The sequence below is a fragment of the Danio rerio genome, chromosome 2 (genome assembly GCF_052040795.2).
Source record: "Danio rerio strain M-AB ecotype USA chromosome 2, GRCz13ab, whole genome shotgun sequence".
NCBI lineage: Eukaryota > Metazoa > Chordata > Actinopteri > Cypriniformes > Danionidae > Danio > Danio rerio.
Window position 1 is genome coordinate 29226084 of NC_141022.1, and position 144179 is coordinate 29370262.

A 144179-nucleotide genomic window follows, 5' to 3' on the forward strand; every position below is an offset into this window, starting at 1 on the left:
GGTATACGTCATGCGTCACGGTGATTGCTCGAGGCAGAAGTATAAATCAGCCTTAATTTGCACAGATCAATAGTTCACCTAAAGAATAACAATATGTGTTAGCAAAATACACATTTCACAAGCAGTTTAAAAGTAATTCTAGAATTTTAAAGTAATAATGAAAAGTGTGCACTACTTAATATAAAACAGAGTGGCAAAATCTGTAATTGTGTGTGAAATTGAAAGTGTTGTTATAGTGATACAATGTTGTCATCAAATACAAATCCTTAAAAAATGCTATCATCACATGTATTTATTTGTTATTTAAAATCGTTATTAAGCATTTCACATGCAATAATAATCATTGTTCGTAGTTATTTTTTTTTTTTTAAGTCTGCTGTATTTTTCACAAACGTTCATTCTCTCTTTTTCAGTTATATAAGGGAGAGGACACAAGCTTCCAGATCTCGGGCCTGCAGAACAACACAGACTATCGTTTCCGTGTGTACGTGTGTCGCCGGTGTCAGGACAGCACACAGGAACTGTGCGGGCCCCTCAGCCCACCCTCACTCTTCAGCCTGCGGCGCACCGAACTCGCCCTTCCCGGAGAACTGAGCTCCACCGAGACCCTGAGACCCAGCGGCATGTTCTCCACAGACGAGCGATTCGCCGCAGTCCTCGTCGGGGCATTCGGAGCCCTGTCTTTCCTCATCGCTTTTGTGGTGGAGTACTTCTTCATGAAGTGAACAGAAAACATTTACGCTTCGAGTAACACACGAACACTTAAAGTACACATCGGACGTGACGTACTGTAGGCTGAGTATGTTATACAGGCTCTCTCCTCGTCTTTCACACTCTTTTTCTCTCTCTTTCTGATGCCTTCCAGCCTGCCCGTGCATCGCTCGCGTGGATTTCGCTCTGAACTCTCGGGGGAAGCAAAACCACATCATCAAGCCTTACGAAGAGTTGCGTGACAGCCTGTTTTTTTGCATGCTTTGTTTTTTCGTATCCCTTTAAGTGTACGTATATGTCGGGAGGAAAATGTATCGCTATTTTCTCCGAGTTCACGGCCTTACTCTTGTTGATTTTATCCAAGTGCGCTTTGTTTCACAGCCATACACGAGTTTTTGGAATCATAGCTTTTGCGAAATGCTCACAGTTCACCCAGTTCCACATTTGTTTAGTTTTTTAATACACCATTTTCACCCCGATCCATTTCAGAATCACGACATACTGTTAGCGTACCGTAGTAAGGCTGTTGGAAAAGCCCCCCTGCATTAAGCTGCCAAAGCAAGTTGCAATCCAAGTGTGGTTTAAGTGATGCTGCTATTGTGTGTTTATTATTATTATTATTATTTTTACTTCCTACGAACCGAATTGGTTATCTAATATATAGATATAAATATAAGATTCTATAGAGCTATTGTAATATAAATAACGCGTTTGAAGTAGATGTCTCTTTTGGAGCGTGTCATTTCACAATCTATGGTGCTTTATCTGTGGTCAGTAGTGGTTGGCGGATGAGGGCGGAGGGAAGCAGAGTAACGATGCCACCACACGCTCTTTCCGGTGAAGAAAACTGGCCATCCAGTCCTAAGGTGCACGTCATAGTCCTTTCCTCCGTTGAATGTCTTGGCTAGGCAAACTTCCCCCTCATCTCTCTCTCTCAGACTGATATCAGGCTCTATGGGGCGTCTGTAGATCCAGGGACCAGCTCAATGGCTGGATTCACAATAGCCAGTGAGTGTGTAGCTGTGAAAACCCTCATGTTCTCTCACTCTGTGAATGCCCAAGACCTCGCCTCGAATGTTTCATCTTTTTTAAATCCGTGAAAAAGCCAGTTGGACATTTCTAAGGTGCTTTATTGAGGTTATCGTTCATGCCAAAACAGATTGCGGTGCATCTTTAGCCAAGTAAAGAAGGTACAAACCAGCAGTTCCCATCATCGATCCAAAGAGTTTCTCCGGCGCGCAGAACAGTTAGGGGGGAAATAAAAAGGAGAACTAAAACTGACAGCCTGTATTGTACCTCAGGGACATGGACTTTTCAGAGGTGAAGTACACACTAGAGGGTGCTGCCAAACACTAAACGTTGCCGAATGAGTTTTTGCTGTCATCAGTAGCGTCATTCCACGTGTTTATTTGATCTGTTTTCTCACCTAAGCTGTGCCTTGCTCCAGTTCGTTCATAAGCAAATCGTTTACTAGCTCAGAATACCTTTGCCAAAGTTAATGGGAAAGTAAGGTATACGTTCTTTAGGGTTATTTATACTATCTATTGCATACAGTACTTTAAATGGCAATTAAAGTGCAATCTTCTTTTATTTATTTTTCAAAACAAATTAAGAGATGTAGTTATGTACGTTTTCCTTCTCTTTCTGTCTTGTAGCATGTTTTTTTTTTCTTTCTTTTATCCAGTTATTTTGTGTTGTAGATTAACAATTAAGGCCAGCATTCCTTTCATTCTGGTTGTGTTTATGTCTTTCATTAATTGGGAACATGTAGCATGTACCATGCTGAAATATTTACGTACAATATATAAATATATATAACCAAATCATCTCCTATCAGAAAGTGCCGAACTCCAACTAGTTGTCTTTTCATATAGAGAACCGTAGCAAATGTTTTTTCTTTTGTTTTTATTTGTGAGTGTGTACTGGGACATACAGTACCATACCGTACATAGCTACATTTTGGCATTGTTAAAGAGTGTTATGATGCTTGTTATCTTACTGTTTGCCAAAGCGGAGGCTTGTCCACTATTATGTTGCTTTTTATCGTTATTTAAAGGGTTACTTGACAAATCCTTTTGTGACACTAGAACATCATTTCTTGAAAAGGAAAAACACGAGTTTATAAGTTAAACTTCATCTGTGACTACACTTTTTTTTTTTTAAGTAGTGGTAATTGTGCCATTTATTTGATTAATCCTTAAGAGGTGAAATCTTACATGCTGTTTCACATCGAAAGGAACGCAAAACAATCAGACTGTTTTGACATTTTTTTTTTTCTTTTTTTTTTTTTAAACATGTCATAGCGCAATAGTGAATTTATCCAGTATTTTTGCTAAGGAATTATATATAGAGATATATAGATATATAGTATGTCAACTAACAGAAATGAAGCACTTTTTAAAGCGAAACATTAATCTTTATTAGATTTATCTTGATAAAACTGTATTTCCTAGTCAATGTTGCTATTGCTTTCAAATCGAGAGAATAATGCAGTACGAAATGTCTGTAAAACTGGCCCACACAGGCTTGAAATATATCTAGTGAAAAGTCTGAAAGTCCATTGGTGTCCTTTTAAATGTTAGTAAGTTTTTTTTTCTCCTTTGTATAAGTATATATTTTTTTTTTCTTCTTTGGTCCTCACCGTTGATCTCAATTGCTTTGTTTTTATTTTGTTTCTCTCTCTCTCTCTTTTATCGGTCCTTGTACAATTTTCCAAAATACACACCTATTTTTATGGCCCAAGTACAGTTTTGTATTTTTATATTGTATTTTATTCCGTTTGATCTCAGTTTTGTCTGTGCTCTGTTTTAAATATGAAAAATGAATTTGAGAATGATGCTTTGGAGATCGATCAGCTCTCAGTCATCCCAGAGAAATGTATAGAACCATAAGTGTTTTCAACTATTTTCCAAAAAGGTGGAAAATTTTTACCTCACAGTTTAAACAAAAACTAAAAAAAAAAAAGAAGAAGAAGAAAGGAAATATACAAAAACATTCCAGGCTTGTCATGATCTACAATTTTTAAAGTCATAAATTTCTTGTATTGTAAATGTTAGACAATTTCATATGCATATATATAAAAGAAACTGCCATATCAATGTTAATGTATAGATTTTTTGCAAATACTACCCTATGTATGTAAGACTTAACTGTATCTGTAGTGTGTATGTAATATATTTATACCCAATAAATGTTTAAATTTTTTTTCTGACAGATTGTATTTTTTATTTATTTATTTATTTAGCATTTTATTGATTTACTTATTATTATATAATGTTACAATAGAAATAAAGTAGATCACGGATTATCACAGATTAGGTTGTTTTTACATGACATCATTGATGATGTGCGAAATACAGATGGAGGGCAGGAAGTGATTCTTCTACATTGGGATTGCTATCAGAATATCAAAATATTTCTGTTTTATGTTGTTCATAATTGTTTAAATCAAAAGAAATCCGAACAGTTTTTTTTAGACTTCCAAAAGTTTTTGCCCATAAAGGGGGGAAGGTTCAAGAAACTGGCTGAAAAACAGAAGACAATGCGATATGTATTAAACATTTTTCGATACATCCATGTGTACAAACTTTTTTTGAACCTGATAATTCATTTGACACGCAAATAAAGGTTATATACACAGGACAGGCACGTTATCATTTAGGTTTTATGAATATGCAAATGAATGGGAAGTTCTCTGTACGTACTTTGAAAGCTATAGTTTTGATTTCTGAAATTTTTTTTTATCACTATTTGACTTTGACAGGGTAGATATGTTAAGCTTGACAACATTCAATTCCAAACACAATATGAAGAAAAAAAGGAAACATAAATGTAGATAGTTACTGTGTGTCACAGCGGATGTTTTACCCTCCTCTGAAGAAAGGGAAAAATGGGCATGGGGATGCCAATGAGTACATCAGAGGGTTTCTTATAGGGGCATTTACCAAACCATGACAGGGTGGACAGCAATTTCAAGGACACTTGCAAAATTATTATTAATGTTTTGAAAATAAATAGTTATTAAAATTACGTTTTTTTTTTTTTTTTTGTGTTTGTTTTTTTTTTTTGGTCAAATAACTTGTTAGAGACAATAAGAATATTTAAAAATCTTTTTCATTTCATCTAATCGACCTACAGTGGTGTGACATGGCAAAATCACATCCATTCAATGAAAGAACATGGACAGATTGACAAAAACAAATTTCAAAACACGTTCAATTCTACCTGCATGTGTGTAAAGGTTTAGCCAACCATATTGAAACATCAGAATTTCATTATTTCGCATTATGTTCAAAAAGGACTGATCCCGTCTTGTGGGACATCAAAAGCACCTTATAGTGATAATAACCCATTTGCAGGCATTATGTCAATAAATTTACGTATATATGTATATGTGTGTGTGTGTGTGTGTGTGTGTGTGTGTGTGTGTATGTGTATGTATGTATGTATGTATGTATGTATGTATGTATGTATGTATATATATATGTATATGTATATGTATATGTATATATATGTATATATATATATATATATATATATATATATATATATATATATATATATATATATATATATATATGTATATGTATATATATGTATATATATATGTATATATATATATATATATATATATATATATATATATATATATATATATATATATATGTATATATATATATATATATATATATATATATATATATATATATATGTATATGTATATATATATATATATATATATATATATATATATATATATATATATATATATATATATATATATATATATATATATATGTGTGTGTGTATATGGGTCATTATCACTAAAATGTGCCTTTGAGACATCAGAATTAAACACACAGCCAGGGCCGGCGTGTCCATAGAGACGACCTAGGTGGCTCATCAGTTATATCCGGGCATAGGGCGGCAGAATAGAGAGGGCGGTGTCCGCGACACCTCTCTCACCACCCTTGTCCTCAGTCAGTGGTGTTCTAGAGCGGCTGTACAACTTGCTCCGGCCCTGTATATACAGGCCTAGCTATGTGTATAAATATGTTCATGTGTTATATAAAACTCAGATACAAACACCAACACGCTTATACAAAATCCAGGTGAATTTAAATAACGTACCCTGCCATATAATCGCTGCAATGAAATTTCTGTATTGATTCGCAATAATCCAAGTCTTCACTGGTGTTTGGCAGAATAAACAACCGTAATGTGAACATTGAGATGTGCGTCAGCGCTGAATGCTTGTTGATGGTAAGTTCATCGACAGAACAAAAAACTACTACAGTAATTTATAATAAACATGTTTTTGAACCACATAGTAAATTGTTCAACATGTACAGCTCTGTCAATAGTAAACTGATAAACTAATAAATACTGTAATGTTAGTTTAAACTGGTACAGCGAAGTAAACTGAAGATTGAATAATTTGTTTATTACTACAGTTGTGTTGTACCACAGCAACACTATAATTGCTACGAGTTTAATTCAACTAATTATTTATAGTATGCTTTCAAACATATTTTCTGTAATGCTTTTTCATGAAACGTAATCGCTTGTATTGTAACTATCACCTCAGGTTGCAGGCAAATATATTTTAGTTCAGTAGAAAACTCTGCCCTCTTCATGATATAAGGATCATGCCCAACATATGTGGTTATTTTCTATTTAGGCTATACATCCTTTAAAATATGGTATAAATTGCAAAAATACTGACTTTGCTATGTCTCCCATTCAGTTTTTACTCTCTGCCCTCCATCTGAATTTCGCACATCACCAAAACCACGTGATTGCAAACAACTAATAAAGCCTGGCAGTGTGTTTTTTTCGGCAGGCCTACGCCTTGTTAATTCTTTAATTAAACGCAAAGCTGTCAGAAACTGCTGATTATTTAGTCACAAGATGGTGCCAATAAGCCGGTCACGACTGACCAATCAGAATCAAGTATTCCAGACATGATAAATTATTCATGAAACGCAACATCTAATGATTCCTGCAGGCTTTTCTCTAGTTTTGCTGATGTGCCTGATGTAGAAAGATGTTGCTCAATGAAGCTGCTAGTCCAATTTCATCCACCAGCAAAAGTGCTGCATAAACCTGTTGAGGCGGTTACTCATTCTTAAAGAAACAGTAACACTCTGGTGTGATGATTCAGGCTGTAGAATATAATAATGATTAGCTTCATTATGAATATTACTCATCGATACTGAGTATCTTCAACTTTAAGATTGCCTGAAAAGTAGTCTTTTCCATGCATGACAGATGTCCACAAGTAAAGATTTGAATCAGTGAGTCATTAACTGTGGACTGATTCATACCAGCTCATTTGAATCAGAAAATTGTTAACTGAAGAACTGATCTAAAAACTTTCCTAAAATCATTTTAAGCCAGCTATGATCACAAGTTCTATTGTTTTCAACATAGTTTTGTAATCCATCAATCTATTAAACAGTCGCAAAGACATCTTATGTTGGACAAACATATTTATGACTATTACTGTAAAACAAATCTGCATGCGTCAAAGAACGAGTAATACTACTGTTAACGACTCACTGATTCAAATTTTTCAGTCAGAGTCTACAGTTAACGACTCACTGATTCAAATTTTTCAGTCAGAGTCTACAGTTAACGACTTACTGATTCAAGTGTTTCAGTCAGAGTGAGTCTACAGATAACTACTCACTGATTCAAATGTTCCAGTCAGAGTTAGTCTAAAGTTAGCGACTCACTGGCTGTGTCCAAAATTGCATACGTCCATACTATATAGTACGCTAAAATCAGTAAGCAAGCCGAGCAGTTTGTTGAATTTATAGAATTCAAAAATCAGTATGCGAGAATTACCCGGATAATCTACTACTTCCAGCGAGATTCTGAAGTGCCCATCCAATGCACGATGCCCTATCCCATGATGCCCCGCAAAATAATTTATTAATGTGAGTGGAGGGGCGCAAGTGACGTGGGTAGGTCAAGTGACCATGACAAGTAATACGTTTAAATTCCAAAGAAGTACCCCTGTTAACGGCTCACTGATTCAAATGTTTCAGTCAGAGTGTCTACAGTTAACGACTCACAGATTCAAATGTTTTAGTCTGAGTGAGTCTACAGTTAACGACTCACTGATTCAAATGTTTCAGTAAGAGAGTATACAGTTGACGACTCACTGATTCAAATGTTTCAGTCAGAGAGTCAGTTAACGACTCACTGATTCAAATGTTTTAGTCTGAGTGAGTCTACAGTTAACGCCTCACTGATTCAAATGTTTCAGTCAGAGAGTCTACAGTTAACGACTCACTGATTCAAATGTTTCAGTCAGAGAGTCAGTTAACGACTCACTGATTCAAATGTTTTAGTCTGAGTGAGTCTACAGTTAACGCCTCACTGATTCAAATGTTTCAGTTAGAGAGTCTACAGTTAACGACTCACTGATTTAAATGTTTCAGTTAGACAGTATACAGTTAACGACTCACTGATTCAGATGTTTTAGTCAGAGAGTCTACAGTTAACGACTCACTGATTCAAATGTTTTAGTCTGAGTGAGTCAACAGTTAACGACTCACTGATTCAAATGTTTCAGTCAGAGAGTCTACAGTTAACGACTCACTGATTCAAATGTTTTAGTCTGAGTGAGTCTACAGTTAACGACTCACTGATTCAAATGTTTCAGTCAGACAGTATACAGTTAACAACTCACTGATTCAAATGTTTTAGTCTGAGTGAGTCTACAGTTAATGACTCACTAATTCAAATGTTTTAGACAGAGAGTCTACAGTTAATTTATCACTGATGCAAATGTTTCAGTAGACTTAGGCTGCGTCATAAATCGCATACTTCTATAGAATATAATATGCTAAAAACAGTATGTGTAGTATGTCAGAATTCATAGAATTCGAAAATCAGTAGCCTATGTGCAAAGTACCTCGATGACTTACTACCTCCGGTGAGATTCTGAAGTGCGCATCCAATGGATGCTATGCTATCCCATGATGCACCACAAGAAAATTCATGAATGGGAGTGAAGTGACGCAATTAACTGACATAGGTAGTTCACTTGATGATGAAAAATGGCGGCAGTAGTACATCAGAGTTCCATTCATACTACTCACATTTACACTGTGCAGAACGTACTTTTCTAACAGTCGAGTAGTACATTCAAATGCAGTACCTACTGAGTAGTAGGCGATTTCAGACTTAGTCTTCATTTAACAATTCACTGATTCAAATGTTCAATCAACTAACTTTACTCAGATTATTACTTTAGAGTGACATTCTATTCGGAAGGGCTCATTTCTATGCCTTAATCCAGAAGTGTCAAACTCAATTCCTGGAGGACCACAGACCTGCAGAGTTTAGTTCCAGCCCTGCTTCAACACACCTATTTGTAGGTATAAAACAAACCCGAAGGAATCAATTAGTTTAATAAGTTTTGTTAAATTATGGTTGGATCTAAATTGTGCAGAGTTGTGGCCCTCGAAAGAGTAAGTTTAACACCAGTGCCCTAATTCCTTCCAAGGAGTCACTCCAGAGGGTAAACCCTTCACAGTAATTAGGGCATAGTGATAAGGCCTTCCAAATGGAACTAAATGTTACTCTGAACTGATCATGTGACAAGATATAGTCAACATCCAATAACAGAGCAGTGTGCAATCAATAAATCAGAGTCTCCAGTCTTCAATAGTTTGATGTCCTACTGTATGACTGTGGAGGAGACATCTACAAATTGGAGAAGGGCCTGGATGCCGATCTGGTGCAGTTGCAATCTGAGCTGCATGTAATGCTTTTTAATACCCTCACCTAACCCAATCCCGAACCCTACCCCTCACAGTGACATCACTAGCTCCATTGAGTGCATTGTTTCTGACATGCATTGCATCTCTGAGATATGCAGTCTTAGCTTGCATCATCAAGGCTGTATCCAGACACTACTGACGAATTTGCCTGTAACTGTTTTATAAGGTGAAACCATTTAAAGTTTGCAGTGATGGATTGTGCTCACTTATGAAAATCCAACCGTTATTAGCCCACCCTACACCTTTAATGCCAGAGTCTTTTAATTGAAGTCAAGCATTAAAAAAGCAGTTTGTCCAGGTATGGCATTCATCTATTTGAAATCGACCTGTAATTGCCGCTTTAAAGAGTGTTTACACTCCCCCTTCTCATTCAGGCCTACATGGAAAAAGATTTTTTTTTTATGTTTTATGATGATGTTAGGCAAAAGTGGCATGAGTGAATGGTGGACAATCTCATTTTGCAGCGTCACCTCCTGCCTCATGAGGAGATCTGACTGATTTATGAAGCCATTCTCCTTTTTAATTCTCTTTCACTCCAGTCCGAAGACTCTGACCTTGGTTTGACATCGATAAAGCAACAAGAGTCAGACTTTACACATGGACACGAGACATAAGAGTGGGATTTCTCAAGATTTCATGAAACTGAAAAATGCTTGTTGCTGATGAAGAATATAAGTTCAATTGAACAATGATTAGATATGCACTTACCGGCCACTTTATTAGGTACAACTGCTTGTTAACACAAATTTCTAATCAGTCAATCACATGGCAGCAACTCAATGCATTTAGGCATGTAGACATGGTCAATACAATCTGCTGCAGTTCAAACCGAGCATCAGAATGGTGAAGAAATGTGATTTAAGTGACCTTGAATGTGGCATGGCTGTTGGTGCCAGTCTGGCTGGTTTGAGTATTTAAGAAACTGCTGATCTACTGGGATTTTCACACACAACCATCAAAAAAGTTTACAGAAAATGGTCTGTAATAGTGAAAATATCAGGAGCAGTTCTGTGGGGTCAAATGCAGTGTTCATGCCAAAGGTCAAAGGAAAATGGCCAGACTGGTTCAAGCTGATAGAAAGGCGACAGTAGCTCAAATAACCACTCGTTACAACTAATGTATGCATGAATCTCAATTTCTGCTCCAATATTCAGATGGTAGGGTCAGATTTTGGTGTCAACAACATGAAAGTTTGGCTCCTTCCTGCCTTGTATGAACAGTTTAGGCTGGTGATGTAATGGTGTTGGAGATATTTTTTTTGCCACACTTTGGGCATGTTAGCACTAATATAGCAGTGTGTCAACGCCACAGTATTGTTGCTGACCATGTCTATCCCTTTATGATCACAGTTTAACCATCTTCTGATGGCTACTTCCAACAGGATAACGAGCCTGGATAATGTTATCCAACAGGATAATAATGCATGAATCATCTCAGACTGGTTTCTTGAACATGACAATGAGTTCACTGTACTCAAATGGCCTCCACAGTCCCCAGACCTCAATCCAATAGAGCACCTTTGGGATGTGGTGGAATGAGAGATTTGCATCATGGATGTGCAAATCTGCAGCAACTGTTTGATGCTATCATGTCAATATGGACCAAAATCTTTGAGGAATACTTTATCAGCACCTTGTTGAATCTATGCACATATATATATATATATATATATATATATATATATATATATATATATATATATATATATATATATATATATATATATATATATATATATATATATATGTATGTATGTATGTATGTATGTATGTATGTATGTGTATATATATATATATATATATATATATATATATATATATATATATATATATATATATATATTACTCTTAAAATCAAAGAACACTGATTCATTGTAACAAAATGATTCATTGGATTTGCTAATTGTTTTAATCTTGCTACTTGCAAACAATTTATATGTGCATATGGTTTGCAGCCAGTTACCTTAAAAACCTTATTTTTTTCACTGAATCTTTAATCTGTTCATTCACCAAATGGTTCCATTAAATGTGGAAAGTTTTTTTTAGATTATTATAATGGTCTTCATTGTTCTTTGAGGAACCAAAAGCAGTAAATCTATTGGATCACTGTGAAAAGCCCCTTCTGGAATGTTTATTTTTAACATAGCATGACAAATTGATCATAATTGGTAAATCCTTGATCTTAGTCGACACCAACATTCACAAAAAGAAAACATCCTGCACAACAAATATCCAATTAAGTGAGTATATTTACATATGTTACAATTTACAAATATGCAAGTATATATACTGTACAGCATTTCAGAACACAAGACACATGCAGTTTTCAGCACAACAGATACAACTGGATTCAAGAGCTCTTGTTAACATACACATATACTGTGAGGACAGTTATTGCGGTGGTTTTAAATGAAACTTCTGAACAACAGTGTAGTTTAGTACCAATAGCTTATGCATTCAGCACATGAAACACAGAGAACAAAAAAGCAAGCTTTTATGATGCTTCAGTACTTTAAATGCATTTTGACTGTTTTATGTTTCTTTGTTTTTAATTAACTTTCCTCCAAAGCAAGTGTATTGCTTCAGGTCTGGAGCGGAGCTCTATGAACACACACACACACACACACAGAGACAACACTTGCTAAGAGAGCACGACATGTATTCAGGCACAATGCAAATGAACGGCATCTCCTCTGCAGTCCCTGTCGTCAGGCGCATCGGGAGGCTGCTGTATCTACAGTGCTCACTTTGTCTTCCAGATTTCATTTAGATTTAAGGCAACATGTTATTTTCGTCCTATCTCTTTATATCTTAAAAGCATATACATATCAAATGTGGAGCTTTGATGCAAATGGCTCATAATGGAATGGATCTTTCTAAAATACTGCCAGATCTGAGAGCTCAATGGGTGTTATGTGCAACAAACCTATAAACTCAGATCACATCCCTTCTAGTTCAGGTTTTTTTATGTTCTTTGTTAAATGTGAGCTGATTTGTTCATAAAATCATCATGCATGCAGATTAAAATTATTTTTGTTCTGTTTGTTTAGTTTCTTACTAATATCTGGGCATTAAAATTTAATAAAAAGGAAAGCAAATTTTATGAAGCCAGTTTGACTTTTTTTCATGGGATGTTTGACATCAAGCCAATAGGGATATTCGTCCTATATATTTAATAGGGATTTTCACAAAATAAAAAAAATAAAAAATAAAAACTTAAGATTTGGTTGCAACACAAAATATATCAACAGGTAACAATCACTCATTCTTAATCATACTGTATACTGACATTTCTCATTGATGTGCAACCTACCCTTAACTTACATGCTGAAGTCTATTTGGCCCTCAGTGATTTTTTGAGATGTCAGATTTTATTCAATTTTTTAAATTTATCTTTAATTTGATCATAGAATTCTGGTAAGTTGTGAAATGGGCAAATTGTATAACATTTTTGACACTTAATATTGGTTTCACTTCACAATAATGTTGCATTAGTTAATTTTATTTATTTACAAAAATTAACTGTAAAAATATTGTATTGTTAAAATCTTATTTCATGCTTGTTAACATTGGTTAATGCACTTTTTGTTAGCACAAATTAATAAATAACAAATGTGTTTACATAAACTAACGTTTACAAAGATGAGTAAATACTGTAGTAAATGCATTGTTCATTGTTTGTTAATGTTAACAAATACATTAGAAGATCATTATTGTAAAGTGTAACCATGTTATTTTTGATTTCATGTACATGGATTGCATACCTTTTCATTATTGACATCAATACATGAACATTTAGCACTGTATTCAGTGTTACTAGCTCCAAGCTAGACCTTTGGAATTTAGAAAAGAACACAGAATGTGTTTTTCTACACCTCTTCAGTTTAAAATAGTCAACTGTCCTGTAAAGAATAATCTCTTGTTATCGTTTCTATAAAACATTTCTGGCAGGGATGCTTAAAGGGATAGCTGGCCCAAAAAATGAAAATTGTGACATCATTTGCTCTTCTTTAATTGTTTACAATCTTTATGAGTAATATGATATTATATGATATTATAATATGAATCAATTAAATTTTGAATAATGCTGAATGCCTGTAACCATTGACTTCCATGGTATGTCTTTACAATGAAAGTCAATGGTTACAGCTTTTCAGCTTTCTTCAGAAAATCTTAATTTTTGTTCAACTGAAGAAATAAACTCAAAGGTTTTAAGAGTTCACACTTAGATATTGCTGGATAATAATAGCAGGTTTGGCATGCTGTCCCGGGAGAGAAAAAATTGAGCCCAGGGCTCCCACCTGGTCAATGAGCATGTGAGGGGGTACAAGATAGGGAAGTTCTCGAGAGCTTCCCCTTGTAAAGGAGGAGATGAGGTGGATAGGGGGATTCTTCAAAAAAAAAAAAAAAAAGATAAGGGAATAATGTTCGTCGGATATTTATAGTGAGCTTGGAATGATCCGATTGGCTTACTAATGATTACAAATGGAAGACCACTTGCGATCAATCATATCACGTGCTCCTCTTGATTAGTTTGTGGAACTTCACTTAGAACCACTTGAGGGTGTGTAAATGGAGATCATTTTTGGGGTGAACTATCCCTTTTAAAAATATGTTGAATACCTCTTTAATCATCTAAAAAATATATAGCCCATACAGTGTGAAAAGCCCTAATGTGGATCTTTTGTCAAATCAAGAGAAGGTCATGTTCAAATTCATGATAGCAGCAGTGCATGAGGTTAATGGGGAAGTCATTCAAGTCACAGGCTGGCTGTAGATTCTGTCCAGCATGGCGAACTCTCTCCTTTGGCAACCGATGTGCTTCTTCGCGGGGTGTTACGTAGTCCAAAAAGTTTGCAAGCTGCCATCCTGTACTTCTTGGACATGATGTTGTACAGAATGGGGTTGATTGCTGCACTGAGGTAAAAGAGTACAAAGGAGATGAGATTACAGTAGTGGCTGATGATGGACATGACAGGAGAGCCCATCTCTGTGGATTTGGAGATCAGGTAACGACCCACGTGAAAGGGGAGCCAGCAAAGCACGAAGGCAAACACCACCACAGCTGTGAGACAGAGGTAATGAAAGAAACTCAGCAGGAAAAAGAGCAACGGTTTCAAGCAAACAGTTGGGCATGCACAAAATTGTTCATTCAATAATGAACAGTTACTCACTCTGGAATAGTTCTAAGTCTTTATTTGTTTCTTTTTGTCACAAAAGAAGATATTTTGAAAAATGTTTGATAACTATAGCCATTGTCCATGGTATGAAAAAATACAATGGAAGTCAATGACAACTTGTTTTCATTAATCTTCAGTGCATATTGTTTTATGTTCAACAGAAGAAATAAACTCAAATAGGTTTGAAACAAGTGAAGGGTGAGTAAACCAACACAGAATTTTTATTTTTATTTTGGCTGACCAATTCTATTTAATAGCCTCATTAGCACACAAAATACAAAGCATATTATTTTAAAAGTACAGGAACATTTAGTAGATTTTCATGATGTAATATTTTAATAAACTGTCAGATCTGCTATAACTTTCAATTAAACTTTACATTTTCATTTACAAAAAAAGATTTTCATCACTTTCAAAACGAACACTCAAGTGTCAAGTCAATGCTTCCTATTTTGTATCATATTTTCTCAGTCTTATTCTTGGACAATTACTCAACACTGTTACCTTGATTTTTTACTTATTATTATTTTTTTTTTGAGGGAATATCAGCATTTTATTTTCCTTAACACAATTTAATATTATGACCTTGCGCACAAAGATTAAAGAGTAAACAAAGAAAAAAATGTTACTTAAAGCTTGAAGCTACACTGCGCCTTTCTATTATCTCTAAAGACTTCAGTTAGAAAAACGCATTAGAATGTTAATTAAAATCGTATATTAAAACTTTAAATCTGGACATTGCCTGTTTTCCTCAACGCATAATTCAATAAACGCATTCAATTTAGTTTTTACATGACGAGTTGTATTTTTAGGTTCTAAAAGGAAGTATGAATCAGGATTGAACCGCTGTTTTGTGCCAAGCGCGTCCTGTGCGTAATGGGTGCGCTTGTGCGCAAAGTGCGCAAAATTATAAACTTAATCCGGTGATGAAACCAGACACTTACCCAGCATTTTCACTGTCTGTCTATTGCTTTTATCTCGACTCGAAGCGTTTTCTCCAATTGTCTCCCTCTTTCTCTTCCAGAGCTTTCGCCCGATGAGACTATACAAGACAGTTAAGCAGAACACAGGCAAGAAGAAAAAGATGCTGGAGACCCAAACCATTATGGTTAAGAGCCCAGACCTGATGGCATATTCCGTCGCTTTGCATTCGTTGGTATCCCACGAGTTAGTCCCGTTTTCGTGCTCAACCCCGACGAGCACGAACACAGGTCCCGCGCTAAAGAAGGATACTATCCATAGGACCAAAATGACCCCTCGCACTCGACCCTTGGTCACGACTACCTTTGCCCTAAGAGGAAAACAAATAGCAAAGTATCTCTCCACACTGAGAGCTGTGATGTTCAGAATGGTCGAGTATGTGCAGCACTCGCTCACAAACTGAAAGAGTTTACAAAGTATGTTGCCAAAATTCCAAGGTCGGTACCTCCAGATTCTGTACAGGTCCAGGGGCATGCAGAGGAAAATGAGTAAATCCGAAAAGGCCATGCTGGACAGGTACAGGTTGGTGGTTGTTCTCATGTCCTTGTATTTGGTCACCACTAAAATGGTCATCAGATTGCCCGTTACCCCTACAAAGAAGAAGAGCACACAGGTGACGGTGACCCCGGTAAGCACTGGAATGGGGAAGATGTTGACCGGCTGCTCGATCCCCCAGTATGTCGCGTTATCATCCCAACTGCAGTTGAAGGAACAGTTGGACCGGTTCGTCCAGGTAGGCATGCTGAGAGATCATGGAGCGTCTAGATGGTCCTCTGAGAGAGAGCTCGGGGAGGACAGTCTGCCCTCCGACTCCCCATCGTGCTGCGCTCAGGGCTGCCCAACATTTATTATTTCTCGTGTACAACCTGTACAGCAGCAAGGTGCGAATTAGGAGTTTTGGAGGCTCTTCGTTAATTACCGCGTTTCCTGAACGATGTCAACGTACGTATAATAAATGTACCTTTACATAAACGACTCTACAAAATTTGCGAAACCTCAAAGTTGAATTGATTTTTGCTAAACCAAAGCTGCGCGAAAAGAAGCATCAACCGCCTTTGGAAGTAACCATAGCAACCGCTCCGTTCTGTCGCTCGTGAAATCGACAAAACTGTCATTATCACTTTAATATAGCCTCACAACAATGCTGTTATTGTTGTTTTGAACGTCTTATGATAGTAAACTTACTTAGAGGCGTGCGCACAGGATGCGCGCTGGCTGACAATTGGTGCCAAAAGAATTCCCTTAAAAAGTCTACTTCTTTGAAGGTCATTCAGCATTTCCCGCGCCCTGTTGTACTCTACAGATTTGTTGCTGTCAAATAAATGTCCTCATGACACATCCTTGCCATCCGTTCCACATCTAAAAATTGGTTCCAACTGATAAAACTCAGAGGATTTAAGGATGGCAATCCAGCTTTTACTGGCAAGTTATCTGTCCACACTGGACAGCAAATCGTTAGTCTTGAAGCTATTTAAGGCATCTCTGGTGTGGGAAGAAAGATAAGTGTACAAGGTATGTGAGAGTCGGAGAGATGAAATCACCTTGCGGTGGATGAGAGACGCGCATAATGCGCGCCGGCTGTCTGCGTTCAGAGCTTAGGGACTCCTCATTACTGATGTCATTGATTCATCATCGCTTAAGTGGATGCAAAAACAGCTGGAGAGTTTCGTGAATGGTTCGAAAATATAGATACAAAGTATTTTAAAGAAAAAAAGTTAAAAGGATTAATTCTTGATAAACAGGGCCATCTTGTGGTAATATCATAGAATACAGCGCAACACATTCTTGTAAATTGATTTTCGTTTTTAATAAAATAATAATTAAATTATACAAAAATGTAAGCTTGTCTCTGGGGCTCTTACTGAAAAAAATGCAACTACATTATGACTTGATACTCTTTCAAAAGTAATATCATTACTTTACTCACATGTATTTCTCTTGCTAATATTGATTTGTTGCACAACTACTGTGTATTATATACGACACGCAACATAATTAGCAATTGCCTACTTTACAGGCTACAATTGCAGACTCATGACTGAAGTGGCGTGCGAGTATTCAGTGTAACTCGCGGCGCCATCTATAGGTGAAGTTTTGCGTTGACGCTCTGGAAACAGGAGTCTTCTCGGAATATATCGTCTGGTCTTTTCTAATTTGCAGCGGGAACTGGAATGGTTGGCGTGACAACTCTAATCGGAGACAGGAAACCAAGGACTGTGAGTTTTCCCGAATAACGAGACTTTAATATTCAATTTCTGTCGCCTTATTCCATAATAGCAGTAGTTAGTTTTCAGAAACACTCGATGTTGGTTTAAAGTGAGTTTTGACAAAGCCACAGATAATTAATCTTATAAACTGTTTAAAAACTAGCTTAATGCTAACTGCAAAATGCACCAAGCAGAATCATGTACTATTATAATCGGATATGCTGTCAAATATTAGCCTACCTGTACAGGTTTTAATTTTATATTCTTCAATTATGTTTTCAGTTGCACCAGTCGCTTTGGTGCATTTCTCACAACACTATTTACATTTGCACAAAAGGTCATGCATTTCTCAAAACAATTAGTCATTTGTGCACATCCTAGTAGCAGTTTCTCATTCCTTTCATCAAATTGCAAATGCTTTTGGACATGCATCAATTGCTTTCATACAACTCTCTGCTGTTTATTTCTAACTTTACTGTAGTTTTCAAATGGCTGTGCAAATAGTATATAGTGCTGTCTTGAGAATTTTCAGGATGTGTCAACAACATCTGACTTTTTAGCATTGGAAAAAATTACAGAGTAAATTGTCATAATGAAAACATGTCAAAGCCATTTGACTATCTTGTTCAAAAACAATGCTGTCAGGACTTTTCATCTTGATGATTGTGACACATTGATTGACATCAATACTTGCTTTAGAGGAATGAACTATTCATTTTGAGTAATCGATGCACTTTTGCAGGTTATCAACTAGGTCTTGCAGTTTGTACTAAGTGTTTTGAGAAATGCACCAAAGCGACTGAGAAAAACTATAATTTCTAGAAAGTCCTATAGGGCCTAATTAAACGTATGGCGAATATTATTATTTGTTATACAGTGGACATAGCTACTGCAAAAAATACTTTACCTTGGTATACTAACCTGTTATTACCCAACGTTGTTTTAGTTAATGTACCAAGAGTATAAGACAAATTTTTAATCAATTCAATGAAGAAATGCTTTTTTCATCATGCAAATGAGGTTTTGATGTTGATTGAAAATTCTGGGAAGTGAACGAAGACAGAGATCATTAACCTGTTTTATGACTGGAAAGCACTGATCTGCTGATATCGAGTCCTTCTGTAAACTGCCATCATCAGTACAGCTAATAACCTGAAACTTCAGCAAGCCTTTAAAATCACGCATACAGTAGGTTCTTTCTTTCTTTCTTTCTTTCTTTCTTTCTTTCTTTCTTTCTTTCTTTCTTTCTTTCTTTCTTTATGATCACTCAAAATTTTATTCCCTCTACTTACATTTTTTGTCAATATTTTCAAAATCCTTTAAGCCAAAATGTTACAAAATAGTTGAGTGTTTGATATCAAATGACACAGATGTTATCTTTACAGCACAGAGTAAGCTTAAACAGTGTAGTAAATTGAAACTGTCAGTCTGGTTTTCAGAGTTCAGTTTAGTGTTGTTTAATTTTCACTGCTGAAAGTCCAAACACTGAAGAGCAAATTCATTGATGCACAGCTCCACAAGTCCCAAACCAAGCAAGCCAGAGGCGACAGTGGCGAGAAACAAAACTACACCAATTGACAAAAGTGAAGGAAAAAAAAAACCTGGAGAGAGTCCAGGCTCAATTCACAGTATGAGTTGGCTGTAACATTGGTGAGATGTTAAATGATTTTGAAGTCTTTCATGACCAAGGCATACTGAAATAAAAACCTAAATAGAAATGTGTTTGGGATTGCTGTAACAAGATTCATTCATGTTAAAAGCAACCAACCTAGAGTCTTGGTTTTACAACTGACCTAGAGTCTAGTAGCCATATATTACAGCTAAGATATTAGCACACACAATTAGCAATCTGATGCCTTCTCTTACAAATCAGGTAAAAAGTTAAACATTTTTAAAAAGTTAGCGTGTTTAATTATGAATTAAGCATGGATTTAAATAGTAATCATCCTTTTAGGTGTGGTGTTTCAGTGGTGTCTGGTCAAAGTCTCCATTGTAGTTGTTTTCTCCACTGGTCTCAGTCTCAGACTCAATTGCCATGTCATTTGCAGTAATACTGCAACCGCTGCAATCTAGAGATACAATATAACCTATAATCTTTACAGCACATGCCTCATTCCTCTTTCAGCTGGAGAGGAAGTCTGTAGCTCTTTAGGCCATTTTTAATAGTGCCAGGCATTGTGTGTGTGTGTTTTGGTGTTATAGTTTTATCTGTTGACCTTGAGAATGGATTTGAAGCACACAATTGTCTGTGAAGACAAACACTCTCTTTTAGACACATGCTTGCTAGTAAGCAAACACACACACACACTATACGTCAGGGTTCACCAATCCTGGTCCTGGAGGGCCGGTGTCCCTGCAGGGTTTAGCTCCATCTTGCCTCAACACACCTGCCTGGATGTTTCAAGTATATCTAGTTAGACCTTGATTAGTTTGTTCAGGTGTGTTTGATTAGGGTTGGAGCTAAAATCTGCTGGACACCGGCCCTCCAGGAACAAGTTTGGTGTCCACTGCTATACGTGGTTAGCATGCAATGAATCCTCAAATGGACAGTACACTTGTTTTTCTAATGTTGTCCACTAGAGGGCAAGAAAGCTTTATATAAATCTGTTCTGACCATCCAAAATTCTATAATAATAACATTTAAAATTATGTGCATTTCGTGGGAAATAATATAATGTCATATTTTGTGATATGTTAAAATGCTAGTTAATTTTCCTTAACTGTGTTGTTAGGTGAAATCATTAAATTATTAAAAAAACCTTTAAAAAGAAACAAAAAAATTGTAATGTTAAAATGAAATATATCCATAAAAATTATATATATATATATATATATATATATATATATATATATATATATATATATATATATATATATATATATATATATATATATATATATATATATATATAATCATTACAATTTGTAAATATTTTGAAATAAACCTCTCCTGCTCACCAAGGCTGCATTTATTTAATAAAAACAACAGTAAAATTGTAAAATGTTATTGCACTATAAAATAACTGTTCAAAAGTAGTTTATAATATAATAATTTATTTTAGTGATTTTAAAGATTAATTTTCAGCTTCATTATTCCATTCTTCAGAGTAACACGATCCTTCAGAAATCACTCTAATATTTATTATTATTATTCATTAATTTATTTTCTTTTCAGATTTTTCCTATTAATCAGGGGTCGCCACAGCGGAATGAACTGCCTTAATTATTATTATTGTCATTATTATTATTTTTTCCTTATTATTATTATTATTATTAATGATTATGGCAATAAAAGCATTAATGACTGGAGTGATCATTTTATTTGAAACTACAGACAATAAGTAATAAATAAATATTTAATAAATAAGTATTTAACCATTTTTTACATTTAATAAATGTCACCTTGATGAACAGAATAGTTTTCTTTAAATTATTAAAAAATATTTATATAATAAAAAATGACCCCAAACTTATCACCGGTAGTGTGTGTGTGTGTGTGTATATATATATATATATATATATATATATATATGTGATTTACTTATTCCACTTTTGTCCTTGAGATTCTAATTATCTTGTATTTTTAGTTTATAGTTAGTGTGCTTCTTTTGAGTAAGTGTAAATTATTAATTTAATATCTTCAACTGTCTCTCATTTACCCCCCTACCCCCCCCCCCCCCCCCCCTCACACTTGAGGGTCTGCGGTACAGCTGATATTGTTTTCTGTGTGTGTGAGAGACAGAGATGTTTGCTTGCGGCTGTGATAAATGGCATTGCCTGCCATTTGAGCAAAGGTATGGCACACCCTGCCGTGGTAATTATTACAGACTCCATAGACCAGAGGTCCTGCGTCAGACAAGGCGGAAAATTGAAAATATAAATGATTTATGGTGCTCAGAAGTCTATCTTCTGCTCTGTCTTTGTTGTTGGCCACAGAGCGTCAGATACGTCCTTTAGTGTGGCGTCTTGCTCTTGTTCTTCAGTGATTAATCCATTTAGACACAGCGAAGTGGAACTTTCTCTCTTCACCATAGAAAATAGATGGATTGTCGGACGAAGGGCTTCAAAAAAATGTTAGCCATTTGTTTGAGGAGCAGAACTAACTGCTCTGAGGTAAACTTTGGCCTGACTGCTGAGCAACCTTGAAATAAGTTGGTTTGTCATTTCGACCTGCAAGTCTTGGAGATGATGCTTGTCATTTCAGGAATCTGAAGCTGTAGTGATCTCTTACTGTATGCATGTGTATGTGTTTACTTCTAATATAATATTCTATAGTATGTATATTTTAATATAAAAATGATAATTCTATTAAAACCGGCACGATGACTGGTTAGCAGTGTTGCCTCACAGCAAGAAGTTTGCTGGTTTGAGGCCCAGCTAGGCCAGTTGGCATTTCTTTATGGAGTTTGCATGTTCTCCCTGTTCACGTGGGTTTCCTCCAGGTTTCCCCCCCACAGTCCAAAGACATGCGGTATAGGTAAATCTAATTAGCTAAATTGTCCGTAATGTATGAGTGTGTGTGTAAATGAGTGTGTAATGGTGTTTTGCAATTTTGGCTTGTGGCTGAAAGGGCGTCCGCTGTGTAAAACATGCTGGAATAGTAAGCAGATCATTCCGCTGTGGCAACCCCTGATAAATGAAAGATTAAGTCGAAATGAAACTGAAAGAATGAATGAATAATTCTATTAAGCACAGACATATATTTGTTTATTAAAATGGCAGCAAAAACATTTACAATGCTACAATTTATTTCTATAAAAAATACAAAATTTCAAAAAGTTTTTATTTGTACTTTGTAATGTTTATGTATAATTTTAATTAGAATATATAATAATTTTTAGAATCTTTTATATGAAGCAAACAGAAAATCATCCAAATGTTTTCATTTTGAATGCATGAAACAAAAAAATGTAGAATAATTTTTGATGATATAATATTTTTACACTAAATAGTATATATAAATATATTTTATTAATCAAGAATATATTAAGTATTTCAACAGTGACAGCAAAAACATATCACAAAATGTTTTTATTATTTAAATTATTATTATATTACAACTTTAGATGTTGTCAAGTTTAAAATTTTTTATTTCAGATTATATTAGATTTTTGTATATATTAGATTTTAGAATATATACATATACTGTAAACATAACCTAACAGAAGAAGGTCGCTGGTTTGAGCCTCGGCTGGGGATTGTGGAGTTTGCATATTCTCCCTGTGTTCGCATGTGTTTCCTCCATGTGCTCTGGTTTTCCCCACAAGTCCAAAGACATGTGGTACAGGTGAATTAGGTAAGCTAAATTGTCTGTAGTGTATGTGTGTGAATGGGAGTTTATGCGTATTTCACTTTGTAATGCATATGCTGGAGAAGTTGGTGGTTCATTCCGCTGTGACGACCCCAGATTATTAAAGGGACTAAGCCGAAATGAAAATGAATGAATAAATGAATACACATACAATAAACATTCATGTATGTAAATAAATGCATCTATTAATCAAAGAGACTTTACAAAATCTAGTAGCAAATATAGTTGTATTTCTTAATACATCCTGAAAAAAGAAGTTTTTGTAGAATCCTGAATATAAACTTTCCATTTCCTCTTTAATCTTAGTGGTTTCTGCCAGAAATAACCAAACTATTCTAGACATCTCTCTTGCGATTTTTCATTTCCTTGAGGAGATATCTGTAAATCTGAATGTATAAAACAGCTGAGCAGGGGATGAGCATGTTGTATATTGCTGCACTTGATTGGCTGAGAGACTGAGTGTGACACTGGAGAACACAGGAAAGGCCCCGCCCTCTTCACATGCACTGGCCTATGACTGATCTTTTCACTGCCCTCTTGTTTAGTCTGTTTGGAGTCACAGAGAGGGAGAGAGACTCTTTTAACGCTGTCTGAAAAACTATGAGTTAGTCTTTCACTGTTGTGGGAGCCAAACAGCTGATAAATCATGTGGAAATCACCAAAGCAGGTCAGTGAAACTTTGGGCTGTTTGTTGTTGTAGCTTCATGCTCTCTACTCACAAGTTTTTGTCTCAGCTTGTAGAGTTGAAGGGAATGAAAACTTGGAAATTTCTAGCAGCAGTTAAGACAGTTTGTGTGTTGAATTTGGACATGTGAAAGATTTTCCGGTGCCGATGTGTCTTGGCTCCTTTTTCACCCCAGTGTGAGAGGCTTTTGTATCCGTGTTGGAATGTGTGACCAGTGTACAAGAGGGAAAAGTCATCTTGGCTCTAAAATCCCTTGTTTTTTTTTAGTTGTCCTCAAAGACAGTAATTCAGCATACTTCCACTGAATAGTCAAAGAATAAAGCACTGCACCCTTTATTCTGACACTTTCTCAGCTTGCCTAATTGCATTTGTTTTGACTGGCTTTTGTTTAAAATTTCTTTTTGTGTTTGTTGTTTGTTTTTCTCTTAATCTTTCATCATGTCATTCATTAATCAGAGTGCATGAGACTTCTGACCCTGAACTTTTGGGTATATCATGCTATCACTATCACGTGTAAAATGAGCAGCTATACTGTGGTTTTGTGTAGCGAACACCATCCTATCATAAATTGCCTTCAGGTGCAAAGTGCATACGCTCTGAAAACAAATCTTAATAAAAGTCTGGCTTTTTCAACAGGAGTAAGCTGACTGGAAAAAACTTTTTCAACTATTTCAAATATGAAAGATGATTACCTACTTTGCTATGTCATCTGTTTATTATGTTAACACAGACTTACAATTATGAGATCAGAAAAACATGCAGTAATTTCATATGTTCGGCTTTATGTCATGTAGTGACAATGCAAAACATTCCCACAGTTCACTTGTTGCAAACGTGCCCCAACACACACACTCACAAGTGATTCCTGTGTCTCCAGTATAGTGTCTTGTGAAGCTCTAAAACCACACGGTTGCATAATACAGTATATATTTTTTGTTCTGCTCCCAAAAGCCTGGAGCCTTGTCTCCATGACGAATTACAATGGGCAGGAACTTGTTGGCAGGAAGCAACAGCTGATATCCCATCCACAGCACGCAAAAGAAATGAATGTTCTTAACTTTTTTTACCCCTCATTATCTATGTACTTCTGTAGTTTAATGCACAAAAGAGCACTGCTGCTGACAAAATATGTGCTCTGAGGTAGAAAAGTTTGCAGTTTTGTCTTATTCTTTTGTAAATTAATATTACAGAAGTCCTTTTTTGAAATCTTTTAAAAACATGATTACAAGTATATTGGCTTTGATGATTCATTAAGAACGTTTAACTTTTGGATTTTTAGATTTTGTTTATATGTTCATACTGTCTCCTGAGAATGCAGAGACTTTGGTGAGCAAATCAAGTCAAAGGCAGATTCTGCTTGACACTCAGTGTTGAACTCTAATGTGTTATAAACGTGATTGTTTATGTTTTATCGCAACATGTTATCATTTTAAAAGTTATACTGCTTTAGATAATACAATTTAAAGTCATGTTTTATATTAATTTTGAAATGTTATGAATTAAATTATGAAATTACCCATGGTGACTTTAATGTACAGTAATATAGTTTGGTATTTTTACCTTCGGCCCAGAGCTCTCAATGATATTTGGTTTTTGGCTTTTCATTTGGAAAAGTTTGGACACCCCTGCTTTATAGGCATTGTTAAAAATGTCTTTTTGGAATCTTAATTTTTAATAGTCTAATTTTGCTTCTCAAAAATATGTATTTTATTTTAAAAAGTTAACAAATACTGAAAAGGTGGCTTGTGTTATTTGTTTATGTTGGCTTGCCTTGTCTAACAGTCAGTTATTATTGCAGCTTTTTCCTACAGTACAGGATTTGCATCAGTATTTGTTTTTACGAGATGCAGTGAAGCTAGCCAATGATTATAAAAGCTCACATGTTTTCTTTTTCTTGTTTATAGGTGCTATGTTACATATTTATTCAGCTTTTTTATTGCCAGTGGATGAACACATTATTACAAATTCTTTTTTGTAATGTGAAGGAAAAAACAAGTTTAGGATGTTTTTACTTTTCCAAAACATTCACTTCCATTTTTGACTCACAAGAACAAGAACTTTTTTCTCTTTTGAACACAAAATATTTTATTTTAAGAAAAATGTATAATATTTTGGAGCAGTAAACATCTTAGTTTAAATCATTGACTTGTGCTGTCCTCATTAGTTTCAAAAACACAGATTTCTTTGCAATCGTTGGATAGATTTTCTGTTGGAAATACTGCTGTCCTAAAAAAAAAGACAAAGACAAAAAAAAAACATAAATAAACAATCTTACACATTCCTTAGGAAGGCTCTTGCAGATTTTTTTTAAAATCACAGTATACCTTGAAAACGGTTATCGGCACATGCCTATTTGATGCACACACAAAACATTATTATAACTTTTTTAATATTTACTCTCCCTCCACTTGTTCAAGTTACCAGGACTTCCAACATTTCAAAATGACTAGGGATGCTTGGATCGATCGATCGATATGACTCAATCAGCACTCACTAATGTAGCGATCACATAAACCGATCTCAAATGTTTGTTTATGGTTTTACAAGCAAAGGAAGATGCATTTTGTCTTCTTATGCATCAAATATGCACTCTAAACCTTTTCTTCATTGAGGTATGATGAATTATTTGTCCATCATTTAATGTTTCCAAATTGCATTGTTAGTAATTTTTCTTACCAATTTTCTTACCAAAATTTTATTTTTTTTATGTTTTATTTATTATTTTCTGTAAAGCTGTATCTGACCATGACGTATTTAAACTAAATAGTTTTAAGAGAAGTGTTTAAAGAATTGTATGCAACATCCTTCATATATTCTCTCAGGAAAGGAGAGATCTCCACTTAAGCATCACACCTAGAGGGAAAATGTGCTCTATGCAATGTTAAAGTTATATAAAGTTTGAACCATCAGAACCGGTACTCTGTATTGTCTAATCACCATCAAGAGGAATTGGTATTCGGGATTGGCCCCGACAATCCTGATTAGAGCATCCCTTAAAATAATGTTTTTTTTTCACATCCTACATTTAAGGGATTTTTACATCATAAGGGATATTTTGCGTGTATTCTCCCACATGTGCGTGTGGTTTTAAACACAAAAGAAGATATTTTGAAGAATGCTGCTGCTGGCACCTATCGACTTCCACAGTATGAAAAAAAAACTATGGAAGCCAATGAGTGACAACAACCAGGAATTTCCAAAATATCTTCTTTTGTGTTCAGTACAAGAAAGATGTACTAGATAATAGATTTTGAACAAGTGAAGGGTGCATATATGATGGCAGGATTGTCATTTTTGGGTCAACTGTTCCTTTAACATGACTCAAGCATTCTATTTCCTGGGAGAGAAGTAGCCCTAAGTAACATTTCCCATAGTTTTAAATAACAGTTCGGTTTTATTGCACTTCTGGCTTTTTAAAAACAAAGTACCATGAGTGTGTTCTTAAAACTTCCTAGACTTTGCATACTGCACAGCTGACAGAAAACCAGTTTGTCTGTAAAATCACATGCGCATAATATCAGTTAACCGATAAATGAATGCAACCTTACTCAGCAATGCTCCAATCTGAGATTTTCGGGGCTGGGCTGTAAGATATCTGAAGAATTATAAAAATGCTGTATTGTACCTGCTGAGAGATAGCTGACGCATCTAATTCACTGCCCTTCTCTGGCCTGCACATCTCTTTAAAGCTGCCTCTAAAGGTCAGCTCACAGGTGGGAGACACGCATGAGATGCACTCATAAAATGTTCTCCCACACAGAAAGAATGAACGAGTCCCTCCATTAGGAAACTCTCTAATATTACACTATTGTTTAGCCTGCAGACTAGCCTGAGCGTCCTGCATATTTATAGTAAACACAGCCACCGTAGACAGTTAATTAAAGTCATCCTGTTTTTGTTTTTCTAATCTGTCATATGTTTCTGACTCAAATAGTGCATTGATTTGGCCTAGGAATTTGTTATACTGATGAAAGATTTCTAAGGATATTGAGTAGTTGTCTCTAGTGTGGGTAAAATTCAGATTGTAATGATTCAAGGAATCGTAAAGAAATCATAAAGTAGTCAGTGTTTTTCTGGAAACGTTTATTTTTTTTTAAATACTTTTTTTTTAATTTGTAAAATGGGCGACCAAAGACATCAAACTTTATTTTCATTTTACATTAGATTTTTCAATTATTTTTCTGTATTTTTCAAAATCATGTGTCACAAATCTACTCTAAGTGAAATACATTGTAAAATCATGAATTGTTTTCTAAAATAATTAGATTTTTTGCCAAACATTTTCTGTAATTGCTTTTAAAGTTAAATCATGGAACAGAAGGAATGTTTGTTTCTTAAGGATATTTTTGTTTGTTTGTTTGAGAAGATAATTCTTCTGTACTATGGTGATAGGCTTAATTAACTCCAGTCAGTTTTTTTTTTTTTCATGTGAAACCTTATTTGGATGGGTTGTCAATCATAAAGGTAATTAAGTTTCTATGTGTATATGAATCATGATTTTATGACAGATTTTCTCCATGTCTTCATATAGTAAGATGGCAGATGCTGTAAACACCATGAGCGTGCTTGAGAATTTTGTTAAACAAAACTGCACCATTAATTCAAATTCACATTCAAATTTTATTTGTCACACACACAGTACGGTATACAGTGAAATGTTTATACAACCACCTGTGACCTTTAAAAAACATAATACCAATAAGAATCTTAATTAATGATTTTGAATAAAAAAGTAAAAACTATTTTAGAATTGGAAAAAATGAAATCCTAGCTGTATAAACAAACATAGAAAACATAGAAGTGTTTCTAACAAAGTGACTGGTGCATTGAGGACTGTGTATCCTACAGGCTTTATATTCAAATAATCTTTTTGCAGGTTCATTTTCACAGACAATAGTCCTCATTGTGTATAATCATGTCCTACTTTTGAACTGTTTATCCCTTTTTTTCTTATTCTGACATTCTACATTTTTAAATTACATTTTTAGGACTAAATTCCTCCTTTCTATCCACATTTTTCACTAATCAAAAATGGGGCACTAGTGAAACGAAACCATATACAGTACCATAATAAGCTGTAGTTTGCTGCTTTTTTGTGATTTATATGATATGATATGATTTGATCAGTTCATTCATTCATTTTATTTTTGGCTTAGTCGCTTTATTAATCTGGGGTCGCAACAGCAGAATGAACCACCAACTTATCCAGCGTATGTTTTACGCAGCGAATGCTCTTCCAGCTGCAACCCATCACTGGAACAGATTTGTAAATTCATTATAGTTTTAATATACACCAACCATAATTTAACCATACTAGTATAACCATGGTTATACAAATACTAATCAATTCAACAAAAACCATGGGTACTGCATTTTTACTATAATAGAACTACAATTAACAATGATAAGTAATACACACACACACACACAAAAAAAAAAATCAACTAAATTCCAGTTTCATGCTTACTTTGGGCAGAAAGAATGTTCTAATCGATTTTTTTAGTCAACAGTGAAACAAAGAATTTAGAATAATAACTGTTGAGGTGTTTTAAACAACAACATTCTCTCCATGTTTTTTTAATCGATTTCAGGACTTTCTGTGCCTTATGAGTGAGCACTAAAGGACTTTTTTCAAACTTAAGCAGAATCTGTCAGATGTGGCTGGCATGGAAAAGATGATGTCATATTCAGTTCAGATTAAAGAGCTGCCAAGTAACCACACCTCATCTTACGCAAGATGGGAAGCTTCAACATTTTATCCTCTCTCTGGCACACATTATTTCTCTTTCACACAATGAAATGCTCATTAAGCGATCAGACTGAATAGAGCCAATAGCTTCTGCAAACAGCCAATGAGAAGAGAGAACATTCCATTATGTATAATAGAAGGTTTTGTGGGCTAGTTATACTTGGCAGTAAAATTACTGCAGTCTAAAGGAAAGTAACTTCAGTCTTTGTGAGAGAAATCAAGAGTAGCCCTGTGTGTTTTCTCCAAGAAAGATATTTTTTGTTTTAGGAACACAAATGGGGACTTTATGTCGTGTGGAAGGCTTGAGAAATCACTGAACTTGAATTAGTGTGAATGGTGTTGGTTACAAGTGGCGACTAGAGCAGCATCATATTGAAAAAAACGAAAAAAAAAAAAACTGGCATTACAATATTTAGTTTTTTTAAAGAGCCCATATTATACATGAAATAGTGTCATATCTTGGTTGTAAGGGTCTTCAACAACAGTCCAATATGCATGCAAGGTCAAAAAACACTTTCATGGTCTTATAATCTGCATTTATTTTTACCTAATTATTCCAGCGACTCCCGTATGAATCGTCCAGTGATTCATTTGTTCCCAAACCCCTCCTTAGCGCGGAGCTAATTTGCGCTGATTGGACTGATGACAGTCTGTTGCGATTGGTCGACTGCCTTCAGTCAGAGAGTGAAATGCCCAACAGCTAATCAGCAATATAAAAGTAATCACAGTTCATACACGCTCGATTGTGTAGGCGTGGATTTTAGCTGCCAGTGGGTCAATGTAAATACAGTCGATGGACTTGAAAATTTAGACGACTATTTTATTGAGCAAAAACTCCAAAAACTGTCGAGGAGATCTCCTAGCTTGTCTCACTCTGCTCTTTTCACAGACACACACACAAACACACATATTGCCGTCATCCTTGCGCGCGCACACACACACACAAAAACACACACACACACCTCCAGACGACCACTCGCTCGCGCGCACACACACACAGACACGCACACATACCTCCGGACGACAGCGCACACACACACACGCACGCACACACTACCCTCGTCCACGGAGCTCCGTAAACAAAGCAGCACGCGTCGCGTTTTTAACGTGACTTTGCATGCGATAAGAGAATATAGCCAGTTAACCTGATACAGTACACGCGGTTACAAGTAACAAGTCACAACTAAATACATTTGCAAGCTAGAGTAAACGAGGCAACAACTTTAATCACACGTACTTACACTTGAGAAATGGAGGAAGAAACCCATCCTGACATGTCCATCAGTAAGTTACTGATCCTTCCTTTAACAAAGGCAGATGAAGTATTCTTTGTAGCATGTAGTTTGCAGAAGTTTCCAGTAGTTTCCAACTGCTTGGTTATAATGCTGATGTTTTATCTTTGGGTAGAGACTCGATAATATCCATCTGCAGTGTGACTTCAATCGACCGGCATGTTTGTGTGTGTGTGTGTGTGTGTGTGTGTGTGTGTTTGTGTGTGTGTGTGTGTGTGTCTGGGTTTCTATGTCAGAGGGCGGGGCCTCAGGTTTGAAATCTCCCGGGTTTGCGCGTGCACGTGAATAACTTGGTTTCGTTCGTACGTCATGGCGAAACACCTAATGACTCGGTATCAAGGCGACTCGTTTGAAGCACTATGAGTCGACTCTTTTATAGATGAATCAACCGTTTTAAACACTGTACTCTTACAGATTTAAGCCTTAGCTGGATACTTCACTTCACTTAGAGCTTTGTTACACACTACATGGAGGGGAATTTTCAAAAACCCATAATATGGGCTCTTTAAGAACTAATTTGACATTGATTTGTTGTGTTTTTGTAGGAGAGTGCATCTGCATAAATAAAATAAAAAAAAAAAAGCAATAGATCAGAGATGCCCAAACTACGGCCTGTGGGCCAAAGTTGGCCCATGGTTATCTTTGATTTGGCCCACTATCCCATCTGAAAAGAGCATGATGGAGATGGTTTAGAGATTATATGGAACATTTTTTTTTTTTGCTTGTTTTATTGTTCAGCTACAAAAAAAAGCTAACTGAAATTAAATGTTTCAATTTAAATGGTATAAATTAATCAGACAGATAGAGGACAACACAAAGACTTTGGTGAAAGATTCAAGGCAATAAATAGTATATTTGTCTTCGGCACACGACTCTCAACGATATTTGGTTTTTTGGCCCTTCATATGAAAAAGTTTGTGCATTCCTGCGATAGAAGATAGATTGAAATGAAATATACAGAGCTTTATAGTTTTGGGTGTAATGAAACAGTATTGAGGTACAAAAATTCAAGTATTAAATCTAAAATAACACACAGGGTGTCTGCAGTCTTAAAATGGCTTAACTCTCAAAAACAGAATTTTAGGCCTTAAAAAGTCTTAAATTAACTGAAATATTGTGTGTTGTATAGCTACCCAATCTGGCTAAGACCCGTCCAAGGTTTACAACGGTTTGTTAAAGTCAAGGTTCTAAAACCGCAAAATTCCATTATACCGTTCCTAAGCAATTTGCAAGGTTTTATTTATGTGTTGTAAAGAAGACTGTGTTTTTGAAACTAATGAAGACAACAGAAGTCAATGATTTACTTGAATTATTTAGCCTGACATGTTTATTGTTCCAAAATGATTTTAAATGTTTCATAAAATAAAATATATTGTTTTCAAAGAGGAAAAAGTTGTTGCTTTTTACCCAGACATTTCAAAAAATAGTTATTTTACAGCACTGTCATACTGTAGTATTTTTATCCAAGGTTGTCAGACAGTTATACCGGCACATGGCTTCTGAGAACACGGACCTGTACATACATTTAGTTAATTTTAGTTTTTCAAACTAGAGCTTGCTTATTTTGACACAATATTTAAAACATTTAGCTAGGAAATATCAAAAATATTAATTTTATTATTATTAAATTATTATTAAATTATAATACCCTTTGGTAGGGCAAATAAAAATCTTTTCCATCTGGGCTATTCTAAAAAATCCTTAGCGATTAGCCCAGTATGAGTCTAAAGTTTAATTCATAGTGGTGTTAAAAATGTCTTAACTTTGTGAAATCTGCAGAAAACCTTAAGTATAGTCTTCATTGTATAAATAAACAGTTAATCTTTGTTAAAGTGGCAAACTTGATCATTTCTTGAGCCTAAATGGTTTAAATTGGCTTAAAATCTTAGTCACAAGCCTTAAAAGCACATCCAAATAAAAATCTTTCAGTCACAGTAGATTTAAAGTTAAACTTTGCAATGAATCCACAAATCACATGTTCTGAACTGTGGTTCCTGGTTAATTATCATCCCAACTTGACATTGCAGATCTTGTGATATGACTATTGCCGATTTGCACATTGTGCTATCAATGCTGAAACCCTAATGGCGACTTTTTTCCCCTAATGCCCTGTTTCTCTATATTCTTTTCTCCTCAAATGAAACTCTCTTGTTTAGACCAAAAATCCACAACTATTATTATCAGGCTATTAAAACACTCCACTGTCCCTCCACACATCCATTATTCAGTCTGTTGGTGATAATTTTGCAGTAGTTTAATGGCTTTAGTGGCTTATGATTACTCTGTTGTGGCATCATTTCTAGTCTACCTGTATTTATGGTTTTAGATGGGTCGCCAGGCCTGTCATTTACCCTTCAGAGCTTTAAATTATTATTCAGTATTCATCCAGCTAACTAACAGAGGAATATAAAGGCAAGTGAACAGCTTCTTGGAATTTGCTCCCAGAGGCACTGCAGAAAACAGGATGTGGTCTTATTTTTAATAGCCGTTTTTTTTGTGAGAGAATGACGCTAATCTGTTCTTGTGTGTATTATTAGATTAATATTCACTAAAGACACTCTGGGTCCACAGGAGATGACATTAGACCTCTGATCTTTAGCCTGGCCGAAAGAGGAAATGATTTAAATAGGAATGACCAGTCTAAGGGGTCAAAGTGTGGCTGGTTAGCATGGTTCAGCTAGTTTTTACTGGTCAATGCCATGACTGCACCATTTGCAAAATACATAATTGAATCATTTAATGCCTTTTCCAAATTCTGACTAAAACACTTTTTCTTTTAAAGGACAACATACACTGTAAAATGTAGTATGTTGAGCCTGGAAAAAATGAGGAAATCAATTGCCTTAACATTTCTATTAATTTTAAGTGAGCGTTACTTAAAGCAGTTTGTTCAACTTTTTAATGAAGCAAACTTTAGTACAGTTGACTCAAAATAATAGTTGTGTTAACTACATTACTAGGAAAATATTAGGAAACCGATTGCCTTAAAATTATCTAGTAAGCTGAGCTTAAACATATAAGTAAGGACAAAAACCACACTTTTAAAACATTTTCTATTGTCTAAATATTGTGCAGTGCATCAAACAGGCATCCTCCAATAAATCAATCATGCATCACATTAGTCACCTTAAACAGTCTATACCTGTCTTTAAACATACAGTTATTACTTTCTCAGCATGAAAAACAATGCAATGCACATGCATCCATGTACTGCAAAAAACAACAACAATATAACACTTTATAACAAGTAATTTCTAGCCAAGGTTTATTGCACTAACAATTATTATAATAAATAATATTTATGTAATATTTAGTTTAGTATTATATACATTTTATTATTATTATTATTATTATTATTATTGTTGTTGTTGTTGTTGTTATATAAATATTTTTATGACACAATTTATTATATAATCATATAAATATTATTCAATTTGTTAATATATTGTAATACATTTATACATTTTGAACATCAAAGAATTGAAAAAGCTCTCAGATTTTTATTATGCTTATGTTTGATGATGTCTAAAAGTTGTAAATACATATTATTGTAAGTCAAAATTACTTGAATCTATTTAGTTTAACAACTAAATGTGCTAAAAAGTTGGGATTACTTGTTTAAATATTGTAAGGTGGACATAATAAGTTAACTGCACTTAATTGTTTTAGTCAGAACAGCTATTGCTTTTATGATATATTGTAATATAGACTACTGTTTTTGAAAAAGTATCATCAAGCATTTACTCATGATGGCTGCATTTATTTTAGGAATTAGATATGAAATGTAATTGTTTAGCAATATTTAAATTGTTCATGATTGACATTCACATTGTTGTGATGGAAAAGCCAAATTTCCAGCATTCTTACTCCAGTGTTTAATGTCACGTGATCCTTCAGAAATCATTTTAGAATGAAGATTTGTTTCTAAAAATATTTGGAATGTTATAATATGATATTGCATTGTGTTATGGTATATTCACATTATTTTATAGTGCAATTAGAAAGCTTTTGAGGGCCAAAGTAAAGTTTTATGCAATATAGAGTATGAAAAAAAATCTCTTTTCTTTTATGTTTCTGAATGAAAGATGATGAAAATAAATTGTCCTGGCATTACAAACTAATCAAAGAAATTAGATTATGTCAAGCTTTGCTTCAGGACCCAGGTTTTAAATTGGACATCAAGCAGTGACACAACACTGTGCTGGATTTGTTTATCATCTAAAATTGAATTTCAATATTTCATGCTCTTGGCAGCCAGTAATTCACCACACAAAACAAATGATTGTTGGCATGAACCAACTTTATCTTCATTGCTAGTGAACCGGTATTTAATATTCATGATTTTTCAAGGATGAGTGCATGTCACGCAACCTGACCATGACAGAATATACCTAATTTTTCCAGCTTCTGTCAATTCACAGTTGAGTTTCACCCAAACCTAAAGTTTTACCTTTGACATCATTTAAAAAAAAAAGAAAAAATATTGACTTTTCTGTAATAATTATGCACAACTTTTTGTTTAGTTTCATATGTTGATGCTGTTATGGATTATTTTTTGTCTTACAATAGTGTTTGAGGACCATTGTATTTGAGTATTGACTGGACGTGAATGTTTATGTGTTTAAACAGGCAATGCTGGACCCTTAAGCGAAAGAATGCTGAATACACTTCGGTGAGTCCAAAGAAAGCAACTCCATCTGATACAAGCAGACATGAGTGATTCGGTGGAGAACCTGGACACCAGGGAACTGGGCTTCTCTGATGCTGAGGATGAACCTGAAGAGGTGGACTTTGACTTCAACCCGTCAGGTAAGTAAATAAATACAGACCCAGATAGTCAATTTGTAACCTGTTTAAAATGATTCTTTGTACTACTTTCTAAAAGAATGGACTTTTAGTGAAGAATAAGCATGTACTTTTGAGTGTGTATTTTTGAGAGGAGTAATCAAGCACTGGAACATACTTTGTCATAACTGTATCTTTACCATGCTGTTCACCTGTCTATTTACATGCGTTCTTTCGCTATTTTAATACAGGCTAAAACTATGTGGTCACAGGGCACTTTTCTTTTTTTCTTTGAAAAAAAAAAACACTATTGGTTGGATTTAAGGTCAGTGGTTCACTAGGTGATATGTCTGATAAGCCCCACCTTCTTGTGAATCTGCACAAAAATAATGTGTAATCTGAAATGTACAATAAAATGTACCCTAAGTCAGTAGTCCTCAAACTTTTTATCACCGCAGACCAATCAGCACTTGACAATTTTACTGCGGAACAGGGGCAATGCGGAGGGAGATATGTAGACTGCTAGGCAACCATCTACCGTTTTCTCAGAGGATAACAAGCTGACAAATCATTGCTATAACTATGATATAAATATATTTATGGATGAAATAAAAAATCACTGCAGTGTTTGGGTGTTCTGTGTTTGTATGAGATAGTTAGTCAACCTAAATGTGTATGTTCCATACAAAGTATGAAGTTCATTGTGCAGTTCTTGTCACGTGACTCACAGTGTGCTCGAGCGTGCCACGCAGCTCCATTGGAAATAATGAACTTGCGTGCAGAAGGCTGCCTTCATTTGCAATCTCCAGAAGTTGATCTTCTACTTGCAAAGGCATGGTGGATTCACCTTATTTGTTGATAAATGGGTTGCAGATCCATTCCTTGAGTGTTCGCTGGTCCTTCGCTTGGCCTTTTCCCCTTCGCAAAAAAAAAATGTTCAAAGTTGTCTGTTTTTTACTAATTTTGCTAGCTTGTGGGTTACATTTGGGGGTTCAAGTGACCAAGATGCAAGCGAGAGAATATGGTAATTTAAAAAAAAAAAAGATCATTCAGACTCAGATAATAAATAAAACGGAAATAATTAATCCTTTATTGTGCAACCTGATGCCAATTGTTCCACGGAACATATACTGTATATTTATATAACATATATTTCAGTTTAGCAAAAATGTAGACAGCGCCCTCCAGTGGATTTGATGCATGAAACATGCAGTGAAATGTTTTCTAGAGCAACATATTTTAAACATTTTGTCAAAAAATGGTTTGCAGCGTGAAATGTGTCGGTGTTGCTTTCAGTTAGAAATATACTTCAGTAACTTCCAGCTAATGTGCTGTTTTTATTCACACTCTTCGATGGACTGAAAAGAAGAAATGACATGAGTTTCCAAGTCTAAGAAGGTCTCAGAGCCACTCTGATCACACAATTAATATGGACCAATGGGCATTAAAGGCATAGTTCACCCAAAAATGGTTCATTTGCTTACCTGACAGGCCATCTAAGATGTGGGGGATCTTTTCTTCGGTGTACCATTAAAGAAGATTTTAGCTGTATATGTGGTCTTTTGTGATTTCGTATAATGGCAGTGAATGGTGATTGGTTTTACTGATTTAAAAATAAACCCATAAAAACACATTCAAATCAATAGCCATGGTTCCTGATCAATATTCATGGCTCCCCCCATGTAAAGCTATTGATAGGGGTAAAAAAAAATAGTTTGTCAAAAGGATCTTGGCGCATGTGCAACTGTTGTCAGTTGTAGTCCTTTATGAATGGGGCTGATGACAATCACCAACATCTGTCATCAAACCAAACCAAAATCAAATGCACATGCACGCCCTGGCTCTGTCATCATTAAAGAAACAGAACTACAACAGACTACAGTCGCACATGCACCAAGAAGGTTTTGAACAGGTTGTTTATTAAAGGTAATAATAGTGTAAATGATGTTATATTTTTTTACACAGGCTGATTGTTTCTCTTCACATAACTTCAGTGTATCATCAGAAGCCATGGCTATTGATTTAGACATGTTTGTATGTGTTTATTTTTAATTTAAAACAACCTTTCAGCATTCACTCCTATTATATTGCAGGTGTCAAACTTAGTTCCTGAATGGCCACAGCTTTGCACAGTTTACCTTAACAACACTAATAAAACACACCTTTTCAAAATAATTGAGCCCTTTAGGCTTGTTTGAAACATACAGATAAGTAAGTTGAAACAAGGTTGGATCTAAACTCTTTAGGAACGGAGCTTGACACACCTGCAATATATATCACCCAGAACTATGTACTCTGCTAAATATTTTCTTTAATGTTCTGCAGAAGAAATAAAAACTTACATCTTGCATGACCTGTGGTTGAGTAAATTAACAAGAAAGTTAAATTTTTTGGTGAAATATCCATTTGTTTTCCAATCATAGTAAACTTTTCCAGAAAGTTTACTTTGGCAGTCTATTTCTAGCACCTGAAATGAACTCCAAAGAAACGTCGCTTTGACCTGCCTTTGTATAAAATTACATCACATCGTTCATTCTTCAGTTTCACTTAAAGTGGGTTAAGTCCTTCATTGAACTTAACCGACTCCACATTGAACTGACTTAAGCTAAATTACACCACTTTTGTTTTGTAGAAATTCTGGAACAGAAATTCTTCAAACAAAAAAAAATGAGATGATGTTTCCTCTGTCACCTACCCTAAAATGTCAAAAGACTTGGTTTTCTAACTCTTCAGCTTATAATTCTTACTAAGCACGAGTCATGTTTCAGGATTCTTTACCTGTACAAAGTCTCAAAGAATCTGATATCGTGTGCTTGTGGAGAATCCAGCACTACTGCAGTTCTCTAGAAATGGGGGCAGTTTCTGTACAGTAGTATTGCATCTTTTTTGTGGTCCTTTAGGGTGTTTCACTTCCAACCCACTCTAAAAATTGAACGTTCCTTATTAAAGGGATAGTTCACCAAAAAATGTACATTAAGCCATCATTTAATTTACTAACCCTTGACTTGTTCCAAACAAGTTAATTTTCTTTTTATTCTATCAGTTGAACTATAAAGAAGATACAACAACTTTTGAAACCTGTAACCATTGACACTCGTAGTAGGGAAAACGCATATAGCATATAAATATATATACACACTCACCAGCCACTTTTTAGATACTCCTGTCCAACTGCTCGTTAACGCTAATTTATTATTAGCCAAGTGACTTTGAATGTTGCATGGTTGTTGGTGCAAGACGGGCAGGTTTGAGTATTTCAGAAACTGCTGATCTACTTGGATTTTTACACACAACCATCTTAAGGATTTACAAAGAATGGCTCCAAAAAAGAGAAAATATCCAGTGAGCGGCAGTTCTGTGGGCGCAAATGCCTTGTTGATGCCAGAGGTCAGAGGAGAATGGCCAGACTGGTTCGAGCTGATAGAAAGGCAACAGTAACCAAGGTATGCAGAAGAGCATCTCTGAACACACAACATGTCCAACCTTGAAGCAGATAGGCTGCAGCAGAAGACCACACCAGGTGCCACTCCTGCCAGCTAAGAACAGGTAACTGAGGCTACAATTTGCACAGGCTCATCAATATCAGAACATAGACGATTGGAAAAACGTTTCCTGGTCTGATGGGTCTCGATTTCTACTGCAACATTTGGATGGCCGCGTTAGAATTTGGCATCAACGACATGAAAGAATGGATCCATCCTGCCTTTTATCAACGATTCAGTCTGGTGGTGGTGTAATGGTGCGGGGCATATTTTCTTTTCACATTTTGGGCTCATTAGTACCAATTGAGCACCGTGTCACTGCCACAGCTTACCTGAGTATTGTTGCTGACTATGTTCATCCCTTTATGACCACAGTGTACCCATAATCTAATAGCTACTTCCAGCAAAATAACGCAGCCTGTCATAAAGTGCAATTCATCTCACACTAGTTTCATAAACATGACAATGAGTTTACTGTTCTCAAATGGCCTCCACAGTCACCAGAACACAATCCAATAGAGCACCTTTGGGATGTGGTGGAACGCATTTATATTTGCATCATGGATGTGCAGGCAGCCAAAAAATCTTCAGTAACTGCATGATGCTATCATGTCAATATGGACCAACATCTCTGAAGAATAATTCCAGTACCTTGTTGAATCTGTGCCACAAAGGATTAAGGTACTGTAGTTCTAAATGCAAAAGGTTGTCTATCCCTGCACTATTAAGGTGTACCTAATAAAGTGGCCACTGAGTGTAGTTTGGAATTGGTAAAATTTGTTTTGGGGAGGTAAAATATGATCAGAATTTTTATTTTTTTGCTCGCACTGTAAAGTGATTTGACTCGTGAAACAATTTGATTTGCAATGATTTTCCAAACAATAAGTTATAAAGGGTGGACGTGTGTGTCTGATAAGACATCTAGACTAAAAGTGATGTGTGTCACAGGGAGTGATATGAGGACAGCTGTGTAACATGATGAAGCACGTCACAAACAAGCGCTCGCATTCCCCACAGACATGCCTCACTCCTCCCTGTTGTTTTCTCACAGGTGCGTCCCGTATTGGGTTCTCTGCCATCTACCGGACAGTTGGCTTTAAAGACACAGAAGCACATGTCTATCTGACCTCTCTCCCAATTACTGCCAAGATCCTGGATGTGGAGCGCTTTACCAGAACTCAAGACCGCTTCAAGTTCTCCAAACACAGGAGCGTGTCTAAGGTCTGTGGTGTAAACACTGCTTAACAGATTGAACAATGTCACAGATCTCACATCACTGCTGTGTCCACAGGCAATGCCAGCGGTGTTTAAGATAGAGCTCAAACATGGGAACTTCACCTGGATAGTGAAGAGAAAAGAAAAGCACTTCATGGAGCTGCACAGAGAGCTCCTGAAATACAAGACCCTCATGAGGATCCCACTGCCCACCCGCAGGTCAGACCCCTCTCAAACTGAAAAAAACCCCCAACTCTATCAGTGATTTACAGTAGTCAACGTTTGAAGTCGATCAAAAGGTCTAAGACAAGATTGAGGGCTATTGTTTTGTAGTTTTAGGGCAACTTTGATGAAAGGCTTTGAACCACTATAAATGCTGACTACTGTATGTGGTCTTATTGTGGACCATACATGCAAAATATTTTGTATCTTTGGGCAAATTTGGAGTGAATTTAGTTTGAATATACAGTACGTGCTGTAGAGCTTTTTCATCGTACTCTTACACTGCTGTTCAAACGTTTGGGTTTAAAAAAAAAAGAGCATTTTTTTAATGAATTTATTTTATTCATTAAGATAATATAATTATTCATTGAGTAAAAGTAACAGCAAAGTCAAAATATTTCTATAGCAAAGTGTTATTTAAAAAAAAATTACATACTATTGTAGTTTTTGTTAATTCATTTAAAATTTGACTTTTAATTTTGAAGTTTTGTCAGTTTTGTTGTGCATTTTATTATTTTATTTAAGTTGTTATTATTGATTCAGATCCGAGGTTCCTAAACATTTCAGCCAAATAACAAAATCAGAATGTCAGTGACTCCTGATCCCCATTTTTCTCGAAGGTGGTTACAAATAAATAAACGTTTCTCACACAACTATAGGTATATTTAAACATGAGCTTTTTGACAGCAAAGAAATGCAACAGTCTAAAAAAGGTTGCACAGGTTATCAGAAAATTTAACCTGGCCCCGTAAAATCAGTCTGCTGCAACTGACGCTATTGCTGTGTGGTTAATCTAAACACCCCAAGAAAAAATTTAAAGGCTTTTCATTTGTATGTTGTTTTTGTTGTTTAGATTAATGAGCATAACTTACAGAAGATAGTTAAAAATTATGGTAAATAGTTTAATAAAACTTTTTTGGGTTTTGGAAATCACCAAGTGACCCCTCCTCATTGTCCCACAACCCCCAGGAGGTCCCGACCCCCACTTTGGAAACTACTGATTTAGATAATATGGTCAAACTGAAGGAAAATAAATTATAAATATTTTTTTCTGAAAAAATATTTAAAAATATAAAACATTTAAAAAATGTATATTCTATTTTAGTTTATTTTGCTTTGTTTTTCTTTGTTTTATAAATAATCAAAAAAGGTTTAGTTTTATGGTTAACCTTTTTCAAATATATGATTGTATTATATTATTTTTATCTTTTTCACAATTTGACAGTTTAATTTCAACAAATTATTTGGATTTAATAAAAAATTCAGGGGCTCAGTGGTTGCTGGGTCAGTTTGCATTACCCTGTGAAGTTTACATGTTCTCCCTGTGTTCGTGTGGGTTTCCTCCGGGTGCTCCAGTTGCCTTCACAGTCCAAAGACATGCGTTATACATGTAGGTGAATATAATATGCTAAACTGGCTGTAGAGTCATGTGTGTGAAAAAGTGTGTATGGATGTTTCCCAGTACTGGGTTGCAGCTGGAGGGGTATCCACTGTGTAAAACATATTCTGAATAAGTTAGCGGTTCTTTCCTCTGTGGCGACCCCTAATAAGCAAAGACATTAAGCCAAAGGAAAGTGAATGAATGAATGATACAATTTTAAGTTGTAATATTCTATTTTATTCTTACATTTTATTATTTATATATTTTCTATTTTTATTTATATATTCCATAAAATTCTCTAAGATTATTCAACTAATAAACGAAGCCTTGGTGAGGCTTCTTTTATAAATATAAAAACAATACAGACCTCAAATGCTTTAACGGCAGTGCAGTGGCCATTTGAAAAACAACACAAAAAACACTTTATTTTGAGTATGGTAGGTTTATTACTTTCATAATATATCAGCAAAAGTCATGCTTGAGATATTTGTCTCTAAGCTCCTGGCACAGGCAGAATGTAATTTTAAACTCAAGACTTTCTCCCTAGGCTGGGACAATACTTGGTTGCAAACACATCTGAAAAATAATGAAGCTTGAGCTGCTGCTGCTGCTGCTGGATTCATGCACATTCCAAGTCACCTTAAGCACAAACAAATGCACTGCTTCAAACTTAATCATAAATTTACATTGCTTGCCCTACTGTCAGATGCGTGTGCTGTTTAATGTGTTTTCCTCAGCTGACAGCATTGATCTTACGGTTGTGTATTTGCCTGTGAGTGTAACTAATTACTACAAGTATTGTCATTACACATAAAGATCATTCTGACAGCACACATGCATACACAATATAAATGAAGAGATAGAAATATTTATGAAATTAACTATATTCAGTTAACTATATACAATTAACATATACTGTTATAAAACAGTTATATCACAGTGTTTCCTATGTTTATTTCTTCTGGAGAAAGTCTTATTTGTTTTATTTCAGCTAGAATAAAAGCAGTGTTTAATGTTTTAATGATCTCAAGGTCAATATTATTAGCCCTGTTTAGCAATATATTTTTTAATTGTCTTCAGAACAAATCATCATTATACAACCACTTACCTAGTTAACGTAACTCACCTAGTTAAGCCAATTTAACCTAGTTAAGCCTGAAAATTGCACGTTAAGCTGAATACTAGTATCTAGTATAAAATACCTGGTAAAATATTATGTTTTGTCATCATGACAAAATTAACAGAAATGTATTAAACAAAAATTGGGTAAAAAAAGCATACAGATGGACTAATAGTTCTGACTTAAACGCTATATATATAAATATATCATTTATTTTCTATTAATATATTTAGCAAATGTTCATTTTTAAATCAACCCTGATCCTTATTTCAATTTATGTTCTGATTGTTAAAAAGAAAGTTTAGCCACAAATGGAAAAATTGCTGTTGATTTACTCACCCTCTCACTGAATCCAAACTACAAGTAATGTGGTGTCGCAACACGCAAACTGTTTGGAGTTTTTGTCTTAACCCTCCACAACAGGGATGTGCTAAATTTTCTATTTTGGAAACAGTTTCTATTTCTACGACGTCAAGGCTGAACAACAGCATAAACTACTATGCCAATGATGCTTAATTCAGTGTTAAAAGCTTCCAGTGTGAGTTTTAAAAAGCTATGATAAGTTTTTGAAAGCTGCAGCAGATATTTCGCCTCAGATCATGAAAATAAAGTAACTGGCAAACAGTTTGAAAATGAAAGTTAGAACAGTGCAAACCAACCACCATAACTCACTCAGTAGCCTATGTACTTAATAATGTTAAAGAGGTTTCATATGTATTATTATTATAACCTTTACCATTTTATCTGGAGTGCTGGTATTTAAATGTTTTGTTGTATTAAGTTTAGTATGAACATAGAACCTTGGTGATTTTGTCAAATGCAAGCTACTGGCACTAAGAGGCCTTTTTGATCTGTTTAAAAAGTATAACATTTGTTATATCTTTTGAAAACACACTCAGGACTATTAGCTGAATCTTTAAATTAAAGTAGTGTGCAAATATACATTGACTATTATTGACACTACTCCTGTGTTCAGTACTTTGCACAATACGCATGCTTAAGTGAACCAGATTTACACTGTATATTTAATTCAATTACACGTCATTTATTAATCAAAACTTGAAAGGCTTGAAGAAAGATTTTCAGATAAAGATAATTAGTGTATTCTTTCCTACAATAACCTCTTATGGGCTATTTCAGCAGACATGCCATTCTTGTGGTTAACTTGCAGTATTTTTCATGTAAAACTGCACTTAAAAATTACTTTTGCTGCTTGTTCAAGCTACTTATTTAATATGAGTTTAACAACACATTTATTTTTTTGAACAATTAATTTGTTTATGTTCAATCCACTTAAATTTGTAAAAACTATTATGTTATCTTAATCAATTTTGCGTTTTAAGACAACATGAAGGAATTGTGTGAAACCCTGCATTTTTACAGTGTGTGAATTTTGGCAAATAGTGACAAGTTTGCATCCCAGACCTGATAAACTGATGATTATAAAAGACATACTGAGCATACTGTTGCACTGTTTAACCTAATTTGACTTCATTTTAGCCTATATTAAGATACAAACACCTATTTGTCAAGACAAAGTATCCTTTAATCACTTTTGGAGTCTTCAGCCTATAGAGCTGGATATTTTGATATTTTGATAAATTAAAGTTTTCTTGCGTAGCCTGCTGGGCACAGTCGAAAGGACCATTGTATTGATCAAATTTATATGTATATGAACATTATTTTATATATTTACATTAGATACAGATAAGTATAGGCTAATTTCCACTATCAAAATACCCCCAAAAAACTCCCTAATGTTTTGAGGGGCACCCCTGTAATTCTTATCCTGGTTAAAGTTAGTAAAGTTGGTCATTTTCCCTACATATACAGTAGTAAGACCTCATTCTTTCATTCTCTAAGAAGACCTCGTTATTCATTCTTTTTTGCCTGTACTTTAATATTATTTTAATATATATTGGGCTCAGTGGGTCACACAATCACCTCACAGCAAGAAGGAATATAAATTTATTTTACTTAAAGTGCCAGGGTTACCTGCCTTTTTAACACTTGAATTGATCTAAAAATCTTTCCCATTGACATTTAATCCGAGTAACCTTAGAGTGAGTCAGGTAACAGCTAATTGTCGTTTCTGGGTGAGCTGTCCTTTTAATATTGTATCATGTAGAAATACAATAAACATGGCATCTAATAAGAGAAGCAAACGTAAAAAACAAAAAAACAAACAAGTTATCAGTTTGTGAAGAATATTCCACTTTCAATTTCATTTTAAATCCCAGGTGTCTCAATCAATTATCTTAGATTTCTCAGGGAAAGGTTTGGTGAGGTGATTTGAAGTTGTCACTCAAAATGGCAAAACTACTTTCATGAAGTCACTATAAATATACCTTAGAAGTGCCCTTCCTGAAGGTATTCGCTTGCTCACTTTCATTTGGAACGACCCTTCAAGTATTATTTTTTTCCCACTGTGCCTTTCAAGGTCTGAAAAATGCTGTTTGATATTCACTCCTGGTCTCAAGTGCTCACAGGAGATACATTAGAGATAGATCTTAGCGCTCATGTAAGTCGTGATGTGTCTCAGCTGATCACTTATGATTCAATAACCCAAGAGGGATTTTAATAGCAGGTGACAATAAAGGAGGCACATCAGTTCATTCTCTTCTCATTCTTCTAGAAGCTATAATAGTTCCCACTTCCTGTACACTCCTTTTTTCAGTAGTTTTTCTCTAAGTATCTCATTTCTCTTTCTTCAGTTTACACCTATTCTCTTTTGTTTGTGTTTTCTTTGCCTTCTTTGTTCATATTTTATGGCTATTCATTTACAACTTTGCTATTGTTATCCCACTGGTGTGAAGTTTTGCTCTATTCGTGTATGAAAAGTTTGCATGCAGTGCAAGTTTATTTTATTTTTGATTATATTATATTATATTTTAAAAAAAGGATTGAAGGGCATCCACTGTGTAAAACATATGCTGGATTAATTGGCGGTTCATTCCGCTGTGGCAACCCCAGATTAATAAAGGGACTAAGCCGAAAAGAAAATGAATGAATGAATGAATGAAAAAAAAGTTATTTTTATTTCTATTTTATTTTATTTTATTTCTGTTTGATTTTATTTTTTTATTTTTTTATTTCGTTTATTTATTTATTTTTAATTAATTTATTTTTTACTTAATTTTTATTATTTTTAGTTTTAGTTTTATTTTATTTGTTTTTATTGTGTGTTCATTTTTATTGATTGATTATTTGTTTGTATGTTTATTCATTCTTTCATTCATTTATTTATTTGTTTTACATGGACATCACAATTACTCTGGACAACCAAATGCATTTGTTTAAGCTTTTTTGGCAGACTTGCTAATTCTCAACACCTGCCCATGGAAGGTTTGACATAAAATGAAAATGAATGATAAAATACATCCATATACACAACATTATAATTCTTTACATAAAATTGCTGTAAGGCAAAAGCATAGGCGGCATGATTAAACAAACTAATAGTAGACTATTTGTGTAAACACTGCTACTTTTTAAAACTACTTTTTAAGTATACACTACTAAAAACATTTATAATACTTTCTTATTTTAGGCTAACAGATAAATCATTCTACAATTTTGTTTCCTTAACAGAGAAGACCAAAAGTGGGCTTACACTTTGGTAGTTGCTCGTGTTATTCTGTGAGAGGTCTGATGTCTACTGATTAGAACAGAAAACAGCATCGGAACATGATTATTTTAACATTTAAAATCCAATTTAAGATAAATAAATTTAATAAAACTATCAAAACTAAAATGGTTATGTTTACAAAAAAAAAAAAAAAACTCACAATGATGCCATCGTTATAGGCTTTAAGTCCATAATTTTAATAGCTTGGTTATATATTGAATCAATAGGCTTCAATCAGAATCAGAATTGGAATTGGTTTAATTGGCAAGTGTGCTCTACACACAAGGAATTTGTTTTGGCTACAGAAGCTTACAGTGTACGACAAGTGACAACATGGAAAATAAATATGAGAAAAGACTACAATCATTAAACAGAATGCAATTAGACAAAAAGCTCTGGATGTTGAGTTGTATGTACAGATTTGTTCTAAATATACAAGTTATAAGGTGCTGTGTACAAATGTGTACAAGAAAGTATTACATTGTATATTGTTATAAGGTGCTGTGTACAAGTGCATACTGTATGAAAAAGTATTGCACAATGTGGTTAAAGAGGCTTTTGAAAATGATGTAGTGCAGTTTGACAAGTTAAAGAATAACATTGAGTGCATGTATAATTTTGCAGTTAAACATCTTCTAATGAAACGAATACAGTTTAGACTTGGCTTGAACTTCTTACACAAATTTTTAACGTGACTATCAAATTTTAAATTCATGTCTAGAGTTATGCCAAGATACTTTCATTTGCTCACTTTGTTTTTTAATCAGCACTTCAAATATATCCTATTCAGGCATATTTCTTATGGAGAAGCACGTAGAAACTGTTTGCTTGACATTTAACGTTAAATGAGACCGCTTAAGCCATCTTGAAATATGTTGTAAAGCCTGAGTCAGTTGCTCACCTGCCCGGCAAAGTTTGTTTTAGCAGACACATAGATGACTGTATCATTTTTATTTGTTTTTCATTATTTTTAGTTTTTTATTTTTATTTTATTTCCTAGATTTTATTGTTTTTTTTTGTAATAAAGAATTCTGAACCAATACTTATCTTGACAAAACATATATTTTATGCATATATCATATATAACAAATCATATTCATGTCTAAAACTAACAAAAAAAAAAAAAAGTGAGGTGACAGTTTTAAATTTTTATTTGACTTTACACCACTCTTTCCGTTCTGCTAAACATGGACTGTTGCTTTCTCGGTTCTAAGAAGGCCCTGCCTTAGAAATAAGCTATGGGCTCTTATTGTTTTTCTGGCCCAGTGTGTTCTGATTTGTTTAATGTCATATTTTTTTGGTTAACCATTTATGTACATTTTACCGTCAGTGATGTCACAAACCCAGGAAGAAACTCATTGTTCTTTCTACCAACCATTTGTTGATGGCCTTAAAAAGGGAAGTTCTGTAAAAGAGAATATCTCACTTTACACTAAAATTAGATCATTGTAATTTTGCAGATGTTATTTATGGCCAAACAGCAACTTTGCACTCTACAGCAAATTATGCACTACCTAAAAGATGAAAAAATGAAACCTGTCTCTTTCTTCTTTCAGCCACACAGAGAGAAGGAAAAGCATCAAGAGGAGTGAGGTGAGGCAGATGCCAGCTCTGCCCCGGGGAGGTGGAGATGGAGAGCTGGCGAGAGAGGAGCAGGTGTCTAGTCGAAGGGTGAGTCGCTCTTGATCACATCATAGGATGAGTGTCAGGTAATCTGGAATATCACTTGGCATATGTGTTTGTTCTCAGGTCTTTCCCATGTATTGTCAGTGATGTGATTTAGTGGTCTTTGAATACAGTAACATCTGTCATCTTGTCATATTAATGCATGTATGGGAACAGAAATGTTTTTCAGTAGTATATTACTTTGTATTTACTTTGTAGATATTTAAGGAAGTGCTTTAGAAAACCCAACGATTAATCAAACAGTTAATAAATAACAATATAGGTGGCGTTTAAATATTGTATAAAAGTAGTAAAATATAAATATTGTAAAAAGAGAAGTATATTATCTTACTTTAGAACATTATTGTATATTCTTCAAGCTGTAAAACACTTTATGCTAAATATATTTTTTGGTGAAATATTTCAGATGTTTAAAGTAAATTTACATAGCTAAAATAATCAATAATTATTAAAAAGTTAGGTTTGTGTTAGATTATACTTTTCCTTTATTTATGCACTCAACAGTTATATAGGTTAGTTCATCCATTCATTCATTCATATATATTGTACAAAGTACATATTATTTTTAATGCACATGTTGTATGCAAGAGTTTCAAATATTAATAATTATTCTTTTTTTTACATGTTTAAATAGAAGACAGTTAAATTTAGACAATTATTTTAGATTAAATTTAAAGTAAAAAAATCACTAATTATACTGTTTTTATCAAATAATTTGTATCAAATAGATGCTGCCTTTCTGAGTTGAAAATGCTGTTTTAACAACATTAGATTTTTCTGTTCAGAAACTACTGAATGATTGTATCATATGCCTTGTGTATATAAACAAAAATAAATTAAGTTTAATGAATACCTTTTTGTGCTGATATACTTTTATCATAACTGATGTTTTATAAGTTTAATCATGTTTTATAATAATATTAAGAAACATTTTCCTATGCTGTATTGCTCTAAATATGCATTCCTTTATATTATATAATACAAATCTTACGTAAATATGCGTAAATGCGTAAATATTAGCAATCTAATAGAGGAGAGAAGATAAATTTAATATTTTAATGTTTTATTATTTATTAAATATTCCAATACATTTATGTTTGTATTAACATTACAGCATACAACTTGTCAACTTTGTTATGGCATGCAGCCATAGTTTTCGTATTCAAATTCTGACTTTATAATAACATTTGCTAATAAAAGAATGAATGTGTAGTGCAATATTGAGAAATGTCGATAATATAAATCACATAGATGCATAAAAGTATTTGACATCAGTGTTTAAAACTCTCTGCATTCTTTACCCTGATTCATAAATGAACATGAAAAATGAACATAAATACATATTATATAATAATTTTATGTAATAATTAAAAAAAATAACATAAATAATTTGAGTCCTTTGGTTCAATTGCAATGGCAATTGTCACTTGAGTTCATTTTCCGTGTGTAAATAAGCCTGGGTACCACATGGGTTGTGTTGAGGATGCAGTTCTGTGATTTAGTTTTATTTACAAGGAGACATTTCTATAAACGTGTGGCACTTGGCAATTGTAAGCTGACTTTGTTGATTTTTTTTTTTTAATTTATTTATTTTTGACTCCTTCCAAAAAGTTTTTGGAGATAGAAATGACAAAGTGCACTCAGTTTTTTACTATTATTATTTTTTTTTACGTTTTTGACTGAGGCACAACATTTGATGTGTTGCAAGTTTTCTAATAAATATAGACCAAGTACAATTTCAAATGTAGCTTCACTTCTATCAGTTTGTCCTAAAAAGATGGAAAATGGCAAAGAGTTTCCTCCATTTTATCAGACAAAAGTAAACGCACTGAAACATTCTAGCTGCATTAAATTTTAAAGCGGTCTAAACAGCAGTCATTGGGGAATCACTTGTTGCCAGAACCAGTACACCTCAAACTACAGGGAGCCTGCAGTCAAAAACGGAAACACAACAGAGCCTGTACTGAAATGAGAGTAAATATCTGCATGGCTTTCAAGAGTTGGCGAGAACTCTGAAATCTGGCGGGATGCAAGTTTGACACAGAGATGATTTTTTTTTAGAACATCTAAGACATTTCAGTTGCTCAGGTAGCTAGCTAATTTGCAGTGTTAGGTATGATCTGACTAAGCAACTCATAGATCTAAATGTCAACAGCATGATTTATTTAAAAATACTTGCATTTTGATTTGGTAAGATCAAAAGGCAGCAGATATGACATGTCAGATGTTAGATGACATTTTTTATATATTTATGCTGGGTGGGATGTGTACAGGGCCAGATCTGCTTAGTTTGATCACACATTCAATCTTGCCAAGAAGCTGTACTGAAGCACAACCCACTTAAAAAAAAAAAAATAAGTCAGAAGACTTTAAATAATTTTTTTCAAACGCAAATTCCAGTGGAGAGACAGGGGTGAAAAACTTTTATACTACAGTACATATCCTGTGCTTAAAATCTTTTACCCAAAATCGCAGTTATTATTACACTCTGTATTCTTTTTTTTCTTCCAACATGATGCTTTAAAGCTGCAGTTTGGGATTTAATTTGGTTAAAAATTACCCTTTTTTTTTAGCAAATACATAACTAGCCAGTGTTCTTTATCTTCTTACCTTAGCCTGATTCACACTGGTAAACTTGTAATCATGTTTTACAATTTCTCTTTGCATGAGATCCGATGTCAGGAGCCTTTCACATGTGAGGCGGATCGTTTATAGCCTTAATCACAGCATCTAGAATAAATTATGAATTGTAAAGAGAATGAGTGCTGAGGAACTTTAATTTTCTTTTGCGTTATTAGAACAATTGCTTGGCCACTTTATTAAGTATATCTTTCTAGTACCGGGTTGGACCCACTTTTGTCTTCAGAACTGCCAAGTTACTGGAAATTTTGGTCTATATTGATGTGATGGCATCACGCAGTTGTTGCAGATTTGTCGGCTACATATCTATGATGGGAATCTCCTGTCCGCCACATCCCAAAGGTGCTCTATTGGATTAAGAACTGGTGACTGTGGAGTCCATTTGAGTACAGTGAACTCATTGTCATGTTTAAGAAACCAGTCTGAAATGATTTGCGCTTCATGCCATGGCATGGTATCATGCTGGAAGTAACCATCAGAAGATGGTTACAAAGGGAGGTCATAAAGGGAGTGTCATGGTCAGCAACAATACTCTGGTAGACTGTGGCATTGACACAGTGCTCAATTCATACTAGTGGGTCCAAAGTCTGCCAAGAAAATATCCCCCACACCATTACACCACATCCACTAGCCTAAAGTGTTGATACAAAGCAGGATTGATCCATGCTTTCATATTGTTGACGCCAAATTCTGACCCTGATATCCGGAAGTCGCAGAAGAAGTCAAGACTCCTCAGACCAGGCAATGTTTTTCCAATCTTCTTTTGTCCAATTTTGGTGAGCCTGTGTGAATTGTATTGATTAATTGATTGTGCTCGTCTGGCATCAACAACCATTAAAAATCACTTAAATCACCTTTCTTCCCCATTTTGATGCTTGGTTTGAACTGCAGCAGATCATCTTGAGCATGTCGACATGTCTAAATGCATTGAGTTGCTGCCATGTCATTGGCTGATTAGAAATTTAAGTAACGAGCAGTTGAACGGGTGTACCTAATAAAGTGGCCTGTGAGTGTATGCGTATGTGTGTACATATACTTTGCTGGAATCAGTATTAGTCATTTTAATTAGTAACCAATATAAACTGATCACAATTAAGCTTGAAACTACATTCAATAAGAATTTTTAAGAAAAAAAAATGATTGAATAAATGCAGCCTTGGTAAGCAGAATTAGCACCTTTTAAAACATGATCAAATCTTAGTGTTTTCAATCTGTTAAATGGCAGTGTTTGTGTAATTACCAAATAAACATTACTGTTATTCAGAAAGTTTGCTGCTTATGAGACAAATGTACATGATAAAAATTTTTCAATGAAGCTCAGGCTCTGACAGATGAGGTGTGACACATCAGTGTCCAAATCCATAAATTAAATGCATTAGCTCATTATTGATAAAGTGCATTTAAAAGGATAGTTCACAGAATAAATGAAAATGTACTCACTACTCACTCACTCTCAAGGGATTCCAAACTTTTATAAGTTTCTTCTGTTGAATACTAAAGCAGATATTCAAAAGAAAGCTGAAATCCTGTAACCATTGACTTCCATAGTCAGAACTCAATGCTGTGGAACTCAATGGTCACAGGTTTCCTGCTCATTTTGGAACAATTAAAAGTAAGTATTTATTTTTAGTTAAACTCTCCCTTTAACTCGTGCTCTACATAGGGATTAATGAATTAGTGTACAAGTGAATGATTTCGAACACCGCGACAGATTCGACAACTCTAGAGCTATTCAGCTTTAAGGAAACGACTCGCCATTGCTGTTTAAAAAGTTGAAATTATGCTGACATTTAATGCTGATGTTTATCAAAAGATTGAAGCGTTATCACCAAAAACTATTCAGGACATTTTAAATGGCATTTTTATTTTTTGAGCTTTACGGTTATCTCTTATAGTGCCAGTGCCACAGTATCAGACATTTAAAACTGACTAGCACATGCATTTTCCTTTTACAGAAACAACTGGAGGACTATCTAAACAAGCTGCTGAAGATGGCGATGTATAGAAAATACTACGCAACGGTAAGCTCACACTTGGTTATAGAGTTCAGGCCCTGATAGAGCACATGTTGAGTTATCTTTAATGAAGCAGCAGAGTGACGATCAATATTGCTGATAGAAACTGTGTGTCTTGAGTCTCTCGCTCTCTTTCTTGCTCTTCAGTTCTATTCCAGCAGCTTTAATCAAGGACATCCGTAAATTCTCTCTTTTTCTCCCTCAAATTCCTTCTTTCGTTCCCTCTTTTCCCTCTTAATTCCCTCTGAGGGTCAATATGGCTGAGGATTTAGTGTAACTTCTTTTAATTGAGGCTGCATCTCTTTCTTGCTGGTTTTAAGCTGAATTGTTTCTCATTTGCAGATGGAGTTTATTGATGTGAGCCAGTTGTCCTTCATTCAGGACTTGGGCCCAAAAGGATTGTGAGGACACAATGTTTTTTGCTTTATTATTTTATTATTGGCTCATGCTCATATATAGTATATCTTTTTAATTGTATGGTGAAGTACATTTTATAGAATTGTGGTTCTCAGACAGGAGTAAAGAGAACAATATACTATAGGGAGCTTATAGTATATAAAAATATACAGTATAAGAAAATTGTAACTTTATATTGCCACTTTTAGAATTAGAAAGCCATGATCTTTTGGATCAAGTCTACCTGAGAATTTTTTCCAAAAGTGCTCCTAGATGGGTGTGGAATTTTGCAAGCAGAGGGAGGAGTGGGTGTGGCCGGCAAAACGGGAAAAAGAGGAGGAGTTGAAAGAATGTTGCCAGTTGGCTTATAAACTGAGAAACAAACCATTAGATGCATGATTTTATAGTTTTACAAAGTTAACATACACAGACATAAACAGTAAGTAATTTAATGTCCTGCTACATTTGTTATTTGTCATTTCATATACACATAATCACAATTTGTTACATCATTATAAAGATAATCGTATTTATATAAACACTATAAATGAGGAGGACTTCTCTCCTCCTCAATCCCCGGGTCTGAATGCAGACACAGTGGATAGCAGTGCAGCAGGTCTCTTGCCTTGTCTATTCCAACCATTAGCCTTGCCAATAATCTGGAGGATTTTAAACAGGCAAACATCAGCAAGAATACTGGCGATGTGTTTGAATGGTAACAAACTCAACTAATAAAAGACAAAGTCTGCCAATCCCCAATTCTTGTATAGGTCTCCTGACAAAAATGCTTGCTGCACACAAACAGCTTTGCTGTATCGGCCTTGACAGCATCAGGGGGAAAAACATGCAGCAAACCCTGTGGATCATGAAAACAAACACAAACGACCTGTGCTGTGGTCTCACCCAGTCATTGGGTCTCACAGCTTGGCAGGCCTGCCTTACCTTCGGAAAGCACAAGCTCTCATGAATAATTAAGTAGCACGGTCTTCTCATAGGATAAGAAAACGCAGCTATGAATAATAATGAGAAACCGACACGTCATTACTCCACTAGCAGATTCGCACTACCTCAACCGATTTTGATCCCGCCCCAAAAATTGTTTTAAACTCGAAAGATGAAATTAGCTGACAAAAGCTCAAAATGATCCTGTTTTTCCCACAATTGAAGCTGACAGGTGCTAACGTTGTCCTAACTGATGATGAACACACACAAATCTGTTAAAATCTCAAGAAAACTTTTCCAGGGTGTCTTGAATCTTTAAAATGAAGGATTTGTCAGCAGATTTATATTTTTTTGTAAATATTTCAATATGTATATTTATAAAATATGAAATATTTTTGGGGCCCTTTAAACATCGTCTTTGGTTATGGGAGTCTTGAAGTCATTAGGTTTGAAAACAACTAGCATAAAATAAATCTAAATTTATTTATTTAGGGAGCTATTAATATAAAATTGAACCTGATATTTTATATACTTGTTTTCAGTTGTGATCATAACTTTTAGCTACTGTTAAGCAACAGTTAGGGACATTAATCACAAAAAAATCCCCATTGTTACCACAATGCGTTTAATTGTTTTTCTGAATTCTTTGTAATTTCAACAGATTCTCATAATCATACTATAGTTATGTACTATATGACATGAAATGTACCATGATATTTTTTTGGAATTATAATCAGCATGATAGTAATATGACATATTTCTCTGTAATGTATAAAACACTCAGAATTTGGGAAGAGACATATGTGTCATAAAAATGTGGCAATGACAAACATGACTTTCTTAAAATGTACACATTTTTACGCAACACATAATCCATCACCTCACTGAAATGTGACACAAACAGGGATGCGTTTCATGTGATTCATCCTTTAATACTACAAACCTCTATCTTCCAGAGAAGGCATAGTTTATAAGCGGTCAGGAGGTCATCGTATCCCGGGCATGAACTGCTGTGGCCACAATGAAGTCTGCTACCGCTGGTCTAAGAGGTATTCTTTACCATAAAATACAAAATCAATTGTCAAATCAATCACGGAAACAGCATGAACTGATGATATGCATTCAAGCATTTTCACTTTGAGCTTTAACATTTGTAAAAAGCTCTTTAAAGCAGTGTTATCTGTGAAAATGCACCACTCTGATGGAACGGGCACTTGCTACATGCCTTTTTTTTGTCTGTTTATCTCTGCTCCACTGATACCAGGCTACTTCAATTCTCTGATCATACTGACACTGTATCACTGCTTTCCACTGCTCCCTGTATAACAGTGCTTTAGAGAAGCTTACTTTAGGCCAGGCTGTGACTTGTCTAATTATGATATTTTTTTTATAGGTGGCTTATTGTGAAGGACTCTTTTTTGCTGTACATGAAGCCGGACACTGGTGCCATTTCATTTGTCCTACTGGTGGACAATGAGTTTAGCATCAAAATGGACTCCAAACAAACAGAGACGAAGCATGGAGTGAGGATAGAAAACCTGTCTAGGTGTGTTCACTTAGTCATGACACTTGATCATGTCACACCATGTCAGTAATAAATGTGCTTGTTAGTTTGGTATTTATGTGTGTGTTTTGTACAGGAAACTAGTGCTGAAATTCACTAGTTACAGACATGCCCGCTGGTGGGGGCAGGCCATTGAAAGCTTTGTGAGGAAACATGGCAAGGCTTTTTTGAGGACCCACAGATTCGGATCCTTTGCCAGGGAGGAGGAGAACATACCCTCTAAATGGTATATTTGATCTAAAGTGGTCTTTAGGTTGAGAAATTGGTGGTTTGGGTTAATCAAAATGATTGATAAATAACTGTGATAAGCTTGAGCAGATGTTTAGAGATGGCTGTTATAACTATGTAGTGTAAATTTAAGACCATAGACAAATCCAGAATTAAATAAAAATGCTTCAGAGGTAATTAATATGCTTGGATAAGGGATTCATTAAGATAAACAACAATATCATAAGTCCAAGCACTCAAAAAGTAAGTGAAAAATTATTAAAAAGCCTTTATTAACATGGCTATCATTTTAAAAAAACAGCAATATTGTTCATCGCACCTACTCTTTTCAGCAGAAGATGCCTTAATCAGGGTGACAGTTTTCCGGTGTGTCTGGATTTCATTTGAAAACTAAATGGTCATATGAATAAATTGAGTATCTGAAGAATACAGAAAATAACTTTTTAGCATTATAGGGTCAACTCATAAGTCATTGCTAATTTAGTAATGGAACAGAGAAAAAACGTAAAGAAAAATATATTAATAATCAGTATTACACAACATATTTGTCAAAAAGATTACCATGCTTAATAGTCAAAATGCTTTTTACTGATATACGATTTTTACGGGCGACACGGTGGTTCAGTGTTAGGCACTGTCGCCTCACAGCAAGAAGATCACTGGTTCCAGCCCCAGATGGGTTAAGTAGCGTTACTGTGTGGAGTTTGCATGTTCTTCCCATGTTGGCGTGGGTTTCTTCTGGGTACTTCAGTTTCCCCCATGGTCCAAAGACATGTGCTATAGGTGAATTGAATAAACTAAATTGGGTGTAGTGTACTTGTGTGTATGAGTGTGTATGGGTGTTTCCCAGTACTAGGTTGCAGCTGGAAGGGCATCCGCTGTGAAAAACATACAGTATGCTGGATAGGTTGGCGGTTCATACTGCTGTGGGGACGCCTAATAAATTGTATGAATTGAATGAATGAATGATTGAATATGATTTATATCTTTTGATTGATGTAAAAATTCACACATAACTAATGTCATAGAAAGAAAATAAAAAGTTGTTATGTACATGAAAGCAGACAAAAGCATGTCATGAATATAAAATATAGAAAAAATTAATTATGAATTTTTCATTCATTCTTTCATTTTCTTGTCAGCTTAGTCCCTTTATTAATCCAGGGTCGCCACAGCGGAATGAACCGCTAACTTATCCAGCAAGTTTTTACGCAGCGGATGCCCTTCCAGCTGCAACCCATCTCTGGGAAACATCCACAAACACACATTCATACACTACGGACAATTTAGCCTACCCAATTTACCTGTACCGCATGTCTTTGCACTGTGGGGGAAACTGGAGCTCCTGGAGGAAACCTACGCGAACGCAGGGAGAACATGCAAACTCCACACAGAAACGCCAACTGAGCCGAGGCTTGAACCAGCAACCCAGCGACCTTCTTGCTGTGAGGCGACAGCACTACCTACTGCGCCACTGCTTCGCCCATTATGAATTTTTGACCTTTTCTGAATTTAAAATGTAAAATTTGCTTATATTTTTATTTAAAAAAAATATATTATTACATTTACATTTTTCAAGCTAAACAATCACATTTATATGTTTCATAATGCATTAAGAGCACACTATTCATGATTGTAACTGGCTAAGAAGATAAAATGTTTTATTATCACGTTGTTTTAAACCTGTATGACTAACTGTATTTTATGGGACTTAAGGTCCACTGAAGTGATTTCGCGCAGCTTAAAATGCCATCGATCCCTTTAAAAACACTCAGCTGAGAGCGATTCAAATGTTAGAGCAGTTTAAAATTCCAAATGCTCAGCACTTTGCATAAAACACAAGCTTTAGAACTTTGCTACGCTGTTATTATAAAAAAAAAAAAAAACGCTATTCCATTGAGAACAATGGAAAAAATAATGCTCCACTGGGGAAAAAATCTTCAGTGGACATGCGCCCTAAAAGAAGACATTTACAGTAGATGTATGTTTTTCGTTTTTTTTTTTTTTTTGTCTTGCTTTTTTATTTTACTTTTTGTTTGTTTGGTTGGATTTGTTGTTAATGAAAGTAGCTTAAGTTTTAAGTTAAGGTTTTTGCATGTTTGTTTTGTATGTCTATTATATGTACAAAATATAGATTTGGAATGACATGAGAGGTAAATAGATTTGTGTTATTATTTTTTTAAACCATCCATTTAAATAATTTTGATTTTACAGGTATGTGAATGGCAAAACCTACATGGAAGATGTTGCAAATGCCCTAGAGGAGGCCAAAGAGGAGATCTTCATCACAGACTGGTGGTATGTGCTCAGTGTTTATTCTTCAGCAAGAAAACATGTTCAGGCAGACAGATAGTCTCAGCCCAGTTCACACTATTGGGTGAGCCAATGTTGCTATCATGGGTTGGACAGATTGCTTCAACAAACAGAGCAATGTTTGGATGTCTCCACAGAGTCCCAGTGTTTACATAGTTCTGGAAAATCAAACTATAAAAGGCTTACATATAGTTTTGGGTGTATATTAGTGATAATGGGGAAATCCAAGACAACTTGTATTATTTCAGTTGTTTAAAGGGATATTTCACCCAAAACTGAAAATTCTGCCATCATTTACTCACCCTTCGCTTATCAGAAACCTGTTTGGGGATTTTTCTTCTGTTGAACTATAGATGTTTTTTGAAAAAGTTCTGTAACCTGAAACCTGTAACCACTGACTTTTATAACATAAATAATTTTTTCTGCGATAAAGTTAATGATTACAAGTTTCTAACATTTTTCAAAATATCTTTTTTTTCAATCATGTTTTACATAAATAAGCCACATAAAATTGCTCATTTATGTGAAGCATAATGAAAAAGAAGATATTTTGAAAATTGTTGGAAACTGGGAATCTATGACTTCCATAGTGAGAAACCCAAATACTATAAAAGTCAATGACTACCACTTTCCAATGTTTTTCAAAACATAGTATTTTCAATCATGTTTCATGTGGCTCATTTATTTGAGATGAAAATATGAAATATGTATTAACTACTCGGTAGCAAATTTACAAAAGATTAGTCTTTTAAACAGCCTAGAGATTTACATTTAGAGATTTTATAATTAATTATACACTTGCCAAACCATTTGTGCATCAAACTGGTAAATATATTTTATATCTATTGCTACAAAGTAGATTTTCATCAGTCAGAGTCTTTGATGTATTATGATTCATCAGGAGTCATTCTAATATGTTGCTTAAAGGATAGTTCACCCTAACATGAAGTGTGTCTCATGTGGTTTTAAACCTTTGAGTTTTTTTTCCTGTTAAACACAAAATTTAATTTAATTCAATTCATGTTTATTTTACAATGTAGATTGTGTCAGAGCAGCTTAACATTAGAAGTTCTAGCAAATTAAAAATGTGTCAGTCCAGTTTCCGGGTTGAAGTTCAGTTCAGTTCAGTGTGGTTTAAACTTCACTGCTGAAAGTCCAAACACTGAAGAGCAAATCCATCGATGCGCAGCTTCATAAGTCCCAAACCAAACAAGCCAGTGGCAACAGTGGAGAGGAACAAAACTTCACCGATTGACAAAAGTGAAGGGGAAAAAAAACATGCTCAGTTGAGCACGACCATTTCTCCTCTTGCCAAACTTCCTGTGCAGAACTGCAGTCAAGGCACTCAAGGCTGGAGACCACTGGAAATCCATCGTGAAGAACTGCAGATGTGAGTAGGTCACCGGTGGGTGATTAGGCTGGCCCATGAGATCAATACGAAGACTCGTTTTCCTGACTTTCAGGAATCAGTCTCAAACTCTTCACTCCTCCTGGTCCACTAAAGTGTCAGCTCAGGATTTGGCCTGGACCAGGATTATGGGTACCTTGGCATCATTTCTTTCCAGGTCTTGGATCGCATCAATGGCGCTGTATATTCTCTAGAGGCCTATTTGAGTGACATTCTTTTGTTGAACACAAAAGAAGATATTTTTTAAAATGATGCATTGTTGCTGGTACCCATTGACTTTTATAGTTGGAAAAAAAATCTTGTTTATTTGCTTTATAAATGTTTTTACTGGCGCCAATAGCCTAGTGGTACTGTGTGCCGACATATAGCACAGACATGCTCACAGCAACCTGAGTTTGATTCCCGGCTTGAGGTCCTTTGCTGATACTTCCCCTCTTCTGCTCCGAGTGCTTTCCTGTCTGAAATCTCTACTGTCCTATCATAATAAGGTGAAAACCCCATTAAAAATATAAATAAATGTTTTTTTCTGTTACTTTCAATCTTTTTAATTTGTCGTTTTAGAATAAGTATTAATTTACAAAAAAAAAAAAAAATGGGCAAAATGTTCTAAAGGCTAGTGTAAATGTAGAGCAGGACAGTCTACTCTAGTGGATCACTTTTTGTTTAGTGCAAATGAAGTGCAGCTCAACTAAGTGCACCAGTACAAAAGCCAGACACTGTACAAAAAGCCCAACTGGATTAATAATCACCATGCGTGAATGTGAAAGGTACTCTCATCTGGCATGTTAGTCTTTTGTGTTCATTTCTCTTTTGTCTGGTAATGCACTGGAGTGGTGTTTCTCGTATGCATGCAGAATGTGGCAGAGGATCAGGGGCTCAGATTGGGAGGTGTTCATTACACAAAGTTACACACACACACCAGTATCTCTCTTCCCTGGAGTTGAGTTTCATGCGTCAGCCCTCCTTACTTCAAAAATACCACTCCTGGAATAGACTCAATGGTCTGATCCTCTCTGTGTCTGAAAGAGTGGGTGTTTAAAGAAGGTTAGACACATGTTTTCTAATGTTGTTGTACTTAAAGAACTTGAAATATCAAAGGTTTAAGTCAAGTCAACAAGAATATCATTTTATTAACATCATTTAAAATCAAAATTTAGACCTAAAAATAATTATAGACTATTAATTGGTCACCTTCCTTAAACACTTGATGTCTACTTATTATAATGTGTGCAATAAGACCAATAAAATTAATTTAAAGTTTACAGTAGGTCACTCAAAAATTAAAAATTAATTTCCCTCATGTGGTTGCAAACATTTATGGGTTTTTTCTGTTAGATACATAAAAAGATATTTTGAAGAATGTTGAAATCTGGTAGCAAATAACATTAATTTAAAAATACAATGGGAAAATAATGGCTACAGTTTGCCAACATTCTTCAGATATTTTGTGTTCAACAAAAGAAAGAAGCTTAAACAGATTTAGATCAATTAGGGGTGAGAAATGATGACAGAAATTAAATTTTTGGGTTAAATCTCTTGTCCTGAGCAAGTCATGTCATAAAATATGCCATATGTTTGTGTTTGTAATGTGCAGGCTGAGCCCTGAGATCTTTCTGAAGAGGCCTGTGGTGGAAGGCAATCGCTGGAGGCTCGACTGCATTTTGAAACGCAAGGCTGTAAGTCTTCTGCATAGTATTCATTTCTTTTGCTACAGTGGGCTTATAATGTTCAAGCTGGCATGAAAATATGTTTAGTATCTCACAAACCTCTCAAACTAGACAAAATGTTGAGCGGGATTGGATTTTGTTCATTAAAATTGTTTAGGTCATTATTATTTGCTAATTCTGTGATCTCATATTAATGATAGAATTTTCTGCCTTTGTGCCAGAAAAAAAAACAAAACAAAAACTTTTAAACACATTTATTTTATTTATTTGAAGAAAATGACAAGTTTAGGACAATATAAAATATCCCATGTTTCAGACCATAGTTATTGAAAATACGTCAAGAAGTCAGAATTCTTAGCCCCCTTTTGATTTCTTTTTTCTTTTTTTTAAACATTTCCCAAATTATGTTTAACAGAGCAAGGATTTTTTACAGCATGTCTGATATTTTTTTCTTCTGGAAAAGGTCTTATTTGTTTCATTTCAGCTAGAATAAAAAAAGTTTTTAATTTTTAAAAAGAACTATTTTACGGTCAAAATTATTAGCCCCTTTAAGCTATTTTTTTCGATAGTCTACAGAACAAACCATTGTTATACAATAACTTGCCTATAATTACCTTAACCTGCCTAGTTAACCTAATTAACCTGGTTAAGCCTTTAAATGTCACTTTAAGCTGTACAGAAGTGTCTTGAAAAATATCTAGTCAAATATTATGTACTGTTATCATGACAAAGATAAAATAAATCAGTTATTAGAGATGAGTTATTAAAACTATTAGGTTTAGAAATGTGTTGAAAAAAATGTTCTCTTCGTTAAACAGAAATCGGGGAAAAAATAAACAGGGGGATAATAATTCTGATTTCAACTTTATGCTTGTAAATATAGAAATACAATTATATGCGTTAAGCATGGCTCTTCTGTAGTTACTTCATGTACAAAGACAGGCTGAAAATGAAAAGTTGCTAATTTCTAGACTGATATGGCTAGGAACAATACTCTCATTCCAGCATAATAATCAAGGAACTTTGTTGCTGTACCTTGGCTGGAGCAGAAGACATCATATTATGCAGTGCCTGAAAATTGGCTAACTTTCGTTAATTTAATCTTTCCTGTATTAATAGGAATATTTTCTAAAGTCATTTTTGAACGAGATGCTAATATTCAAATTGGATTTAATGATCTATGCTAAGCTAAGCTAAAAGTGCTCCCATCAGAGCCGGAGATTGGTTGATCAGATTCAATAATGGTAAAACTTAATTGTTTAACTGTAGGGGACTTGTACAATATACCATTTTCTTAAAATGTGTGCAGTGTGTGGGGTGTTATTTTATGGTTTAAACTGGGCTATTTTCATTTTCTGCAAAGAAAGGCTCTTAACGGTAATATTTTTCTTTTGCCGACATGTTATCAATAGTTTATGTAACCAAACATAAACATTTTACTCAAAACGTACTTGTTATACAATAAATCTTTTAATTTAATGAATGTTGTTGTTATTTTTACTTCATTTGTTTATTAAAATGTTTTCTCAGCTTAACTTGTGTATATATTTGCTTGTAGCAACAAGGAGTGAGGATCTTTGTTATGTTGTATAAGGAAGTGGAGCTGGCACTCGGCATCAACAGTGAATACAGCAAAAAAACACTAATGCATCTTCATCCAAACATTAAAGTAAGTCCTGTACCACATTTACTTTCCCACATTTTACATCACACAACTATAACTATTTCTCTTTCTTAACAGGTGATGAGACACCCTGATCACGTGTCCTCCTCCGTCTACTTATGGGCACATCACGAAAAGATTGTAGTGATTGACCAGTCAGTTGCTTTTGTTGGTGGAATTGACCTGGCTTATGGCCGCTGGGATGACCGTGAGCACCGGCTGACAGACGTGGGAAGTGTAACACGATCTGTTGCTCAAGCCATGGAGCAGGTTTGTATGATGGACCTTCCATTTGTATTAGCAAATCACAAACACACACACAAAAAAAACTTTTTAGCCACAAACGGTTCAGAGTGAAATTGTAACTCTTGGTTAAGCTATGAAAAAGGTAGCTTCAGACATCCTTTTGATGATAGTTATATGGCAAAAGCCAGAATGTTTAACTGAATATAAACCAATTCATATTAATACATTTGGAGTGGAAAAGGTATTCCAATATATGGTATTGTCTAGCGTTTCAAACTTACAAAGGACAAACTACTTTACCAGGTGAAGTGGTATCACAAAAAAAACAAACCCATGAAAAAATGTGTCATCATCACAGTTAGAGATGTCATCATGCTTTATTTGTGCCACCACTATGAATAGCACAGCCAACTTGCTTGCTTTTATGGCTTTGAAGTTTGAAAATGATAGATTTTGATTAGAGGTTTCTGTTAGTTATACAGTAATGAAGTGGAATTATGTCTGTTTTTGGGACTCAGGGACTGGATTCATCCACACCCAAGAAGAAAGTGTCCACCAGTGGGAACAGCAGCCGGTCAATGGTTGGTGACTCAGTGGATCTGCCTAAACTAAAAGGCATCGGTCGCACTCGCAAGACTCGTTTTAGCCTGTACCATCACATCCAACGTGGCCTTCACCATGCTGACAGCATCAGCAGCATTGACAGCACAAACAGTAAGAGACTCCAGTGTGTGACTAGTAGAAAAACTGATTCAGCTGTACATTGAGTGTTTGGCTAATTACTTAAGAGCCACAGGAGATCATAACAACATAAATGACCTAATGGCACCACCTGGATCATAGAATTTGTTTAATAGCATTTTATTTTAGGCTGAGATCCGCTCAAAAACTTAGTCAAAGCTTAGACTTGCTTCAGTTTTCTTCTAGAGTAACTGTAGTGCGTTTCTGGCCATAACTTTATTGCCTAGAAATTTCCACAGATTTTTAACCAGGTTTATATCCTGGTTAAGTTTGGCCATGTCATTATTTCAATGCTGTCAACATCAAGGAACTGTTTTACTGTGTTATGAGGCTCATTGTCCTGCATGAATATTCATGGCAAATTGTGCGGTCACACTTTACAATAAGGTTGATTGGTTAATGTTAATTAATGCATTTACTAACATGAACAAACAATGCACAATACATCTACTACTGTATTTGCTCATGTTAGTTAACGTTAGTTAATGACAATACAGTAGTTCATTGTTAGTTCATGTTAACTCGTGGTGCATTAACTAATGTTAACAAGCATGGACTTGGATGTTAATAATGCATTAGTAAATGTTCAATTATGATTAATAAATGCTGTACATGTGTTGTTCATGATTAGTTCATGTTAGTAAATGCATTAACTAATGAACCTTATAGTAAAGTGTTACCAATTGTGCTAACAACACAGGGAATGAACCACACATTGATGGAGTTTCTGATAAACATTTGCATTCCGTCTGTCATGTATTTACGTAGATATAGCCAGAGGTAGAGCCGTGGAATCAAGCTTCCAACCAAACGCTTGTACGTCAAATCCATCCCCACCCATTTTACCGCCCATATCTGCACTATAACGAAGGCTCACTAAATAAACATAAGCACTTACCTTAAAAACACATAAGAATATTTGTTTAAAAAACTATGTGATGTAAGCTGTTTTTAATCATTTAATAAAAACAAGACACGTTGGACTGCAAAGTGAACGATCTTTTATACACTCTAGCCTAGTTAGACTTAGCTATGTATGAGCACAAAAAATATTTCTCTTATAACAGGTTGTTGATATTTATTATATTTACAGGGGTAGAAATATCACTATGAAAATATGAACAATAACATAAACAACAGTTACGTTTTTAAAAAGGTTTTTATTTTTAATTAGCTATCAACAGGACCCAAATTATACACGCCATGGACAGCTATTTGCCATGCGGGAAGAATTGTGCGTTTAAAAGATAAACGCAGCAAGATTTCTAAATATCAACAGGAAATTTACACATCCCATCCCTGCTCTAGATAAAATAATCCTTGTCCATTTGTACAATAAACTTCAGCTGCTGCAACAACGCATGTATATTGTTTAGAATTTTTTGCCTCCGTTTTCATTTGGTTTATTCAATGCATTAATAAAAAAAAAGTTTACCCACGTTTTAACGTTTAGTAGGAGTTTTCAAATTAAAAGTCAACAGTAAATGGTGTATATAAATAATATAACATTGACAGTTCTATTTGTTACATAAGATTCTGCTTTTAGAAAAAATAATATTTTATAACAACAAAGTAGTAGATTTAGTCAATAACATGCCGAAATTCAAAATGTCAAAGATGTCTTTTAAACCAAGTTCAAACAACGTTACAGGAGATCAATGTGGATATAGGCTAACACTAGTTTTGTCTTCCTAATTATTATTTCAGACCTATAAATTACTGCTAGATAACGATCCCCTGTATTTTCCCCATCATGGCTAGGCGTGTATCAGCAAACTAATAATAAAACCCGATAAAACCCTCACTTTACCCCATAAACAGTGATCCATCAGATCCTGTAGGTCAGAAAGTATAGTTTACGGTTGAACTCATTTTATCATGGTAAAATAATGGAATAGTATCACTTCAGTCTCCTCCCTAAGCTCCGACAGTTTGCTTTAAGAAGCTGTCAATCACAACTATCAATCACGATGACATGCTTTGTTTTATAGCATTAAATTACTAGCTAAAAACATACTGTTTACAGAAATGAAGATCTGCACCTATATCAGCTTGATAACCAGTGCCTTAATTGAGCAAGACTATCTTTCAGGAAATTTTATTGCAAGTGTAATTAATTTTTTTTATTTGGGCTCAATTCTCGTTTACTAACACGGAGGAGGCGGGCTTTATGACTTGTACTGCAGCCAGCCCCCTAGGGGCGATCTAACAGCCGGGAGCATCACTTAAAAGCAGGCATGTGGCACACTTGTGAAAAACATTAGTAAAATGAATTTTTCCTAAAGCTTTGGGTTCAGTAGTTTGACAAGAAATATAATGTTTTCAATTAGATCAAGTAAATTAAACTAGCTTTTTACACCAAAGTGAACTTTGCATCAGTTCTCGGTCCACACAACATGCTTCTCTGGTTAGTCTAGTGTTTTGAGACCTTTGCTGAAGAAGTCCAAATTCTCTAAAAAGTTGTGACAGTAGCTAGGTTTCCATCACCCTTAGTTTATATACATTTTGATGCATCACATGAAAAATGAATGATGAAATGACAAGTTTCACTCCCTTAAGATGGTTTTGGACTTGCTTAAACAAAGGGTTAATGTGAATAATGGGAGATAAATAAATTCTGACCTTGTGAATCTTTCACCCATGCCACATGACTAATCAGCTGCCTCCATTGTGCTTTGTTTACTGTTAGTTACTAGGTTACCAATACCACAGTCATCCACTCTAACAATTTGATGGATACCTTTTGGGATTTTATGTATTTATTTATTTATTTTTTGTGAACTTTGAAAAGATTCACTTTACGTTAAGATAGAAATACATGGTAGATAAACACGAAGATAAAAGTTTTGGTGCTTTAGAAGACTCCTCATCTAGCAAAGTCAGTGAAAAATAGAAAGTTTGGCTGCCACTTAAATAGGGCTTGTCATATAATTAAAGAAATGACTTCCATGTGTAAGATTAAATTGAAGGAATCTGAAAGTGTTGAAAAATTTTGTCATTCTGAGACCACCTTGAATGTCTGTCTAGGACTCAGGTTGAGAACCACTGCTGTATTTCTATCTTGTCTAGGTATTTTTCTCTTCTGTCAAATGCGTGACGATTCTCCTCTCTGGCTGATAATAGGTGTATAATACATAGCTCCTGTGGCTTGCTCATCACTTTCTTGGTTCAGCTCTGTCTGACACACACAGGCTGAGGAAGGATTATGTGTATTTAGACTTGACAGCAGAGATATGCTTTAATTAAATTACTTTGACCTCAGGCTAGGCTTCATTTGTCACTAATTCTTACTCTCAAGTCACATTATTTTGCTGTTAAGATAACCAGTGCTTTGTTTCACACTAATTGTTCAGGTTTAGATTATGTTTCTCCATGTTTTCTCCTTATTTTATGTAGTCTTATATTATTAGAAAAGCACAGTTCTTTAAAAACACAATAATTGAATTGATATATTTGCAATAAATAAATATATATATATATATATATATATATAAAGATCAAATATAACTACTTTGTAATAATATATAAAGACATTTACATGATTTTTAAATAGCAAATGTATTATTACCTATAGATTTCCAGTTAAAAAGTTTACTTTTATTATATATTATTTATTTTTCCCAACAATTCAAATTTCAAATATATTCTATTAAATAAGTAATTTACAAATTTAAAATACAAACTAACAAGTTTATTTTACTGTTAAATTCCAAACGTTTATTTTTTTAATAACACCTTGATATATGCACTGCCTGGCAAAAGTCTTGTCGCCCGAGTTTTAGAAAGAACAAATAATAACTTGACTTCTAGTTGATTGTTTGGTATCAGAAGTGGCTTATATGAAAGGGAAAAGTCTCTAAATTATGCTTATTTTACCTAAATAATATATGATCATGCCTTGATTTTGATTGATTTAAGTAGGACAATGAGGTCTGACTTTGCTTAGACAAAAGTCTTGTCACGTAACAGAAATAATATTGTGTATGATTCCTATGAGCTTGGAGGACTGCATCCATACATCTCTGGCAATGACTCAAATAACTCATTAATAAAGTCGTCTGGAATGGCAAAGAAAGCCAAGTTGATGTTGCCATCCACTGTGCAGATCTCTCACATGCACCCTGTTACTGAATGTAACCCCAAACCATGAGTTTTCTTTCACCAAACTTGGCATGATTCATCAGTTCAGTTTTCCAAATGATCAACTAGAAGTCAAGTTATTATTTGTTCCTCTTACAACTGTGATCAATTACAATATTTTTGTCAGGTAGTGTAGTTAACAATAAAAATATCATTATACAGTATTTTATTACGAATATTAAAGGCCTGATTAGCAATTCTGTGGTTACAGGAATAGTGTATTTGTAATCAGATTGATTCCAGAATTGCTTTTTTTTGCGTTAAATAATGCTGCAAATACCAGTTAGCTAATCAAAACAAACATTAGTAAACCATATTGCATAATTTATTTCAATTCAATTCAATTCAGCTTTATTTGTATAGCGCTTTTACAATGTAGATTGTGTCAAAGCAGCTTCACATAAATGGTCATAGTAACTGGAACAGTGTGGTTCAGGTTTTAGTGTTTAAGTTCAGTTCAGTTCAGTTCAGTTTAGCTCAGTTCAGTGTGATTTAATCATTACTGAGAGTTCAAACACTGAAGAGCCAATTCATCGATGCGTAGCTCTACCAATCCTGAACAATGCGAGGCAGTGGCGACAGCGGAGAGGGAAAAAAAACTTCACCTGATAGGATTGAAGAAAAAAAACCTTGAGGGAACCAGACTCAGTTGGGCACGACCATTTTAATTTCTCCGCTGGCCAAAAGTCTTGTGCAGAGCTTCATTCGCCGTGGTTAAGGCTGGAAGATGGCCTCAGCGAAGACTCGTCTGTCCCTGGGACGTCGCTGGAATCAGACTAATGTTCTCCACTCCCCACAACCATGAGCGCAGCAGCAGCTCAGGATATGGCCTGGTCCCGGATGAGTATCCCCAGGTGAAAATACAGAATAAAGAGAACAATTAGCGTAGCTGCTGTTCATAGTGTATATAAGCAAGATGCAGAAGCCTGTGTGAAACCCGCTAGGTGATGCATTGAGTGTATGCTTTACTAAACAGATAGGTCTTTAATCTAGTTTTGAACTGGGAGAGTGTGTCTGAGCCTCGGACGTTATCAGGAAGGCTATTCCAGAGTGTAGGAGCCATGAAAGAGAAGGCTCGACCTCCTTTACTTGATTTTGCTATTCTAGGTACTACCAGAAGCCCTGAATTTTGAGATCTTAAAGAGCGATAATTTATGTTAATTACCCTTCCCAAACAATAATGTTTGCACTGACACAAGCTGTTGGTACTGTAAATCTGGCTCCTTATGTTTTATAGCAATGTTCTATGTGTAATGTCTGCAGAGAGTGGCTCAGTGCACAGTCTTCAGACAGGAGTGGGAGAGCTGATGGGAAACACACGCTTCTGGCACGGCAAGGACTACTGCAACTTTGTCTTCAAAGACTGGGTTCAGTTGGACAAGCCCTTTGACGGTGAGCCACACTTTTTTTTTTACTTCCTCACGCTTTTACTTTTCTCATTTCAGTGATCGTTAATCCAGGTAATCCAAGGCTGAACAGTGTGATTAAAAACAGTCTTTTAGATGCGCTTCAGATGTTTATGATGCTTTTTTTTTTTTTAACACTGTGCTGGTCTGTAGACTTTATCGACAGGTACACAACCCCCAGAATGCCCTGGCATGATATCTCCTCAGTGGTGCATGGAAAAGCAGCCAGAGATGTGGCCAGGCACTTTATACAACGCTGGAACTTCACCAAGGTGAGAAATTTAGCAGCCCTCTATTTAAGCTATGACCTACACAGTTTAAAGTTCACCACACAATTTAGATATTTTTCTTTATTTACACACATTTATAACCTCTTTCACACTCATACTGTACTACTGAGCAGTACAGTGCAGTTTAGAACAGTAAAGAACAATTCGGTGCAGGAAACCCTGATTTTGCATGTTTTCACCAGGGGTGTCAAAATTATTAGTTTTTTCGGTGCACCGGAATGCAGAGGGGGACAATTCGATATTGGTTCAGTTATATATCATATTATATTTATAATTTATTGCGTACTGACCCTATTTATCTCCTATGTGCAATGTCGCAATAAAATTCTATGGTGAAGGAGGCAAGGGAAAGTAAATAAAACGCTCCTATTACTGAAAATGTAGATAATTATGCACAGTTCAACTGCTTGTGAGTTTGCTGGAAAGTCTTTCATTGACACTGAAGAAGGCACAGCACACGAGCTGCTATTTCACTTGGGAGAAATGCTGTAAAAATCCATCTCTGCCTCTCTCTTTCTCTCTCTCACTTTGGACATTTGACTCGCTGGCGTGTTCGCGTGTAAGACCTCGCTTGACAGCGCTCAAAAAGCAAGAGGGATAATATTTACATTAGTTTATTTGCTATAAAGGCTCATGTTGTCTTCTGTGCATGTATTGGAGTTTTGTTTGCAACATTCAAAAAAAGTGTTTTCTTTGAGCAGATAAAATTTAAGATACAGTTCATATATCTGACTGCTTCTATTAAAGGACAAAATTGTATTTCAAACAGGGCTTTACATTAACACCCGCCAAATGCCGGTAGATTTCAGCTCTGGCGGGTTAGATAGACACCTCTACTAGCCACTTTGGCTGGTTGGAAATCTGCTACAAAGTGTAGTTTCCTTAAAAGCGGGGTTCGACAATAAGCATGGCCCAATATTTGGGCAAATGTGATCATAGAATCGAGAAACAGCACGACTGACAAAAATAACTATGTTCGCACGGTCAAAACAGCAAAAAAGAAGGTAATTGCCGAACGAGAGGATGATTACTCGCGCGCACAGGTGATGTGATGTGATGCGCGCGACTTTTAAAAAGAGCGCGTGCTCTCGTTTACTTGCGCATAGCAGCCATGCCTAGAGGAAGCCCAACTGGTGCGATCTGATCCTTTTTGAAATAGACTGGACAGAGAGCGATGATCGTTCACACACAGACAGTCCTGCTGCTTTCAAGAGCTCAAGATAAAAAAAATATACTTTTGTAAGCAGCAGCGGTCACTGCTTTCATTTAAATTATTCCTTGAACAGATTATTAAAAGGCCTATATTTGCCGTGTGCACATGAACATCCTTTCATTATCAAACACGGTATGTTTCACCTGCTTTCATTTGCTTATAGTTATTTTTGTTAATATGGTTTGATTATATATTTTTTACAATAACATTGCTTTAATGGGAGATTACTCCCTGTTTATGTGTAGTTAACTGGTGATCTGGGACTTTTAGCCAGGACAGATTATATGCATGTTTTAGATTCATGACAATAATTCTTTTTTTAAATGTAATGTTTTTTAAAGAAAGGTTTTGTTGAATTAAAAAGTGCACCTATAAAGCTTTATTTTCCTTGTTTTGACACAATAAAAAATTGTGGCTAAGAAATACTTATTTGGTGTGGTCAGAGATCAATTTGGTAAATCCTTAATTTTGAGCCCTAAAAAGTCATGTGAAATAAAAACTGATTGCATTGTGACCACCCATTTGCTCATGCACACTGAGCAAGTTAATACACACAAGAAGTTTAATGAATGAGGAGGCATGTGGACATAACTCAACATCTAAATCAAGTCATTTTAGCATGTCAAATTCAAATTTATGCATATAAAATATATTTTCCCTACAAGAAAAGTGTGGTTAGTTAAATGGCGAGTGGCTAGTGAAGTTGGAAATCTACTAGCCAGTATGGCTGGTGATCAAAAAAGTTCATGCCAAGCCCTGATTACAAATAATATATAAATAGACCAGTGTAAGTTCACAACCTTTGTTTTCAACCTCATGAAGATAACTATAGCAATTTATAGTAAATACCGTACCGTTTTTAAAAATATACACTGTAAATAAATCCATAAATTAGCAGTTTCGGTATTTTGTGATTTCATTTTTTTATTTTTGTTTTTTATGCTTTTAAATTGCATTTATTAACCTTTTTGATAGTTGAAAATTATTTATTGTCTGGATTAGCGTTATTATGGTACAAAAACCTTGTAATAAGCGGCCAGTACATTCTGTTACTTTTATTTATTATTTTATTTATTATTTCTTATGCATTATATTATTTCAAACGACTAAAATATCAATAAATTAGTTGAATTTTCAACATCAAAAGTTGACAGAGCAGAGACCAACATCCCATAATGCAATTCAAAGCCATAAATAAATAGAAAACACTTCATTTTGAATCACAAAAACACGGAAACTGTTAATTAACAGTTTAAAAACTTATATTTTTGACATTGTACTATAGTAAAATACTTGAATTAATCTGTTGTGATAATTCTATAGTTGCTATGGTAACACAGCAACTATTGTAATACAAACAAATGACCCAATACTGTAGTTTTTTACTATAGGCAAAGAGCATAGAATCACCAAGAGGCGACACTCTAGTGCAATTTGGTAAACAGCTACTAGATGCCGCTAGTGTCACGCAGTGACAACAGCATATTATTTGAGTCTTTAAAATAAACTGTTAAAAGTGCAGATGATTGTGATTGTAATTGTTGTATTTTCGTCTTTCAGGTTGTATCTCAGCTTTAATGCACTTTTAATAATAAATAAATAAATTTAAAAAAAAAAAGCTGCTTGCCATTTTGACAGCATTAAGATTCAATGGACGGCCGATCGCTTTCACTCCAAAATGGCAGAATCGTGGGGCTGTTGCTGGGCGCTGCTGTTGCAATGGAACGTTCTCTTGAGTCTCGCCTCTTAGTGATTCTAAGCTCTTTGCTATATGGTATATTACTGTATACTACAATACTCTAGTTAAATGTCGTAAAAACGAAAGTATACTACAGTATTTATTACAGTTTACTTTAGTTAGTTAAAATATGCTAGAACATTCATTAAAAAAGAGGTGTAGATACTATAATATGTATAGTATATTGATTTAAACAAACTATAAATGACTATAGAATTTTTCATGTTTAATTTTTTTATGCCCTGCCAACAGCACCCTTACTTGGTAGGTGTGGTGTCACAAAAAGTTTGATGAAAAGCTGTAGGTGTTGTTCACAAATTGGATCTTTTGTTTCAAATTTTGGCACAGAACAATTGGTGTTTTCTCTGTATATTTTAAAAATGTAATTTTTCTAAATTCTTCAATGATGAGCTATATTGTTATAATCAAGGTCACTCCTTTCTTTCCCCACTTTATCCATCTTATTATATGGATTTTGTTCTCAATGTGTATTTGCAACCATTATGGTAGCTAAAAATTGATGGACTAACATGCAAAAAAAAAAAAAAAAGCTTTTACACTGTATCATACTCTATGCAATGTTGTGTTCTTTAATAAAAATTAGTTTTTAAAAAAAGCCACTTCCTGTGTTGTCAATCCCCTGTTTTTTTGTACGTGCAAGTGATGATTCACTATAAACCAATTAGCAGTGAGACTACATAGCTCCACTCTTATTGATGTGAATTTGCTTGAATCTAAAATGATTCTTGAATTTAAATTAAAGCTCTAAAATGTGTGCTCAGTGTGACAGACGTTTTTTTTTTCTTTTTCACTTTTAGATAATGAAGCCGAAGTACAGATCGCTTTCCTACCCATTTCTACTACCCAAATCTCACAGCACAGGCAATGATCTGAAGTACCAAGTGCCAGACACTGTTCACACCAAAGTTCAGGTAAAAAAAAAATTTTACTTTTAGAGCATGACATTATAGGAACACATTATTTAATGGGATCATTATAAGGTGTATATTTTTTACTGCTCTCAGAGGTCCACTTATAATGTTATCAATATTTATATTATGATAAATACCCAATAATTTAAATGTAGTGGACTATTTTCTGATCTCTTTTGAACCATCTCTTCAGAACATATTGTCTGGATAGGTGTGACATATCGTCAACTCAGAAGTAAACGTTTAATTATATGAGATAGACTAAAAGTATACATAAGTTTCAAAAACTTAACAGGACACCTTTGTTCCCACCAATGTATTTTTCTGCATGTGTGTTTGACAGTCTACATCCTTCATTGATGGACAATACTGTCATTTAGGTCAAAAATTGATAAATACTGAGTACAAAATAAATGATCCTTAATAACAAGGTAATAATGAACGCATGTTCAGTACATTACTGTAAGAGCCCATATTTTCAGCATAGCATAGTCTTTTAGTTTAAGTCTTTCTGAAAATTCTGTCGAATTAAAATAATCATTGTAAAATAATCAAACAAATGACAAAATTTATCCTAATGTTGTGATCAGAAAGACCAGCTATTGTTTTATCAGATTTGCTTCAATATAATACTATTTTTTAGACCGAAGTTCTGAAACTTTCTGGGTGTTTTTATAGCTATATTCTATATATTGTAGTTCTATATAGTACTGTATAGTACTATGTTGACACTTTTAATGAACCCACCTACATGATGATGGGTACGTTGAACATGCATGTAATAACTGCCCATAAATGGTCTCTCAGGTTCTACGGTCGGCAGCAGACTGGTCAGCGGGCATCAAGTACCATGAGGAGTCTATTCATAATGCCTACATTCAGGTCATTGCCAAGAGCAAGCACTTCATCTACATCGAGGTATAGAATCTCCCACTTTCACGCTGTCTGTAAGTGTTCAGGGATATGCTTCAAATGTGTTGACAGCCATTGTAGTTTAGATGCATGTGTAATGTGTAACAAGCTATAAAGCGCTGTTGACATTTCTGTTGCTTCATATTACTGATGAATGATGTACAACAGCAGTTATCAGAGCATATCAGGGGGAATATTCTAGAGGAATCATGGATATTCACCAAGTAATAACACATTTTATTTAAGGAATTTAAAACGTATAATAATAATAATGATTATGATGTAAATAATAATAATAATAATATTTTTATTTATAAGATTTGATTAAGGAAAAATCAAATAATGTTTACTATAATTATAAGAAGAAATAGATTATAAGAAATAAGAAATTATAAGAAAAAATAGGGATAAAACACATTCATGCCACATTCAGTAATGCAAAAATCTATTAAATGTTCATTAATGCAAAACATCCAAAAAAACTATCAATAAAACTTGTGGGTTTGGTTTGTTTTTAAAGAAACATTTTCATAACTTTCAAAGAAACCGCTATGAAAAAGCCTGGACACTGAATTTTTTTTTCTATTATTATTTTATGTTGACCTAATTGCATATGCATTTGTAGGAGCTTCCTTTTCAGATGCAAATTTGTGAGAGGAGAAAGTTTTAATAAAAATGCGAGCTTATATATAGTGATCTTTGTGGTTGTCAGTTTGCTGGTATTTCCGTTACCCAACTGCAAGGAAAATATGCTGTGACAATAATTTGGTATACTGTGTAGGCCATATCAGAAATGAGCTGATATATATGTATATTTTAAGGTGCATTGTGAGTATATCCAAATTCACACTCCCATTTGGCATGTATGGGACATTGGCATCATGTTAATTTGGCCTGTTTTTAGTTTTTTGAAAGTCATCCCATAAACAATAAAGCTGTGGAAAAATTGTTTAAGAAATCAATCCTCCATTTTATCTGAAACGTTTAAGATGCATCGCGATTTGCACTTGAATTGATCCAGAGCTCATTTTTTAACAGCAGATGGCATTCTAAGCTAGTGTTTAACTGTACACTCAAATGCATACATGGAAGACGACTTGAAAATGGGCTTTTATGTCATGAGATTAATGTAAACACAACTCACTATCAACACTCTTGTAATTGACTTAAATCTTACCTAAATTTATTAAGGACTATTTTAGTTTTATTTACAGTAGTATTCGTAGGGAATGTGGATGCAAGCAGAGTACAGCTATTTGTAAAGCGTACAACACAATCTTCTGTTGTAAATCAAGCTCAGAATTTATTCAAGAGAATAGCGATGCATTTTGAAAATCTCAAACATAAATGTAGAATCAGTTTCTCCACCAATTTTTCACCTCCGCTCTAATAAATTAATATGATTCTACAACAATGTAATGTTATTTTCCAGATTCATGGCCTAGCAGAAGTTGAATTAAATCACTTGACTGTCTAACATGCCTAACAAACCGGATTGATTGTTCCTGCTTCATTGTTTTGTTTTAGAACCAGTTCTTCATCAGCTGTGCCGATAACAAACATGTTTACAACAAGATTGGTGACGCCATTATTGAGCGAATCATCAGAGCACACAAGTAAGTGTGAGAATCTTAATGCATTAACACTAATTGCTTCCATTCATTACATTGCGCCAATGAATATTTGGGTTCCCTGGAATTGATTGACCTTTGGAAGGGCAATTTGTGTAATGACTTTATTAATTGAGTCTGCTGTCTTTTATGTCAAAAACTTAAATTAAACTCAAATCTTCAGTCAATTATAATACTATGAATGTTTCCAATAACAAAAAACTAAATCTGCTTATTCAAGAGTTCACACTTAGCTGATGATTAATTATAAAGCTTGTTTGGCATGCTGTCCCAGGAGAGAGTCCCGAGCTCATAAGATCCTCGAGCCCAGGGCTCCCTCCCGTTTGCAAGGCAAGATGGGAGTTTGAGCTCAGGTAGATCTCAAGAACTCCCCCACTGCAGTAGCTAGTGAACAGATAGTGATTGCACAGATAGTGAGATAACTACTTACTGGAAGCATGTCTATGGTGCCGATTTAGATTAGTCAATTAACTTAAGTTGCATGTTTTTGGATGGTGGGAGGAAACCAGGGAACCCAGGGGAAACCCACATGAGCACGAGGAGAATGTGTAAGCTCCGCACAGAAACGTCAGCTGGCTTGGTAAGGACTAGAACCAGTGAGGTTCTTGCTGTGAGGCAACAATGCTAACCACTGAGCCACCGTGCCACCCATCTAGGAAAGGAGGAGGAGTAGGGGTGGAAGGGGGGATTCTTCAAAACGAAGATGGCTGTTATATGGAACTTAGGGTATTTATAGTGGCTTAGGAATCGCCTGACTGGTGAATCATCTATTGGATAATGCAGGACCAGCCACAAGCAATCATAAGCAAGTGATCCTCTCGAAATTAGTTCGTAAATAAACTTCACATATTGTCTGGAAATAAAAGCTGGTGGTGCTTGAATATTTGAGTAGTTTTTTTCTTGCTTATGATATCTTAAAAATTGAATGTTTAACAGAATAAATAAAAAAACATCTCTTGAGGTAACAAAACATACCAGAATGTCAATAATCTAGCACAAATTATGCACATATTTAAGATGTAAAAGCAATATGACAAATTAATTTAGTTAATGAATTTTTTCACTTCACATTTTACTTTTATAAAAGTTTATATTAAGTTTCCCACTGAAAAAAATGTGTGCACGACAAACTAGGACTGCACAGTTTTGAAAAAACATTGTTGATATTTTGCTGTTTTGCAATTTTTATATATTGCAATATACTGTAGCTACAATTTTACCAGGTGACTAAAATATCTCTATTTGGAAAGAATTGATCATTTTGGACTGATTGAGATGATTCTATAGGCGTGTACGTCTCCATAAACTCGAATGAACTTATTAAAAGAACAGATAAATACAATAAGTTATATTGTTTACTGAGTCTAACAATATTCAGGTACAGTAATTGAATAACAAAATTTAAAATAATTCAATTATTAAAGCTACTAACAGTACAATTTCTTCTGCCGAATGCTTTGAAAATCCTCACATAGTCACATGCAATCAAATTATAATACAGACTCAACATTGCATATCCTGAGATGTGACTAATGCAAATGATCACATTCCGATATCAATGCTGAAACAACATATTATTCAGCCCTTAAATGAACCAATTGTTACTGTATCCTTATCACCCAGATGCATTAACATCCCTTCTTCAAAGGAAGTGCACGAGATCAGTAAATTACATATTTTTCCCCTTGCTAATGGAGCCCTGGCATGGGCAGTTTCCAGTGAACTGTCTAATTTCCAGGAGACTCATGCGCACTGTAGGCTCAGCTGCAGAGACAGGCCTGTCTTTAGCGCGCACTGACGGCTAATGAGACGCTAGCACCTGCCACAGCATTGATGTGAGCCAGACACGGCCTGTGCTCTTGCCACTCTTCATTTACTCATTCCAGGCATCGCCATCAACTCTCAAATACTGCAATGTTGTTTGTGCTGTAGCACTGCTGGCATGTGCTTAAAAGCCTCTCTGGGAGAACAACTATTCGTAACGACTTTAGAATTATCAAGGCAACACACAGATTGAACACAGCAGGAATGGGTTTAAAATGATGTTTTACCATGAGTGCAATTGAGTATTTGATTTAAAGGTCTAGTGACGTGAACTGAAATGCGCAGCTTATTTTGGTGTGCCACGTAATTTCAACTGAAACATGAAGACTAATATTAAGTAGAAAATGTTAAGTAGCCCCTCCCCTTTTCAAAAATGTACAATTCGCTATGTACACTGTCCCATTGAAGTTGACCTCATCTGTGCATTTGTAAAGAGGTGAGTAACACCAGCTATGTTGCCCTGCATCTATTTTTATGCGCATTTTGGATATATGCACAAAAAATTGCTTGATGGAAATGCAAAGATGTGCATAAATTTTAAAAATGCACATAAAAAAACATATGCACATAACTGAGTAGGATAAACCTTTTATTCGATAAGTAATGATGTGCATAAACCACGATGGATACACTTTTACAGAACAAATTCCAGTATGCTCATTAAGAAAGGTCATGTGATTTTGTTAAAAGCGATCATGTGATAATAAAAATGTGTGTGAATAGACAAACCAAGCGGCTGAGCACACTGTAAAACATCTAAAGTGTTGCTTTGGTCATTCTGAAACGCCTTAACCATTTCAGTCTTAGTGTCATTATATTATTATCTGCATCCAGAACTGTCAAGAGCTTCTGTGCTCTGCATCTCAGTCTTGTGAGGCGCAAGTTGTTTATCAAATAAAGAAACCATTCACGCAGCTTCTCCTACTACAGCAAATTCTGTTTCCACTTTTAATATGTGGCGCCAGTTAGTCAGGAAGTGACAATTTTGTTCTCTTTGACTCATTGGATGGAAACGTGCACTTTTCTGCAATATTCCCGTTTCTGTTTATTTAATTCACATTTTTGGATGAAAACATAGCTGTGTCCTTGTTAGATGTAATGCGGCAACATGCAATTTAAAGGGAATCTTTTCCATGTTTGTCCAACTATCCGAGACAGTGAAGGGTAAATTTTCTATTTTACACATTGATAACCTCAGGTACAGATTATGTGCTTTATTGATTGTTAAATGCTACCAATTCGAGTTTTAAATTCAATTTGGTAAGTAAATACTTTGTTTTGACACTTTTGATTAGTGAGACTTTTGTTGAAAGATAGAGACATAGTAAAATGTGTTGAAAAAATAAATAAATAATAATAATTATATATATATATATATATATATATATATATATATATATATATATATATATATATATATATATATATATATATATATATAATTTTAAACAATGTGTTGTAAATATTACTTAAAAAGTCAACAAACTATTAAATCTAATGTCTAAAAACATCAAATTAAGCTGGCATTACTTAAAAGCACACATTTGAATAAATTAATTTACTCACTTTCTTTTTCAGCTTAGTCGCTTTATTATTCTGGGGTCACAGCGGAATGAACCGCCAACTTATCCAGCATATGGTTTACGTAGCAGATGCCTTTTCAGCTGCAACCCATCACTGGGAAACACCTGTATACTAGGGGTATCAAAACTGTTTGTATAAAAGGACAAAATTATATTACAAATGGTATGTAAATATAAATATATACATGTTAATACAAGAATTGTTGTGCTGTGATGAAAATCTAAAACTTTGTATGGAAAGCATTATCAATGCACCGTGATGCACCGAGATACCGAAGTGAACTAAATTGATGGCATGATAATCGTAACCGAACCGTGAGACCAGTGTAGGTTCACAGCTTTACTATATACACTCAATCACACCCATTAAATTAGTCAATTTTACTTAAAAATTGAGATGACATCACCTAAAAGTGCAAGTTGAAAACATGTAAAGTCTAACAGGACAAACTAAAATAAACTAGTTTAAATTACTTAAAGGTAAAGTAACTTATGCAAATAGTTGCGTCAAATTAATTTATTTCATTTTTAAGCAAAATGGACAGTATTTTATTTTTGTTATTTATTTATTTATTTTTATTTATTTATTTATTTATTTATTTATTTATTTATTTATTTATTTTTACATAGCACAGCACATTTCGACATTATGGCTTCATGATATTTCCACCTGCATTGTTTTGACCAGTAAACATGGAGGATTTTAGATCAAAATTGCATCGTCTTATCCAAGTGTTTTAGAGAACTCCAAGTAAGAATATTTTTTCTTCCAGCATTATTTCAGATCCCAATGGCAGATAAGTGATTGTGTCAGGCACCCTCTATAATAGTCAAGTTGCGTTAGTGAGTGTTTACGCACCTAATTAGGATAACCCAGATTTCTTTATTACAATTTTCTTTAGAACGCTTGCTTATATGTGCACAAGTGACCAATTTCAATCACGTCCTGTAGGGTGCAAGACACTTCCGATTAAAACAGAGCATTTGATTGGTCAATAGATTCGGTGAAAAGCTGAAGTGCACAGTTATATCATAAAATCATTGATCCTTATTGGCTGAAGTTAGAATGTGCATGTTTTGAATTCTAATACATTTTAATTGCAAATGTTGTCATTGTTTTGGAGTACACTAGCTTTAACCTTAAACGTGCACGAACCAAATTTTGCCAAACAACGTTGATATTTGAAAGCACCAAATCAAACATGGCCATTACCCAACAATACCATTTTTGATAACACAGCTTTTGTTACTAGACACTGTGCTTACTGCTGATTGGCTGCAAGTGTATTTTGGCACTTGATCCGACAAAACTGTTTTTCAGATATTGCTAAGTGCTCAAAAAAAATTATCCTTGTTTTCAGGGGGATTTTACAAATGAGCTAATTTATGTTCATGTGGACTAATGTTTGCTGTATTGTGTTGCAGGGAGAATAAAAAGTTCCGTGTGTATGTGGTGACTCCTCTTCTGCCTGGATTTGAGGGAGACATTACCACAGGAGGAGGAAATGCACTCCAGGCGGTTATGCATTTCAACTACAGGTAGGAATGAAGGCAAAAAGGAGGGCAGGTCTCGCTGTATAAGAGTCTTATACACTTCCTCAAAAGGAAAATACTGTAAGAATGGGATGTTATCATAAATTTAGTAATCTTTATTTGGCAGGATAGAAAATATAAACACATATATTTTTGTTTTAGTTATTTTTAGAAGTGTTAATGTTATAAATAATTTTGGTCACACTTTATTTTAAGGCACACTTATCACTATCAACAAACCATCATCTAAGACTTTTAGCTCAATAAACTCCTAATTTGCTGCTTATTAATAGTTATCAAGGTAGTAATTGGGTATTAGGTATAGGATTATATTGTAAAATAAAATAAGATCATGCAGATTATGCACTTATTATAACTAATAAGTCTGGTAAAAAGACTATAGTTAATTGTGAGAATTGATTGGTACTGAAACTAAATTGTTATCCAGATTTTCTTTATTCTGTTCAGACTGTATACTGGAGTTACTAGTATGTAGCCTACACTACATATAGATTTCTAGAAACTTTATTAAGGCTTTTTCAATGGTTGTATTCATACATGCAGATTTTCATGGCAGAATACACAATTGAAAACATTTATTAAAGATTTCTTTTAAAGGATTAATGACATCAAATTTATTATATAACATATTGGTGTCACTTAAAAAAAAAATAAAAATAAATAAATAAATATATATATATATATATATATATATATATATATATATATATATATATATATATATATATATATATATATATATATATATATATATAAAAAATTCTTTTTTTTTTGCAATAACAACAGCCAATTACAATGAAAACACCACAGTCTAATACTAACAATACAGATATTGCTTTTTTGCACCAAGAGAAATATGACAATTTTTAAGAATAATAACAATGTTATAGCACAGGGAAAGACAATGACAAAAAGAGAGGTTAATTAATTAATATATATATATCAATTAATTAAAAAAATAAAATAAAGAAGAGAAAAGAGTCAAATTAATGCAGAATATTAAATAAAGCACATTTTAGAAGTTTTAAGTGATTTCTTGTTACCAGACTCTGAAATGGAATTCAAGTTCCAATTCTCATTTTAAAAAAATCCAAAATTTAAAAAAAAATGGTTTACATGTAGTATATTTACACTTATGTATATAAAAAAACTTTCCAATAAATAATTTGAGATTTATACAAAAACATGAATTAAGGAATTGTTTTTCTTTAGTGTAAAACCCCAAAACAAAATCTCTATTACTATTATATTGTTCTCATCAGACCAGAAAGTTTTGTAATGTTGTGCTTGCTTTCTGTTAACACTAGTCAATGTATAAATAAATTTAAAAAAATATATAAAATGTAGATTAATAAATGAAAGTTAAATAAAATAATTATTTATTTGACTGATCAATACAAATAAATAAATAATTAAAACTAAATGCCTCTAACAGTACCTTTTATTTTTAAGCTAATCAAAAATCTTTTTCAAAACAGTTATGGCCATTCAATGAATGAATGAAAATAAGTAAAAAATTAATTATTAATAATAAATTATTGATTTATACAAATTAATTCTAATAAATAACAAAGGTACAAAAAAAGAAAGAAAGTTAAATCAGTTATTTAAAACAGTAATGATATCACAATTGTTTTTACTCTTAGTTCCAGGCATCATGATACCAAAGCTGCATTTGCAAAGCATTTAACACAGGGGTCACCAATCACGGTCCTGGAGGGCCGGTGTCCCTGCAGGGTTTAGCTCCAACTTGCCTCAACACACCTGCCTGGGTGTTTCAAGTATACCTAGTAAGACCTTGATTAGCTTGTTTAGGTGTGTTTGATTAGGGTTGGAGCGAAAATCTGCAGGACACCGGCCCTCCAGGAACAAGTTTGGTGACCACTGATTTAACATATGGGTGGTGTATAACGGTTTAAAAAGTAAGGTAGGTAATCAAGGGCAGGACTTGCTTGCTTGCATAAAACATTAAATTGCATAACGTGAACAATTTTACCCATGATTCTCCTGCTTAACATTATTCTTCAGCCAGCAGAAAGTCAAATATTTTCAAAAGTAGTGAAAGCGCTAACATGACTTTTTTACCTATTTACATGACATTGGCCGGGCACATTTGTTTACAGTTACAGCATCAAATATAGCTGATGTTGTTTTCATGTTGTCATGCACACTGAGGAAGACTTGACTGTGTGTTTCTTCTGCAGCATCATTCATGGGATCACAGCAGCAATCATGCAGTTAACACTTGCTCCGATTAAGCTTTAATGAGTCTGACAACACGCTAAACAGCTTCACAGCTTCTTTCAGCTCTATCATTGAGTCAAATCTATGAGACAAACCTGCTTTCATCCTGCAGTTTCACAAATCCATCCTCATCTCCACCATAACCTTTCATTTCATTTGGATGAAAGGAGGAATTTGTGGAAGAAGAATGTAAATGTGGCTGATGTGAGGATAATGACCCGTGTTAGACAGCGCGCCTTTGTTTTCCAATGCCAGCTTACCAGTTCATTCCATTACACACGTAAGAGGCACAGCCAAGTGTTAAATGCGTGTTTCATTCGTCTGGAAAATAAATGGAAATAAGTAGCCTTTCAGTGTCACACTAGACATGGAAAACTGCTGCAAATGTTATTTATTCATTTATTGAGGGACTTTTTTATTAGTAGCAATCATTTTTGCCATGATTTTTGTGAGAAAGTTGATTTAAAGGTGTTGGTTTATTGCGTTTGATGGAGATGCCATGGTACCTGTTGTAATAATGTCAAGTTATTGAGAAAACATGGTAAACTATCATTTATATTCTGACCCGAGCAGATGTGAATAAAATATATATTTAATGTTAATAATCAAAGTTTTTGTCTTAACCAGTCACATGATGAGGTGAAGTGATTCTGTTGAATAAACTTTTTTCTATTTCTATGGTGCAGGGTTGTTATATTTAATTGCAATTATAATATTAAAATGTTTTTGTTTTTTTGTTGATATATTACATATGTAAAATATTTAATTTCAGCTATGTGCCAGAGAAGTACAATAAAATAACAATTAATTGAAGCTAAATAAACAAAAACAGCTAAATAAGTGCTTAAAATGAAAATAAAACCCGAAAACATGAAAGGAAAATGCTATTTTAAAAATTAGAAAAGCCTGCAATATGGTTCTTTTGCCCATATCTTGTATTGAGTAATATGCTGACACAACTCTAATAAATACTAATAGGCAATTCAAATAATAATGGTAACCTATGGATAAAAGGTCAACCAAGTTGTTATGAGGCCTGTTAAATAGTTAACTATTGGTGAACAGTGATCTTGAGCTTAACATAATCTGTTGGTATTGTAATATAGTAACTTCAAAAATTAAGTTCCTGTAACTAGAAATATTTAGTTATGAGAACTACAAAATTAATTTAGAGGTAACTAGAAAAAAGGTTATAACAACTAAAAATAATATCTTGAGGTAAAAAAATGTGTTGCGGTAATTACAAACAGTTTACAAGAACTACAAAAAATAAAGTTGCGGTTACTGCAAAAGGTAAGTTATGAAAACTAGAAATATTAAGCCAGGGTAACTATAAATATTAAGTTAAGATAACGAGAAATTTAGGGTTAGAGAATTATAAAAAATTAAGTTGGGGTAACTAGAAAAAATAAGTTGTGGTAATTATTAAAGGTTTATGAGAACTACAGAAATAAAGTTGCATTAACTAGAAAAATTAAGTTAGTATTACTAGAAAAATTAAGTTATAAGAACTGAAAAAATTTGGTTGTGGTAATCACAAAAGCTTTATGAGAGCTACAAAAATAAAGTTGAGGCAACTAGAAAAATTAAGTTATGAAAACTAAAATATTAAGTCAGGGTTACTAAATATGTTAAGTCAAGAGAATTAGAAACATTAAGTTAAGATTACTAGAAAAATAGGTTAAGATAACTAGAAAAGTTAAGTTATGGTAACTAGAAAAATAAAATTATGAGAAGGATAAAAACTAAGTTAAGAGAACTAGGAAAAATAGATAAAAAAAACTCGAAAAATTAAGTTGTGGTGACTAGAAAAATTAAGTTATGAGAAGTATAAAAACTAAGTTAAGAGAACTAGGAAAAAATAGATAAAGAGAACTCGAAAAAGTTAGTTGTGGTAACTTGAAAAATTAACTTGCTGTAACTACAAAAGTTAAGTTGCAATAGTTTTACTTACTTGGTAATCAGCCTGTAGTTCATAGTGGGAATTGGTATTTCAACGAAAATGTTACCCAAACTGCTTGTTGCTGGAATTGCATTGTCTCAGAGTAATATTACATTAGCATTTGAAATACCAGTTGTTCTTTTCTAATCCTGGCATGAATTTGTGTTTTTAGGACCATGAACCGAGGAGAGTACTCCATAATCTCTCAGCTAAAGAAGGAAAGTACGTCTGGTTGTTCCTTTTTTCCTCTGTGTGTTTGTTTCCAAGAAGAAGTGATAAGATGATGTGATTGTGACACAGTTTAATGTGAACCTAACTCTGTGGGGTTGGGAGTTCTCTTCTATGGTTCACCACAACATTGCAACAGGCATGTTTATTCAACATGTGTCAATTTTAATGCACTGTAAGTACAGTAAATGGGTGAGTCCAGTAAGACATTGATTGTCTGCTTGTGCCAAAATTCAGTTAAGGTAAAATTTATGAAGCTGTTACTAAACTCATAATTTTCCTTGGCTTACAATAGATATAAAATGACAAAACAACTAGCCTGCTTTATGTGAGGCCTTCATTATAAATTTCAACACAAATAAAATTATAGAGGGGAATGCATTGCATTTTTAAGGAAACCATATTTGCATCAAGATTTATTCATTTAACCAAGGAGACTTACAAATAAAGTAGTTCATCATGAATATGAGAATCAAATAACTATGAGAAGTCATTGTATAGTACAAAATCATTGTTCAGAATGATACAAACTAGAACAGAGAAACTAAAGTAAGTCGCATTTATTTTGAAGAAGTTTTATTCACTTATTTTATTTTAAGTAATTTACTAAAACGTTTCATTCTTTTATGAATGAATGAATGAATGAATGAATGATGAGTTTAGACAAATTCCATCATCAATGAAACAGTGAGTAAAGGGGTTCTGGAAAGTGACATTAGCCATTTATTTCGATTCAGCAAATACAGATATTGTAAAATGCTATATATGACTAAGCACTTTATTTTCATGTCATCCTCTGGACATTGTGCTCAGTGTGATAAATATTGTATTATTAAACTGGGCTTGCGAGAGAGGGAATGTTCTTGGGAAGTAAGATTTTAATCATGATCTCAGCTTTTGGTTCAAAACGGTGGAATATGAATACCTTATCTTGGTGCACAAAACTAAAGCAAGATAAATTGGTAAACTAATACATCATTTAAAAAAGTTAGTATAAAGTTATATTCATACAATATTTAGTCACCAGAATTGGGCTGACATTAAAGGCATAGTTCACACAAAAATAACAATTCTGCTGTCATTTTTAGTGAGTTTTTTTTTTCTTTTAATACAAAACATATTTTGAATAATGTTGGAATCCAGTAACTATTGACTTCCATAGTAGGAAAAACTAATTCTATGGAAGTCAATGGTTACAGATTTCCAATGCCCTTCAGTATGTCTTCCAATGTGTTCAACAGAAGAAAGAAACTCAAACTGGTTTGCAACAAGCTAAGGCTAATAATTTTCAGTTGTGCGTGAACTAGCCCTTTAAAGTTTGTGAATATAGTTTGAATAATAAGAGACATCTTTTCTTTCCAGTCATTGGTTGTACAGTCTGAATATGACCTGATTTCCTAATTTTGTGTGCAAACAGTGGATGACCAGTGGATGAACTACATCTCCATCTGTGGTCTGAGGACTCATGCGGAGCTGGAGGGTCGACTGGTGACTGAACTCATCTATGTTCATAGCAAGCTGCTTATCGCTGATGACAACACCGTCATTATCGGTCAGTTAAATGTTCACGTGAATTGCTTCGTAATAATTATTTTTCTTCAATGTGATTTCAACTAAAACATTTTGTTAGGGCGAGACATAGAGTAGCTCCTCCACCTTAAAAAGAAACAGCCAATAGCATTTTGTTTTTATTTCATCTCTGCCAGTGAGAGCGGTTGAGCTCAAGTGCATCAAATGAAAAGCAAATAAGAAGCATTTTGAAGGGGGCTGGACATGTTGGATACTAGAACATTTGATTGGTCAGAAGATGAAGTGAGATGTCCTTAATCTTCATTAAGTATACATTTGCTCCATCTGTAATAGGCGGTTAAACAGGCGGAAAGATTACATTTCAGTCACTGGTAGATGCTCTGGTTACTTAAAAATTTAGTTTAGTTTTAGTTTAAAAACAAAGTTTATGGTTTTTTAAAAGCTCGGGTACAAATATTTGATATTGATATTTTGATATTTGATCTTAATATTTTTAAATCTGATGGAAAAACGATTGAAAGAATCACTTCTTACAAGTACTTGGCTATCTGAATTGATGATAAGCTTTTATTTAATGTACACATTGCTAATCTAATTAGGAAGCTAAAACTGAAATTTGGCTTTTATTTTAGAAATAAATCTAATTTGACTTTTAATGCTGAAAAGAAACTTGTAGAAGCTTTTTTTTTTAATCTGTGCTTGATTATGGTGATATAATATACATGCATGCGGCCTCTTGTATTCTGACAAGGCTTGATTCTGTATATCATGCTTCTCTACATTTTATTACAAAAGCAAAATCCCATACTCATCATTGCACTTTACATGAGATGATAGGCTGGACATCACTAGCTGTATGCAAAAACGGCATTGGTACATTTTTATCTATACAGCTATTTTAGGTAAACTTCCAGCTTAATTTGTACTCTTCTTTGTTTTAGCTCTGGGAATTATCGGCTTTGCTTTTCCAAGTGTTTGCTTTTTAATATACCTCGAGCTTTCTTATTATGCGCCTTGGGCATGGAATAATTTGCAAAGAGACTTAAAACTAAATAAAATAGTGTCTTTTGGTGAATTTAAAGACATTATAAAGAGAGTGGTATTGGAAGCATGTGGTTGTTTTTGTTGAGAGGACTGATGAAATATTATGTGGTGTTGTGTATTTTAAAGTTGTTTTACTGTACTTGCTGTTACCTTGGCCAGGTTTTTCTTGTAAAAGAGATTTTAAATCTCAATGATACTTAAATAATGGTAAAATACATGTAAAAAAGTGACAAACAGTAAGCTTTGGGCGTTTATATCTTCTAAATGCAAATTTCGTCACTGTTTTCAAGCACACTAGCTAATAGATATCCTTAAAACTAGCATACGACACTAAATAGGGCTGAACAATATAATGTTTGAGCATGGATATCGCAATGTGTGTATCCACAAAGTCACATTGCAGGATTTGATTATTTATTAAAGATTAAAGGATAAAAGTATTATTAAATCTATATAAAACTATTTATACATCAATAACCATGTTATTTTATGTTAGAATGTTCAATTTGTATATTTCAATACTGTTAGACTCCCAAGAAAACTTTTATTTTTGCTCGATCGTTTTTTATAAATGCTTGTAATTTATTATATATTTTTGCAAATGCACCACATATAAAGACTTGATTACCCAAGTCAATCTAATTATTGAAGTCTTTCTAAATAAATAAGGCTATTAAAGTCATCTGATGAAAATAGATTCATATATTCCTGGCTTACCTCTTTTGGACGTGTCCAAAACTTGTGATTGAAAAATGATTTCTGGTGTGACATATTTAAATGGTTTTCTGATATGTATGGTTTTACCTTTACACCTTACCCAGAAATTGCTATATTTGGGTACTCTCGTTCTCTGCTGGATTATAATGTGTCAATACAAAGCATCATTATTTATGGAATGATTATTGCTAAGAGTGTCATTCTAAAACTGTGGAAATCAGATTCTTTTCATCAATTGAAGACATGGTTAACTTATCTCACTCAAATAATGCACATGGAAAGAGTCCGCTATGGAGTTATAGATAATCTTGCTAAGATTTACAATGTATGGCAACTATTTCTTGATCAACAAGATCAAAAGTAATGCAGATTCTGAGCAGCAGTGTAATGCTTAATATGCTTTTATATTGTTTTTTAATAAAACCTATTTTTTTACTTTAATTTTTTTTTTATATATATATATATATATATATTTTGCTTTATATTAATTAATATTACCATTATTTCCTTTGTATTATCATGTTTATTCCTTGTATTTTTTGTAATTGTTGTGTTGTTTGGTAATTATTGAAAAATGTAAAACTAATAAAAACACCTGTGAAAAAAAATAGATTCTTACAGCAATGTATATTGCAGCAAAACAAATATTGCAATGTCAGATTTTTCCAAAACCGTACAGTCCTAACACTAACGTAATCAAAAAACTATTTCACAGGAACTTGTAATAACAATGTAATAAAAAACAAATAATTAGGAATTCAATGCCTTGACATCTGAGCAAGTACTTCATTTGTTTATGGCTATTGGCTAGATGCTAATGCTCCCTCTTGTGGAAAACTTTGGTAAATTAATTGACATGAAAGGATTAGAGAGATGGAAATTGTATATTTGTTGATCTGGTTTTTGCATGTGCTCACTTTTGCATTTCTCTAAAAATAGCATATTTGCAGTGACTTCAACAGACCTTTGTGTCCAAAAGATGTGTTTTAATGAGAGAAGTATTGTTGTCTGTTTTTTTACACATGACTGCACCGCCAGATGTGTAATATTGGCCTTTTCTCTGCCATTTAAAGAGATAGTACAACCAAAAACAAACAAAAAAAATCCTGCCATTATTTATTCTTCCATCCAAACTCGTTTGAGTGTTTTCTGCTAAGCACAAAAGAAGATAGTTTGAAATATGTTGAAAACTGGTGGCCATTTTAATTCTTCTCTACTTCGGATTGTTTACCATTTTTTACAGTGTCTTTGAAATGTATTCAAAAGAAAAACGAAACTCATAAAGGTATAGAACCATCTGAGGGAGAGTAAAATTTAATTTTATTGGTTGAACTATCCATTTAAGCCATTTTAATCGTCACTCATCTGTATAGTAAAAACACATCACATCTGCTCCATAGATCAAGAAAAAGTTCAAATGATACTTTGTAGAAAAAGCGTAAGAAAGTCATAAAAAGATAAGCGAGTTGTCCTTTCAGATAACGCTTTAGATTTCTGCTGAAGATAGAAGAAATGCAATGAAGAAAGCCATAGATCAGAAGCAGGCAGACGGGGACATTTAGCTGCACACTGAAATTGAGTTATCTCTGAATCTGTTGCTGGAGGATTGGTGTGCTATTGAATTAAATGCCTCAGGATCTAATCACTTATAAAACAATGAATGAAAAAAATTGTTTTCTTGTATCTGATTTTTTTTTTTCATCTTAATATTCAGGATTAAGCAAGTCATGATCAGTGTCTGCTTCCTTTTAGCAAACTCATCATTGTTCCCTCTTTTCCTTCAGTTATTGGAATTTTTCGATACAGCTCAGATTTGCTTCACTTTCTTTTGTGTGTATATAAAACTTCACCAGGACTTATTTGTAAGTTTTATCAAACATCTGAAAAGTGGTTTTGCTTTTATTTTTATTGCAATGTTATACCAGTATCAAATACATGTTCTAATATTATTATTTTACAGGTTCTGATTTTATTCTATTTATTTTATTATACAATAAGTTTTTGTCAAACTAGCTTGAAAAACATTTTATTTTATATTATATTTATCTAATGTATTTGTTTCTGTCTTTTTTGGTATTATTTTACTTCGTCAAACCATACCTGTCAACCCTCCCATTTTTACCAGGATTCTGCTGCAATTTACCATTCTATCCCGCTATCATTCTAAGCCTTTAGCCAGGAGGGTTTGGGGGGTTCGGAAGAACCACCCCTCACTGACAAAGGTCGATTCTTTGAAAAAGACTTTAAAACCAAGCAGAACCCTCTGTTGGCTTTCGCTTCGGTGTTACTTTTGCTAACCAGTTTTGGTCAATGCTACAGTAACAAATATTTTCATGAGTCCAACATCCAGCTGTGCATGAAAACATAGAATCTGATGTAAGAGAAATCTTCTTTCACTACTGTTTTTAAATGGAGAAAAGTAACTTTTTTTTTTAATCTTGGACCTTATTCTTGAAGCAAAAAATGAACAATTAAAATATGTGAAACACCAAAAGCAGCCCATATTATAATTGCTTTAAATAATATTTTGGCTAATTAAGTCAAAAAGTCTGGTTATGATGACTATCTGACCATCTAATTCAAAATAGTGCTTAAAATGTCACTAAAATGCAGTGTTTAAATTTCGTAATTAAATAGAAAATGAGGCAAATCATTGCAAAAAGTTCCACTCTTGACAAAAAAGAACCAGCCCTTTCACCAGGCTGGCTACAGGTCTGCATCCCGTATTTCTCCTGTATTTTTAATCTTTCTGTGAAAAGCAAAAGTAAGTGCCAATCTCAAATGTGATAGAATTGCAAGAGCTGTTCAAGAGAATTATGCTTTCATTTTATTTTGGCTTGAAAGCACATTGAAATTAATATTAAAACGGCTGCATTCACTTAATTTTCATTAAACCTATACATTGATCGTCACCCTTCCTATGCATCCTCTGAATCAGTCGATTCCTGTATTGGTGCTGACTGACAGATGCGCTCCATATAAAGACACTGTTTCCAGATCAGCTGCTGTACATGTGACTTAAAGAGAAGTAAAAGTGACACTTTTGAATTTGGCTGTGTTTTAATTGGATAGACTTAATAATATGTAAACATGTCCGTTCTGGCATGTTTTATCTTAAACACAAATAGGTTTGTGTTAAATGAGCATAAACGGTTACAAACGTAATCGAATGCTTTCATTATACTGTCGATCTGTGGGTTCTTAAAGTGACACCTCTGTTATCAAACAAAACAGTGGATGTGAATGAGAGATTCGTTGCTCTTTACTAAATAACTACCGTAATTTTAATCAATATTGGTTCGAAATTTAATCAAAAATGAACATTTTTGAAAGTTATTTTTTTACAGTATTTTACAATCATGTTTACAGGTATGAGTCAAACCAGAATAAACAAACTTGTTAATGTGTATTCTCTACATTTTGCTTATTTTGTAATAAACATTAAAAAGAAATAAAGTAAAAAATTATTTTATTTTATTGCCTCTGAATAAATAAATGAAAGAGTTTATTTTACATCTTTTACCCATCTTGAGTTTCCTGTCGTTTAGTTTTCTCTTTTTAATCACAGAATTAATTTTCTAGGCTCTGCCAACATAAATGACCGCAGCATGTTGGGCAAGAAGGACAGTGAGGTGGCTGTGATATTTGAGGACTCTGAAACCACGCCATCAGTGATGGACGGTCAAGAGTACCAGGCCGGCAAGTTTGCCCTTCAGCTCAGACTGGAGTGCTTCAAGTAAGATTTGACAGAAAACCACCCATGCTAATGCTAATGTAATCAGCACAACTGAATCACAGCTGAAAGTCTCTGTCTTTCTGTAAACCAGGACCATTCTTGGTGCCTTTACTGACCCAAGCATTGACGTCAGCGACCCCATCAGCAACAGCTTCTACAAGGACGTCTGGATGAGCGTCTCAGGTCGAAACGTCACCATCTACGAGAAGGTATGCGGGGTTCCTTGCAGCTATTTTGGATTTTAAATTGACCTACTGTATTTGTAAATGTCTTTACATTACAACTAATAATAAATTAGCATTCTGTAATATGACAAGTTGCATCAAAGTTAAAATAACCCAGTGATTATTCGGCTACAAGTTAAACGCTTCTTCAGTATAAGTAAATTTGGTACAACATACAGTTTAACCAAAGAGAAATTAGCTTTACATTTCTTTATAAATTTCTCCAGAAAATAGTGTTTGGCACATTTGAGCACATCTAGATTTATTTCAGGAAAAAATCTCATTTGGAAAGCTTTTTAGTAAATGGGGGCAAATAATGGACTGCATTGTTTTGTGGAAACAGCAACACGACAATTAGAATTTGTTTGCCAAATGGAACACTGATTCTTTTAGTCTTTCGCCACTGAAATGTAATGATGGACTGTTTCTTTCTAAGTATCTTCATGTTACATGGAGTATTTGAATTATGATTTGAATTTTTGTGATTATGATTGAATTATGAGATCATTTTTCAGATAGATATATTGGTCTTAATCATTGATGAAGCTCTCAGACTCAGCTGGCTGTCGGACAGACTCATGGCAGAGTAGTAATAATGCAATACGAGGTTTATATTCTCTGATTCCATTGTAAACTGGCAATTCCAGAAAACACCTCTTACACATACAACCAAATCTATTACACATCAGTACAGAACAGTAACATAGAAAACATAGAATCTGATGTAAGAGAAATCTTCTTTCACTACTGTTTTTAAATGGAGAAAAGTAACTTTTTTTAAATCTTGGACCTTATTCTTGAAGCAAAAAATGACCAATTAAAATATGTGAAACACCAAAAGCAGCCCATATTATAATTTCTTTAAATAATATTTTGGCTAATATAGTCAAAAAGTCTGGTTATGATGACCATCTAATTCAAAATAGTGCTTAAAATGTCACTAAAATGCAGTGTTTAAATTTCGTAATTAAATAGAAAATGAGGCAAATCATTGCAAAAAGTTCCACTCTTGACAAAAAAGAACCAGCCCTTTCACCAGGCTGGCTACAGGAGCCAAAAATGTTCAATTCTATTTCAAAACAAAATAAAACTATGTAGTTTAAATTAATACAAACATGTAAAATTTGATATAATGTTTGAAAACAATTCACTTTTTTGCAGTGTCATTATCATCGATAACCTAGCCTTTCTTTAATAGAGCACTGTAATATTGGTTTATGGTAAAGAAGATAAATAAGAGCCAACAAAACATAAATAAAAAAAGTGCACTTTTACTCAGCTGTTTATTGTAAAAATAGATCTCCAGACAGAGATTTTATTTTGTTAGTTTTTAGGTGTTTTGTGATAATAGTTAAATATTATCATTTTTTTAATTTAAATTTTAGCAGTTTTTATATTTATTTATATTTTCATTTATTGTAACTTGTGTTTTCCTTTTTAGCTTTATTTTAATTAATACAAAAAAAAATTCGGTTTTACTAATTATTATTTCAGTAATGATCTTTTTTCATCAAAATGTTTGAAGAGTTTAGATGCAAAAACCTCAAAGTGCCATCTGAAGTTTTTATCTAAAATGAGCTCACTTTGTTCAATTATTTAATTTTTCAGGGAATCAAACTGACATATTATTTGCCATAAAAGTGAAATTGTTGAACTAAGGAGCCTGAGGAAAAAAGAATCTCATCGCATCTGAACTCTAATTTTCATCTAATCTAATCTTTTTTCTTTTCTTCTTTTTTTGCAGTTTAAAAAAAGTTTTTTTTTTTGTTTTAAGTTAACAATAACAACACTTGTTACACTAAAAAAATAATTCATTGGATTTGCAAAAAAATTAAGGTAAGTAGTTGCAAACCATTTATATGGGCTGAATTTAAACATTACCATATTACCATTACTAAATTTAATTTATTTGTTTAAAATCCACCCATATAAATTGTTTTCAACCACTTAACTTAATAACATTTTTAAATCCAATAAATATTTTTTTTTTCAATGTAAAGCCGCATCCACACTGCACTTTTCACCCTATAGACTTCCTTTATTATGGAAACGAACTCGACAATCCCGAAAACAAAAGCTCATGCATCAAGTTTGTCAGTTGGCTGCAGTGCAAAGTTCAAGCTTGGTGAACTCTGACCTGTGAAGATCAAAACATGACACCTCTGTACAGAAATTAAAAAATATTTTTATCATCTTATTTAATCCTGCCCCTTTTTCCAGACCCGTATGACAGAATTTCGCAAGCTCAAACTGTAGTGTGATCGCGGCATAACTCTAGCCTTACAATTTTGTAACTATTAAATAAAGAATCCGTCATCAGTGTGCAGCAGAATTCTGAGGGCTGTTGATGTGCTGTTGCAGGTTTTCCGCTGTCTGCCCTCCAGCCTGGTGAGAAACAAACAGGAGCTCCTGAGTTTCCAGTCCAAAACTGGTCTGGATAAAGAGGATCCACTTAAGGCTCAGGAGCTGCTGAAGAAGATCAGGGGCTTCCTGGTCCAGTTTCCCCTAGACTTCCTCTGTGAGGAAAACCTCATGCCCTCGGTGGGCACCAAAGAACACATGGTGCCCACCGAGATCTGGACCTGATGGTCAAAAAAAGAAAATCCGCATCCAGGATGAGAAAAACACTGTGATAAAATGAAATCTGGTTCATAAAATTCCACATCAGAAGGAAGAAACGAAAACAAACCATCCAGCCTTTGTCAAGAAAGAAACGGACTGCTTCACATTGTTTTGTACCTTTTATCAATGTAAATAATAGTATTTTATAAGCACAGGGATTATCATCACATATTATTGTGTTTCTTTAACGTATGAATGAATATTGATGCCAAACAGAAGGGCTTTTTAATAAATAATATAAATATTAATGCACATATGAAGAGGACTTGGTTTTTAATGCTCATTTGTAGAAGCAGCACTCAAAGTGAAAAGTAAAATGGTGAGTAAAAGCCCTGTCAGAAAGGCCTTTGTCAGGACGGCCTGTTTTTCAGCTGGCCGTCCCCAGTGGAGGCGCATCCATGACAGGCTGAGCACTGTGATCTGTGTTTTCTGTCTGGCGGAGGCTTTTAACGTCCAGCGCCCTCGCCGATGTCAAAGTGTCAGCGCTCTGGGAGAACAGACAGTCTGTCTGCAGCTTCAAGTGCTGAGAAACTGAAGGAAATTAGTTTTTGGTCTGTCTCAACACCAAACTCAGGCATGTGGTGCTTAATTCTACATTTTCCCCTTCACAAATCTGACTCGGGTCAGTTTGCATGAGTCGGCACTTGTTGCTGTGTTCACTTTGCCTGTTGGTGTTCATCCGGTTAGTCTTTTTTTTGCCCATCACACTCTTATTTCTGTGGTATTTAGAAGTTTTTCTAATCTTACCTGTTTGTTTGTCCCCTCAAATAAAGAGTACTGTATATGAATACACTACCACACTACATTTGGGGTTGGTAAATATGTAAATGCTTTTAAAAAAAGTATATTATGCTCACCAAGGCTTTATTTGTTTAATGTCAATAGCGTAAAAATGGCAATATTGTGAAATATTATTAGGATTTAAAAGAGTTTTTGTTCCTGTTTGAATGTATTTTATCGTATAATTTATTCTTGTGAAAAAAAAACTGAATTTTCAGCATCATTACCCATTCAGTCTTTAGTGTCATATGATCCTTCATTCTAATGTGATGATTTGGAAGAAACATTTCTTGTTATTATCAGTCTTGGAAACAGTTGTGCTGCTGCCAATGTGATATTTTTTTTGTAATAAATTACATTTACAAAATATTTTTTTCCTATTTGGTCAATTTTTTTACCTGCTTAAATTGTGTTTGTACTGTACATTTTATATTACATTCTATTACATTATTTCATATATTATATTATATTATATTATATTATATTATATTAATCAGTCTTTTTTCTTTCATAATGAAAAGACTCTTGTGAGTGAAGCTGGATTTTCAACAACTGTGGAAACATGTCAATAAAACAGCTTTTTAATCATAGCTCAAATAATATTTGTAAAAAATTTACCATGGTTTTATTATAGTAAAAATTCAGTGACTTTTTTGCTGTGAATTGATAACCATTTTTGTATAACCACATTTTACTACAGATATACAATGGTTAAACTATAGCAAAATATTGAATTCATACAATTATTTTCTTTTTGGCTTAGTCCCTTTATTTATCAGGAGTGGCCTCAGCGGAATGAACCACCAACTTATCCAGCATATGTTTTAAGCAGCGGATGCCCTTCCAGCTGCAACCCAACACTGGGAAACACACACTCTTTCACATTCATATACTACGGCCAATTTAGCTTATTCAATTCACCTTTAGAGCATGTCTTTGGACTGTGGGGGAAACCAGGGCACCCTGAGGAAACCCACACAAACACAGAGAGAACATGCAAACTCCTCACAAGAATGCCAACTGACCCAGCTGGGGCTCGAACCAGTGACCTTTTTGCTGTGAGTCGATCGTGCTACCCAGTGCGCCACCATGACACCCGAAATATTGAATTTGGGTTACTAGTTCAACTACAATAATAACCATATTTACTTTACATATTTATATTTAAAAGTTATTCATAATTTCAGTTAAAAAAAGTGGAAAAATTATTCTAGAGAGGTTCATGTCGCTGAATATATGCACTTTCTTGCTTGTTAATAATGTCTCATTTATTTACGTGCCATATTTAAATAAAGCAGTTGTTAAAGGTGCAGTAGGTGCTCTGCCGAAATGCTAACCGTTAGCATAATAGCTTTGAAAACACAGTCCCTCCCCTGCCATCCAAAGCCACATCTCCTAAAATCATGAACGCGATCATTAAAGATGACACCAGACACCCCACAAGTTTCTCATTCACCAGTTAGAAAACATTTTAGTATTTTATAATATTATAATTCCAAAAGAAAAACTGAATTATATCTAGCACATTTTCAGTTGTGTACAGTAGCATGCAGAACTTGTCATAATGTGCAATATTTCATGCGTATTATGAGCGACATGCACTTAATAAGTGACTCTGCTTAGTGCTTGGCCAGAGGGGTGCAGGAATTACACTTATTAAGCCATACTAACATGCTTTTTCAGACTCAATATTCAAAGTAGCATGGTAAACAATATAGGGAGCGAGTCACAGGTTGCCATTGTTCTGAAATGAACCAATGTAATCTGAATATAAAACTAACTTCATCTCAGTAAAGCAGGCAAGGTGGAATAGCGCTATTTACTGCTGTTTTGTTGTTAAACTAAATAAAAAATTGACATTATCGATGCTGTAAAAGGTCCCTTATGAAACTGAAAATAGTCACATTAATCTAAAAAAATTTTAGTGGCTGAACAACACTTTCGTGCATAAAGCTGATTCGTAAAACGTAAATCTACATCAACTAAAATAGTTTTAAAACATTATCGTCTAAAAGAAATACTTCAGCCAAGGTGTCATTCTTCCTCCAGCGTGCAAAAGTAACTCCAATATGGATTCAGGATTTTAAAAAGTTTTGATTCAGCATCAGCATTTGTTTTTACTGCTGTCACTCTCTTGTGTGTGCGCGTGCTCGCAAGTGGCGGATCTGTCTACATGAAAACTTTGAAGCTCAATATCTCAAAATCAGTCAGAACGCGGAGAAAACCTTATAATTCCAAGGTGACGATTTGTTGACAGACAGTTTGGGCTACAAATCAGAATTAGGGGAATTATCGGCTTGACAAATTTTAATTGGATAAACATTTTTTAATTTTATTTTATGTCTTACCCAGAATAAATAATACATATAAAAATTTTAGATCATTTACTTTAATCATTACTATTGGAATGTGAAGAGACTTTCAACCAGTACAATGTTTGAAATGTTCAAAGTGTTTCTTAAGACAATCCCCTGCACCTTTAATACATGTTTTGATTTCATTCTTTCAATATTTTAAAATGTAATATAAATATTTCATAAATCTTTCTACGCCTTTGCCACATTTTCAAGCACATTTCATAAAAATCATACGTTCTGTAGTTACTTTGTTTGATAGACAACCTGAAACCACCTCTGGCTCCATTTAAGTCTGCCTCCATATTAGTACATTTGTTCGGAAATTGTCCCTAAATAACATTCAAATAAATCCCGAAAACTTTCAAAGTTTCTCTCAATGGTTTCCTCTGGGTCTTTTACAGCAATAGCTGATCTTAAATCATATTCTAATGTTGTCTTACTTTCCAGTCTAACACCAGAATCCAATCAAAACATGCCCTTTAGGCAACAGCGGCTGGGACAGAGCTTTAAAATTATGAGTCGTGTCCTTGCGAGCATTAGTTTTAACGTTGTCATTTCGCAGGGGGGGGAACTGGCTCTGGTCTGTGCCCAAACCTGGAAGTCTCGAAACACGGTCATTATGAAGCAATTTAAATGCAAATCTGTCCAGCGGCTCGTCTTCAAACGTGCCTCATTGGAGCAGACACCTGATAGAGAGCGGCAAACGCTAATGACATCCGCTGAGTGGAATCATGTTCGGAGATACCGAAATCAAGAGTGAAAAGAGTTGATAGATTATCTCTCTGACCTTAATGACATCTTATCGTCCGCGGTCTAAAAGCTTCAGAGCAGCGTTTGGTTTCTTCGAAAGCTGTTTGGTCAATTGTTGAGCTCTCATGCCTCGATAACCACACGTGTCACTTGAACAGCGCATCACTGTCTCAATTACTGTGTACTGTAGCTGTCTGCTATGGCGAAACGGCTCATTAAACAGATCGTCCGCTTCACAAATGAGAAAAGCATTCTCTGGCAAATTTGCATTGGCGTTCACAAGTATGTCGAATCCTTATGTTAATAATTATGTTTTTTGTATTGCATTGCTGATTACTTTCATAATTTAAACAAATGCAGCGTTGCTTCTGAAAACTGCTGTGATGGGAAATGCAAGTTTGTCATGTCTAGAAGCTCTAAAATAGTATTGATATTGGTATTGTTGTTAAGAAATTCCATTGTAGTCATAACACAAATTAGGCTATGGTATTTTAGATTAAATCTGGGAGCTCTCTCCTCCATCGTAAAATGTTAAAGGTCAAAAAAAGGAACCAAACATTGACAAACATTCCATCTGATGACAGAGTATTCAACTTTATTCATACGTAGCTCCAATGACACTTTGTGTGTCCAATTTAGACTTTGTTTGCCTGCTGTGTATCTTATTTTCTTGTATGAAGGTAAATCAGTAGCAAAACCCGAGAGCTTGCAAAAGTAAATGTGAGAACTTGTGATAATAATATTTGTATGTGTAGGTTGAAATGTACTCTCACAGCTCTGATGTGAACAGCTGAATCTCTTGATTTGCACACACAGACACCTGTGTTTTGAATTCGAAGTTGCACATTAATAGTTGTGTACTTGTAAAATGTCATAATAGCCGTAAACACCAATCGAATTGAGACATGTGGAGTATTCCTACTCTATTGGAGTCGTATTATTGAAATGCAGAACAGACATGTAAACGACATAAACTATTACCATTGTGTTGGACTTTTAGCTGCATTTTCCATACACACTTAGCTGTTTAACACTTCTCGGCACCCATCGAGTCAGTAAAGGACCACAGACACACCTCTCCTCCGAGTCCATTCACACACACACTCAAACAGTGAACTCCTGGATACACATACATTCATCGTTGTCATTATCATCCTGACCGAACACACGTTTATGCTGTCCAAAAAAAAAACGGTAACTACTGTAGCGTCTTGTGACACATAAATCTGCACCCTGATCTAGTGTGGAAGACTTTACCCTGATTTATATTGAGACTTTCATACTGGATTTCAAATTAGGCAGTTGTTTTGGATTTCCAAAGATGTTGGCATATGCACATTCAGCCACCTCAGCCAGACTCTGCTCCTAGTGATCTTCAGATGTGGAGCCAAGGACAAAGTTACAAAAAAAAAAAAACTTTCATTAACACAACAATGACATGAGCATCATTTACACAATTTTTTTTTACACTTTGTAACTTCCTTTTGCCCTGAGTGGTGATTGAAGTGTCTAGTAAGTGTTACCATCTTGCGGTTGCTTAGATAAAATTTATGAATGATATTTACTGGTTGCAAATGAGTTTTCGTGCTCATTCAAAATGAACATTGTGACACAAAGTATAAATGGAATCATTACATTAAATGATTCATTTTAAAGATGAGCAAGAAAATAAAATGTGACCTTTGTCATGTGGCTCACAAAAGTGTGTTTAGTTGTTAAAATGTTCAAATGAATAAATATTTTAAAACTAGCACACCATACCAATCTAAATACAAAACAATCTTTTTTGGTCAAGTTTCTTTATTGCAACATCATTGTCACACCATCTCAGATATATATAAAAAATATATATAAGGGCATACATGTGTCAAATCCATATATAATATAGTGGCTTGACAATATTTTCATCCTGTAATTTAATGCCACTTTATAAATCTTCTGTGAAATATTTCAAAATCCACAGCTTGCCTTTTTCCAAACAACCCAAGATGGCAGCATCCTGTTGAGCAGACCCAATAAGTTTATGTGAAATAGTTTGTTGTCATCAAATCAAATCCCTATACCAATATTTGTGAATATCAGACAAAAACTGTAGAAACCACAGTGACAAATTGTAAATGTTAGGGGGCGCTGTAGATACTGTAGAGTTCCAAGCTCTTAGGTAAGGTTGTGTGAAGGCAAGTTGGAACTATAGAGACACCAGCCCTCGAGGACCGATATTGGTGAGCCCTGATATAAAGGAAACTTTAGACCTTTATCCACTTTAAATAACCTGGAATAGATGTTACATGTTTTTGTGAAACTGTCATTGTCAACAAAGGACTTTATTTTTTAAAGTAAGTTTTTATTGTATTGTACATTTTAACTAGGGGCACTAGAGTCTAGAGACATACTGGACTTCTTGAAATGTTTTACTGAAAAAACATACAGTTTTTTTAAACTTCTGGAATGATTGTTTATTGTAATTAATTCCTTTCTTAGTTTCTTTTTATAACAACAACTAAAATCTTAGATTTTTATTGTCTTTGATTCACCTATAGTGGTTCTCAAACTGTAGTACTTGTACCACTAGTGGTACACAGGCTTCCTTCTAGTGGTATGCAGATGAATTAAATATGTAATATGTAAATATGCTACATATATTTCAATAAATGATCAAAAATGATTTATATACGAATATGATGACATAAAGCCTATATTTATGAGGTCCGGGCAACATTTCCAGGTGCTAATAAACCAGGAGTTATTTCTTTTTTTTTCTTCTTTTTTTTTTTTTTTTACTTTTTAAGAACAGTAACCTACCATTTTCAACTTTTAAAAGCACATTTTAATTTAAATGTTCTTAATAATAGGAACTAATATGCCTCCCTTTTGAACTGTACAGAGCTTAAGCTGCTTTACTAGACCTAATACACTACTGTGTTTCAAAACTGCTCATTATGGTGGTACTTGCAAAGACAACTTTTTTCCGAGGTGATACTTGATGAAAAACGTTTGAGAACCACAGATCCAGATTATATGAGGACAAAGAAGTAAAATTGGTTAGGAGGCATACATCTCGGAGTCCCTGGTGCTCACACTTTCAAGGGCCTCAAGATGGCTTCATACTATACACTAGTTTTATGTGAATCTTAATGAATAATTTTTTTAGTTTTACCAAGATGAAATGTAAAATTAAGGTGCAGAGCGGAGGTTTTTAAATTTCTGTATCCTTATTTAAGAAATCCATATTCAGTAAACAACAAAAAAATGGGAAATTTTAAAACAATGGCTTTGGAGTCAAAATGCAGTGAAGGACACCTCTAGATGGAGCTTTTGAATTTTTTTTCAAGTAGATTTTCCTGTTCTCCGTCTTCGTTTTATGTTAGAAGCCGTGCCTCTTAACCTCAGGGCATACCTCCAGCCGTGCCTTGTTGAACTTTTTTTGCTTTTTGAATTATTCATATTTCTCTAAATTAATAATTTTCAAATATAATGTGGCTCTCAAAGGCTTGTCAGAGGTAGACTGCTGTAGCTTAAGTCTTGTGAGCTGGTCTTTTTTTTGTGAATTACTGTATCAAAAGCATCTTATTTAAAAAACACACTATTAAAGGTCTAAAACAAAACACATTTTTTACATTTTTTTTTTTTTCAGATTTTAATTAATTCTTACCTCTAAGCTAAATGATTAATCACCCATGGTTTTATGAAATTTAAAGTTCATACACTTGGAGAAAAAGTGGCTCTAAACAGCACCAAATTAGTGTTCTTCAGCTTATAACAATAGCAGAACCATTTACAGTATATTCTTATAAATGCTTTGAAAGTGCTGTATAGAACCTTAAAATATTTTATATAATATTTCACAAATGTTGGCATGATTATTAGTAAAAAGATTTATTTGATTAATTATATTTAGTCATATTAATTCATATATTGTTTAATAATATTTTATTAGTAGTATTAATTTATCTACAGTATAATAATATTTTTTATTTTTAATTATTTATAATATATTAATATATTATTAGTTAAGTCTTACATCTCGCAGGCTGTGATAAGAATTTAAGAAATAAAATTGTTTTAAAAAACATTATACTTACAAAATCTTTAATTAAATCTAGAGCTAGATGCATAATTAACAAACCAAAACCTTACTTTGTTTGTCTTTTATGTTTTCATAAAATGTGTTGCAATTCACTATAATATTGAAACTTTGTAAAGTATCTCAGTTCACATAGTAAGAGCCTTGATATGTTCTCAAACTACTTTTATGCTCCCAAAAAAGTATGACTACTGTAACACTAAGGTAAATTCCCATCTTCACTAAGAGGAAGCAGTTGAACAGGAAGTGTTTATAATTTTGACGATAACTTAAGAATGCGCATGGATAAAATATGTTCATCTGCTTGTGGTCCACACAAGACTCATGCATGTGCCGTTCAGACTAATATGTGCTGCCTGGCGCTCAGTCAAGGGTGTTGGAGAGAAAATGAATCGAAAACCTGTAATTATACTGGTTTTACAGATCTGACTGTTATGAAGTCAACAAATAGAGTATTGAGTCATATAATGCTGTATTATTTCATACAGCTTAAAATACTGTTGTTTGTATATTATGAAACCATCAGGTATTTGTTCTAACAGACATTATTGTTGTTGTTTGTTTTTATTTGTAAAGGTCGGTATTTAATCTTAAATATCTCTATTTAAATATTGAATCTTCATTTGGCAACTACATGGAAATGACAAACTTGTCATTGTTTACTAATGTTGTTCCAATCCTCCAATTTAATGTATGGAACACAACATGTGTTTAGATGTTCATAGTGCTATTTTATTTACACTTAAAATGCTTTTAAAATGACAAAAAGCAATTAATAGTAATGACATGATCTAACATTAGTTTTCGTAACACACACCCAGAAGACAAAACAAGTCTCCAAATCTCTATTAACCACACTTATTATCAAGTTAGGGTTGTTACATCCTGTTACAATTAGAATTGACTTTAAAGTTTTATCACTGATTTATAAATCACATATACAGTGAAATCTGAATGAATAAACCCCCTTTGAATATTTTTCCTTTTTTAAATTATTTCCCAAATGATGCTTAACAGAGCAAGGAAATGTTCACAGTATTTCTGATAATATTTGTTTCTTCTGGAGAAAGTCTTCTTTGTTTTATTTTGGCTAGAATAAAAGCAGTTTTAATTTTTTAAAAACACTTTAGGGGTTGAAATGATTACAAACCATTGTTATACAATAACTTGCTTAATTACCCTAACCTGCCTATAGTTAACCTAATTAACCGAGTTAAGCCTTTAAATGTCACTTTAAGCTGCATAGAAGTGTCTTGAAAAATATCTGGTTAAATATTATTCACTGTCATCAATGCAAAGATAAAAGAAATCAGTTACTAGAGATGAGTTATTAACACTATTATGTTTAGAAATGAGTTGATAAAATCTCTATTTTAGAAAGAAATTGGGAAAACAACTGGGGGGCTAATAATTCTGACTTTAACTGTGCATTGCAGATCTGCTGGCTAAACATAAACCAGACAAAACAAGGTGAGTTCACTTATATGTATTATGCCATGTATTCTAATGTTAAAAAAAAAACTGATACTCATTAAACATGATCCACTTTAATGTGAACTGTTTTTCCATAAGCCATTTTAAAAAAGGATATAACTTATCCTTGGTTTCAGCATGAATGTATGGATGAATGTAGTTTGTACCAGTGACACTAAAATATATATTTTAAAAAGTAATCTGCAGGTATGTTTCATGCTGTTTTTTTTTTCTTGTTGAAAATATTTATGTTTTAAAAATGAAAAAAGTTACATATAAAAATAGAGGTAGATATTGAATAGTTCAAAATAAACATGTTGATAAAAAAAGGCATCTCTTTTAAAATAATTTAAAATGTCTCTGAACCTCCAAAAAAGTTCATGTTGATTCCAGTTTTATTACTAACTCTCTAGGTTTTGCTTTGCTTGATATTTATTTATTCGGTGAAAGTCAAATATAGCAAAGATCATAGAAAAGGCAACACTCTAGTGCGATTTAGGAAACAGCCACTAGATGCTGCTAGTGTCACACGGCGGCCATTTTGGAATGAAAACTCCAATAGTTTTGGGGGGTGTATGGGGGCTCTGCGCCTGCTGAGAGGGGCACCTTAGCCAATGAGGGCAGAGGGGCAGTGGCTCTAGCCACCGGGCCACCCCCCGTTCTTCAAACAGAACGGCAGTGTACTTTACAATGTCACTTACCTCACCATGGATTCATCAGTTGATCAGACACAAGAACATAAGTACAGACAAGAACCCATATTGAGAAACAGCCAAAACATTATATAATTTGTGTTATTATTCAAAACTTTTAAGGTAACACTTTACAATAAGGTTTATTAGTTAATGCATTTACTAACAAGAACCAATGCATCACTTAACATTAACTAATGAACCTTATTGTAAAGTGTGACCACTTTTAACTTTGTTTTTGTTTTTGAAAAATAATAGAAGATTTATTCAAAAGACCGCCTACTACCAAAGTCCCTTTAAGCAAAGAGTTTAGACTGACCTGGAGGCAACACGCAGTTCAACATTCCATTGAAACAGCAGCGCCCAGCAACAGCCCCGGATTCCACCATTTTGGAGTGAAAGTGATCGGCTGTCCACTGGATCTTATTGCTGTCGCGATGGCAAGCAGCTGCTTTGTTTTTTATTTATTTATTTAAAAAGCGCATTACAGCTGAGATATAACCTGAAAGATGACAATACAGCACTTACTATGACAATCATCAGCACTTTTGATAGTTTATTTTACAGACTTATGATATGCTGTTGTTCTATTGGAGTTTTCATTCCAAAATGGCTGCCGCCATTTTCCCAAATTGCACTAGAGTGTCGCCTCTTAGTGATTCCATGCTCTTTGCTTTAAGTCAAGTCATTTCACTCTGCGGCCATCTTTGAATCGCCTCTCGGGCAGTATGCTCAGGCATTCAAATTCTCCAGAACTACTTACCAAGCTTACGGATAAATTTCACATTACAAATAACAAATACAATTAATTAACAACAGATTAATTTCTAAATGTTCATATCACACAAAATCAATGTAAATGCTAGCGCTCCTGTTTTTTTTCTGCCAACTCCCTGTGCGCGCATCCTGAATGTTTACAAATTCGGACATACTACTTGGCTCTCATATTGTTTTAAGCATACTGGATGGAAGTATTTGATTTCAGATGTAGCCAAAGACTGCTCCGAGTTTGCCTACTACTTGAATCAGTACTACTTTTAAATTTACTACACGACCGTTACGAAAGTACATTCTTTATAATATGACTGTGAGTAGTATGAATGGAATTAAGACCTACCGCATCCATCATTTGTCATTATCTCGTGATCTACTCGTGTCAGTTGTGTTGCGTTGACGTCATTCATTGATTTTCTCATGTGGCATCATGGAATAGCATAGCATTCACTGGATGCACACTTCAGAATCTCGCCGGAAGTAGTAGGTCATACAGGTACTTCTTGCATACTGTTTTTGATTTTTTTTGAATTCTGACATACTACTCAGCTTACATACTGTTTTGAATGTAGTCTACTATATAGTAGGGAAGTGTGTGATTTTAGACACAACCAAAATGTACCCACAACTCTAGATTCATCCTCTCTTTTTCTTTTTCATAATTTTTTATTTTTATTTTTCCAGAACTTTTTGATCAGTGCTGCAGTGCTTTACAGTCTGGGTTTCTTTAACACTCACAATCAATAAAAACTGCTAAAATTGATAATTATAATAGCTGGAAATGATCATTGCATACTCCAGCCAGTGGTATTTTCAAATTTTCCCACCTCTGAGAGTGCTACACTTTCAGAAACAATAGTAAACACTGCACTTTAAATAAACTCAGCATTGCTTTGAGTACCACCATTATTCCCAATCTGAGATAAATACACTTTCACCACATTTTTTTCCCTATCTAATCTGAGCAGGCTCTTCATGGACAGGAATCGACCCCTGGAGTCCAGTCTAAACCAGCTGCATTTTTCACTGTCATTAGTGGACAGTCTGAAAGGGCAGATCAAGACAGTAGCAGATTCGAGGGCTCTACATGCTGCCTTCGGTAGATATCACCTATAGATGTGTCCCCGAGGGCCCACTGCCAAGAGCTAAGTGCTGCATACTGACGCTGCTGAATACACAAGCTGACTGCAGTGTGCCATTGCAGATAGAAATTTGCGGGAGAAAACAAGACTAACTCTAATGGTTGTAACGCCTCGACACGAGCACCGCACAATATGCCAAACAAAGGGAAGGGAATGCTGGCAAATCTACTGTCTTCGCTATTTTGTTATTTCTTCAACCAGCTCTAAGGAAAGTGACTGGGCTTATGCATACTGTATTGTTTGAAGGTGTCTAATTTTGTGTAATTTGCATGCTGTGTGTATATAAGCACATTTTATGAGTTTTATCATTTGAAGTTCAGTATAGGATACAATGAGATACATAGCTGTCACTAGGGCAGTATGGTAACTTTTCAAAAGGTACATATTTGTACCTTAAGGGTCCTTAATGGTACCTTAAAGGTACTTTTTAGGTACATTTGAGCACTAATATGCACCTTTGAGGTAGCACTGTGGACATTTTGGCTAGAAATAGGCATCTTTTGAAGAGGAACTGCCCCAGTGACAGCTCCTGTACCTTTATTTCTGAGTGTGTAGTGAAAATATGGCTATTAAATGGAATTCCTTAATGATCTGTTATTGAAACCCACATACAGCAGGGAAAGACGAAATCTAATAGGATGACCATTTCAGCCATAAAAAAGGAAGATCATTTACAACTCTGTGATTTCTGCATTGCTACATTTTTGCAGCGATGTCACTTTTGTCACTAAGTCCCAAATCAAATCTCCCAAAATGGGATTGTCAAAGTTCACTGAAGTCTGTATGAAACCAAAGTTTATGATGCTTGTTTTGCTAGTGCAGATTTGTTACTCTTTATCCTAACAATTAATCTGTACAAGTTAATCCACTAAAAAAAAATGGATTTTGTAATCTCCAATTAAAGTCTGACAATTTGCAGCTACATTAGGAGTGGCGGTCCTTCTCTGTTGGCATCAGTTTCACAGCTTCAGCCACAATATTCTTAACCACACACCTCTTACTATTTGTTTGCAACTGAGGAATAATGTGCAAAAAGAATTTCCCACTTCCCACCTAATATTTCCCACCTAATAGTTTCTAATAAAGTCCATCAACAAGAAATAAAAGTTTCAGCAACATCCAGTTCACACACACTTCAAGTGATGAAAGCAAGTTTCACTTTTTTTTTTAGTCCACTGGGAAGCTCCTTCAGCAACATGCTTTTTTCCCCTGTATTTATCTCTAAATCCACCAGCAATTTTTATACAGCTCAATGACTCTTTCACGCAGCAAAATGGGTAAAACCAAATCCCTGAAGCTAAAAACATTGAGATGATAAAAGGACCAACCAGAGCCCTGACCTAAACCTCATTGAAAGTTTATTTTTTGCAACAAAGTTATGGTAAAAAAAAAACACTCTTCCATCAACCAACTGGAAAAAGAGTGGTGCAAGAAAGGCCAAAGAACGGTTTCCTCCAGGTGCTCTGGTTACTCCCATAGTGCAAAGACATGGGGTATACTGTAAGTGAATTGGGTCAATTAAATTTACTGGAATTGGGTCAACTAAATTGGCTTTAGCGTGTGAGAGTTTTACTTACTGTCCGGTAAAACATATGCCGGAGTAATTGGTAGTTCATTCCACTGTGGCCACCCCTGATAAAGCAGGGTATAAGCCAAAGGAAAGTGATACAGTTCACTAGACATAAATGTCCTCCATATTTACCAGATCTCAATTCAATAGAGCAGTACTTCTCAACCATGTTCCTGGAGGACCACCAGCACTGCATGTTTTGGATATGTCCTTTGTCTGTCACACCCGTTAAAGGTTTATCAGTTCCTGCTAATAAATTGATGATCTGAATCAGTTTAGTTAAGGAGACATGGAAAGTGTGCAGAGCTGGTGGTTCTTCAGGAATACTGCAATAGAACACCCTTGGGATGTGCTGGAACGGGGCTGACACAATCTTCTGCAACTGCATGATGCCATAATGTCAATGTGAATCAAAATCTCTGATGAATGTTCCAGTAACTCACTTAATCTGTCACATACAATCACAGCTGTTCTGACAAGTACAAGGAAGGTGTAACTAATAATGTAGCTGATGACACAGTTAGGTATATGTGACTCTGGACCATAAGTCACAAGTGTCAATTTTTTAATATTCATAAATCATCAAAGCTGAATAAATATGCTTTATAATGAGGTATATTTTGTCAGGATAAGACAATATTTTGAAATGTGAAATCAGAAGGTTAAAAATAATAATAATAAAATACGGCGATGGCAACAGTAGGTAGTGCTGTCGTCTCATAGCAAGAAGGTCGCTGGGCTGCTGGTTGTGGATGTTTCCCAGAGATGGGTTGCGGCTGGAAGGACATCCGCTGCGTAAAAATGTGCTGGATAAGTAGGCAGTTCATTCCGCTGTGGCGACCCTGGATTAATAAAGGGACTAAGCAGAAAAGAAAAAGAATGAAAGAATGAAAAATAAAATAAGTTGTCAGATTTAATTGCTTAGCAATGCATGTACAGTTGAAGTCAAAATTATTAACCACCTAAATTATTAGCCCCCCTGTTTATTTCTTCCCCAAATTTCTGTTTAACGGAGAGAAGATTTTTACAGCACATTTCTAAACATTATAGTTTTAATAACTCATTTCTAGTAACTGAATTTTTTTTAGCTTTCCATGATGACAGTCATTCATTTATTCATTCATTCATTCATTTATTCATTCATTTTCTTATTGGCCTAGTCCCTTTATTAATGAGGGGTCGCCATAGCGGAATGAACTGCCAACTTATCCAGCATGTTTTTACGCAGCGGATGCCCTTCCAGCTGCAACTCATCTTTGGAAAAAATAAACACACACACACTCCATGGCAACAGCACTACCTACTACGCCACTGCATCGCCCCATGATGACAGTCAATAATATTTTAATAGATATTTTTCAAGATACTTCTATACAACTTCAAGAGACATTTAAAGGCTTAACTAGGTTAATTACATTATAGGCTGGTTAGGGTAATTAGACAAGTTATTGGATGATGGTTTGTTCTGTAGACTATCGAAAAAAATATATAACTCAAAGGGGCTAATAATTTGACCTTATAATGTTTCTTTTTTTCTTTTTTTATACTAAAACTGCTTTTATTTTAGCCAAAATAAGACTTTCTCTAGAAGATAAAATATTTTCAGACGCACTGTGAAAATTTCCTTGCTCTGCTCTGAAATATTTAAAAGAGAAAGAATTCAAATGGGGGGCCAATAATTCTGCCTTCAACTGTACCTAATCCTAATTTATTTATTTGTTTTGACATATTTACAGTTGTAAATTTACAAACAAATCTTTATAAAACATGGTCTTTACATACTATTCAAATGATTTTTGCATCAAACATTTTGTATCAAGATTTTTGTATCTGTAGCTAACCACTACAGTAGTTAACTTGAACGCATGGCTGTACTATAGAAATAATAAGCCAAAAAATGCTAACTTAATCAAAACAACCCCAAAGTCACTTATATACATGAACATAACACCACTGTAGCTGTAAATTGAGCTGATATGCTGTGTAGATGCAAATTTCTCTCATGTCCCATTCATTAGAATTTGTCAATTTTCCTATACATGGAATCTTTTCCTTTTCAGACCGGCACAAATCACGCCTCTGTGTCATCAGTGCACACATTGTATGCTGGCTTTATGTTTTGGGGCTGAGGGATTATGCACATTTTGGTTGTTAGAAGCTCTTTCAGTTCATTCTGTGCAGCTGAAAGGCTTTCTTGTTATCCGCAGACTGACCAAATACTCTTGCTTTTCACACTCAATTCCTCTACAGCAGACCTCGGATTTCCTTGTATTCTGTGACAACCTTTGAACGATAAAAGGGAAACAGAAAAAGACAAGCCAGTCCGGAAAGTGAGCTTCTACTGAAGAAGCACTTCAGGGGCAAAAGTTGCACAACAACTAAGCCACAAGATATGATACACTCTTCATCCACCCAGGTGACTCAGTAATCACCGGGAATGTTTTAGCCCTGAACTTCCTTAAGATACAAATTCAGATAATTGCTTTAGATTAAACGTTGTTCATGAAAGCACTTTTAATAGATTTGGGTCAAACCAATCAACTCTAGTTGCTCTCAGTTATGCATTTTGTTGTAGTATTTCCCATTCTAAGTCACTTTGCATTAAATATCTGCAAATCACTAAATACTAAATCAGTTTACATTTAATGATTCATTTTATTTTGAAATAAAAATTTCTCATAATTAAAGTCTTTAAACTATTCAGCAGTTTTTAAATTTTTTAGTTTTTACAATTTCTCACAATTCAGTTTGTCTCACAATAATGACTATTCATTTTTCTCAGGAGTGTGACAGTTCCTGCTGTTGTGGGTTTTCAGTTTTGCAATTCTGAGCTTATGTCTTGCAGTTCAGATTTTTTTTACTCAGAATCGTAAGCTTGTTTCTTGCGATTGCTAATTAATATTTTTATAATTATGAGAAATGTGGTGGAATGAATGCTCTAGCATTCATTCATTAATTCATTTTCTTTTCGGCCTTTATTAATCTGGGGTTGCCACAGCGGAATGAACCGCCAACTTGTTTGAGTGAGAGCATATTTCTCTTAATGCGATATACACTTATTGGCCACTTTATAAAATACATTTTACTAATATGAGGTTGGATCCGCTTTTGCCTTCAGAATTGCCTTAATCCTTCATGGTACAGATTCAACGTACTGGAAATATTCCTTAAAGATTTTGGTCCATATTGACATGATAGCATCACGCAGTGGCGGCAGATTTGTCGGCTGCAAATCTCCCATTCCACCACATCCCAAAGGTGCTCTATTGGATTGAGAGCTGGTGACTGGGGAGGCCATTTGAGTACAGCAAACTCATTGTCATGTTCAAGAAACCAGTCTAAGATGATTTGCGCTTTATGACATGGCATGTTATCCTGCTGGAAATAGCCATCAGAAGATGTGTACACTGTGATCATAAAGAGATAGACAACAACACTCAGATTGGCTGTGATGTTGACACGATGCTCAATTGGTACTAATTACACCATTACACCACCAACAACAGCCTGAACCATTGATACAAGGCAGGATAGATCCATGCTTTTATGTCGTTGATGCCAAATTCTTGCCTTGCCATCTGAATGTCGCAGCAGAAATCGAGACTCATCAGACCAGGCAATGTCTTTCCAATCTTCTACTGTCCGATTTTGGTGAGCCTGTGTGAATTGTAGCCTCAGTTTCCTGTTCTTAGCTAACAGAAGTGGCACCTGGTGTGGTCTCCTGCTGCTGTAGCCTCTCCGCCTCATGGTTCAATGTATTGCGCTTTTAGAGACGCTCTTTAGCATACCTCGGTTGTAACAAGTGGTTATTTGAGTTACTGTTGCCTTTCAATCAGCTCGAACATGTCTGGCCTTTCTCCTCTGACATCAATAAGGATTTTGCACCACAGAAGTGCCACTCACTGGATATTTTCTCTTTTTCAGACCATTCTCTGTAAACAATAGAGATGGTAGTGTGTGAGAAACCCTTAAGATCAGCAGTTTCTGAAATCCTCAGACCAACCTATCTGGTATCAACAACTATGCAACATTAAAAGTCACTTAAATCACCTTTTTCTTCCCTATTCTGATGCTCGGTTTGAACTGCTGCAAATCGTCTTGACCATGTCTACATGCCTAAATGCATTAAGTTGCTGCCATGTGATTGGCTGAATAGAAATTTGCCTTAATAAGCAGATGAACAGGTGTATTTAATAAAGTTAAGGAAAAAATAGATTTCTATTTCTTTACTTATTTATTTTGCAATTGCAAGTTAATTTTAGTTTTTGTTTTTGCTGGTGGAAACTATTTGATTAAAAAAAAGGTTAAAAAAAGTATAAAAAGGCTAATTCAAACCTACTTAAATGCTTTGAGAAGCCATGCTCTTTGAAAACAGATTTTAGCATCATAAACCCCTACTTATGATCTACTTACGAAAACACAGCAAGCGACTCTCATTTGGTTTGCACTTTTCTGACATTTAAAAGCAAACAGTGACCTTTAACCTGGAAGCACCGACTTGAAGGGCCTTGCATGCAAAGCAATGTGGGTACACTTGTGTGCTGTAGTTGCCGAGCAGCTGTTTTGAATAGGCAATAATAAAAGGAATCCATGGAATTTTAATACAGGCTTATTAGAGAAACTCTAGAGAAGCTGAATTTGTGCTCTTCATCTTGTTTAAACAATGTGGAGCATTTTTTTTATGTGATCTCAGCTTATTGGCTACAAGATGCGTTGTGTTATGTTTAATCACTGTTATTACATGACTTTCTGGAAAACTAGATTCTGATTAATTAATCACGACATTCAAGTTATTTTTTTCAGATAACAACCGCTAAATAACACAGGCTCATCCAGGCACTCTCTTGACTGTTAGTGAGCATATTCCAATACCTATTTGAAAATGAATATCATGTTGGTAAGTGTGCTAATTTGTCTCTAGCAAAAAAATAATAATAATAATTGAACTTCCTGTTTAATTTTATAGAGTCAACAGATGGGATTTTAAAATCTTAATTTATTGTTATATATATATTTATTTATATTTATTATTTATATTTTAATAAAAATATAGGCTTTTTATCTGTGTGTTGTGTTTATCTGCTCAATTGTCTGTTGTCAATTGTGTTGAATTTTGTCTGGTGTTGTGTTGACAAATATTGTCAAGTTTCTAAAAAACATAAATGCCTAGAAAAACTTAAATATTATTATCATCTTAAATATTATCGTCATCCTTCCACATGTTTATTTGCATACTTTCTCCTCTTTATATCTTGCTAGAGTTTATATGGTAATGTGTTTAATATTCACCTACATTACAAAGCTTAAACTACAGACTACAGTTTTCAATATTAAAGCATTTACTTAAATCATGTGCCACTGACTGTATTCATGAACATTATTCAACTGTCACAGGTTAGTTAATTTATATATTATATGATATTTTAATGTGAATGGACTTTTTTCTAAAATTATTAGATTTGTGGTGTCTGTAGGCTTTTCTATATTGAGTATATTTGATCATATATGTTTAGGTGAAACTGTGGGTAAATTCTATTATGCTGACCAATGAATTGATGATGAGATACTGAAGAACAGAGGGTGAACAATAGGTTATTTGTAATGTAGCATATAATTGTAAATAATATGGTGAGCAGGTTAGCAAATTCACAGCAATTCATAACTTTTTGATTTAGTGGCTAAATCTCATTTGTACAATTCAGGACTTTTGTTTTTCCCCCAATGACGGTTGGGTTAGGGTTGAGGTTGGGGGCCACACCTCCTTTTTAAAGTTATACATTTTTGGTGGGACTAAACTCAAACGAATAAGTCACTAAACTGACAAAATGTAATAAACGTTTTCTTGTGATATAAGGTCACATCAGTGAAATGTATTGAAGACAAATTTTATTTACGTTACATAACTAAAGGTAACTAATACAGTAGAACCTTGTTGTGATGTGTGACCAAAATATCCAAGATGTACTTTCAAGTGACTAAACATCTCAGTCCCTCTCACCACCTCTATTTTTATTTTAAATGATTTTTATGATATCCAGCGTAACAAAATTCAAAAGCGAATGTTTTTAGCTGGCTTGACAGCAGTCAGAAAATTAGATAATTGTTGCGACAAGATAGAAGCCTCTACGTTCTCTTAATCACCACCATTGGATTCTAGCTTTTATTGATATTCATTCATTCATTCATTCATTTTCATTTCGGCTTAGTCCCTTTATTAATCTGTGGTCGCCACAGCGGAAGGAACCGCCAACTCATCCAGCACATGTTTTACTCAGCGTATGCCCTTTCAGGGACTTTCTGCTGTGAGGGGATTGTGCTTGCCACTGGCCCAAATTTTATATAGATATTTATATATTTATTTTTAGTAGGTAGTGCTGTCACCTCACAGCAAGAAGCTCGCTGGTTCGAGCATCAGCTGGTTCAGTTGGCATTTCTGTGTGGAGTTTGCATGTTCTCCCCCTGTTTGCGTGGGTTTCCTCCGGATACTCCGGTTTTCCAAAGTCCAAAGAAATGTGGTACAGGTGAATTGGGCAAGCTAAAATTTTCCGTAGTGTATGTGTGAAAGGTTGTGGCTGGAAGGGCATCTGCTGCGTAAAAACAAATGCTGGATAAGTTGGCGGTTCATTCCACTGTGGCGACCCCAGATTAATAAAGGGACTTAGCTGAAAAGAAAATGAATTACTTTATTTTCCCCTCATTATTATTTTAATTTGTTTTTTTCTTCATAGTAATTGTTTAAGATTACTTGTTTGCGCTTCTAATAACTTTTCTTTCAGCACGGTTTTGAATACCTTAATCCAGGGGTGTCAAACTCAATTCCTGGAGGGCCGAAGCCCTGCACAGTTTAGTTCCAACCCTGCTCCAACACACTTACCTGTAGGTTTCAAACAAGACTCAATTAGTTTGATCAGGTGAGTTTAATTAGGGTTGGAACTAAACTGTGCAGAGCTGCGGCCCTTTTGGAACTGAGTTTGACACCCCTGCCTTAAACTATTTGTCTATTACTATTCTATTATTTATTTATTTTTAACTGTTTTAATTTTACCCTTAATCTTAAATACAGACTTGGTTTATTGCCTGTTTTGGTTTGGAAATTTGTTTTATGTCTATGTATGTGTTTGTATGTGTATGTATATATATTTATTTACTTATTTATTTATTAATTTTATTTGTTTTATTATATCTTTGTCATTTATTCTTTAGTTTTTCCTTTTTATTGTTCCCACGACAGGGGTGTTCAAACTCAGTCCTGGAGGGCCGGTGTCCTGCATATTTTAATTTCAACCCCAATTAAACACACCTGAACCAGTTAATCAAGCTCTTTCTAGGTATACTAGAAACTTCCAGGGAGGTGTGTTGAAGGAAGTTGGAGCTAAACTACGCAGGACACCGGCCTCCAGGACCGACCGTTTGTACACCGCTGGTCTACGGCATGTTTTATCTTTGTTCAAATAATACAAAATAAAAGAAACATTGTATGGCAAAAAACTTTAGTTACAGTATGTAACATGAACTTAGAATGAACAATACAGCATTTATTGTTCAACATTTACTTGTGTTGTTAGAATCTTAGGCTTGTTAACACTAATTCACTGGGAGTTAGCCAAAAAAGAACCAAAAACAGTACTTTAAACTAACTTTAACTACAATGAACAAATACTGTAATGAATGTATTTTTTTTTTGTTTGTTCATTTTACTAAATACATTAACTGACAATAACTAACCTCATTGAAAAATGTTACATATGGAAAAGCTGTTTTTGCCTGCATTGTCTTGCCTTCAAGCCAACCAACATGCTGTAGTAGCCAATCTAAACACATTTTATTGTTTAACTTTAGTAAAATATGTTTTGACAGATGATTTATCACAGTTCCTTTCCTGTTGTTTTAGCATGAACGTGACGTCTTTTGATGTTATGCTCTACAACAAGAAAAGAGGAAAGCAAATACACAAAAAGATGTGTTCAGGGAGTTTTGAGAGATGTTGAATGTGAAAATAAATTTGAGTTGCTAAGAAGTAGATTAAACAATTATATAGGTCAAGTTCATGAGGAAGCACAGACGTTCAGCTGTGCCAGACTGCAGCAGTTTGAATGAAAACGAGGTTAATGGAATGAGCTTCTTATGTTCCTTAAAATAGAAACAACAATTGAATAAAATGAGAGAAATCGACCTGTAGTGGTAGGAGTGTAATATTTTAACATTACGAGCAAAACTATTCTTTTAATTATTTATTAACTTTTTTTTATTAGACTAAATCAGACAAGCATTTATTTAAAATTTAAACCTCTACATTTACATTTAGTCTTTCAGCAGGCGCTTTTGTCCATAGCGCCTTACAAATGAGGAGGCATTCGGACATTCAACAAGAAGAGGCAATACATGTGAGAAGTAATTATAAGAAACTGTTATGGTTAGTTCAAACTAGATGCAGATGAAGCAGCAATCACGAGTGATTTACATGTTCAATCAATGCATAGATATAATCAGATTATCTGTGGTGCTATTTGACAGAATAAGGCAGCATGAATACAATTCGAGCAAATTAAATGGTGCAAATTCAGCATTTTGGACATTTGACGCATTTAATGCGTGATTCAGGTGAAATACTTCAGTTGAAAAATTGTGGGCGGACATTCGCACCACATTAACCCATCAGTAGGGCCAGACAGAATCTGCAGACATTTTTTGCTATTTCTGCGGATAATTAAAAATAAATAAATTTGTGGATTATTCCTTGAGAAGAATACTTCAATCCAATAATTAGGTTAAATTTCTGTCTAATTATTTACACAGTTAATTCACGCTTTGTGAGCGGAGCTGGAACAAAAGCCTACAGCTCGCAAATCCATCCAACCCTTCTTAATGATCCCTAATTTACAAGTACTTTCCTCTGACTCACAGAGTTTAACTTCTAATTGCAATTAAGTGCAGCAAAACTTAAAATGCAGACAACTTTACCTCATTTAAGGAAACAAATAATTCCTTCTAGCAAGTGAAAAAAAATAACAAAACCAAACAAACTGACTAATAAAATAACTCATGTTATGTGCTCAGTACAATACTGGATGTTGGGATTACTTCCCTTGAGCCTGGGCATGCAGCTAACCCAGTTTAATATATCATGATTTACTGTGCATGTCCTTCACTAATTCCACAAAAAAAAAAGCCTAAAGCTTGCATATTGAAAGAAAGCCTCCATAATGATTCCAAATTCACAACTACTTTCCTCTGACTCACAAAGTTTAACCTCTAATTGCAAATAAGTGCAGCTAAACTTGTAATTAAAATGCACAGCAAACTTTACCTTAGATAAGGAAATGAAAAATTCCTTCCTACTAACAAAAAATGTAAAGGAAAGCAAACAGACCAAACACCTATGCTTTCATATAGAATTAAAAATAAATAAATAATTCATTTAATTAAAACATTATTAAATTTAAAAAAGGGGCGACACCGTGGCTCAGTGGTTAGCACTGTCACTTCACAGCAAGAAGGTCACTGATTCGAGTCCCGGCTAAGTCATTAGGCCTTTTTGTGTGGAGTTTGCAGGTTCTCCCCATGCTGACATGGGTTTTCCCTGGGTGATCCGATTTCCCCCACAGTCCAAAGACATGCCCTATAGGTGAATTCAATAAATTAAATTGGCCATATGTATGTGTGGATGAGAGTGTATGGGTGTTTCGTAGTACTGGGTTGCAGTTGGAAAAGTATCGGCATGACCTTTCAGCCACAACTCTTAGAGTACAACCCTCAATTCTGGGAAATACCCACCCATACACTCTCTCTCAAAAACATTGTTGTATAACACCACGGTTCCTGAGAAACATCAAACACTTACCTGACTTATTTTGTACAGCAGGTAATCAAAGCAGATTATAATAGTTGTCTGCTGACTGTCTTCATTTCTTTTACACGAGTTAGGAACAGTCGTTGTGAACTGCAGAAGCCTTAAAGCGATGTCAGTTATATTTGGAGCTCAGCCAGTTGATCTGTCAGGTAAACAAGCTTTTAAATACTTTTAAGTGTTCTCACGAAAAACCACATAAAATTTCTAATAATGGCTTACAAAAGAGCAGCTCAACATAGAATATAAAGGTGTGACGCTGGTGTTTTCCTCAGAACTCATGCGGAAAAGTTCATTTAATATACATTTAAGTTTTTATATTATTTCCTTTAGGTGTTTTAATGCAGTAAAGGAATTCAGCATATTCACAGTAGGCTTAATTCAACAATAAAATTACATCACATAGGATTATATTTCAATTACAAAGTATAAGGCTGTTTTGGTACACTTTAAAAGCTGACAAGCTTAAAATATCACATTTTTAAAAAAAATTGTCATGAAAAAATCATATTTTAAAAAGTAAATATGCAGGTTTTACAGGGTTGGGGGGCACTATTAATTATTTATATATTTGTTTATGCAGGAATTTGTTCATTTTATATATGTGTTTATTTGTTATTTGCAGATTTATTTATTTATTGTTTTATTTATGCAGGAATTTACAGATTTATTTAATTATTTATTTAGATATATTTGTTTATTAAATTTATTTGTTTATTGTTTTTGCAGGTTTAATCCTCCATAGTTTTGTCTTTCATGTACTAAATATTTACAATTTTTTGTACCTGGTGTAAAACAAATTTTTTTTTTTTTGATGAAATCAATGGAGGACGAAACCTGCAAAAACAATAAATAGATAAATAAGCAAGCAAATAAATAAATGCATGAATAAATAAATCCACAAATTCCTGCACAAATAAACAACAAATAAATAAATAAATATGCAAATATTCAAATAAATGAATAAATAAATAAATACCTAAACTCTTGCATAAATAAAACAATAAATAAATAAATACGCAAATAAATAGATAAGTACACAAATTCATGCATAAATACAACAATAAATAAATAACATGCGCAAATAAATAAATAAATCAATCAATCAATAAATGTATATGTAAATCTTCAAATTCCTCTATACATAAGTATACACACACAGGGACACACAGTAGTAAAATATTAAAATATTGCTCTATAATGTGCCTATTTTACAAGTTTAGAGAAAATAATAATTAATATATAATAATTTGTAGCTATGCTTATAATATTTTTTTCTTCAAAGTGTTAAGAACATTTTAAAAACCTGAAAAACTCTTTCCTTTTTGTTCTATGGTTGTTAATGGCTCTTCATGCTATCATCAAAGCCAATAAAGCACATTTATTTTTAAACGGTTTAAACGGAACATGAAAGAAATTACAAAGAAAAGCTCAGTCAGGGAAACAGACGTGTAAGTAAAGGAATGTTGGCAAGATCCTTTGCAGCAGTTTCAGCTCTACCGTGGAACCATCAAGTGGGCGGTACCAGTGACACCAGCTCCGCCCATTTTGCTGGCCACTCCCACACGTCTGATTGATGCTGCTCTCAAGCCAAGCGGCATTGAGATTTCAGCTACAGTGTGAGAGAGCGAAAGATGGGCAGCTCCTGCTAAAAATAACATGCAGTCCTCAGAGCGCACGGTGTTTTTTGTCGCCAGGGTGAAAATCTAACTGAGGTCTAGCGAAAGCATCGGTGGAATTCACTGTTAAAAGAGGGATTGTACCAGAAGCAAGAGCGAGCGGAGAGAGGAGATTTGAACGCGCTGCTGCGGGAGACCAGCGGACGACTGACTGAGAGGTCTATTCAACAACATTTCTTTGTTTCTCCGTCTAACTCCGGTTTTTTCGTCTTTAATATGGCGAGCGATTCCCCGGCTCGGAGTCTGGATGAAATAGACCTCTCCACTTTAAGGGTAAGTTGTGTGTCCTTCGCTGAAGATGCTCATTGATGTCTTTTTGGTGTTGCGGTTGAGCCATAATGGCAGGTGCAACAATCACTACAATAGTGGAAATGGAATGAAATGAAAATACGGGTTAAGCCTACAAGACGTTTTTATCCATTATTATTAGCGTTTTCTTTTCTTTTTTAGTCAGTGAAGATCTACGGATGGTTGTTTTTACCAAATCAAATTACTGCCTTTGAGAAACTTAGCCTATTATGGATTATTAGCAGAAATTGTCAATGAACGGATCCTGTTGATAAAATAGTACCCCTGTGTTTCTGATATGGCAATCTGTGGAGCCTGTATATTCAGGCATTTCTTTACCATTAAATGTCTGTTGTACATGTTGTACTTGTATGTCCTTCTAAAGTAGCCATACACACTGGTTCTCTGATAACATGTTTTATCAGGACTTGTATAAATGGAAGGGGAAAATAAAAATCTTTGGCCTACTAAAAGTCTAGTTCTAGAATTATAATTGAAAACGTCATAAAAAAGTACTGTTTATAGCTGCGTAGTTTTGTCTCGTTTTTGAAAAATGTCAACAAAACATGGATTGGAATCAATCAATCAATCAATCAATCAATCATAAAAATATAAAGAATAATATAAAAAGCATAAATGAATAAAATATGATACATATAAACATAAGAAATTGATGTTTCTGTACTTTACATACATGCAGTGTATACAAACACACATTATTGTCCCTCAAAAATGTTTATTTTGATATTGTATTGATCAAATTGACATTGTTTATTAGGAAAGCTTTAGATATTTGACCTGAGTAGAACTTAACTTTTTGATAAAAATACTTAAATATTCTTGTCACATGACCACAAAATGGCTGCCCACATGTTGTCAATGGGATTTTTCAAATATTAACATTTTCTTTGATTATTTTTGACTGTTATACCATCTGGAAATGTTTTGACTAAATGTACACACAATTATCTCCTACGAATTCTTTTCTTTTAATCCAAGAATTAAAAACAAAGACGTCACATATGAGGAATTACACACTGTACATTTTTATAAGTATGTTTTACTAATATATTTAGTAAATAACACATTATTACAATTTCTTCTATGAGAAAATGCTATTTCCGTCTGTGTACTTCAAAATGTAACATTTGATTAAATAAGTACACTTGCCATTTCTACATAATTATCAAAACAAATTACAGCATTTTTGTTTATTGCATACATGTTGCATTTTTGGGTGTCATTGTTCAAGTGTCATTGATACACCACACTCCCCCATGCCTCAACACACACAAAACAAGAAGCACATCAGCTCCCCACAGTATATCAGTACCTCTGTCACTGTTTGCTCATTGAAAACAAAATTGAACTTGCTGTGCACTGTTGCAGGATCTATCCGTGTCCAACCGGGAAACAGTGTGCCATATGCGTGGCTTGATAAATGCTCAAATCCTTCTAATGCCACCAAATTACTCACAGCATGTTTTCCTGCGACTTCTGAGTGGATAAACTGGGTTACTTCCTAACAAGGCTCGGTTTTTATGCATCGCTCCTCGGATTATCAAAACTGTGTCAGTCTGTCTAATTAGTGTGAATGTGTATGTGCGTTGTCCTGTAGTTCAATTGGTAATGCATGGCGCCAGGATGGCCTACTTCATGGGTTTGGCTCACATGCCAGGATCATATATAGACATACAGTAAATGCCCTGTAAGTGACATCAGATAATCCTATAAGCTAAATGCATACATTTTAAGTGTTAAAATGTGTGCACTGTAAAGTACACTTGTTGTTCTATTCCAATTGTGGGTCAAACATGGATAAACCCAACTGTTGGGTTACATTTTTACATAAAAGCGATTACCTAATGTTGTTACACTTAAAACTAGCTCATAACAACCCATAATTTATAGTGTTTGGCTATCAGGGATAAATGTTGGCAAAAAAAGCAATGTTACAATAAAAAAAGTAACTAAATACTTTTAAGGAAAGTAATCGGAGAGCATGTGTTATATTGCTTTGCATTTTTTTAAAGAATAAGATGAACCAAACATTGTAAAATATAACTTGTTTGTTTAACCCAGGATGCCAGAGGTCATATTTAATAAGTCATATTGGATGAACGCATCTAATAAAAGCACATGTAAGTGTGAAAATACGTATGCGTTTCATGACGAGTTTGTGTGATGAGCAAATTAGACTAGATGCAACTGGACGGGCAGTTTAAGGATGCCCATATGGCGAGGCACAGTTTCACAGCAGCCATAAACCAATTAGCCTGTGTGCTGTAGAATCTAATGGGCTAAAGGGATACATGTGAAGTGCTCTCCTTTCTCCGCTCGCGAGGCTAAGTAGCGCGTGGGATGGAAAGATTACTGCAGATAGCCTTTTGAGTGCTTTTGATTTGGCCATCCATTGTGTCTGGTGCATTAGCTTCACCTTCCCTGCCTTCTCACACATGCGTCTGTTTGCATGTACATGCTGGAGCACAACAGATCACATGGCGCCCCAGATGTCACTCATATTTTGAATGGGATTTGCTTAAGTGTTAATCTCTGTTTTATACTAGCCCTGATCTCTGCCCTTCATCGAGGCAACATGATCTAGCTGTTCACACCATCCTGTGGCTGAAAGGAGTTTTAAAATATCACGTAAAGCTTGTTTACATGTTCAGAAAATTTGTTTTGGAGTCTTGGGGTTAGAATATTTTAAAGGTAGCCTACTATGCCTCTTTTTACAAGATGTAAAATAAGTCTCTGATATCCCTACAGTGTAAATGTAAATTTCAGGTCAAAATATCGACCAAATAAATTTTTTTATAAAGCTTTGAAATCTTTTTTTGATCCAATTGTGTTCTTTTGGTGACTGTCACTTTAAGCTCCAGTGAGATTGTGTTCCAAGCCCTTTTTATAAAAAAGAGGCGTAGCTACAAACGCCTATGCATGAGCATAGTGGCTGATTCAAAACAGGACTAACATTGACTGTAAAAAAAAAAAAAAAATTTATGTCAAAGAAAAGACTCAAAAGAAGGTAGCCTATGGAGACTACGCTGTTCATTTGTGTGTCAAAAAACTCAACATTTATGCCTCTTAGTCAATGACTATCTTCAGCAGGTATGGTGTGAAAACTCTAACGGCGGACGGCTGCTTCTCACTCAGGGCTGTTAATGCTATGAGGGAGAGATAGTCACTACTTAATGGTGGGGCTTTTCCTCTCTAGTGGCATACACAGAGGGAGAATGTCAATCACAGTGTTTCTGCAGACTGTTTTTATCTAGTGTGATTCTAAATATGAAAACAGAATTAACTTGCATCATAAGAAGCTGGCTATATTCACACTTTGCTGCAACACAACTGTGCTTTAATTCCTTATCAAAGTGTTTTTTGCAAAATAGGTCCCCTTTTATAACATTTAAAGCAAAAATTGAATATTTGAGAGCAGTAGGGCTGCACGATATTAGAAAAATCTAACATTGCGATATGAGATTTATTCCGCGATTTATATATTGCGATATGAATACAATTTCACTAGATGAGTTGAATAACTCTTTGGAAGAAATTTGAAAGAATTGGTATTTAAGGATAGATTGGGATAATTCTGTAGGAGAGTATGTATGCATAAAATACAAGGAACATTATCTACAAGAGTAGATAAATTCAATAAAGAAGAAGAGACCGCGTTTGATTGTTTTCCACACTTTATTCAGGTATACAGTAATCAAAGGATCAAATGTCAAGAAATACTGTATAGTTTTCGTTTTATAAACTATTCAATCGGTATTATTTGACAAAGTTACAGATGGTACAATTTCTTAGGCCTGAATGATTTTAAAACCCTCACATGGTCTCAGGTCTCCAAAAACAATTGTAAAATGTTACATTTTAATCCAGACTCAATATTGTGTATACTTGTGATGTGACTTTTGCGAATGATCACATTGCGATATCGATGCTAAAACTATATATAATGTAAAAGCTTTTGTTTAAGTGAGGTTTAGGAGGTAAAATTAAAACTGACTTAAATTAAAAATAAGCTTAAACTTTTTAAAAATATATGTTTTTGAAATGAACAAATTCAGTGTTAGATTAGTGAGTTAAATGTTTTAAATATATATATATATATATATATATATATATATATATATATATATATATATATATATATATATATATATATATATATATATATAAAGGAAAACTGGGTTTCTAAAGAGGACAAGTCACAGAAATTAATAAACCTAACCCACGAACGTAAGTCCCTTTCTTTTTCCCCATGCTACGAAATACGAATGCAACAATTCCCATGATTCCACGATGCACAGCATCAAGTTAAATTTAGATTTTTTTTTAGTGTTCTTTTGTATAAGCAAAACTCTCTTTGGCATGGACTTATGCATGGTGTATTTTGCTTAACTGTCTTTCCGTGGCTTGTCAATATATTAGATGGCTCTAATACAGTATGTAAACTAATTAAGATGACTAGTGTTTGTGTGGGGAGAAGAGTATATTGAAGGTAGTGTAACAGTTCTTCAGGAGTGATGTTGATGCTTTTTAGTTTGCACTTTTAAAGAATCTTAAACAAATTGTCTCTCTTTAGGAAAGTTCTTTATAACAGTTAAAACAAAGGTTATAAGACAGTCCTGAGGAACACGATTCTAAATCTTTGGTACACATTGATCCATTTCTGTAGATCATTTGGTTCACACCTTTGCAAACTGGCACTTTGTAAACTGGTAGGTTATTTACAGTCACAAAGAGCAATATTAAAGGCATAGGCAATGTACTCGCTATTTACTACTAAAACCTTTGAGTTTCTTCTGTTGAACACAAAAGAAGATGTTTTGAAGAAGGCTGAAAACCTGTCACCATTGACTTCCATTGTATGAAAAACAAATACATTGGAAGTTAATGGTTACTATTTAGACCACATTTCATGTTTAACAGAAGAAACTCCTAAGAGTTTGAAACAACTTAAGGATACGTAAATGATGACAGAATTTCCATTTTTGGCTAAACTATGTTTGTCTCACTCCTTGATTTATGATTTCTATTAATGTGGAAATTCTCATTGTTTTTTTTTTTTAAAACAACTAATGCTTTATCAGAATAAGCTCATTGGTTTGCACTTGAGAACTCAGCCATTCAAACACTTATACACTTTATTTTTGCTGTATAGGTGTTCAAACCCTCACCAGGTGTTTATTCAAAAAATGTTATCCATGCACCTGTGCTGCAAGCCTTTTGCTTTTAAGCTCCTCTTCATTTAAACCCAGTCCTTTGAGCATGCTTTCTCGCTGTGCATGTTGTGTTTGAGCGAGAAGGGAAATAGGTCACCCAGAAGCAGAGCGCTGACATGTGCAGTAGTGGGGAAACATTTCAGTGCAGCACATGCTCAGATGGACCATTCATAAACTCCCTCTCTGGCACAGAAGCCTGGGTCTGTGGCCCACATACACGAAAGGCGAGCGATGTTTGGCGTCACCTGGTCAGCCTCACCTAGTCTTGAGGGACGACATCTGAAAATGAGCTTCTGTGCTCTGACCACAAACCTTGAAATGAGATCCATGCCCTTTTTGTTTGTTCTCTGGCCATTTTTAGCTCCAAACATGAGTAGCGAGGATCTTGGATTTGTTGAAGTGTCTTGAGCTCCGCAGCGACCCTGTTATTAAAGTTGGTTTTGATTTAGGTGCTTGAAATGACCTTTGTTTACTGGTATTAATGAAGCAGTGTCTTGCTGGAGTTTTTGCTTTGGCTTTGAGTTGAGCTTTTGAGTTAGGCTGTTATGAAAGGTATGTTAAGACTTTTAAAGAGTGTTGGGATGTTAATGTATTTCTATTCGTATATATATATATATATATATATATATATATATATATATATATATATATATATATATATATATATGTATAAATATATATATATATATATATATATATATATATATATATATATATATATATATATATATATATATATATATATAGAATGCAATTCATACATGCAAACGATGGGTGAAGGGAAACTATCAAGTGGTTTATAAAAATAATAATAATAATTTTTATTTATATAGCGCCTTTCCAGAGCTCAAGGACACTTTACAAGGAATGCAACAAAAAGATAAACAAACATACATGAGGTCAAATATAACAAACTTAAATAACACAAACAAGACCTAAGAGAGCAGGATAGTGGTGGATCAGATTAAGTGGTCAGTTTGGTAGATCAGATGCAAAGCATTCAGAAAATAAGTGAGTCTTAAGTAAGGATTTGAATTCAGAGATATTATTAGCAGAGCGGAGTGAGTGTGGTAGAGAGTTCCAGAGTTTGGGTGCAATAACACTAAATGATCTGCCCCCCATTGAAGAGAGGCGATACCGAGGGACAGCAAGAAGGCCAGAGTCAGCAGACCGTAAAGAACGAGTTGGGGTGTAGGGGACAAGCATGTTGCAGAGATAGGAGGGTGCAAGGTTATTTAAGGATCTAAATGCAAGGAGGAGAATTTTGAATTTAATCCGGTATGCAACCGGGAGCCAATGACGATCATACAAGACATCATACATTTAATGTCTTGATAAAGAAAAAAAGCTGCATTTCAATAAATATTCTATATATACTAAATATTCGAAACTCGCATAGTGCGATCAACATGACAAAACGAAAATAATGTGAATAAATTAAAAAAATTAAAACTACAAAAATTTTTTTTTTATAAAGATAATATTTAATAAAAAATTGCTCATGTGCCCCCCCCCCATTTATTTATTTAAATTGTCAAAAAAAAAAGATATGCTCACTAATCAACATAACTAACAACACAGCATAGACACAGTACAAACATAGTGCTTTAAAATTAAGTACATATAAACAAAGACAAAAAAATGAAAACAACATCAGTAGAATACAAGCAAAACCTGACTGCATTAGCATCATTTTGGCCACTTACAATTACATTCGGCTTTTGAAGTAATTTTTGAAAGACGCCAATTGGCGTTGAACTTGCACTCGGAACCATTTAAATGAATAAAACTATGTACATGTAGGGAGTGATCATTCTGATGTAAGGTTAACCGAAAAGTTTAGCTTTTTTGGATTTTGTATAATTAGTCAATTTGTCACTACGGAGAATGAAATAAATTGTTCCATTTTCTGATTTACAAATGCGATAATTTGCTAAATTGTATAAATTATAAATTCATTCATTCATTCATTTTCTTTTCTGCTTAGTCCCTTTATTAATCTGGGGTCGCCACAGCGGAATGAACCGCCAACTTATCCAGCATATGTTTTTACGTAGCGGATGCCCTTCCAGCTGCAACCCATCGCTGGGAAACAACCATATACATTCATACGCTCTGGACAATTTAGCTTACTCAAATTCACCTGTATCGTATATCTTTGGACTCTGGGGGAAACCAGAGCACCCGGAGGAAACCCACGCGAACGCAGGAAGAACATGCAAACTCCACACAGACACGCCAGCCGAGGCTCAAACCAGCGCCCTTCTTGCTGTGAGGCGACACCACTACCGACTGCACCACTGCATCACCTTAAATCATAATTGTTGTTTAAATTATTCCTTTTTAATTTCCATCCATGCATTTTTTTTGTGACAACCATTTTTTGGTAATGCTCTTTTTGACAGCCACCAACAAGATATTTATTAGATGCGTATCCTGTGTTAACTATTCCTTCGGTCTATGTCCAAAAAAATAGAATTTTACAATCAAAGGGCATCACAGATACAAAGATATTGTGTAAGGCATTGTGCATTTCTTTCCAGTATTTTTTATTTATTTTTTATTAGTCGTCGGTTTTTTTGATGCATCAGCACATTCAGATACAGTCTCGGTCATACAGTGGGAAAGTAAAAAAATAATAAAAGTGGGAAATATACAAACAAGTAAACATGGTAATACAGTCAAACTAGGAGCAAAAAGTATATACCATAGAAAGAAATTATTGACGTAATGCCAGAAAGGTGTCCATAGCTGCCAGAAGTCTGACTTTGGATGTATTTAATAGGTGAGATCCTCGCGTGGAAATAACGCACATACTTGAGACAACCACATTTTAAAAGAAGGCACCTGAAGAGATGACCACAATAAAAGTATACATTTCTTTGCCAGATTGACCAAAATTAAAAACAAATGTTTGGTGTGGGGGTCCAACACATTACTTACTTCACCATACAACAAATACTATATAGAGAAACACTGAATTTTATCTCAAAGAGTCCTTGTAGAAAATTATGTATTTTCTTCCAAAAAGAGATGATTTTGTCACAATACCAGAAACAGGTGAAGGAACGTTCCTTTGCCTTTTTTTGCAGTTAAAACAAATATCAGAGAAGTTTTTATAGATCTTTTTCAGACGCAAGAGTGTAAGATAAACTCTATTAATGAATTTATAATCGACTTTCCAGTATTTTTAACAAGCTATTTTGATTTCCGAATTTTCTCCAGCATATAGACAAATTTCCAGCTTGATATGATTTCTGGGAAGGTGTGATTAAACAATCTTTTTAAACTCTTCCAACTAAATTCCCTCCATTTCTGTGATTTTTATATATTTCCATTATTTTAGGATTTCATTGTCATAGGATGCAATGATATTTATGAACTTACATTTCTAAAAATATTTATTATTTAAAACAAATGATACTATTCTCCAAATATTTTTGATTTTTCTTAAAGTGTAAAAATAACGTTTAAAAAAAATCATCAAATACATTTTTGAAACCATATCAAACCAACAAATGCATTTAAATCAACTTATCATCTGCTTTTACTTAAAATATTTTCATAATGGACACTTTTTGTACTCCACAGACCCATTCATGATGCAGCAGCATGAATGGAGATGCAATACTTTTTTTTTTATGGCTTGGAGTTAAGCCTTAAGATCCTGCTTTCATTCACACGTCCTCTCGGTTTGAGTCTGTGTGTGTGTGCTTTCCTTTTATTCAGCAGCTCGGTGGTCTGGAGGAGTAGCAGTGCTGGGCTTGGTGCTGTGAGGGCCATGTGGTACGCCGTCTGCTTCCCCCTCACCTAACTTCCGTATGCTTCGCTCCGCATATTCAAAAGTGATCATACTGTACCTGCTCTCCTTAAAGAGCAGCAGTGACACAGGACTCAGCAGGGGTCTGGGTGTGCATGTGTTTTGGATTTTAAGCACCTCTGCTGTTTTGTGGGTGAATTATACATGTGTTAGTCACTTGCTGTCACACCCTGGCACTTGGGCTGCATTCCATTCGATGCCATTTAGCCTGAGGAGCTTTTGTATAACATTATTTTTATATATGTGGTTTCGCCAAGAAAAGAACATGCATAGTTGCTGATGACAGGCTGAACTGCCGGTTCTAGCAAAGCCACATGGAGACACTTAATCTGAGGGGTGCGGAAAGCAGTCTCACCCTTTGCCTTGGATTTGGTTGTGCTGAAAGTGCTTGTGGCTTTTCGTGTTGTGTGTTCGCAGTTAGCCTGTGCCCTGCAGTGCTGGCTGTCCTGAATCTCCCTTCCCATCCTCCATCTCTCCGTCGCTCTGCCCTCCAGCAGACGTCCGCTGACCCATTTCCTGTCTGCAAGCTGAAATGTGCAAATGTGGACTTTTTAGTTTCTTTTAGATGCTGGTCTTTCCTTTTTTAAAAGTGTTTTAGTGAGGGCCACATCTATTTATACCTGTAATTAAGAGCTGTCTCACAGGCCATTTACATGAAAAGGTTTGGAGCCAAAAATTAGAAACTTCGTGTTTTGCCTGTTCGTTTGGACCAGTGTTTCTCAACCATGCTCCTGGAGGACAACCAACACTGCATGTTTTGGATGTATCATAGCCAGAAAAATATGTCACATATATTCCAGAAACGTACATGTTTACACGCTTTGTCTCATGGGTTTAAGTAATTAGTAACTGAGACTAACTGACACTGTGAAGCATAACCTCTCATGAGTCAGTTTTGAATGAAAGTATGACGGTCTCTTGACTAATGCGCTGTCATTAGCAAATTAGCAAAGTTTTATGAAGTGTTTTGCACATTGTAGTCTCATCCTTAGTTTGATTAGAAAGAAAACCTTTTTTACTAATGTTGTAAAGTGTTGATCTGGTCTGTTGGCATGAGGCAGCTGTCCAGTATTTCTCTGCTTGTGTTCATTGTGATTGACAGATTTGGATGTTTGCACAAAAAGATGCCTGCCTTCCTTGATTAGGAGCAAGCTTTGGTGGCTAAGATGGGATTTAGGAGCCAAAGGTTTGTGTTATTGTGATTGTATTGATCAACAGTGCCATATATTGCTAAACCATCTTCTGCATTTGCCTTTCAGTTGGCTCGTGGAGGCTGAAAGCTGACTTAGATCACCTCCTGCTCCATAAACAGCATTGTTTTGTGGTGCGTCAGGTGTTTCGGAGCAAGAAATGAGTTGAGAAGGACCTGAGGGCGGGTTGTGCATTCATCAGTTACTATACACTGGAATCATTAATAACCTGCAAATTTGTGGTTCTACAGACTTTTATAAGATTAAACTGCTTTGTTTCCTGGATATCTGGCAGCTCTGCGTGTTTGTGTTGACGGTTAGAGGTTTATTACTTACCTGAAGGAGAAAATATTATGAGCTTTCACTGTAATTAAGTTGGGGTATGACCACAATGTTATATACCTGTAAGAGGTTGCGTAACAAACTTTACATTTTTAAAGGTTTAGTTAACCTAAATGGAAAACATCTTTTCAGAACTTGTTTATAATCAGTCACAAATTTATTATTTTATTTGTTCACCACAGGTTTTTGTAACTGCATTAAACATTCATTCTCTCAAAACAGTTAAGAGAGTTCAGGTTTTTTTTATTTTTATTAATCTATATAAATTGTGGTTTAATCTGTCTTTATGATGGACACAATTGCTCTGTGACATTTAATTATCCTTTTATTAACATAAAGCATTAAATAACACACTTTATGGTTGGTTTTTTATTTCTTTTTTTCTTTGTTTGTTTTATTTATGATTGATCCAAAAGTGGATTTACTTTTTTTTTTCAAAACCAAACACCAAAGTTTCTCTGAGATTAATGTTCTGCTCTGGCTTTATTTACAGCTATTTGCCTATTGAAACAAACAAAATGTTGTATCTAAAATGTCTCTAAAAGGGATAGTTCACCCAAAAATGAAAATTTGCTCACCCTCAAGTGGTTCCAATCCTTTGAGCTTCTCACAAAAGATGTATTGAAGAAGGCTGTAGAGAACAAATTGCTATCTAATATATTAACCTTTGTGCACTGTTTAAATTTACTACCTTTTGTTATGTTCGGAATAAAAACATCCACTAAATTTAACTAAAACTGTGTCAGATAAATATTTTTTTTTACATTTGTTTGGCATAAATCTGTTAATCAACCTCTGTCCTGATCAAAACTACTAAATGTTTTTTAAAAAAATACAGGACTTTAACTTTTTAATTGACAAATTCATAAATTATGTCACTGATTTGGTGAAAAAACACACAAAAGGATGCATTTTCAATATAAAAAGTAGTTGTGGACTGGATTTATTTATTTATTTATCTATTATTATTATTTATTATTATTATTATTATTTTTTAAATTTTCACAGTTTTGGACGTGTGAAAAATTAGTAACAAATTTCATTTTTTTTCTGCCTAATTTACTGTTCGTGGCTGTATTTGCCTCATTGACTTCCATTATAGCCATATTTTTTTATTTCAAAGCCAGGCCACCATATAATCATGCCGTTTTAATTGTTGATGGTTTTCCCTGTTGGGAAGAGGTAAATTTTACATTTTCACTGTTGATCATCAATTGGCACCCTTAACCCTTTAGATAAGCCTTTGAAAAAAAGCTTAGTTTATGGATTTTATATGGAGTTTTATGGATTATACCAACAAAGTAAAGTGTGAGGCTATATGTCTGGGAGTGTGTGAGAGTGACCTTTAAGCACTTACCTTGATGCGTCTGAGAAATAATATGCAAAATATGCACATCACTTTTCAGAACTACAGGGAGTAAACAAAAACAAAGAGTGTATTTATGCACCGGCAAATATGCAAGTATGGACTGCCTCTGTGTGAAATGCTCGTGTTTTTGTTTTTCAATGCTAAGGCTAGTTTAATAAATGTAGACTACATAGAATATGTTGTGCTTAACAGAAAAAAATAAGTCGAAAAGCTTTGGTACAAGGGTGAGTAAATGACAGAATTTTCAGTGATGGGTGAACTATATCTTTAATATTGACTTGAATTATTAATTTCAAATAAAACTTGTTTTATTTGTGATTGTATTCATGGTTGTTGACCACCCTTTCAATGTATTTTTTGCTTTTAAAACTTGTAATTTGTAATGCATTTTAATATGCTTTGTAATATTATTTGTAATATTAATATTAGGCTAATATTTAACTAGCGCTTGCCACTGCTTTTTCTTGGGTTGCATCAACTGTATGTGTTGTGCCTCTATAAATAAACAACCCGTCTTTCCCTTCCACTCAGCCTAGTGCTGCCATGTTAGTTTTCTGTCAGGCAGGTCAGCCTGACGGTGGGAACCATAACACGGTATTCTGCTCATGTTTGCTTGAACAACAGAAACCTGAGTGATGTGCAAGGTTGTTAACTCCTCTCTGTCCATCACGCTCTGGCTGACAGATTGCACGCTGACCCTTATGTTCAAATGAACCAAGAAAGAAAGGCATGCATCGGGAATGGGCAGATTTCCTCCGTAAGAATCGAGGAGGAGGAGAAATAAATAGCAAAACACATTTCCATAGACATGTCGGTGAGTGACACGTCTGCTGAGGCAGTCGGTGAAAAGGGGGCCGTCCTGCCAAACTTGTCAGACAAAGCACAGGGACCCAGCATGAGATGACTGGGGTGAAGGAGAGGGGAAAAGAGCCATGAGGCCTCTGTGAACAGAAGAAAAGGCTGAGTAAGGGAAACGTGCAAGACACCAGCTGTAGAATGAAGCCAGAAAGGACATTAGATTTATCACGAATGTGTTTTTCAGCGTTCACCTGGATCTTTTTCATTCATATGTGATGGAAAGAAGTTTTTTTTTGTGTGTGTTCCCCAAAGTTGATCAAAATAATTACATTAAAAAAGTAGTTCATTTCCAGAATAGAAGTTGTCATTGTTTATTCTCCCGTCACTTGTTCCAAACCTGTATGAACACAAAAGAAGAAGAAAAGTTTTGATATCCAAATAGTTGACTTCCACTGTAGGGGGGAAATATACTATAAAAATAAGCGATAAACAATCATTCTGGGAGTGAACAACTTATAAGACTTACTGTAAAATGTTTCAAGGTATTATATATGCAATAACCTAGTAATAACAACATTTGTTTGGTGTCATGTGATCTTTGTTGGCAATCTTTGTTGTTATTTGTTGCTCGTAGAATTTTTTTTTTTTATCAGCTTTGAAAACATGTTCCCAGTTATTGGGAGTTATTTATTGATTGTAGATGAATGCTAAATAATATGATTATGATATGTTGTATTTTTCTGTCTGGACAAAAAACTTTGTCTATGGTAATTTGAGTAGGGTTTGATAACGTGCTCCCTTGATATATTAGAATACTGTGCAAATCTATCCAAAAGAAGATATCGGCCAGGTTGAGACATTTTGACTTCTTTTCTTAAAGTAAAATACATAAAAAAAATTCAAATGACATCAAAAAACAAAATTTTTACTTCCTGTGGTAAAATGTCATTGCTGTGCTTCACCTCAGTCTGGAATGTAGTGCCAAACTTTTTTTTTTTTTTTTTTTTTTTTGCAGTGCAAGGGTAAATAAAGAACTGGTTGTTTAAATAGGTACAGCCTTTTCTTGACTTAAGAAACATTATGTATTTATAGGGTAATGCATTTTTGATCTGTTTGTTTGCATTTTGATTAGTTCTGGTCACATCAATTTTACATAACATTATTGAAAGAAGTCCTTGGCTAATCAAAATCAATATTCATTTCATGCTTCAGATTTAAAACTTTTAAACATTTAAAACCATTTACATAAAAAGTTTGAGAATTTAAAGTATTTATCACCACAAAGTCCACTGTCCGTTAACATTTATTTAATTAGACTGTAATATGGCTATCACTGTGAGGAACTTTTTTCAGTTTTCAAAGGTGCCAACTGGCAACAAAATGGAACAAGAAGTCTAAAGCTAGTCTAGTTCTAAAGTTAGATATAACAAATTCTAATAGGGATGTAACGATTCACCTGACTCACGATTCGATATGATTCACGATTTAGTTTTTAATTTGTTTTATTTGTTTTTTATTATTCAATTTAAGGTGAAGAGCCCTTTCATTTGTTTTCTTAAATGCTGCAAAAAATAATACATTTTCTGCCATATCTAAATTGTTATAAAAAAGAAGAATAGAAACTAAAGAAGACTCATTAATATAAACAAACTAAAACTGTGACTGTACTGGGATTTTACTTTTTTTTTTTTTTTTTTTTTTTAAGGAAAAAATAACATGGCATAAGCTGAGGTTTTTACACATTTACAATGTTCCCTGCTGATGAAAAACTTTTACTGGGGACTGGGTACAGAGGTGGTCAATAGACCCTCTGCTCCAAGGGACTGGCCACTGGCATAAAATACTGATTATAAAATGACTAATTGTATAGTAGAATAGAGACAGGAATTGAACATGATTATGAAAGTGGATAATTAATATTATTTTCATAATTAATCAGAACATGCATCAGTGTGCTACACTTAAGAAAAGATAATCTTAAACATTTTGAAATATTCAACAATAATAAGCAAATTATAAAAACATGCATTTAAAAAAGGAGAGGGTAAAATAATTAAATATCTGGTTCTGTAACAGAACTGCTTTCTTTTTCAGTCTGAAAAACACCTTCACACTTTCGCTATGAAAACACTGATGCACCGTGTGATCTCTGTATTACTCGTCAAGCAAGAAGAACTGTAAATCTTCCAGTCTGTGTGGTTTGGCTAATTTATTTATTTTTTTGCCTATAGATGTCGGTGACAGTAGTTTTTCACTGTACTGCATTATATTCGTTGTTCTGTTAGTGTAAGTAAACGTCTTTTTGCAGTATTTGGAACACCACCTCTTGCTCACTGCTGATGTGCAGGTAAAGCAAGCTTGGACCTGTAAACACAGCGCCCCCTCTGTTCAAAAAAATGTATCACGATTCATTCAACATTTCTGCTGATTGGAATAGTCACACATTTGAATTGATTTTCAACCGACTAAAGGTGAATTGTTACATCCCTAAATCCTAAGCATCTTATGTAGGTAATGGCAATTTTAGAAATGGCGCAACTTGATTTTCATCATGAATATTACGAAAGAAGCTGGCAATGACATTGAAAAAGAAAGTTGGTTTGCCACAGACTGCTGCATTAAGGGTAAATCTGCTTGATCTGAGCGATTTAGGAAAGTTATGTGGGGGTCTGAGATCTTGAAGTGGGTCAGTGCTCACTCCTGCTTGGTCTTCCTCTTCTCAGCAGTCGGTGTCACATGATCACTTCTGACCTCCCCAGCACCTTTGATGATATGGTGCAATTTGGGATTAAGATCTGCTTAAGAGCTTTTGCTGCAAATGGCCTCATGAACCCACTGGACAGACCCACTTTCTTTTAGAATTGACAATGAAGGTTGTTGAAGCTATTTTAACTAAGCACTCTGCTGTGAGATCACCTTGGCGTGAAATGGAGTTTGGGAGCAGCCGTAAACCCCAGTTGTTTTCCTCTGATGTTATGGGAACAGCCAGCAGTCTTTCAAAATCGACAGATCCAGTTTTTACCTTGAGGGTTTTTCAGCTTGAATGACTAATATAATTCTGTAGAGACAGGTTGTGCATCTTTTAAAAAGATAACATCCCATCTGCTAATTTTGGATAATGCCAATAGCCACCGATAGAGGAGTTATTTTCTTTAGATCTTAGCCTGAGAAAAGGAAAGAGAGAGAGAGAAAAAAATGCTTGGCATCACACCAGAGAGCAACACAGACAGGATTATCTTGCTGTAGACATCAATCATTATGTTTTATAGACGCAGTTCTGTAGAATTAGTTTTGTTTGTGTATTCCTGATAATTACTAAGAAAATAAATGTCTTTGTGGGTTTAGGTGTTGAAAAATGCAGACTGGTAACCTGCTGATGAAGGACAATATCTGAATCTCAACCTTTTTCTTTCACATCTCATTGACTGTCATAACACTGGTTTCCCAGTGGCCTCACAGCCTCAGCTAACAGACAGAACGCATTCCCGATCAATTCAACGTTTAGTTTCACAAGTGCTGTTGTGTCAACTGTCTACAGTTGGCAGCTTGTGTGAACCACACTGCAGATTGCATTTTTTTATTTTATTTTGCCAATCAGCATAAGGATGAGATATTACTCACCCCCCAAACTGCCATAACCATGTATTAAGCATCAGTTCTCTAGATGATGGTGTAATGTTCAAGTTAAGCTGTTTTAAATCACAAGAAACCCCTTCAATGGACAACCATTGATGTGCAAATTTTAAATATGTAATTTTTTTCACAAATAACTATAATAGCCCATTTATGTGGGTCAAAGACACATTAAATTGTAAGCATTAAAACAATGAAAGCAAAACTGAAATCTTTCTTTTTATTACACTATTATTGTTCAGTGCTTCCCACACATAGACTTTACTTGGGTGGGCCACCCAGGTATATTAACGGCTGCCCAAGTATATTTGGTGGTGACGCATGAATAATACTATTATTAGTATCATCCTTTTGCACTTTTTTTTTTTTGTATCCGCCCAAGAAAGCCAAACGTTCGCGATCGATTAATCAGTGGAGAATCTTCTCTCGCTCTGCATGTTTCCTTCTGTTGTGTGCACGAGAACTGTCAACTCTCACACAGACAATCTCACATGCTCTGAAGACCCACAGAGATGCACCTTTTGCACCAAAATGTATCCGGCTGTAGTTTCTGAATATTCTAAAATGTCCAGGATTCAGCTTTTGCTTTGGCTTTTTAAAATTGCAGTTATTTGTATGCGTTTTTGCATCACCATTTCACAGCTGACTGCGTGCGCACATCCGTGAGAGAAACGTTAAATGATTACTTATTTACTAAACAACTCAGATAAACTTAACCATACTCGGAGAAAACAAAATGACATCTATACTGGCTGTAATATTTGTATACAAAGTGTAATATTTGTACACTATTAGAAATGGTTAATCAACAAATTTGCCTCATTTTAATAATCAACACTTTCTATTCTTGTAATTTATTATAATTTTTTGCAATATTGTCAGTTTTCATTCTTTCTGCTATTTCTTATTTGCTGTATATTTAACTGATTCAATTATATTTTATTTATTTTATTAATGTTAGCACTATATGCTTTAAACATATTTAAAATGTTTTGAGAATACTGTACAAAAATGTCATGCCAATAAAGCAACTTTAGAAAGAGAGAGAGAGAGAGAGAGAGAGAGAGAGAGAGCAGCCTTTACCAGTCATTGTCAGTATTTGATTGTGTAAATGTGTGAATGTATATTTTTTCAGTTTTTAAATTCATTGCACTAATATTATTGTGATATAATAATAGTAATATTAAAATGTTTATATGATTTATCTTCAATATAGTTTGTAACGTAATATTTTCTGCCTTCTAGTAGAGATATTATATGAGAGATTTGATTTGTTTACCAAATACATGGATCTAATTGGATTTGCATTGTAAAATTAAATAAAAGTTGAAAATGTATCATTTATTATTTCATATATTAAGTTTTTAGTTATGATACTCCTAAAATCATTCCGCATAAAGTCACAGATTAGTTCCAAAATTCTCAGCAGAAATAGCAAATAATGTCCACAGATTATTATTATTATTATTATTATTATTATACATTTTTACCAGTATTTACTGAAGATAGCTGCTGAAGTGAAATTCAGTGTAACAATAGTTTATAAAGCAAGTAATCTTTTCAGTTCTATAAAAGATATAGTGTAGCCCCCAAATATTAATTGCTTTAAATCCTTGTACTTTGACACTGTCTGTCAAACCACAATCTATTTGTCAGTAAATTTAAAAAAAAAGATTTTTAAATAAAATCAAATTTGAATATTTATTCTTTTAGATATTTTAATAAGGTTCAGGTCAGAGTGTGTTTTAGATGTGTATATATTTACACTTAATGGCAAGGCAAGTTTATTTATATAGCTCCTTTCATACACAATGATAATTTAAAGTGCTTTACATAAACAAGAATAAAAGAAACAAGTAAACACAAATAATACAAATAATTAAAATGACTATAAAATAGATAAAAATGTGTTATAAAAGAATAAAAAAAGAAAAGAATAACATAATAGTGCAATCTGTCGGACGTACAAGTGCTCATTCAGTAAAGGCACAGCTAAACTGATGCATTTCAATTTTTTATTTGAATGTATGTAACCATGCAAGTTATTTGTTTATTTATTTTCTGCATATTCTGACAATTGTTGCACAAGTTGTTTTATACTTTTATGAATTCAGTATGCTAACGCAGTATCACATGTATAACATAACATTGTAGTACTGTAGGTAAATGGTCCTTACTAAATTATAAAAAGTCACTAAAATTTGAAATGTCCCTCAGTGTCAAAATAAAATCTTTTAACGTCTTAGCTGGAAGTTATATTGTAATTTAAAGTGGAATTTTAGCCATTTATTAAAATTTTTATTCAAAATATACACTTAGTTTAGGATTGGCCAAAACATTTGCAGCTTAGCCATTAAGTGCAGGACATGTGCAGTCATGAAAATGAGCCACACTTGTGTAGAACTCCATTCATGTATGCTAATCTGATGGTTGATTCTTGTCTGAGTTTACAATCTCACCATCTGTCAGTAGTTCCCACTGGAGTTTTCATAATAAATAAAAAAACATCCATACACTTATGCACACAATGCTGTCTTTGTCCTTTTGAGCAATGTCATCTCCCAAGATATCACTCTCTTTATTGTAACCGCTTTCTGTCAGACAGAGATTGGTGATTGTGCGAAAGCTTCTGATGTTTAGGGTCACAAACTCGGCCAGGTGCCGTTTGGGTGAAGCCAGATTGAATGCCGCACACAAAATTGCCTGTCCTTTCTCCCCGTGTCGACTCTTTTATTTAACGTTTCTTTATTTAGGTGTTAGATGGAGTGTTGGATTTGAATCTCACACTTGGTTGGGTGCTGGTCATGAGAGATGGTACACAGCAACAGTTGTGTGATGGAAGACACCGGGGGTATTTGTGTTTGTGTGAGCTGAGATGCAATTAGCATGCTGCTGGAAACACTGTGCTGTTTATTAAAGTCAACATGGAATCACAGTTTATTTCCTTGATGCATATTCCTGCGGTTACTGTGAATGATTCGTCATTAAACTTTATTTATTTACTTTTTTTAAATTGCACATTTATTTGCTCGGCCTGTGAAACAACGCTCCTTCATTTGAACTCTTCCTACACAGCATAACAGTACATTACTGATCTGCCACAATATTTTACAAATACTTTTATGCTGTCAAAGTATTATTGTTGTCTGTGTATGTACTTTTGCTAACAATAAATTATTTTTCTTTTAGGACCCTGCAGGAATTTTTGAGCTGGTGGAGCTGGTGGGCAATGGAACGTATGGTCAGGTGTATAAGGTAAGCAACATGCATTCTTTTGCTTTTTCGTTGCATAGTTTTTTCCACCACGGTTGAAATTTTGAGCTTTGGAAGTAATAAATAGACACGTTTGTGTTGTATATCTGATTGTTTGTCCATGTTTAAAGGGATTATTCTCTAAAAAAATGAAAAATCTGTGATCACTTACTCTCCCTTCTTTCTTCTGTTAAACACAAAATAAGATATACAGTACAAAGAATGCTGAAAACCTGTAACCACTGACTACTTTTGTATGTGTATGCCAATGGTTACAGGTAAGAATGCACAAAAATAAAAATCATTATTTTCTCTCAATTACGGTAAAATAAAAGTTAATATGCTTATTATTATTATTATTATTATTATTAAGATCTACTTTTAAATTGCAAAATTTTGTATAGACTTGGAAAGGTGGACTTGAATAAACTTTAAATTTAGTCCTGGTCAATTATGCACATTAAACTGATTACATCAGCATACTATTATTCATAATTCTCAAGTTGATTTATTATGTTTGAGATGTATGCAAACTTTTTTCACTGGTAAAATTTGTCATTATCAGATTCTCCCTTGCATTACATACAACATTATATAGGCTAGAGTAGTTATGCTGACACGCTGTTAAACGTTTATTCTCATTTACAACATTTGTGCTTGCCATGAAAGAAACAAGCATATCAAATGCTTGTCATAATCATAACTTAAAAATAGGATATGTTTATTTAAATAATGTGCGTGATTTCAGTTTCACTTTCACTGCTGGGTGCAGTTTATGTCAGGGCTGCCGTCACTCTGAGAAAAAAAAAAAAAAACATGCATTGAAATCATACTTCCCGCGCGGCTCCCAGACGATCATTCTGTGCAACAATCTGAACCTTAATAACAACTTTATTACCTGTTATTCACAGCCTATGCAGGTTCTGTTCACTAAAGTAGATGTCATTTGCGGGAATGCATAAACATCCTCTCTGTAGTAAACAAACTTTAACAAAATGTCGCTGCTTAAAACTTATAAATACTTTATGTGAGTCTTTTAACTCCATTTGGAGGCTGAGCAATGTATATATTAACAATGGCGGCCGCTATTATGCTTCTCTCCTAAACTTGAAAATATAATTGGCTGAATCGTAGAGATGCTGGATTAAGATCATGTGGGGGGTCGAATCGAGATCACAATCTTTTTTTTGATTATTCGTGCAGCCCTAGTTACAGGCTTTCAACTTCCTTCACATTTATTATTTTCTGTTCTACTGAAAAGGAAACTCCATAAAAATTTGGAGTCACTTGAAAGTGAGTAAACAGAAAACTTAAATTTTTACTTTAACTATTACTTGTGTGAATACTAATGGATATTTTATTTCATCAATCTACATTTCTTTCCAAACCATTGTGATTGTGGACAATGCCATTTTGGAAAAGTAAGTGTAGTGGACTGACAAGATGCCTATTTTTTTTAAATAAACAACAGGCATATGGTCTGTATAAGGCTTACTAGAGGACATGGGACCCCAATATCTCAGTTTGTGATTGTTTTAAAAGGTAGAAGAAATTGACACTGTAGGCACTTTCTGTTGTATTGAACAGACATTGACACCATAGGCTTAGAAGAGAGCAGCATCAACATTCTTCTTAACATCTCTTTTTTTTGTCCCATGAGAGTCCAACAGGGTGAGGATGAATTTTGGAGAAACACTAGACCTTAACTAAGCCAGACATCTTCAGATAGAGTGTTAAACCGTTCAGTCAGATCAGGTCCTTGCACAGCCCACCAGACCAGCATGTGGCCACAAATCTGCTCCCCGCTGCGGAACCAGGACATATGCTGTGGAGGAGGAGACGAGAGGGGTGGCCGTGAGATGGAGGGTGACGCAGTGAAGGGAAAGAGATGAGAGCTGGCACCGTGCCGGAGTTAGCAGATAGAGCCTAAAAGAAGTTCTTTAGTGGGTGGAATGTGATAAGAGAGTGTCTGATGTACACGCGTCTCTCTCTTTTTGCCTTGAAGCTGCAGACACAGACACGCACGTTTCAGATTTGTGGAGCGAGACGATCTGTGCTCAGACGGGGAGGTAAATCTCTTCCCCTCAGCTTCTTTTTAGTTACTTTGTCGGTCTCTGCTCTGTCATTCTAGTTTGCCCTTCACGTCTCGGACATATGGAAGCGGGTCTGAGTTGCTCCGGTGTGACCTGTGGAACTTGGGTCAGTGCACTGTAAGCACACTTCATCCTCTAACCTTATCCTTCAGTTGCACTTGTCTGCCCCAAATCAATCCTCACGATAACAACCCGATTTACATAAGGTCAGGTTTATAGTGAGATCAAACGCTGTGGTTGATGCCATTAATATCCTTTACTCTGAATCCATACGGCAGAGCGGATTATTTTACCCTGGCTGGTAAAAAGTGATAGACGATTCCTAGTGGATGTGAAGGTCATTGAGCTCTTTATGTTTATAGGGGTAACTGCAAAATCCCGTTTGCACATCAAGTAAAGGATTGAAAGGTAGAATGACATAATAATTCAGGGCAAGTGAGAGAGGGAATGGAATGCACATATTTTGCCGGCATCATTATTTGCAGTCTACCCTTTGAGTAATGGTCATTTGAGAAGGGCTTGACGAATCAGGCAATAGCTTAGAAGACCACGCAGTGTCTTAGGCCAAATCCCAATTCAATCCTTCCACTCACCCCTACCTCTAGTTTTGTACATTCACGTGAAGGGGTATGGGTATCCCAATTCTATTTAGCTTTAAGTTGTAGGGCTAAGGGGAAGGGCAAGATAGCCCTTGAAACAGAGACTTTTCAGGACCACACTCAAAAACAAGGGGTATAAAAATTTCCCAGAATACAACATCTAAAACGGCAGAATTGCTGCAGATGGAAGGAGATGTACAAATTAGATTTTTTTTGTCATTATTATGATTTTTTTTACAACAAACAAGCTTATGTTTTAATCGAATGGCGTTCGTATTTTACCGTCATGGTTTAAAAAAACCCCGATAATAACCCCCTAATGTATTTTCGTGTGTTTAGATGAATATGGCCCTGGTGTAAATGCAGTTACAAGCTTATTGCCACATTATATCATGACAACATGATATCATTACCTTCAGTAATTTCCTAAAGATAAATACTAAAAAAATAACACAATTGAAGTAACTACAGCAGTTGCCATCATCAAACTCATATGAGAGATAAGGAGATGAGAGATAAGAGATTACGATGACATACAGTGACGTGTACAGATGTGGTAGGGCTGTCCCATTTCTTAGGGGTAAAATTTGAAGCCCCTCCCCCTCACACTCTTATTCAAGGGCCAAGGGGACAGGGTAGGGGTAAAAAATA

The 144179-nt window shown here is 34.5% G+C and overlaps 4 protein-coding genes and 1 long non-coding RNA gene across 28 annotated transcripts in view; 3 read left to right on the top strand and 2 right to left on the bottom strand.

The window, feature by feature from the left end:
* fndc3ba (fibronectin type III domain containing 3Ba) overlaps nt 1-3914 on the top strand; it is a 235602-nt gene extending 231688 nt beyond the window's left edge. For 3 of the 4 annotated variants that reach the window (XM_087239924.1, XM_087239921.1, XM_087239922.1), the window contains exon 26: nt 414-3914. In XM_087239924.1, coding sequence (XP_087096050.1) covers nt 414-725 — 312 coding nt within the window. In that variant the 3' untranslated portion in view covers nt 726-3914. 4 annotated transcript variants of the gene reach the window in all.
* A 7822-nt stretch (nt 3915-11736) lies between these two features.
* On the bottom strand, nt 11737-17488 carry ghsra (growth hormone secretagogue receptor a). Of its 7 annotated transcripts, XR_015477975.1 has the most exons (6): nt 16852-17155; nt 15919-16532; nt 15630-15727; nt 13989-14570; nt 13807-13896; nt 11737-12106 (listed from the first exon to the last, which is right to left on the bottom strand). XR_015477975.1 is itself a non-coding variant. In XM_087240132.1 (5 exons), the coding sequence occupies exons 1-4, from the start codon at nt 16934-16936 to the stop codon at nt 15659-15661; spliced, it is 357 nt and encodes a 118-aa protein (XP_087096258.1). In that variant the 5' UTR covers nt 16937-17232; the 3' UTR covers nt 11737-14570; nt 15630-15658.
* Nucleotides 17489-23726: 6238 nt separating this feature from the next.
* Nucleotides 23727-96911, top strand: pld1a (phospholipase D1a). 4 transcript variants are annotated; one of them, NM_001160095.1, is given in 26 exon segments: nt 23727-23851; nt 35540-35719; nt 40229-40398; nt 40469-40611; nt 48300-48414; nt 53025-53090; nt 53427-53485; nt 55379-55471; nt 55816-55968; nt 56063-56212; nt 58429-58512; nt 61530-61611; nt 63161-63271; nt 63344-63535; nt 64030-64225; nt 69656-69784; nt 69952-70070; nt 73858-73971; nt 74779-74889; nt 76411-76499; nt 81347-81460; nt 85834-85883; nt 87307-87441; nt 92763-92916; nt 93008-93125; nt 95502-96911. In NM_001160095.1, coding segments are annotated over 25 exon segments (3069 nt in total). In that variant the 5' UTR covers nt 23727-23851; nt 35540-35622; the 3' UTR covers nt 95727-96911.
* A 23919-nt stretch (nt 96912-120830) lies between these two features.
* tnika (TRAF2 and NCK interacting kinase a) overlaps nt 120831-144179 on the top strand; it is a 159626-nt gene continuing 136277 nt past the window's right edge. For 11 of the 12 annotated variants that reach the window (XR_015477551.1, XM_087238840.1, XM_087238829.1 and 8 more), the window contains exons 1-2: nt 120831-121183; nt 140774-140839. Coding sequence is in view for 8 of the 12 variants with exons in the window: in XM_087238829.1 (XP_087094955.1) it covers nt 121127-121183; nt 140774-140839 (123 nt within the window). In the remaining 4 variants the exon portion in view is untranslated. 12 annotated transcript variants of the gene reach the window in all.
* LOC141378217 (uncharacterized) overlaps nt 133580-144179 on the bottom strand; it is a 36249-nt gene continuing 25649 nt past the window's right edge. The window contains exons 2-3 of the long non-coding RNA XR_015478512.1: nt 134281-134348; nt 133580-134094 (exon numbers count right to left, since the gene is read on the bottom strand). This is a non-coding gene — a long non-coding RNA (uncharacterized LOC141378217). The remainder of the gene's footprint in view (nt 134095-134280; nt 134349-144179) is intronic.

Bases quoted from the DNA above. Each gene is read 5' to 3' on its own strand.
- ghsra (XM_087240128.1), bottom strand. From the start codon at position 16,407: ATGCCTACCTGGACGAACCGGTCCAACTGTTCCTTCAACTGCAGTTGG. The intron at 14,571-15,629 runs GTAAGTGTCTGG...TCTGTCTCACAG, and splicing joins ACAGACAGTGAAAATGCTGG to CTGTGGTGGTGTTTGCCTTC.
- pld1a (XM_087239475.1), top strand. From the start codon at position 35,623: ATGAGTGATTCGGTGGAGAACCTGGACACCAGGGAACTGGGCTTCTCT. The intron at 35,720-40,228 runs GTAAGTAAATAA...GTTTTCTCACAG, and splicing joins CTTTGACTTCAACCCGTCAG to GTGCGTCCCGTATTGGGTTC. The intron at 55,472-55,815 runs GTATTCTTTACC...TTTTTTTTATAG, and splicing joins TGCTACCGCTGGTCTAAGAG to GTGGCTTATTGTGAAGGACT.